This window comes from Pristis pectinata, chromosome 3 (assembly GCF_009764475.1).
Source record: "Pristis pectinata isolate sPriPec2 chromosome 3, sPriPec2.1.pri, whole genome shotgun sequence".
Classification (NCBI taxonomy): domain Eukaryota; kingdom Metazoa; phylum Chordata; class Chondrichthyes; order Rhinopristiformes; family Pristidae; genus Pristis; species Pristis pectinata.
Genome location: NC_067407.1, coordinates 107,523,131 through 107,654,382, shown reverse-complemented (window position 1 = coordinate 107,654,382; position 131,252 = coordinate 107,523,131). Strand labels below are relative to the sequence as shown.

General features: G+C 41.5%; 1 protein-coding gene across 1 annotated transcript; it reads right to left on the bottom strand.

The window, feature by feature from the left end:
• Positions 1-37,506: 37,506 nt before the first annotated feature.
• vash2 (vasohibin 2) lies at positions 37,507-124,329 on the bottom strand. Its single transcript, XM_052012351.1, has 7 exons — positions 123,884-124,329; positions 110,816-110,904; positions 109,311-109,367; positions 87,347-87,421; positions 64,978-65,359; positions 61,517-61,632; positions 37,507-37,876 (listed from the first exon to the last, which is right to left on the bottom strand). Exons 1-7 carry the CDS (start codon positions 124,169-124,171, stop codon positions 37,804-37,806), a joined length of 1,080 nt encoding a protein of 359 aa, XP_051868311.1. The 5' UTR covers positions 124,172-124,329; the 3' UTR covers positions 37,507-37,803.
• Positions 124,330-131,252: the final 6,923 nt, after the last annotated feature.

Genomic DNA, 131,252 nt, shown 5'->3' with positions numbered 1-131,252 from the left:
TGCGTTGGTGACTACAAAGGCACTTCATCAAGTGTAAGATGGTTTGGAGCTTTCTAAGGTCAAAAGAGGTGAGTGCTGTTCTTGTCACTATCAGCTAATAGCAGGAATCAGAGTTCCAAAGTAATGCTCATCCCACAGATTGAAACAAACATTAAGTATTTATTGCCAAATCACAATGAGAATTTGAAGATTGTTTTAAAAAAACTATGAAAATCTTAAAACGTCACTTTTCAATGCCTCTTTTTTAGAGAAACATACTAATCCATACTAAAGTAATAATCTAGTTTCTAAAATAATGTGGCTGCATGATCATGCATTGTATATTTGATCATTTTCTCAAATTAGTTGTTAATTATAGAAAGGTGCATCATACCACCCAAAGCATTAGTAGTAATTAGATTTTTTTTCAATGATGTTCTCAAGGTAAACTTGAAATTTCACTATGTCCATATTAGTCTGCAAATTAAATTTCAGATGCATTAAACCCTTGTTTAAAATGTGGTAATTTTTGAAATAGTTTTGCCCATTAAAATAGGATTACAGGTGTCTTACTATTCCTGCAGCATTAGCTAAAGAGCATAACAGTTTACATTTATCAGAAGTGTTTTCAGATTCATTACTGACTTCCTCCAATTCAACATTCCTGCTATCTGAATGTACTCAGGCTATTTGCACTTCTGTGACAATGGCAATTTTGGTTAGTGGCTCACACAAATTTGAAAACAATCAGCACTGAGGAAAGTCAGCCATGTTTGATTAAACTGCTGAGGTACATTAATTTCAATAGAAATTCAAACTATATTAGTGTAACAAATTTTGACATGATTAGCTCAAAACCAAACTGGTCGTCAGACATGACAATTTTGAGGAAAAGCCATCCTGCTTCCACTAGTAAATTGAGTAGTCAAAGCTGTGAAAGTTTTAATCTTATAAAACTATCAGATGACACATTCACTTAAGTATTGCACTTCATTAGAAGATTGTGACATGAATATTTGGCAACTTGAGCTTCAAATTAATTGAGTATTTTTATTGCCAAATCACAATGGGAATTTGAAGATGGTTTTAAAAAAACTAAGAACATCTTAAAACTTCATGATTCAATGTCTTTGTTTAGAGAAATATGACAGAATATGTAGGGAAGTGTGAGCTCTTGCTTAGATCCAAGAAAGTAAATAGAATATTTTCTTAATAGCGAGAGTGTCCAAGTTCTGGAGCAACAAAGATTTGAGTACTTATACAAATCACTGAGAGCTAATGCATAGGTAAAAGAAGAAGAAATTCAGGAAGGCTGATTAAATGTTGCCAAGTATTTCAATGGGAATAAAATTCAAATGTGAGGAATATTATCTTTGTTGTATGAAGCTCATCTAGATTACCTTCAGTTATAGAGTCATAGAGCAATATAGCACAGAAACAAGCCCTCCACCCATGCCAACAAGGATGCTCATCTAAGCTAGTCACAATTGCACACATTTGGCCCATTTCCCTATAAACCTTTTTTATCTATGTACCTGTCTAAGTGTCTTAAATGTATCTGCCTCAACCGCTTCCTCTGGCAGTTCATTCCATATATACACCACCCTCCACGTGAAGAAGTTACCCTTCAGGTCCCTTTTAAATCTTTGCCCTCTTGCCTTTAACCTATGCCATTAATCTTTGATACCCTTTCCCTGGGAAAAGTGCATTCACCCTATTTATGCAACTCCGTAAGATCGTCCCTCAGTCTCCTATGCTCCAATGAGTAAAGTCCTAGCCTATTCAATCTCTCCCTATAACTTAGGCCCTTGAGCCCTGGCAACATTCTCATAAACCGTCTTTGCACTCTTTCCAGTTTAATAACACCTTTCCTATAACAGGGTAACCAAAACTGTACACAATATTCCAGGTGCAGCCTCACCAATGTCTTGTACAACTGCAACATAATGTCCCAGCTCCTATACTCAATGCCCTGACTGATTAAGGCCAACATGCCAAACACCACCTTCACCACCCTGTAACACCACTTTCAGCGAACAATGAACTTGTACTCCTAGGTCCCTCTGTTCTACAACACTTCCGCGGGACCTACCGTTCCTGTTTTGAAGTCCTACCCTTGTTTGACTTTCCAAAACACAACAATTTGCACTTATCTGGATTGAACACCATTTGCCATTCCTCATGCATTTACCTAGCTAATTAAGATCCCCTTGCATTTTTGATAACCTTCACTGCCTACAGTACCACCCATTTTAGAGTCATCTGCAATATGCAATTTTAAACATTGGTCTTAGAAAGATGCAGCTCAGTTTTTACCAGAACTATGATTGGCCTAAAAGGTTAAATTGTGAGGACTGGTTGCAGAAATATTGCTCGTTACCTTGCGTTTGAAAGTTTTGGGATAATCCGGTTCTTCAGAATGATCAAGGACTCAGTCAAGTAGCTCATGGAAACTATTCCCTCCGGTAGGGGCATCCAGACAAGCAATGAAACCTCAAAATGAGAGAAAGGCCTTTCAGAAATGAAGCATTATATCACAAAGCTAGTTCAAGCATACAATTTACCCCAAATGGATGAACATGCTTGCTGAGCTGAAGTTTTAAAGATTGAGCAATAGACTGTTAGTGGTTAAAGTTAGAGAAATACAGAACAAAAATAACATAAATAGAGCCAAATTACAAAACAGGGTCTTAGCACTGAAAATCCAAATTCTGTTCCTATGTTCACGTCCAACTTCAAGAAAACTTGTCATACCAGTAAGAATGACCACATCTCAGTGGCTTTCTATTGGCCAAATTAAACACAGCTTTATACTGTCAGTACTTCTCTGTTGAAAGTGGCCAAAGACAGCTAAACCTGCATGATGTTAAATCCTGTAGATAGAATAAGTTTAATACAACAGTCCGTAACTGTCATGGCACAGGCTGTTCTCTGGGTCTTTCTTTTGCAAAATTTTACTCATTTTTTAATTTTTCACATGGCAAAACAACCCTGAAAGTCTTTTCTAAGGAGTAAAGAGGGCTTCTGAATCACACTTTTTTTTCCATACTATAAGGACAATATTAAAGTTTATGCTCATTTGAGGGACTTTCTCAAATGCAAACAGTCCACTTCCATAGCAAGCTCTCACTATAAGCTGCAATATTAAACTGTACATGAGGTCACATGCCCCTGATAAAGGAGGAAAGTTTCTATTTGTGTTGGATAATAGGATTTCCATTAAGTCATGATTATTTAGGATTAAAGCCTGGCTAGACAACTCAACCCCAACAGGACTGACTAAGGGTTGGGTTCTATTGGAATTTGGCATATATTTTACTGAAGCATTTGCGCTCAGGTCTGGCAATGCTGTGCTTTGCCATGCCAGCTCCTCTCAGTACTTTATCCAGATCAATTTCACTTGGTGACGGCTGTGTTAGATCAAAATTTGACTGGGGAATAGACAAGAACTTGTTGTAGGATGGGGGGTGGGGGCGTGGGGGAGGATGGGAGTTGAGGGGTAAATATCAGGTGCCTGTTTCAAGTTTATAGAATGGCACAGGAGAGGATATAGAGGACAATAAATCCTGATGTTGGCTTTAATTTTCCCAGTGCCATGGGGAGGTGCTGATTAGACCTAGACTTAGAGTGCCTTTTTCAACTATGAATGTCAAATCTGTCGTAGTGCCAGGCACAATATTCTGCAAATGCTTCCAAGTTGGGCAGAGTCCATGGAAAAATAAGTACTTGAGCTCAGGTCAGGCTGGATTGGCTGTGATCAGGTTGGGTCCAAGTGAGGTTTTAATTTTATACCCAAGTAGACCTCCACCCAGGATGGCAAATAGCACACATAACTAAACTTCCACACAGGTTTATCTCAGCGACTTCAGTGTAGCATGCCATGGGATTTAGCCATGGGATTTAGACAGGAGCTCAGATACAGAATTGTTCAATTCCTATTTGTTTTATTTCAAGCAATCTGGTCTACAATCGGCACACTGGAGCTGCGCTGAGACCCAGCACACCACCTGCCTCATTTGCTAAGGAGTTGCGAATGGTATTGAACGTTGCGCAGTCATAAGTAAACATCTCCACTTCTGATGTAATGACAGAAGGAAGGCCATTGATGAAGCAGCTGATGTTTGGGCCAAGGATGCTGCCCAAGGACCTCCTGCAGTGATATTCTGGGATTGGAATAATTGGCCTGCAGGTACAATAACCATCTTTGTGCAAGCTATGACAGGGCAAAAGGAGCCTCACTTGGATAGACACAAGAGACCGCAGATGCTGGAATCTGGAGCAAAAAAATAAATTGATGGAGGCACTCGGTAGTTTGAACAGTATCTATTGGGGGGAGGGGGGGAGAAAGGAATTGCTGACATTTCAGGTCAAGACCCTGGCATCAGGACCGAGTAGGGGAGGAAGACAGGGCTATCTTCCCTTTCCACTCTCAGTCCTGATGCAAGGTCTTGACCCGAAATATCCACGATTCCTCCCCACCACCCCACAGATGCTGCTCAACCCATTGAGTTGCTCCAGCAGTTTGTTTTCTGCTCACTTGGATAACCTCTCTCACAAAATGGGAAATCATCCAAGTCAGGCCCCAGACTTGGTCAGAACTATCAAAGATCTAATTTTTTAAAAAACACTAAATGAAACATTGAAAACATTCCAAAATCTTAAACATTTCCAAACAGTTAACAGATTGAAGACAAAAGCAAAATCTACATTAAGAAGTATCAGATATTTTAAAAATATTCTTGGTAAGATTCAAGGTTACTTTTGAAATAATAATCTAAGTGAAAGTCTGCTTAAATAACCAAATTCGTACCCAAGACTATCACAGCCGCTCCATTAAAATCAACAGGAGAATATCCATCGCACCTCTTTGGACCTGGCAGAGTTTTCTGGCACAATTTCATTATTAGTTCAAGCTCCTACATCTTTGCTGAACTCTGGGAGTCCAATATTGGAGCACAGTCTGTTGGCTGAACAGACTGATCAACAAATCTCTGACAATTTCCAGATTACCCAATCAGAATTATATGCATGCCAATTTTTTTGTCGATTCCAATGGGAAGAGGTACATGCTAAACCGCATGCAATAGACTAAGCTAAGCAATCTCACAATCACTCTGCAGTCCTACCATTTATTCATGAACAGTGGTGGACAATTAAACAATTGGTACACAGAGGGGGCACCAAGACCATCTCCATCCTCAGCAATGACAGGGCCCAATATGTGAATGCTAAAGAAAAGGCTGAAGCATTCACAACCATGTTCAAGCAAGAAGTGATGAGTGGTTGATCCATCTTGGCTTCCTGCCGAGATCTCCAACATCACATGAGCCAGTCTTCAGTCAATTTAATTCACTTTACATGATATAAAGAAATGATTGACAGCACTGGATATATCAAAGGCCATGGGACCACACAACATCCCAAATTTGATCCAAACATGGAGCGGCGCAACTAATGGAACTACTGCCTCACAGCTCCAGCTACCTGGGTTCAATCCTGCCCTCTGCTGCTGTGTGTGCAGCTTGCACATTTCCCATGACTATGTGGGCTTCCACTGGTGCTCCACTTTCTTCCCACATCCCAAAGGTACGTGGGTTAGTAGGTTAATCAGCCACTATAAATTGCTCCTAGTGTGAGTGGTAGAATCTGGAAGGAGTTGAACATAGAACAGTACAGCACAACACAGGCCCATCGGCCCACAATGTTGTGCCGACATTTAAACCTCGCCTAGGACTATCTAACCCCTTCCCCCCGCATATCCCTCTATTTTAAATTCCTCCATGTGCCTATCCAGTAATCTCTTGAACTTGACCGATGTACCTGCCTCCACCATTACCCCAGGCAGCACATTCCATGCCCCAACCACTCTCTGGGTAAAAAACCTTCCTCTGATATCTCCCTTGAACTTCCCACCCATTACACTAAAGCCATGCCCTCTTGTATTGAGCATTGGTGCCCTGGGAAAGAGGCGCTGGCTGTCTATCTATTCCTCTTAATATTTTGTACACCCCTATTATGTCTCCTCTCATCCTCCTTCTCTCCAAAGAGTAAAGCCTTAGCTCCCTTAGCCTCTCCTCATAATCCATACTCTCTAATCCAGGCAGCATCCTGGTAAATCTCCCCTGCACACTCTCCAACACTTCCACATCCTTCCTATAATGAGGCGACCAGAACTGGACACAGTAGTCTAAATGTGGTCTAACCAGAGTTTTATAGAGCTGCATCATTACCTCACGGCTCTTAAACTCAATCCCTCGATTTATGAAAGCTAATACCCCATAAGCTTTCTTAACTATCCTAGCCACCTGTGAGACAACTTTCAGGGATCTGTGGATATGGACCCCCAGATTCCTCTGCTCCTCCACACTGCCAAGAATCCTGCCATTAACTTTGTACTCTGCCTTGGAGTTTGTCCTTCCAAAGTGTATCGCCTCACACTTCTCCAGATTGAATTCCATCTGCCAATTCTCAGCCTAGCTCTGCATCCTATCAATATCTCTCTGCAATCTTTGACAATCCTCTACACTATCCACAACACCACCAACCTTTGTGTCATCTGCAAACTTGCCAACCCACCCTTCTACCCCCTCATCCAAGTCATTAATAAAAATCATGAAAAGCAGAGGTCCCAGAACTGATCCTTGTGGGACACTGCTAATCACAGCCCTCCAGTCTGAATGCACTCCCTCCACCACAACCCTCTGCTTTCTACAGGCAAGCCAATTCTGAATCCACACTGCCAAGCCTCCCTGGATCCCATGCCCTCTGGCCTTCTGAAGAAGCCTACCATGTGGAACCTTGTCAAACGCCTTACTAAAATCCATGTAGACCACATCTACTGCACTACTCTCATCAATCTGTCTGGTCACCTCCTCAAAGAACACTATCAGGCTTGTGAGACATGATCTGCCCTTCACTAAGCCATGCTGGCTGTCCCTGATCAGACCGTGATTCTCTAAAAGCCCATAGATCCTATCTCTAAGAATCCTTTCCAACAGCTTTCCCACCACAGACGTAAGGCTCACTGGTCTATAATTCCCTGGACTATCCCTACTACCTTTTTTGAATAAGGGGACAACATTCGCCACCCTCCAATCCTCCGGTACCATTCCTGTGGACAACGAGGGCTCAGAGATCCTAGCCAAAGGCTCAGCAATCTCCTCCCTCACCTCGCAGAGCAGCCTGGGGAATATTCCGTCAGGCCCCGGGGACTTACCTGCCCTAATATTTTCTAACAGCTCCAACACATCCTCTCTCTTGATATCAACGTGCTCTAGAACATTAACCTTACCAACACTGTCCTCAGTGTCATCAAGGCCCTTCTCCTTGGTGAATACTGAATAGAAGTATTCATTGAGGACCTCACCCACTTCCACAGCTTCCAGGTACATCTTCCCACCTTTATCCCTAATCGGTCCTACCTTTACTCCCGTCATCCTTCTGCTCTTCACATAACTGAAAAATGCCTTGGGGCTTTCCTTAACCTTACTCACCAAGGCCTTTTCATGTCCCCTTCTTGCTCTCCTCAGCCCCTTCTTAAGTTCCTTCCTTGCTACCCTATTATCCTTAAGAGACCTATCTGATCCTTGCTGCCTAAACCTTATGTATGCTGCCTTCTTCCTCCTAACTAGATGCTCCACCTCTCTTGTCAACCATGGTTTGATGGGAGAATAATAATGGGATTAATGTAGGATTAGTGTAAATGGGTAATCAATGGTATGCACAGGGTCAGTGGGCCGAAGGGCCTGTTTCCATGCTGTACAATTCCACGACTACGGACCAAAGATCTGAATTCCAGAAGTGAGTGGAGAACGACTGCCCTTGACGTCAAAGTTCTATTGACAGAACGCAGTATCAAGAAGCCCTCGTAAAACTGGATGTATCATGGCTTGGTACAGCAACTGCTCTGCCCAGGACCACAAGAAACTGCAGAGAGTTGTGGACACAGCCCAGCGCATCATGGACACCAGTCTCCCCTCCTTGGACTGTCTTTACCTCTCGCTGCCTTGGTGAAGCAGCCAGCATAATCAAAGACCCCACCCACCCAGGACACTCTTCCATCAGGTAGAAGATACAGGAGCCTGAGGGCACGTACCACCAGACTTAAGGACAGCTTCTACCCCACTGTGATAAGACTATTGAACGGTTCCCTTATACGATGAGATGGACTATGACCTCACGATCTACCTTGTGACCTTGCACCTTATTGCACTGCACTTTCTCTGTAGCTGTGACACTTTACTCTGTACTGTTATTGTTTTTACCTGTACTACCTCAATGCACTCTGTACTAACTCAATGTAATTGTACTGTGTAATGAATTGACCTGTACGATCGGTACGCAAGACAAGTTTTTCACTGTACTTCGGTACAAGTGACAATAATAAACCAATACATCAATTGGCAAACATTCCAATGGTCAGAGACATAGATCCAATAAAGTACGCTGGTTGTGCTGGTCAGAGATCACACATCCCGGTCCCAGGACATCACTGCAGGAATTCCTCTGTACAGTGTCCTAGGTCCAACCAACTACTGCCTCAACCAGTTTCTCTGGCAGCTCATTCCACAGATGCACCACCTTCTGTGTGAAGAAGTTTCCCCCCAGGTCCCTTTTAAATCTTTCACCTCTCACCTCTAGTTTTTAGTTCCATTTTCCTGGGAAAAAGACTATGTGCATTCACCCTATCCATACCCCTCATGATTTTTATACACCTCCAAAAGGTTATCCCACAAGGAATAAATAATTTACCTTTTATAAAACTTCTTTGACTACAGACTATAGTATCTTGCCAACAACAGATGCTAAACAAGCAGATGATTAGTTGCTTGACTTTTGTCCTCTGTCTTTCTTGAACAAGGGAATCGCATCTGCAGTTTTCTGAACTGCTGATATCTTCCTGGAACTGAGCAAGTATTGAAAACCTTCAACCTATGGTTCCACCATCTCTGCAATCACTTTTCTTTAACACCCTTGGGTGCAGGCCTTTGGACCCAACAAATCCATGCAGTAGCAATTCCACGTCCTCACTTTTTCCTGCATAAAGTTTCTTTCTACAATTTCTTGATTTCTGTATTATACTGATGGCCTTTAGTTTTAGTGTTCCCCTTAGCTGCTTCTCAGTATCTACTTTAACAAAATCTTGTGTTATTTTAAAGATCTCCATTGTTACCCACAACGTTATCTGTTGGGAAGAAAATATACCTAGCCTCTTCCATCCTTTCCTGACAAGTACAACTTTAACTGATAGCATTTTTGTTCATCAACTGCACATCCTCTCCTTGTGACTCATGCTGTACATTTTATTCAAAGTATGATATAAGGAAGCATCAATACAAGTTTAGCATAAAATCATAACTCTCTAATTATATTCTTCTGGAAATAATCCCTGGCAATTGATTTGCTATTACATGGTGCCATTATCCTGTGGTCACTTCTTTCAGCAATTTTTATATTTTGTACTCCCGGATCACTTTGCGTTCCCTCCCTCCAGTTAGGTTACTTTCGCCTCCGTGTTTTCCTCATCAAAATATATAGCAGGATTGATGCATATTTATATACTCTAATTGAGGCAGGAATATGGTAATTTGTTACAAAGGCATCTTTTGAAGCAATTTCACAATGGTTTAACTGATGGGCTGAGAGAGAACTGGCAATAAGAGTTCCACCAGTACTTAAACTGCTTCTGCTTTTGATTTACTTGAATCTAGAAATATATGCAGGAAGAAGACACAGCTTCACTGCTTTTCCTGAAGTCAGCTCTCAAGAGTAATGAATTATATCAATTCACTTTAATCTTATGCAAAAATAATGCATCTGCTTAAAACCTAATATTTTCTACATATTTATTGCCTCAACTAGCAACATTATTTATTTTAATGTGTTATTTCCAAGAGTTTAGGCACAAATTCTACTTCCAATTTTATTGTTGCCTCTGTTGCCAATTTTTGTTTGAACAGCTGAAATATCGTTCCTTTTGTTATATTTTACATACCAACATTAAATTGTCCAGCCATTAATAATTTTTTAAAAATCAAATTAGTACTTGTTGTGAACAACCTTTGAATAGAATTATGTGCTCCTCTGTCCTATACATGTAACGATACCATTAGCAATTCTCATCACTTTGTTCCTCATTCTGTTTCCTCAACACTTGTAAAATTAATGACAAAGAATGTGGTCGGTCAGCACTGATATTACAGTAAACACAATACTTTTGTGAGTCCTAGAAATCTTTAAAGCTTTTAATGTAGTATTTTTCACCTGGTAATAATGTGTTGCACATAAAGCAGCATGGATCTCAATGCTCACTCATATCGAAGGCTGTGTTTCATTATCTTCCTTAAAGCCTTCTGCTTCCATGAAGTTTGGCAGATATTTTGCAACAGTATGAATAATTATTCATTGATATTGGTTTATAAAGGTTACCCTTCAATCCAGCTATTGGTTGCATTGCAAGAGGTTCTAAAGCTATATAAAGAGTAATAGGGTGGCTTTGGAGAGAATAGGTCTCCGTAAAGATCACCAGGGCTGCCTACGTCTCGAGCCTTGGAGATGGGTGGGCTGGACTAATAATTCAAAGATGCAAATTCAAATCCCACCATCATCTACAAAATACAATGCAGATCCTCATCCAGGCTACTCTGACAGCACCTCCCAAACCTGCAACCTCTACCACCAAAAAGGGCAAAAGCGACAGGCGCATGAGAACACTGCAGCCTGCACATTCTCTTCCAAGCTGCCCACCATCCTGATTAGGAAGTACATTCTAAATGGAAGTGAGCAACCTTTTCTTCAAATCCTGGGTCTCCTTCCCCAGTAGTATCTTCACCAGAAGGACTGCAGAAATTCAAAAGATGGGTTCACCACTACTTTCACAAGTATAGTTAGAGATGGGAATAAATGCTAGCCTTACCAGTGATGCCCAGATCCTGTAAAACTAATAGATAAATGTAATGAAGGCTGTGGACTTTAAATTCAGTTGTTGATGCAGGATTTTAAACCACAATCACCACAATACTTTTGGAATGTCATCAAAACTCATGATTTACTAATGCCCTTCGGAGAAGGAAATCGGCCTTCCTTTCCCAGTCTAGAGTATCTGCGACTCCAGACCCACAGCAGTGCAGTGGACTATTAACTGCTTTGCTAAATTGTCTAGCAAGCCACTAGGTCATATCATGATTGCTACATTACAACAGGAATGTGGCAGGTCAATAAGGTGTCCCATACGCATAATGTTCTCAAGAACAATTATTGATGGGGAATAAATGCTGGCTTTTAATGATGTATGCATCCTGAAACATGCATAAGTAAAAAATATATATTCTAAATGGAAGTGACCAAGTACAGTATATCTAAGACAGCAGATCCAAGACTAAATGTATCAGAGCAAAAATGAGTTTTTAAATAGATACATGATAAATATTGGGAAGTAGTAAAAAAAATCTCAAATTTATAAAAGATATGGAATGGAAACAAAAAGAGAGATTAAAATTCATAGCTGGAATTGAAAATGTGAGGCTAGAGCAAACATATGAACAAAGGTTTTTACAAACATTGACATAAAAGATGGGTGAAGCAGAATTCTGAGTGTGGTAATGGCACAAATAAGGAACATTTTTCATTGATTTTACAGCATAAGAATGTGAAGATCAGAGTATCAGAGGAAGATATAGATTCAAAGCAGAGAAGCCCGCAGACTGGATGGTCTGCAGCTCGAGGAGATGACAGCAAGTCATCAAACATTAATTATCAGTTAAACTTGGTACAGCAACCTGGCCTTGCAGATCTCACAAGACCAGGAGTTTGCAAATTTAATTAAATAGAAATATGTAGAGTGATGTTTGATGATGTCATCAGACCCGACTAAGTTACCACAAGCCCAGCAGGGTGAAGTCATTGTAGTTCCCTAACAAATCAGCCTGGGTGTTGGATGTTCTGGGATCAGAAAAGTCAGTGACTCGTTTATGTGTGCTGGACAGGTTAGAAACGTTCCACTAGGCCTCGCAAGGAAATCCTGAACTTGTCCAGTAGGTCAGCTGTTAGGAAGTGGATCTCTCCACCTTGCAGAGTGAAAACTGATTCACTAAATCCCTTCAGGGAGGGCTGAACCTGCTTCTGGCTGAGAAGGAAATACCATCGCACAAATGGTAGGAAGTCACAGCCAACTCCATTAATCTCAAATCCAACCTCCATCTCGGATCCTGCAGTAACAAGTTTATTCAACTCTCTGCTCTGTGACCAAACTCACTGTAAGGAGATTACCAGGGAGGTCTCTAGAAGGAGGAACACTAAGTGAATGCATTCTCTGAGTGTCCACACTCTGGGAGAATGCAATGCAGGTAAATCCCAGACCCACTCCACTTGCTCTTGTCAACTGAAGGAAGAGCAGGTGAAGTCTTTTCTCTCAAGTCTGGATAGCCTCTCTAACACAGGCAGTGAGAAGCGACTTGGATCAGTGGTAGTGGCCTGGGATGATTCTGAGGTTAGGAGCAGATTGATCATGACATTAACCATCTTGAGCAAGGCAATACACATACATGGGTGGAGGTTGCAGGAGGTCACAGATCTCAGTCAAGTTTGTCTTAGTAATGCTTAGTCCTATGTAGACATCGTTTTCAGGGAGGCCTGGCCATCAGCATGGGTCCTGATAAACTCTGGGTAGATAAGGTCTTCCTTATACTCCCTCTGGCTGCCTGCAAGACCTCTGGTGTTCATGGTGTCATGCCATGCCATCCAGCAGAGAATCGTTACAAGTAGATAAGCCCTATTGCGAGTTAATTTTGAGGATAGAAAAGCTGTCAGCGATGCAAGGAGGGGAAATGTTCAGCAAGAGCTGTCTGTGGAGTACACAGTGAGGATGCAGAGTGCTGAGTAATGGCCATGCATCGTTCGAGCTCTTTAAAATAGCATGGTTTTCAGAGAAACCGTTAGTTAAAGCTGCTTCTGTGAAATGTTATCTTTCAGACTAGCAAAGTTGAAAATGACAGGAGAGGTTCACAATCGGATTTTGCCCAACTGCCGACATCATCTGGAGGAATTTTACACCAGAACCACATTTCCAGTTTTAAGGAAAATCCATCTGGAAAAATCAAGTGTTAATTTCCCACTAAATGCTAAGAGGGCCAAAAAATGAATTCACTTTTGTTCTCCTGTGGTCCAAACTCACATTTAACTACAAGCATTGGGGCTTTTTTTTGATGTTGTACATAAGACTATTGACAGATCCCTTATACATGAGATGGAGCGATGACCTCATGATCTACCTTGTTGTGACCTTGCACCTTATTGTACTGCACTTTCTCTGTAGCTGTGACACTTTAGCTTGACACTGTACTGTTATTGTTTTTACCTGTACTACATCAATACACTCTGTACTACTCAATGTAACTGCACCGTGTAATGAATTGACCAGTATGATCGGTAGGCAAGACAAGTTTTTCACTGTACCTCAGTACAAGTGACAATATAAACCAATACCAATACCAAGGCTGATAGCACTTGAATGGGATTTGGACAAGTATTTGTAGAAAGGATTTGGTAAAGTTTAAGGAAATGGGAATAGCTGTGGTTTAAAAGTCCGGGGGGTGGGGGGGGGCGATGAAATTAATGACCTCCTTTATTGTGGGAATTATAATTGCATGACTCAGGAAAAGCCTGCAGCTTTCACTTAACCCAATCCCACCACAGAGCAGCCATTATCTCATCCAGCTGGTAGTCAGTGAACAACTCATCCCTTCTAACTCTGTTACAGTTTAATAACCAACAAATTGCTGGCAATAATCCACACATCATGAAACAAATTAAATATTGGTTAAAGTCAATTGCACTAAAAAAAAGTCAATATTCGTGTTTATTTGATTTCTGACCTTCAATTCCATCAACAAATTCTCCACCACTGCAGTCAGCACACACTTCAAACTAAATCACTCTGTGAAGCAGTTCGAGATTTTGAGGTTAGCCAAATGAATAATGCTCTCTGTTCCTTCTTCCGAAAATGAAAGATTTTTCCCTTAACCACAATTGACAAATGAGTCACTGTTAAGTAGAAGATTGTCAATGGGGGGAGAAGCATTAAGCAAAACAGCAACAATCTGTGCAGGGAATGGCTGGCAGTCAGAACTAAACTGCTGCACAATACACTGACCTCGCCAGGCCTACTTTTGAGAAGTCAGCTGTTTTGAATAATCACACAGAAATGTCCAGCACAACTTTAGCTTTGTGCTGGATGATTGGGTTAATAGGCAAAGCACAAAAATGTAGCCTCCTGCTCAAATTTTAAATAAATGTGATTGGATCAATCTAAAAGAGAGCACATTGGAGCAACATGCTTTGAAAGGTGACTGTTTAATAAAAAAAAGTTCAGTCTTTTCCAGGGAGAGGGAGAAGCACAAATGAACAGACAAATTCTATAAGCAAATGAAAGATCAATGTGTTTGACACCCTCTCTGATGACAGGCAAAGTGGATGCATATTCAAAAAAGGGCAGCTCCCCTCTCCCTCAGAATCGGCACTGCACTTGTCTGTCAGCAGGTGGCAGTGTGGTCTGTCACCATATCCGCAATGCATTATCCTCTTGGGAACCATTTTCTGCCAATTTAATTGATGCTTCTTTTCTGTACGATTACTAAGTCTCTTGCAAATGATTACTACACCTTGTGAACAAGCAACTGTCTACATTGCAAGCTGATGGTTTGGAAGTATCTTCCAGAATAAAAATTTAAAGCTTACCCTGGATTCAGCACATTATCATAATGAATGTAATTACAGTGTAATGACCGCTCTCACAAAATGGAGGCAGCAAAGACAAGTGTCTTATAGTATGGAGACCGATGTGATGGGTAAATGCAGTTCCTGATAGGTGTATTAAGATAACAATATCATTATGCCATCATTGCTTCCTCACAACTCTCTTCCTGATCTAAAACCATACAGCGTGGTCAGAACCCTCAAATACAGTACGTTCATGACTTTGGAACAAAACAGCCCAACTACACTACCGCAACTTTACATGGGATGTTATAACAACAACAACAACAAACTGGTTACAATTATAAAGTGCTTTTTTAAACACAAAATACATCCCATAGGCATTATCAAACAATGTTTGATACATTGACACACAAGGTGATATTACAATTAATCACAGGCTTGGTCATAAAATCAAAGAAAATTTTACAACACATTTAATCATTGTATCATAACTCCCACTAAGCCCAAGTATGTGCTGGTTGAACATAGAACACTACAGCACAGTACAGACCCTTTGGCCCACAATGTTGTGCCGACATTTTATCTTGCTCTAAGATCTATCTAACCCTTCCCTCCCACATAGCTCCCCATTTCTCTATCATTCATGTGTCAAAAGGGTGAATAGGAGCTCCCCAACCTAATCCCACCTTCCAGCACTAGGTCTGCAGCCTGCACATCACGATTCAAGTACAAATCCAAGTGCTTCTTAAATGTGATGAGGACTTTCTGCTTCCAATTACCTTTTCAGGCTGTGAGTTCTAGACCCCAAATGGGTGAAAATATCTTTCCACATCTCCCCTCTAATTCTTCCACCAATTCCTTAAAATGTATGCCTTCTGCTAAGGGAAATACTTAACCTACCTAAGCTCCTCCTTAATTTCATGAAATATATACATTTGTAGCTCCAACAAGATTCAACCACCAAAAACTATTACCTTCTCCCCTTTCAGCATTTTGAAGGGATTGCTCGCTTTGCTACTCCCTGATCTACTCTCCCATCCCCACCTACTACTCCATCATATTGCACTTACCCGGGCAACGGCAGGAGGTGCAACGATGGTCCATTCACCTCTTCCCTTCTCACCGTCCAGGGACCCAAACAATCGTTCCAGGTGAAGCAGCAAAATAGTCTACTGCATTCGGTGTTCACAATAAGGCCTCCTCTACATTGGAGAAATCAAATGCAGGTTGGGTGATCGCTTTGTGGAACACTTGTATTCAGTCCACAGGAGTGACCCCACGCTTCCAGTCACTTGCTATTTTAACTCCCATTCCCACTTCCACGCTGGTCTCTCTGTGACAGAGCAGGAAGCCACAGAAAATGAAGTCCAACGTAAGCTCAAGGAAGGAAACCTCAATTTCCATCTAGGCACGTTGCAGCCTCAATATTGAATTTTCCAGCTTCAAAGATAACTTGACCTTTCTACCCGTTTGTATCAGGATTGGCCATTTAGAATCTTAGAGTCATACGGCACGGAAACAGGCCCCTCAGCCCAACTGGTCCAAGCAGACCAAGATGCCCATATAAGCAAGTCCCATTAGCCTATGTTTGGCCCATTTCCTTTGTTCCACCCTTCACCCTGTCTTCACCTTCTCTGTGACTTAGACCAACTTGTTTTCTCAGTTTCTAATGAAGGGGTTTTTGACCTGAAAAGTTAACTGTTTCTCTTTCCACAGATGCCGATCTGCTGAGTTTTTTCCAACATTTTCTGGTTTTATTTTATTTTTTAAGCTATTTTATAACCTTCTCTTCCTTTCAAATTCTCTCAGTAATTTTCTTGCTTTCAGTTACCAGTTCTGATTTTCTCCCTTCTGAATCATTGCTCAGCTTTCCATTCCTTTGCCAAGCTCGTTTAACCCCTCCCTGGGTTTTAAGATTGCTAGATCTTGCGAAGAAGTGAGTTGAAGAGGTTAGGGACAAATTTTAGGGTTTAGCAGCTACCAGTGGTGGAGTTACCTAAAATGGGGAATGTGCAGGTGACCAGAGAGGGGAGAGGGAGAGGGAGAGGGAGAGGGAGAGGGAGAGGGAGAGGGAGAGGGAGAGGGAGAGGGAGGGGAGCGGGGAGGAAGGGGGGAGAGGGAGAGGGGGGAGAGGGAGAGGGGAGAGGGGGAGAGGGAGAGGGAGAGGGGGGAGAGGAGAGGGAGAGGGGGAGGGGGGGGGAGAGGGAGAGGGAGAGGGGGGAGGGGGAGAGGGAGAGGGAGAGGGGGAGAGGGAGAGGGAGAGGGGGAGGGGGGAGGGGGGAGGGGGGGAGAGGGAGAGGGGGAAGAGGGAGGGGGGAGATGGGAGAGAGGGGAGAGAGGGGGAGAGAGGGGGAGAGATGGAAGGGGGAGGGGGAGGGGAAGGGAAGGGGAGAGATGGGGAGGGGAGGGGGAGGGGAGGGGGAGGGGAGGGGGAGGGGAGGGGGGGGAGGGGAGGGGAGGGGGGGGGAGGGGAGGGGGGGGGGAGGTGGAGGGGAGGGGGGGAGGGGGAGGGAGGGAGGGGAGGGGGGAGGGGAGGGGGGGGAGGGGAGGGGAGGGGGGGAGGGGAGGGGGGAAGGGGAGGGGAGGTGGTAGTGGGAGGGGGGAGGGGGAGGGGAGGGGGAGGGGAGGGGAGGGGAGGGGAGGGGGGGCGGGGAGGGGGGAGGGGGAGAGGACGGGGAGGGGGGAGAGGGAGGATCTGAAAACAAGTGTGTGAATTTTAATACTGAATTGTTATTCAATCAGCAGCTAGAACAAGTCAACTAGCTTAGGGTTTTGGTTGAGCAGAATTTAGGCTACAAACTAGGGTACAAGCAGCAATTTGGAAAACCTTAGATTTACAGAGTTTGGAAGGACGGAGGCTGATCCACCCAGGGTTTGGAATAGTCAAGTCCGGAGGGGAATAAAGGCATGTATAAGCTGAAGCAGCAGATGAGCTGAGACAGGGTGGAGTCAGACAATTGAATGAAGTAATAGCATAAAAATGTGGCATGAAACACATTTTAAGGTAATGACCAGTCTTATTTTGTTTGCAAAGTTTTAGCTTGGATTGGGAGTGGAGTTAATAGCTAGGGGAAGGAATTTGCTGCAGGGACCAAGTACCATGATTTAACTGGAAAAAGTAAAAACCGAGAATGCTGGAAATACTCACCATTTCAGCCAGCATCTGTGGAGAGAGAAACAGAATTAACCTTTCAGGTCTTAATATGAACTTGCCTGGAACTCCAGCCACTTGCAATACAATCAGAAAGAAATTAGAATTGAAATTACAAACATTTCTGACAAAGGGAACGTTTGACAAACAGAAACAGAATTTCTGACAAACATAAGCATCAACTGTTTCTTGTTCCACGGATGCTGCCTGACCTGCTGAGTGTTCCAGTATTTTCTGTTCTTATTTCAGATTTATATTTTTTTATTAATTGGGAGAAATCTCTGCTTATCTGGTACTGGACTTTGATTAGACAGGGTGGCAGTGAAGAGAAGGGTGACGAGGTAGGACTGGGTTTGAAACCTGACTATTTTCATACAACAACAAAACAATCTGCTGGAGGAACTCAGCGAGTCGAGCAGCAATCTGTGTGAGGAAAGGAATTGTCAATGTTTTGGGGTCAAAACCCTGTATCAGGACTGAGAGTGGAGAGGTGGAGGTAGCCAGTCTGAAGAGGGAAGGGGAATGGTGAGACAGGAGCCTGAGGTGATTGGTGGAATGAGGAGAGATGGTTAAATGGCAGGCAGGGTGGTGCAGGGGCAGGGCAAGGTGGGGGTAGAGGGGGATGGAGTTGGGATGAGGTGGCAGGTGAGTGATAGATGGAGGCAGACAAAGAGAGACAGAGAGAGAGAGAGAGAGGAGAGAGAGATGAGGAGAGAGAGAGAGAGAGAGAGAGAGAATAAATAAAATATTGCAAGACAGATAGAGCAAACATAGGGGAAGGGGGTGTGAAGATTGGAGACAGCTGCTGGAGAGAGATCAGCAGGAACACAAAGGGTTACCAGTGCTGGACTCTGACAAGTAAAAGAGGTGAGAATGGGAACCATGAGGGAGGAGGTGAATGGCAGGTGGAACCAGAACCAGGGCGATCTGTGGGGAGAACTGTGTAGTGGATGGAACCAGGAGGGGGGAGGGGAACAAAGATGGATGATGGGGAGGCTGGGGGTTGAGGGAAAGGGGACAAAAATGGGGGACCAGGGGGGAGGATCGGAAAGGGAGGTGGGGGAAACAACCCACTAGAGGGGAGGGTTACCCAAAACTCGAGAACTCAGTGTTGACGCCATTGGGTTGTAGACTGCCCAGACAGCTCTCTGGAACAGTTTAGAAGATTAAGGAGCTAGATAAATGTAAATTATGATGGGAAGATTGAAGAATTTTGGGCTTCGCTGTCTTTAAAGAAATACATATGCCTCCATGAGCATCCACAAAATTGGTAATTAGTGTTCCTTTTCATATACACTTGCTTCCCCCTTTAATGAAATTCCATAAGTATCAGTCTTTCCAGTAACTTAGGAATAATAGTGACTTATTACATGGTGCCAAGAAACAAATCTACCGAAACTAATATATGTAATATTTGTCTTCAGAGGCTATTTGAAGAAAAGCAGATAGAGAAAAATATTGCAATAACTTCATAAAATCTGCTGCAGATATTCTCTCCAAAACCTATAATGACTCTCTCTGAGCAGCATTATGCCTAAATGGAATGTGCATCTCGTGGATTCATTCAAAATGTGCTTCCTCAGTTAAAAAGTGCCTTCCTGTTAGAAAGGTCAGGAAACTGCATCAAATGTTTATATATTTGTGCATGTACTTTGGGGCCCCTCTGGGATTGTATAATAGAACATGTGCAAGCAACCATCAGCAAACAAAAAAGTTCAGAGGAAATCACTTTCAGAGGGAATTCTGCATGAATCAATGTAACTTTCCAAATTTCATACAGCTGTAAGGAACATTGGTTCTCTAATCCATTCTAATGTATAAGTCATTCAACTGTATTTACAACACAAAAGGTAGCTGTTAATACATAATTAATTGTTTCACTTTTTATGAAGATAAGAAAGAGGGGTAAAGATAGACCATTCGGCCCCTTGTATCTGTACAAGGTTATTGATTAATTCATTATTCATTAAAATAATGGCCGTTTTTTTTACCTCAGCACTACTTTTGCCCACTGACCCATATCCCTTGATTCCCTTAATATCTAAAAGTTTAATAGCAATGACTCGAATTCCTGGGTTTGTTTAAGAAATCGGGGTAGAATGCTCTTGAAGCATTTGTGATTTCTCATTTGTATAACTTTGCCATCAAACAAAACTCCACACTATTTAAAAACTCATCAACTTATTGCTTCTGGCTCAGTTGTAGTTTTACGATGGTCCACTGACTTGAAGAGAAAAAAATAATAGGACTTGCGGAAAGGACAGGAAGTGAAATTAATTGGTCAGCATTATCAAAGGCTTGACATAAGCATCTTGGGGAAAATGACAGCCTTCTTTGCTCTACTGTCCCACGATCCCAAGTGGAAGAGATTCCACAAGTGTCTGTCTTCAATATTCCCATTCATACTGAGTATTGTATAGCTGGTCATCAAATGAACAATCCATCCATTTTTTCATTGAAAATTTCCAATCATTTTCTATCTCATTATCTAAAAACATTCTGACACTCTTCACAGGATTGACTAATTTCACATGCAACTCAATATAAACTGTGAGTGTAAAATTCAATCCACAATTATCAAAGAGTTTCAACTTTATCATGACGTAATTCTTATTTTAATTGATTGCAAGTTTCAATTCCAAGACATGCAAATGTTCGCTAATATCCCAACTGGTTGCTTGTATTTTTCTCATCTTTAGTTTCTTTAATTTCTACAGCTCCCTTTCAAAAAAAAGAACATAATAAATAGAAGTCTCTTGTACCTACTCTGTCATTCAACGAGATCATGTCTGATCTATCACCTCAGCACTACCTTCCTGCACTAATCCCACATCCCTTGAATTCCTTAATATTCACAAATCTGTCAGTATCAGTCTTGAATATACTTGGTGATTGGAATTTACTGCCTAAGTGGGCTATAGAAATTCAAAGATTCACTTCACCCTGAGTAAATAAAAATTCTTCTTACCTTGGTTCTGAGTGGTCAACCTTTTATTTTGAGACCATGATCCTGCTCTAGAGGAAACATCAACTCTGCATCTGTGAGAATTTTGATGTTTCAATAAGATCACCTCTCATTCTTACAAACTCAAGAGAGTATAGATTAGTTTGCTTAATCTTTCCACATAAGGCTACCCCACGCCCCACCCTCCCTCACCACCCCCCCACCCCCATTCCTGGAATCAATCTAGTGAATCTTTTCTGCATTCCGATGAGAACATAGAAAGAGTACTGCACAAGAATGGGCCCATGGTGTCTGTGCTGAACATGATGGTGAATTAAATTAAATCTCTTCTGCCTGTACATGATCCATATCCATCCATTCTTTGCATATTCATCTGTCTATCTCATAGCCTCTTAAACGCCACTATCATATCTGCTTCCACCACTCCCCCCAACAGCCCATTCCAGGTACCGACCACTCTGTGTAAAAAAAACCTGCCCTGCACATCTCCTTTAAACTTTCCCCCTCTCACCTTAAACGCATCTCCTCTACTAATTGACATTTCTATCCTGGGAAAAAGATTCTTACTGTCTACCCTACCTATGCCTCTCAGAATTTTCCAAACTTCTATCAGGTCTCCCCTCAGCCTCTGATGCTCCAGAGAAAACAACCCAAGTTTGTCCAACCTCTCCTTATAGCTCATACCCTCTAATCCAGACAGCATCCTGATAAAACTCTTCTGCACCCTTTCCAAAGCATCCATATCCTTCCTGTGATGGGGCAACCAGAATTGCACACAATACTTCAAGTGCAGCCTAACCAAAGTTTTCTATAGCTGCAAACTTTGACTACCTTACTCTTATATTCATTACCCCAACCAATGAAAGCAACCAGAGGTGGCAGATGGAGTTCAATCCGGAGAAGTGTGAGGTGGTACACTTTGGAAGGACTAACTCCAAGGTGGAGTACAAGGTTAATGGCAGGATTCTGGGGAGTGTGGAGGAGCAGAGGGATCTGGGGTTCATATCCACAGATCACTAAAAGTTGCCTCACAGGTGGATAGGGTAGTTAAGAAAGCTTATGGGATGTTAGCTTTCATAAGTAGTGCCATCGAGGTTAAGAGCTGCGAGGTAATGATGCAGCTCTACAAAACTCTGGTTAGACCACACTTGGAGTACTGTGTCCAATTCTGGTTGCCTCCTTATAGGAAGAATGTGGAAGCGTTGGAAAGGGTGCAGAGGAGATTTACCAGGATGCTTTCTGGTTTGGAGAATATGGATTATGAGGAGAGACTAAGGGAGCTAGGGCTTTACTCTTTGGAGAGAAGGAGGATGAGGGGAGACATGATAGAGGTATACAAAATATTAATATACAAAATTTCCCAGGGCACCAATGCTCAATACAAGAGGGCATGGCTTTAAAGGTGGTAAGTTCAAGGGAGATATCAGAGGGAGGTTTTTCACCCAGAGAGTGGTTGGTGCATGGAATGCGCTGCCTGGGGTAGTGGTGGAGGCAGGTATGTTGGTCGAGTTCAAGAGATTGTTAGATAAGCATATGGAGGAATTTAAAATAGGGGGATATGTGGGAGGAAGGGGTTAGATAGTATTAGGCATGGTTTAAAGGTCGGCACAACATGGTGGGCCGAAGGGCTAGTATTGTGCTGTATTGTTCTATGGTTCTATGCCGTATCCCTTCTTTACCAGCCTATCAACTTGTGTAGCTACTTTCAGTGAGTTATGGACTTGGACCCCAAGATCCCTCTGTACATCAGTGCTGTTAAGGGTCCTGCCATTAAGAGTATACTTTCCCCTGACACTTGACCTTCCAAAGTGCAACACTTTTGTTATATTCTTAGCAAAAACAATGTTTTCCCATCTTTTTAAAATTATGAAGTAACCCATTGAAGCAAAATTGTAGCTCTAGATTCCACATATAATTATACACAAATAAAAACTTAATTTTAGAATATAATCTCAACAATGATAACTGTAATAAAATTCAATGACTCACCATATGCCTGCATTCAAATATTAATTGTCAGGACATCTTATCTAATTCTGTAAGAATATAAAAAAGGTGTAATTATCTTAATAAAAGCTCTGAAGATAAGAGTTTTGATAACTGGGTAACTGGCCTAGAACTTTTCTGTAATATACAAAAATGTAGCAAATAAATATTTCCATTGAGTATGAGCGAGAGGGAAATTCTTTTCAGAACGCCATTGCACTTTTCTGTATTCAAATATGGCTAATTCTGCTTTTGTATTGCTCCATAATACGGTGCCATTCTCAGAGATGCACGTAAAAGCAATGGAAAAGATAAACGCAAGTCATTGAGATGTTATCATGAATGGTGAATTAAAGAACATTTTTGAATATTTTCACTAGTGCATGGGAAGTTATGCGGTCCTGACAGATTATGAAAAATTCCAATAAGGTCAGTGAAAATGAATGATTTGTTATTCATTAGTTTGAACTTATCCATTTTTAATGCATCAGAGGTCAGAATTGACTGGATATCTTCTAAGGACAAAACACTGGTGCAGACCAGAGGGCTGAAAGCCATGTTTATCAACTCTACTTCCTCAGGAGGCTAATGAAATTTGGTATGTCGTCTTTGACACTCACCAGCTTCTATCGATGCACCATAGAAAGCATCCTATCTGTATGCATCATGGCTTGATATGGCAACTGCTCTGCCCGGGACTGCAAGGAACTACAGAGGAGTTGTGGACACAGCTTAGCACATCACGGAAACCAGCGTCCCCTCCAGGGACTCGGTCTATACTTCTCGCTGCCTCAGTAAAGCAACCAGCATAATCAAAGTCCCCATCCACTCAGGACATTCTCTCTTCTCCCCTCTCCCATCAGGCAGAAGATACAAAAGCCTGAAAGCACATACTACCAGCCTCAAGGACAGCCTCTATCCCACTGTTATAAGACTATTGAACGGTTCCCCAGTATAAGATGGACTCTTGACCTCACAATCTATCTCGTTATGACCTTGCACCTTATTGTCTACCTGCACTGCATTTTCTCTGCAGCTGTAACACTTTACTCTGCATTCTGTTATTGTTTTACCTTGTACTACATCAATGCACTGTGTAATGAATTGACCTGTACAATTGGTATGCAAGATATGTTTTTTACTGTACCTTGGTACAAGTGACAATGATAAACCAATACCAAGTATAGCACTCTACTATTTAAAGTACCCTTTCCTTTATTTTGTTTCTCTAAATGTATTTTCTTTTTCTACAATGACCTCATAACTTCATTGAAGCCTGTACCATGGAGACAGCAGTTCTCCTCTTATTATCCAACTGAGTAACATTATATTTCTCTTTGCTTAACCTTCCAGAAGCTGCGCTCAGCTCCTAGGCAAAGCAGTGCTGTTTCTTTTTACCCTCCTGAAGCTACAGTAGCTACACTTAAAGCTAAAGGGCTCTGAAGCACATGAACAAGCAGCTGTTGGGTCCGGTGGCTACAACACATGTCAGTGGAAATGCATTTCTAAAATAGACGTTCTGGTCAAATTTGGAATTTAGGATAGAAAACAAATAAGGAAATAAAGATGTGAAACCTATCTCAGCCTAGTTTATTATTACATCTGTAGGACCTTGACTTTAAGTAATATGTGCAGAATTTCACTAAAATAGTCTCTTTGGATTCATTTGGTTCTGACTGGCACAGGTGCACAGTGTCATATGGGGTGTTAATTTGCAGAGACTTACTCACAGGAGTAATTGTAATTTTAAGCACTCATGCACATAAAGCAGCTGTCTGCCAGCCAAATTAGCCATGGACATCATGTGGGGAAACTACACCATTTACCAAGTTAAACAAATGATAATCATATGTCCAGAAATTTGAATTCACCTTCCTTTGGGGGGGACAAACAATGTGCTGCCTATATTACTTAATACCACTTCGATCTATGGAAAGTGTTTCTGAACTTAGACAAGTATTGAAGTGGGAACTCTGCGGTTCCCACCGGCTCCTCAATGCAGATCTCACAGCTGCTGTTCCATTGCTGCACTGACCACTGGGAAGCAACCAGAGCTTACAGAGTTCTCCCCATGGCATCCATAGAACAGCTGCCATGGGGTGAAGGAAGATGCAGAAAAGGAGAAACATGACACTTTCCAGTGACACTTTCCCACCCTTCCTTACCCCCACATTGAAATGGTCCAGTTGACTTCCAATAATGAGAGGTCATTGTCAGATAAAACACACCCTTGTTAAGGACCGAATTAACTATGCGACAAAGTAAAGTTCCTATACTGAGAACAGGGTCCAAAAGTGTCAAATTTGCTTTAGGTCTTTCAACCATCAGATGGAAGAGATTTTCATCTCTTCAGTTTGTGAATTCAATCTAGATTTATTCTTTTATTCTTCTTATTTCCTCTAGATTCTTTTAGAAATACATGAAAATATTTTCTCCAAATCTCCTGCCTTCAACATGACCTAATTTTGCATTGCTGTAGGGTTAATAGCAATGCTGTAACATACTGTTGGAATTCAATCCTCAAGAGCATTGTATAATATTTCCCTTGGGCTCTGTTCTTCAAGTAAAACAATGATATTTCTTCAAATTCTTATTAATGGTCCCTCAAGCAGGGTAATTATTAGACCATTGTTTTGTTTACTGTCTCAGATGCCCTGATGCCTGATTTACCACATGGGTATTAATGTTCACACACGAAGGTGGGCACATGCACAAGAGCCACTCGACATGTTGCACTCACTTGATCACTGCAGATACACACACAACCATGTACACATGTTGTCTCCTTTTGGCTGTAGCCCACTGTCTCTCTGCTCCACCCCCCACCCCATCTCCCTCTCCCCTCACTTCTCACCAGCTTCCAAGCCATAACAGGCCCTGTTCCAGATCCCTGGCTCTGACTGCACATCTGCCCACTTCACCAGTCCTTGGATCTGGCCATAATCTACTCAAGTTTCCAATCCCAAGCTCCAAAAATTCTTCAAGTGCACCAGGATAAACAAACCAATGTCAGCATCCTCTCCCAGGCCAACATCGCCAGTACTAAGGCCCTAGTTACACTCAGTTGACTATGTTGTGCAGGCCATGTTGTTCAAATACCTGACACCATACTCCCAAAACCGATACTCTCTATTCTGAACTCTGACATGGGTGTAGATTAACTAAACTACCATAAACTACCAAACCACCTACTGCTTCAGCCACCTCCTGCCCCCATCTGTGGTTCTCACATTGGCCTCCTTAGCTACCTCAGAACTCGAAACTGGAGTAGAAGCAAGTCCTCCTCAATACTAAGGAGAAAACACCTCCAATTGGAGTTGTACCAGTTGCTTTACCTGATTGTTGCCCTCAAATTTGAGTTCTATCTTCTTGGCTACAATTCTGACTATCTGCATTGTATTCTTTATTGGGTGGCACACCTTTTGCTCTTTTATCCATTAGTACCACTCAGATTCCCTCCTGTTCAGAATCTTGAAGTGTGAAGCCATTTAGCTTCTATTCCCACATTTACTGCCTTCCTTTTCTGGTCACATTAATCTGCACTACACATCATTTGCAATGCTTCAGTTCATCATCTTACTGCATTCCTGCAGCATCCCCCAAGACCAACTCCATACCATATATATGCAAATCACACCCATTCTTTGCTTTCACCTGCTTATATTAATTTTAATTCATCCCAGAAATTTATTCCACCTTGCTTATGGTCAACTGCTTTATTGGAATTTATCACATACATTGAATTTTCATTGTCTGCTGTTTCATCAAGGAACTTCCCTCCAATTGTGGTTACTTTTGCTAAGGTGCATAAAGAAACACTAAGGCAATTTGTTGCACTTCCTTCAGAACTCATGACCTACACCATCTACCAGAGAATAACATCATCTCTAAATTCCCCTATAAGTCGCACACCATTAGGAAACAAACTGCTGGAGAAACTCGGCAGGTCAAGCTGCACCTGTGGAAGCAAAGGGATGGTTGACATTTTGGGTCGAAACTGTACGTCATTGTGTCCCCCACCTTGGATTCATCTTGTTGATCATTCACCATCAGGAGATCAAAATTACAAATCTCCTTATCTCATCATTACATCATTCTCGGCCACTTTCGCCATCTCCAATGGACCCCACCACCAAGCGTATCTTCCCCTCCCCACCCCTTTCAGCCTTTCATAGGGACTGCTCTCTCCATGACTCCCTAGTTCACCACTCCCTCCCCACCCAATCCACTCCTACCCCAGGTACTTTCCACTGCCTCCGCCATAGGTGTAACACCTGCCCCTACACCACCTCCATCCAGAGACTGGAACAGTCGTTTCAGGTGAGACAGAGATTCACCTGCACCTCCTTTAATATCATCTACTGCATTCAGTGCTCCAAGTGTGGCCTCCTCTACATTGGCGAGACCAAACGCAGACTAGGTGACCGTTTCACAGAACACCTGCGCTCCGTCCATAACTGTGACCTGCATCTCCCCGTTGCCAGTCACTTCAACTCCCCCCTTCCCACTCCATTACTGATATGTCAGTCCTCGGCCTCCTCCACTGCTGGGAGAAGTCCAAACGCAAACTGGAGGAACAACACCTCATTTTCCATCTTGGGACCTTACAGCCTGATGGGATGAACATCAAATTCTACCACTTTAAGTAAACCAACCACCACACCACCCCCCCCCCCCCACCTTGCCTCTTCTTTTCTTTCCTTTCCTAGCCTCTCTCTTTTTTCTCCTTGCCATTTTTTTCTTTCCTTTTCCTCCCCTCCCCTCCCCCCATGCCACCTGCCTCCATCTTCTGGTGGATCTGGTCTCCCTTCCTCCCCCACATCTGCGTATCACTATCTCTTACCTGCATCTACCTATCACCATCTTGTACCCACCCTGCCTCCCCTCTTCCGTCCACCTATCACTGCTCTGTTTGTCCCCCCTATATATTGGGCTTCCCCTTTTCCTATCTTCAGTCCTGGAGAAGGGTCCTGACCCGAAACGGCGACCGCCTGCTTTTTCTCCACGGATGCTGCCTGGCCTGCTGAGTTCCTCCAGCATCTTGTTGTTTTTTTCGTCCAGATTCCAGCATTTGCAGTCCTTTGTTTCTCCTTATCTAATAGTGCAACACAAGTACTGACCATTGCCTTTGATTTAACTATACTTAGGAATGAGTAGGTAATGTCCACCTGACCCACACGACTACATTTCACAAACAATATTAAAACATTCTGAGGTAAGGTCCCAAAGCAGACTGATCATTGCCATTCCAATGTGAACCTATTAAAGGTGGCTTCAAATAGATTAAATTCCAGGTTTTCAAACGTGCCAATGAGACAACTGTTGAAAAAGGGACCAAGGAATCAGTTTTGCTTGCTTTGGTGGCAAAACTAACTCATTCCTCCTTCCAGTAGTGATCATTCACATGACCAAAGCAGTTGGCATTGTGACTCATTGACTGGCTGCAGCTTTGAGTGCCCTGAAACTGAGGCTAACCTAGCTTGACAGGAAAGAGCCCTTGTGCACTTGGATCTGAGTGCTGACTCTTAAATCAAACAGCTGAAGGGGAAATATCCTCAACACCAACCCCCTCCCAATTTATCAGGCCCAATTGGAGGGGAAAATCCTCATTCCACTTACCAGGCCTAATGAGAAAGAGAACCAAAAATAAAAAAAGAAATAAACAATAAAATCTCTGTTAAGGTTGATAACCTGTGGGTCTTGCACTCTATGAGCCAAAGTACTGGGGAATCTCATTGGGTCTGGCTTCACCATCAGATACCACACCAAACATACGGAAAGATTTGCCAATTGGAGTCTGTCAGTCGGTTTGGGACTTCTGTCTTCTAAAACATTTGCATTGGACTCCTGAATTTGCAGGCACTTTTGGGTGGGGTAAGTACCTGCTGCTTGTTTATGAACCTGCAAAAAATAGAAGCAAGATTTGGCCTATCATAGTCGTAGAGTTGTACATCACAGAAACGGGCCCTTCAGCTCACCACGTCCATGCCGACTAAATGTATCCTAAACACAGTAATTGTATCTGATTCTACCACTTCCTCTGGCAGTGCATCCCAGATATCAACCAGTCTAAAAAACCTCTCAGATCCCCTTTAAACTTCATACCTCTAACTTTAAAACCATGGCCTCTTGTTTTTTTATGGTCCTAACATGGGAAAGGGATTTTGACTACCCACCTAGCCTCTCATAGTCTTAAATACTTCTATCAAGTCACTCCTCAAGCCTCCTTCATTCCAGGCAAACAAGCCCAGTCTATCCAAAGTCCTCCAATCCAGGCAACGTCCTAGTTAATCTCCTCTGCACTGTCTCTGGCGCAACCACATCCTTCCTGGTGTGTGGTGACCAAAGCAGCACACAGTACAAGTTTAACCAATGTTTTGCAAATTTGCAACATATCTCAACTCCCACATTCTATGCCCTGATTTATAAAAGACAAACATTCCATATGCCCTCTTCACCCGTGTTCACCCACATAATAGAACTATGTTCTATTAAGAAACTCTTAGATAGGCACATGAATGATAGAGAAGTGGAGGGCTATGGGGGAGGGAAGGGTTAGATAGATCTTAGAGCAGAATAAAATGTCAGCACAACATTGTGGCCAAAGTCCCTGTACTGTGCTGTAGTGTTTGATGTTCTATGGATTGCCATTTTTAGGGTACTATGGATTAGGACCCCTAGGTCTCTCTGTTTGAGCCCTGCCATCTACTGTATATGTCCTACCCTTATTTGACTTCCTAAAATGCATCACCTCACACTTGTTGAGATTAAATTCCATCTGCGAATGCTCCACTCAGCTTTCCATCTGATCCTGATCCTGCTTTAGCCTCAGAAAACCTTCCTCATGCTGCACAACATCACCAACTTTCATGTCATCAACAAACTTACTAATCATACCTCACAGATGATCGTGGGATAGCTTTCAGGCAATGAGATTTGATAGAAAATAAATTCTTTCAGACTATTCATGGATAAAATGATGGCACCATTGCTTGAATATGGAGTGTTACAATCCTATGACCACACTATAGCCTTGCGAGAACTCAGTGAGGTTTTTGCATGCAGGTCCTAGTGACACACCCTATTCAGAAGTGGAAAAGTCATGATCAGGATCTCCAGCACTGCTTATTCATTTAATTTTGTGAAGCACTCTCAGATAAAATTACTGGCAACCATCTCAACTGCTCCTGAAGGAGTAGAAGTTGTGAATTATGTACAAAAGGAATGCATAAAATTTAATGAAACTAAGGGAAAAATGTGAATAAATAAAGAACACATAGGATATATGGATTTAACAGTGATGTTTGTTGTACCAATCAATTCTATCAAATAAAATCATATTTGAAATTTTGGAGGATTAGAAGAGATACGACTGAAAAAACAAATACTAAACAACAAAGCTTAATTTTCTGTTTTCTTTAGATACAGGCTGCAAATATTCATAGGAGGCCTTCTGGGATAAGTCAAAGGTGGATCAAAAAATCTCCCTGTACCCTTTGCATTCCTGGCTCTCCCCACTTTAAAGCTGAGGTGTATGTTAAGGGGCAGGGCTGAAGTAGCTGTACACTACATCTGTCATAATTATATTAACATTAATGCAAAGAGTACAGATCTGTTTCCCATCGCTTGTGTCTTTTGCCCCAGAGAACACAAAAGTGAATTCAAAAGTTGAAAAAGTACTGTATTTGATAAGTACAGTAAACGTGGGGACTTAAATAGTAATTCCGTTAATTCAGCCTGGCCTCTGGGAAGATGGTAACACTGAAGCATGTGGATAAATTGGATGGGGGTCCCATCTGAGGAAATGCATCACTGTTCATTGATGCTCAGACAAAGGTGGTTAAAGTAAAAACAAGACTAGTTAAGGTTTTGAGGTTGGTTTCTGCTTTGTAATCTACAGTACTGCAACCAAATGCTTTTGAAATGAACATTTTTGTTGCTCTAGCAGTGCTGAATGCAAGGGTGTATTTAGTAGCCAGTAGGGTTAAAGTTCTTAATAAAAACAGAAAATGCTAGAGACAGGTTAGGCTGCATCTTTGGAAAGGAGAACAGAGTTAATGTTTCAATCAAAAACCCCTTACCACAAAGGACACAAAGCAGGTGTTGCATCTCCTATGATTAAGTGGGAAAGCGCTGTGGGAGGGAGCGGTGCTGCAGCTCTCGGAGCTCACATGGATCCTAGCTACAACCGTCTTTTTGTGGGAAAAGTGGAGCAGTCCTTATTTCAGACCTTTCCAAGACCCCTCCCTCAATTTTTTTTCCCCAGTACATTCATGACTGCTTTGGTACTGCTTTCATATAGAACACAAAAATTTCACTACCATTACTGTTAACTTCCACCCTGCTCTCGTCTTCATATTCTTACCTCCCCTTGCTGGATTTCTCTGTCTCCATCTCAGGGTACAGACTAGCAACAAATGCCCATTACAAGTGCCTAGGCTCCCACTGCTATCTGGACTATGCTTCCTTCCACTCTGCCTCCTGTAGGATTCCTTTCCATTCTCCCAGTTCCTCAGTCTCCATCATCTCTGCTCTGAGAATCGCCACACAGGTGTCTCTGAAATGTCTTCCTTCTCCCTTAACTGTGGCTTCCCTTCATCCAGAAATGACAGAGCCCTCAGACACATCTCATCTATTTCCCGCACTTCTGCTCTCACTGGACAAAGTTGAGGGAAGGTGACTAAACAGGACTGAAATAAGGACTGTTCCACATATCCCACAAAAAGACAAGTATAACTTGGTCCTCACTACTACACCATCTACTCTCTGGTTCACTGCACTTTCCAGTGCAACTACAGCAGATACAATCAAGACACAAGAGAATGCAGATGCTGGAATCTGGAGCAACAAACAATCTGCAGGAGGAACTCAGCAGGTCAAGCAGCATCTGTCGGAGGAAAGAAATTGTTGACATTTTGGGTCGAAACCCTGCATCAGGTCTGGTTGCAGGGTCCCGTCGCGGGTCCTGATGCAGGGTTTTGACCTGAAACATCGATAATTTCGTTTCTCCCACAGATGCTGCTCGACCCGCTGAGTTCCTCCAGCAGATTGTTTGTTGCTACAGGAGATGCAACACCTGTCCTTTTACCTCTTCTCTTCCCACCATCTTCGGATCCAAAAAGCCCTTCCAGGTGAATGAATGATTCACTTGGTCCACTTCCAAACTAATGTATTGCATCATTGCTCACAATATGGTCTCCTCTGCACTGGAGAAAACAAGAAGCAGATTGGGTGATTGCTTTGTATAGCACCTTTTTTAGTTCAGAGGAGCAACCCTGAGCTTCCTGTTGCCTGTCACTTTAATTCTCCATCCCAGTGCACTCAGCTATCCATGGCCTTCTTCACTGTTCCAATCAAGCCCAATGCAAGTTTGGGGAATTGCACTTCCTCTTCCATGTGAGCACATTGCAGCCTTTGGGACTCATTATTAAATTCAGCAATTTTATATAAATCACTTTCTCTGTATCAGAACTGACTAGTTCTGTTGTCATTTATCTGTAATATTAACTCAGTTTTACCCTCTTCACAAACATTGCAAGATCTGATGGACATTTTCAACATTCTTGTTTTGACTGGAGTTCCCTTCAGCAGATTGACCTGCATTTCACAGTTTTATTTACATGTCCTTTTGTTGTTATTCTCTCTAACTGCCTTTATTAAACTTCCAGCATAATCAACATTTCACCACAGCAACTGTGAGCTCACCCTGCACTTTGTTTCTATTTCAGATTTCCAGCATCTACAGTTTTTTATTTGTCTTTGTGCATTTGAGATATAGCATTAATAAGCTAAAAATGTTCAGAAAATTTACTGCATATTTCTTAAATGTAGATCTCAGGGTGATTAGTTTTGAATCCCTGCAAAACAAAAGCAACAACAACCACCTGCATTTATTTTAAACTATGGAGAAAGGATGAGAATCTTACACCAAGGCTTGCCAGACTAAAAACCAATGTAGGTCAGCAGGCTCTGGGGATATGTGACAATGGGACTTTTGGATGGATTCAAGTTTTGTCAGGCAGAAGTTAGTTGGATAGCCAACTGAGCACTGGAATAAAAGACTTGCAACAACTAGCAAGAAGTTCACACAAGTATCTAATTATCTGTATATCACCACGTAATGGGCAACTTCAATGCCACTATTCCCCTGTCACATCAACCTCAATAGAAAGGAAACTTGATTGGATTTATGAATGGGGGCAAGGGATCCGGTAGAGTCCATTTAACATCCTGCCAAACAGTGAAGTTCCGGCTACCAAGTCTGATACCATTTTATCCATCACAAAAATCAAACACCGGACACTATGGGCACTAACTCCTGAATCCTGATGAATCTGATTGTGCAAAAGCCAAAATAAGACTTTTTAATCCATTCCAACCTGAGACTGCATTCTATTAGGTAAGCACCAAGGTTTTTTGCCACTGACATAATTGTTTAGCTATAGCTGTTACAAGACAAATTTAATTGTGATTTGTATATCACAACATAGCAAACAATAAAAGGTTAAGGGAGAGAAATAAAACAGTAATTGCATTTAAAATAAATTAAATTTTCGAAAATGCTCCAACAAGAAATACCACATCTGGAAATGTTGCAGAAACTCAGGAGGTCAGGCAGCAGCTGCAGAGAGAAAGAGAGCCAGCAAAGGCCTCTCTTCAAAAATCATTAATATGAAACCTTACCCTTGCTTCTCTCACCACTGATGCTGAATATTTCCAGCACTTTCCTTATTTATAATGTTAGATGGAAAGCATTATATCCATTATACTGTGAAATATTTATTAATATATGCAAAATATATTTTATTAGAACATAGAACAGGAATAGCACAGGAATAGGCCCTTTGGCCCATGATGTTGTGCCCAACTAATTAATGCCTAACTAAAGAACAGAATGTTATCAAGAACAGAATGCATTGCTTCAACAAAATGGTGTTGTATTACAGCAAAGCTCAAGCATTGTCACATTTAAGCTGGACTGTGAACAGACGAACTATTTGAATTACACCAGGAACTGGATTCCAGAACCCTGGGCAACACCACAGGAGATCAACTAGTTACCATCATTGGAAATAAGTCAAACAAAGTAACTTTGGCTTTGACTCTTGAAGTATCGTTATTGAGGAATATCTTCCCCCTTAAAAGAGATTTGTCATTAAATAAATTCCAAATATCACTAGATTTGGAAAGGAGTTCACTTTATTAAAACATTTCATGCATAGTGTAAAATATACACTTTCTCCATTCAATAGAACATGCAAACTAACAGTTTTAAATGACATCCATCATTTTTTCCATTAAAAACAAAGTTCACAATATAATAAATAGAATTGTTTTAACCAAGTTTGGCTAAGAATTATTTTGATAAAAATCCACTTGTTTCACAAGATATTTCAAGATGTATAACAAAAAAACTCACTCAAAAAATTCTAGTTCAGTTGAGCTATAATCAAGACTTCTTCTTATATTTTTTACCTCAGTCTCAGTTCACTGATTCCAACCATCTCACAGATTATGCTCCCTGTTTCAGTGTAGTTTTTGATCAGTGTAGAGCAGCATCCGTTTTTAAAAACATCAAAGTTGTAAAACATTAATTCAAAAGTTATAAATCAATGATCATATTTTCCTGTCCTTGAGGATCAAGATTTCTTTTATAAAAAAGTTTGCTAACCCAAAAGCTGAAAATATGTTTTCTTAATCCATTCTCAGTATGTGGGTGTTAATGGCAAGCTTGGCAATTATTATCCATACTTAGGAGATCTCATTGTGATTTCTTCTTAAACAGCTCCAGTCCCTGTTTTGATTTAACTGAGTAGTTTACTACAGGAGTTCAGATGGAAATTAAGAGTTACACAAATTGGTGATGGACTAGAGTTACATATGGGTAAGACCGAACAAGGACAAGAGGTTTCCTTCCAGTAGACATAAGCAAACCAGTGTAGGTTTTTTGACAATCAGAAGGCTTTGTGATTACATTTTTAAGCCAACATTAGCTTTTTTTTTTAAGAAAAAGAATCTGAAAATTAAAAGTTGAATTCAAGTTTTCAAACTGCAATAGTCAGAGTTGCCACACTTTCCAAACAACTAATCCACTACATTATCATACCTAGGAATACATACATGGCTTTTCATTTCTTCTTGGCAGCCTTATAACTTTAATGAGGGGTTCCTTGTACTTTATATTTGAAGGATATCTTTGAGGAAAAGGCATGCAATGAACAAAACAGCTGCAGCTTCAAGTTAGACTCCAGTTATTGGCACATGCAGATAATAATGAACACAGGGATCTGAATTAACTGTGCAGCTTCCAAATGCCGGGTAACAGAGTGGGCCGCTCACTTTCACACACTTGAGCCAACCTTGGCACATCTTGCATTATAGAATGTTCTTTCATAAATGAAAAATAAACACACACCCTCTTTCCATGCTGCTTGTGAGAACACACAGCTCCTTAAGGCAGCATAACATAGAAGGTTCTTTGTATCCTTTACCACTAGATTTCTCCCAGGATTCACAATTTGGAAGTAAAAGTCATTGGACAAAAATACCTCAGGATTCTTCAACTAGGAAAGTCAAGGAACATTTTACAAAAAATGGAAACTGAAAAGAATCTTCAACATTCTCTCCCTCATTGCACCTCCCCCTTTACTTTTATGACTCAGCTTTCTTGTCTTCCTTTAACCTCATTCAACAGGAAATGAAAGAAATTCTGCTTGATAGTCTGCAAAATATACTTTACACAGTGAGATACTTAAAACTGAATGAAGATAATGTATGCAATGATATAAAAGGGAGTAGATTAAGTGCCCACACACCACCCCGCCCCGCCCCCCCCCCCCCCCCCCCCCCCCCCCCCCCCCCCCCCCCCCCCCCCCCCCCCAAATTCTTCATTGGCACTCAGTAAAATCAACTCTACTTCAACCATCCCACTAACTTCCTTGGATCCTCATGTGCCCAGAAGTGACCACTCCGAACAGGATTTCCTTTGAATTTTACAATAAAATATCATGATGGTTAACTAATCCTTTGATTCTAGAGTGCACTTTAATAGAACATTTCGAATCACAGTGGGTAATGTGCAAAGAATCACAGATTACAAGCTCTGTTAAATTGGTGGCTGCAATCTGAGACTTGGGGAACATTCAGTTAATGCAGTAATCTTTACTACTCATGAATCTAAATCATCATTTAGAATTATGATATGGTTGGTTTTGGAAGTCAATTCTTTGTCCTCAATAGCAGAATAGAATTTTTAAAGTTTGTTAATTAAATTTATTTCATGAGACAGGAAAAATGCCTGCTCTGTCTTTTGAATTAAAATAACTCACAGGAATGCAGATATTTGTCTGAAGCATGCACAGGGATGTAATTAGTTGGAAAATCCAGAAAAATATATAAAACATATTAACATTTTGATCAACAAGGCTGTACTTAAAGCAGAAGACTATATTCAATTTGCTGTCAGCCACTTTAAACCCAAAGTGATGATTCCAATCTGTGCAATGAGGAAGTTATGCCTTTGTCTAGTTTCCTTCTGAACGTCAAAATGATTCCTTTCCAATGACCACAAACTCTGGCAGAGGTCAGCAAGCTGCGATCCTGGCACAACCAGTATGATTGTTATTCACAGAATTTCAGCTCTAATCTTGTTGGAATATTTTACAGCATTGATTGGTTACACCCATTTGAGTTTCCTGCAATTGTAATTAGATTTATCCCAGGTTTTTAAAATTCAAAATAATATTACATAATCAGAAAAATAAAAGCCAGGCTTACCTATATTCTATTTTGCACAATAAAAAGCATAACTCCTAACTACGCACAGAGCACCTCATCATCCGTAAAATATGATTTGTCAGGAGATTTGTAATCTGTTACATGTCCAAAACATTCCTCAAGATGATCCCATTCTCAATAGCCTAGCAAGGGTAATGATCAGTTTAAAACTGCAAATTTGACAATTTATTATCTGCTCTCCATGGTTTTAGCAATTCCCATCTCTACCACCAGGCCTCTCACCTCCACATCGTGACACACTAGGGAGAAATTAATTACAAATGTTCTCACTGGTTGTACAGGAGATTTTATAAGGAATCAACTTGGATGAAGCCAAAGCTGATTTAATTCCCTCCTGTTATTATGTTGTGGGATGGATACATACTTTAAGTAGTCATTCTTCCTTTGTGAACATAGACAATGATTATTAGATAAAGGCTCAATTCCAGGACATCCCAGTTTAGCTCTATCTGGCCCAGGTTGCATTTTTTTTCCAATTGCCGTATGATTACAAGAAGGTAAACATGACTGTGTTTTTTAACCTCTATAATCCAAGAATATTGAAGGCAATTATGCCCACGCTTTAGACCTCACCGAGATCAGGAAACCTACTAAAGACCAAGAGGTCAAATGCATAACTTTGCTGGTTAGTATGGTATAGTTACCCATTGAAAATGACCCAAAAATTGTTTTTTCTATTAATCCTATGTTATATTAAAAATTCTTTCCAAAATACTTAAAATTATTAAGAGCATTTACTCCATAGTTTAGTTATTTTATTTTCATTGGCTATTTCTAGTACTGGAAAGTAAACTTTTTCCCCATTAGCAGGTCTCTATTGCTTTATTTCACTTTAAGTACTATGTACAGACCCCAAATACCAGCCACTATTTTAGCATTGAGGGAAGCACCACCGTTCTGATTTCCAGTCAAGTTTCAGCCATGGGATTCACACTATAATGCCTCCCAATAGCTACGAACCAGTAATATGAATATTAATCACAGTGCTGCAATTGGGGAATAGATTCATGTAATTTTGTTTTATGTACAAAATACACAGGATACATAGATTAGTGCACCACTTTTTTGACCTTCTGGGTTTCATTGTCCAAACAAAAGTGTACGCCAACCATCATGAGTAGCGTTCATCCATTAAGATTTGGAAAGTAAAGTGCATGGAAGAGCACCATTATAGATAGTGAAAAGTAAAAGCTTTCACTCCATGGCTTCTTTAGATGCGGATTTGATATCCAACATCATTCAGTGTGCTGAGTTCTGCTGGCTTCCGTTCTGTTATGGCAGGCCTGAAAGGACAACATAAATCACAGGCTAAGAATTGGATTTGACTGTAGAATGTATAAACACACAATTAATACTCACATCAATCATCCATACCATGCATTGAATACTGAGATTTATAAAAGGTAGTTATCATTGTGACCAAATTTTCCTCTTGGTTTAACCTCAGAATGGGTTTGGTGATATTGGTGTGGGGACCATTGATCTGCAGACACTATGATGCAAATTCAGCACAACTAAATAGTAGCACTGTGCAAGGATAGGTTTTCCCTAATGGAAGCAGCTCAAATTACTGAAGGCACAGACAGAATCCAGCTCAGAGTTTATTATTTTCAGTTGAACAGATTAATGTAACTAGGAAGAAGACAAAAAAAGACTGCAGATGTGGGGATCCAGGACAAAACAGAACACTGGAAGAACTCAGCAGGCTAAGCAGCATCCATGGAGGTGAAAGGTGCAAATCAACATTGACTAACACCTTTTGCCTTCACAGATGCTGCTTGACCCACCAAGTTCTTCCAGCATTCTCTTTTTGTTAATGTAAACATTGAATCTCATAAAAAAGTCACTTGCAAAACACCCAAACTATTAAGTTAAAAAGCAAAAAAGCACTGTAGCTATGTAGGAACTCAGGCACAACAATCCCCAGAGTTCACACATGCATTAAGCTGATTACACAAGACTCTATTTTAAATCAGCTTGTATACAAAACACTTGATAGGCTTAAAGACATCAGTATGTAGCCCTGCAATGCCCAGTGTGGAGCAATGCTATGGGCACTAAACAATGGTTGTACTTGCTACAGATTTATTCCAACATAATGGACGATTTTCAGTGCAGTGTTAGTTGGCAGCAATATTCAAAATACTGAATGCACATGAAACAGAATCTCACACAAAAGTGAAACAGAAAACCACACGATTAGGAACTATGGAAACCTGTGCAGTGGGGCTTAAAGCCATTGTAGTCAGTTTATAAGCCTTTGAAACATACTAGAACCCTTGTGGTACAACAAGCTACATTTTTCTCTATTCAGTTTTACATCTTTAAGTTTAAAGGATATAAATACATTGATTTATATATAGTTTAATATAAATATATAGTTTTACAGAAATTAGGCACCAATTTTATTGAGATTGCCTACACTAACTTTGTGTAGTTTTAGTTAGTTAAGAAGTTTCAATGGCCTGTAACTCAGTCATAAGATGGACTCATTTTAAACAAATGAAGTTTTTTTTAAAATTAGTACAAAATTAAGCCTCATTATTTTATACCCATGTTGAATATTGGATCTAATTTCATTAACAACTGTGGGCTCATCCTGACACCACAGCAAATTTTCCTATGGTTCTTTCATTGCTTGAAGTAAACATAAAATTCACATGATTTTCCACTGCCACGCATCAATCGAGCAGTACAGGTAAATTCTCGTGTACTTAATGTATTTAGAATTTTCATGGATGACACCTGCCAAGTGAATTTTCCATTACCATAATTGTACTTCTAATAATACAACTTTTCATTTAATGAGGTCAACAAATTAAGGCTCATTAAAAGAAATAATTACTGAATATCTTTGTATGTAAGTAAAAGGTTGGTTCATGAATGATCGGATGTCTTGACAGCAGATGTCTGGGTTCTTACACAAATGCAGGGACGTGCTTTCATCCCATTTTCTCTAATAAATTGATAAGTAACAAACCCCACAACCACTACAGAAACCATTTGGTGGAATAACCATGAAAATTCCATTTTCAGTTGCATTTCCATGATTACCATTTCTTGGGATCATAAACATTTTATTGAAAAACACTGGCCTCAATTTTAACTCCTTGCTTGTTGGAAAATGGCTAGAGTAATAGTTAAAATGATAACCAGTATTTACCCCAGAACACTATGCAAAAGATGCATTTCACTGTGTGTTTCGATGTACATGTGACCAATAAAGATATCTTATCTTACCCATTCTGCCACTGACCCACTACTTCCTATTCTTTCAGGACCAGCAGGATACTGGGAGAAAAAGGAATCCTTTAAATATGTGGATCAGTTCTGCTCTAATCACAGAGAATCAATCTGCAATTTTAGTTGGAGCCTGAGTAAAAAAGGTATTGATATCCACATTCAACTAGCTAATCAGAAGGCTGATCGTGAACTAGAAGATGCCCAAGCAGATAATTTTTCATTTTATTTTTGTTACCTTGGGTTTCCCTTGGCCTGAGTTACTCTTCCATCCCCTTTCCTGCCAATCACATCAAGATCTCCTCTCACTGACAGCTAGACCTCTGGCTGCGGCCGCCAGTAAACAAATCCCCAACTTCCAGCCCGGCCACATTGAACTTATAGAAAACGAAGCCTGGCTTCATTTCTATAAATTCAATGTGGCCAGGCTGGAAGTTGGGAAGTTAGGAAAATTTATAGAAATAAAGCCTGGCTTTTCTTCAGGGTTCATTGATTCGCAGGGAATTTACTCCTGTTCTCTTCTGGGACTGGATAAAAACCAGTCGAATTCTTTCCTTTATTCTATCGTGAAATCAGTCAAAAGCTTGGATACTGATTCTACAAAATATTATTTGCATTTTTAAGCTACGGTCCTCTTCCATCAAGTAGAACTGGGAAAGGATAGAATCTAATCAGATTTGAGAGATTATCAGTACAGTTGATTGTAGTTGAGACCCAGTATCATCATGGCTACAATCTAATTTTAAAAAAAGCTACAAAAGTTCCAATATACAAAGGAGCATTCTTTGTAATGCACATACCAGTCTCCTGAATTTGACAGCAAGCTGAAATTTTACTCCTTTTTTCTTCATCCTTTGTAACATTTGTTGTTCATCTATTCCAGCCTTCTTGAAGGCAAAGCCATTGAGGCTGCATAAATTGCTTCTCTAGCACATGATTTTTGCACACTTGAGCAATGTATAGGTTCTAAAATGAGCATCCACACATTTGAGGAGTTGCACAACATACTGGGGAAGGTATGAGCCCATGCACAGCTAACACCTACCTGAAGCTTGCAGAGTAAACAAATCAGATCTCAGCTCACACCTCTTACCCTGGTCCAACTGCACATATTCTCAGCAACAGGAAGTACTTACTAACTACTTAGAGATATCAATTAGCAACTATCCTGAAGTTGAGGGGATTTCTATTGACTCTTGCTATGATTAGAAGGCACAAATAAAAACAGAAAATGCAGGAATCATTCAGCAGGTTCTTAGCATCTGGAGGATAGCTAAAGTTGTGCCTTTATTTAAGAAAGGCAGTTGGTATAAACCAGAGTATTACAGGCTGATGAACTTTGCATCAATGGTGGGAAAGTTATTGGTAGGAATTCTTAGAGACAGGACTTATTTGCATTTGGAAAGGCCAGACCTGATTAGAGATAGTCGGCATGCCTTTGTGCATGGAAATCATATTTCACAAACTTGATTGAGGTTCTTTTGAAGCGATGACTAAAAAAATTGATGAGGGCAGGGCAGTAGATGCTGTGTACATGGACTTTAGCAAGATCTTTGACAAGGTCCTGTATAACAGGCTGGTCTGGAAGGTTAGAATGCATGGGATCCAGGGTGTGCTAGCCAATTGGATACAAAATTGGAATGGTGGTAGGAGGCAGAGGGTGGTAGTGAGGGGTTGTTTTTCAGATTGAAGGCTTATGACCAGTAGCGTGCAGCAGGGATTGGTCCTGGATCCTCTGTTGTTCATTGTATATATTAATGAGTTGGTTGAGAATGTAGGTGGCATGATTAGTAAGTTTGTAGATGACACCATAATCAGTGGTATAGTGGACAGTGACAAAGGTTATCTAAGATCACAACAGGATGTTGATCAATTGGGAAAGTGGGCAAAGAATAGCAGATGGCATTTAACTCAGACAAGTGCAAAGTGATGTATTTTGGAAAGTTAAGCCAGGCCAGGACATACACAGTGAATGGCAAGGCCCTGGAGGGTGTTGTTGAACAGAGAGACCTAGGGGTACAAGTACATAGTTCCCTGAAAGCGGCAACATAGGTAAACAGTGTGGTGAAGGCGGCAGATGGCATGTTTTGCCTTCATTAGTCAAGGCATAGAGTAGAAGAGTTGGGATGTCATGTTACAAGACATTGGTTAGACTGCACTTGGAGTATTGTGTGCAGTTCTGGTCACCACACTGCAAGAAATGCAGTGTGGCAATGGGCAGCCTCCTTCTGTGTCATTATGAGATTGACATCTGAAACAATTCCATTGTATTGTCAGTTTCCGAGGGGTTCTGCAGAATTTAGCAAAGCTGGTGACAGGATCTATGTGAACTGTTGTGCGCTTAACAACTTCACCATTATCATAGTCCTTGACAGGAGCTAAACAGCAGTCAACTGCAGACCAAGGAAAGGAGGAGGAATGGAGTCAACAATCTAAAGCAGTCCTGTTCAGTCCAGCCATCCATGAACAATGTATTCAATGGTGAAACCAAATAACACAACTCATAACCCCATTTATAGACATTTTACCTTCCATCTGTTACAGCATTTGCTTGGTCACAACACAGAAAATAAAAAGCAGCACAAAATGTACATTCCAAATTAAATTTATAAATCAATGTATGCGACATTTGACTTAGCGATCAACTGTTCACCATGTGCATTTGATCATGCCTCTCCGATGTGGCTTTACTTGTCGGTGCTCACAGATTCTCAATAGAGGAAACTGGAGGTAAGTGAGGAAGTTTGGCTTTAAATAGTATCTTGTTGGCATGAGCAGCAGTCTGGGCTAATTCCCTGATGGGCAACATCAAGGGCACTGGCAGAGTGAAATCATAAATGCTGCCAATCGGAGCAAAGTGTTTGTTCACATGCTGCAGAGCTACTGCCTCTCTCCTACAGAGGGGCATCAACTTCCCAGTATTCTGCTGGGGAGAGTAGGGGGGGGGACATATCCCTGAACTGTTGGAGTATCTCGCAAGACACTTCGTACACTGCTATACATAACCATGTTGATAGCAGTTTGAGATAAGTCCAAGCTTTAATTGTAACACCCCAGACTTGAATAGTTTCTGCTTGTGCTTCAGTAGGAGCTGATTCTGCCTTATGGTACAATCCACAAGTGAGCACTTGGAGATGCATAATACCATGCATAGCCAGTACCAGACTCCACATGCTATGTTACATTCTGCATAGGCTTTCCAGCATCCTACCAAGCCCTTCAATGAACATATCCAATAGCCTTCTGGAAGAAGCCTCAGAGAACAGTGAACAGTGGCAGAGTCTTCTTCAATAAAATGTGTGCGTGTGACTTCACCTTCTAAACAGCTACACCTCTTCTATTCTTCCCCACTGCCCTGGCTGCAGACCGCCCATGCCTCATGTCTCACATCTAATTCAAAGTTAAATAGGTGCACAGTCAACATCTGACTTAGTGTTAAGTGGGACAATAATGGTCATGGCCTTCATTGTCATTTGTTTCTCTATCACTGCCAGAGTCTTAGATATCTAAAAGAGTAAAGACACAAGGCAAAGGGAAGAATGCAAGGTGTCTGCTTACACTAGATAATGGAATTAGAGGAAAACTAGGTACAAAATTCTTGTCACCTTCTTCATTTCAATTCTGTTGCTGTGCATAGCCTTAACAGTTACCACTTCAGTAAGGACAAACCCAATCTCCTCCATACAGCTGAGGTGATGCACCTATGCTGTCCCCTGCCAGTTTGCTGCCACTGTTTCTGTGTGCCACCTTAATCTACAAAAGAAATGGAAGTGTGTCAGTGAGTATTGCACCATATATTTAAACATGTGGCAGTAGAGGCAAGCTACTAGTGGTGACCCATGCTTATTAACAGAGGTTGTTTATGGATGAGCAAGGGGATTTAAAGATGCATTCACTGCCCTTCACTACTTATGCAACATTGTGAACTTCTTATATGACTGAATTCCGATCCTCAGAGTCTGACCCTTGGCATCTGCTCCTGATTCATCTGGAACCTTTGCCATAAAGACACACGGAGAGATCAGAATGCCAGTGCTGGAAAATCTAGTGCTCAGGAAAAATTAGTAGGGGAATAGGATTGCTCTGTCAGCTGGTATTGATTCAATGGCTGAAAAGGACTCCTCCTATGTCATAGGGAAATAAAAAAACTCCCCTCAAGCCTTGCAGCCACAATGTACTTTTTCTTTAAAGTGGTGCAGACTGATCTTAATTATTGGAAGCTAGGTTTATGTGGGGCTAAACATTTGCAATTTTAGCTTACTACTGAGGCAAGCAGCCAAAGAACAGTGTGGTAAGCAATCATGCAAACTGGCATGCTGCCTGTACCAGGTTAATACATTGCCAACTTAGGCCTCTTATGTCTGGTGAGGAATGGTACATGAGTTTTAGCCTCACACTTCTTTAAAATTTAAAAGAGAAACCAATATCGAAGACTAATAACAACTGAAATCTATGATAACATAACCAAAAGTCTAGGCAGGAAAAGAAAGAGAAACTGACGTGATATAACCAAATGAATCTTTTGAGCTGAAGTATTTTTAAGAATGTACAGATAGAAGCAAAATAATTATCAGCAGGAGTTGCCCTAGAGAAAGCTAGTCATATTTAGACTACTCCACCCCTGTATAATGGAATCCAAACACCGAGTTGGCTACAGGGTTAGAGACTGCACCAGCCACTTTAACAGCACTCATTCTCTGACATTTTCTAATGCACAACCCCGGGGCCAGTTATGAAGTCAGAGATCAGCTGCTAATAGAGCAACATTTTCTTTTAATTTGTGGATTGAGACCACTGCTGGCAATGTGAACACTTCTAAAGTTGTTGAAGAGCCCCCTTCTGGAACTGCTGCAGTGTGCAATGGTGAAGGTGTCCAGTGTAGTGTGCAGGGAGATGAAGCACCTTGACCCTGACATGATGAAAGATTGGTAAAATATTTGGAACCAAAAGACTCATTTCACTAATCCATAGTGAGTAGATCACTCAGCTCCAGAGGGAAAGGCAGTGAGCCAACAAAACAAAAATGCAAGCCATTTGTCTCTCTTACATCTGGATTTCCTAATAAGGGAAGCACTCAGCTGCTGAAGGGCAACAGCAGGCGATACAGATGACGACACACAGGCGGCAGGGTTATTTGTGTAGGTCAGGGACAGGTATGCACAGGGTCCACAATGTGAATGTTTCATGTAACCACTTGTCATTATCTTATGTCATGTGGGTATTAATTTTTGTGCCTTTTTATTAAACAGCTTGGCTAATAAAATTATTGAACAAGGGAAAACTGTTTAGCACAGCAGATTTGAATGTTGAACTCTATTTTTTTAGAACTACAGCAGAAAAACAGATTTAGAAATTTCCATCCCTCTAAAGACCTTGCACACCAAGGAAAACCTAAATTTTAAGCAAACAAAAACAATTAGTCCCAGCATGTCACAAGTAAGAAAAAAAAATCTCTTAGAAATGCTATTGTGTAATCTAGGAAATTGATGCAGTTTAAGCAGAATGACTTGATGTTTTCTGAATTTTGGGAATGAAGAGACACTAATTGTGTCAGTGGATTTAAATTTACACTGCAGCCCTCTCAACTAAATCTCTGCTTTGCTCAGGAAAGATTTTCAGATGTGCTTGTGTAAGGCAATTGTTTTCAGGTGTTCAATTAGGATCCTCTACAAAACTGATTCTTTCCCCTGAGATTCTCTGTCCTAATTTCAGGATGATACTGCCAAAGGAAAACATTGTCTTTCTTGCAAAGACATTTTCATTAACTGTATTACAACAGAAATAACAACATGGATCTTATGCAACACACGCAAAATACTGGAGGAACTCAGCAGGTCAGGTAGCATCTAAGGAAAGAAATAAAGTTCCTCCAGCATTTTGTGTGTGTTGCTCCAGATTCCAGCAGCTGCAGAGTCTCTTGTGTAAACACAGATCTTAAGACTGGACACCAGCAGTAATAATGGGGCTTACCCAAGTTTCTGCCCCAACTCTGCACGGATGAATGGAATAGACTTCCCTGCCCTCAGGCTGGGAAATGTACACAATGAGCCTGTACCAGATTTAACCAGGTGTACCATGGCCCCATTAAATGTTTGGGAGACACTGCCACTAAAAAAGTGAGCAACTTTTACTTTATGATTTAAGTTTGTTTCATTTTTTAAATATGTGAACTTTTTTTTGTTTTGAGTTAAATGTAAACAAAAATATTGCTGCAAAGGTTTTGTTTGAAATCCCGAGTGACATTCAATGATTGTGAATATCAAAAGGCATTCATGAACATGAGCAGCTTTAAGAGATGATGATGAGGTTTGGGGTGGGGTCTCATCTGCTGAAAGAGGCACTCTGTAAGCGCAGCCGGCTGCCCTGGCCCACACCAAAGTGCTGGGAGCCAAGCTCCCAGTGGGAGGCTACCAGGGCTACAATGGATCAGAAAACATGCAAGGCAGGGGTGAGACCAGTGAATTTAGGGTAATGGAAGTCCCACTCCAATATGTTACACATTCAACAAGTATACCAAAACTGCAGATGCTGGAAGTCTGAACTAAAAGCAGAAGGTTCTGGAAATATTCAGGTCAGGCAGCATCTGTGGAGAGCGAAACAGAATTAAGATTTTAACTTAAACACCCTTTAATTGAACTGGGAAAGACAGGGGAAAAAAAGTGCATTTTAAGTTGCTAAGAGGGGGAGGGAGGGGATGTCTAATCAGAGACCTGGATTGTCCAGGTGACACAATACTTTCAAAGCCATCTAAATAGAGAAATGAGGGCAATTTGAGAGAGAATAAAAACAAATGAACATGCTGGAGCTGTGGGAGGCAGAACAACTGTTACTGTAAATGTGAAACAAGAGAATGCTGGAAATAACCAACAGATCGGGTAGTATCTGTGGAGAAAGAAAAAAATGGAGTTAATATTACAGGTGGATGACCTGACATCAGAGCTGGCTACTTCTAATTCAGTGAAGGCTGGTTATTTGAAATTATTGATTTCAATATTGAGTCCCAAGGCCTCGATGAAAGATGCATTGGCGTCCTTTTAGCCTTGTATTGGCCTTCATTGGAACAGCATACAAGACAAAAGAAAGAGATCAGAATTGGAGTGGGATGAAGAGTTAAAATGACAGGCAATTGGAAGCTCAGGGTCATTCTTACAGACTGAACGGAATGTTCTCCAAACTGGTCACCTAATATGCATTTGGTTTCGCCAATGTAAAGACTATATCATTAATACCAAATACAATATACTGGATTGGAAGAAATGCAAGTGAGTTGTTTGCGTCACTGGATTGTGGGAAGAGAAAAGATAAAAGGGCAGTTGTTACATCTCCTGCAGTGGCATGGGAAAACGCCACGAGAAGATGAGTAGTTGAAGATGGGAGAGTGAACCAGAAAATCATGGAGTGGAGGGAAAGATGCATCTGATGTGGCATCTCGCTAAAGATAAATCCTGCTTATCACAGAGGGTCTCTGGTCAGCAGTACATTTGAACCAAGTGAAAATACATACATTTAAAAATCTTCACTTCATGCAATTGAGACATCTACATCAAGGTTTGTCGGTCAATTTGGATACCCAATCCTCACACAGACCTCATATTTATCCAAGTCTAATACGTCTAGGTCCAAATTGGTTTAAGAGCCCCCAAACATACACTTGGTAATGCTGGAGATTAATCACCCAAAAGGTTTACTGGTACAAAGCACTGATAAGCTTTGGCACCTGCATCCAACCAAGAGGTAAGTGGGAAGGGATTCTGACTCCCTTCCATACTTCATTAAGGAGTCCAACTTGTAAATCATTAACACTATTGTAATCTACTGTGGTCTTCTATGGTTTGGGTATTAGATTGCAGGGTTATCTAAGGAGGAATAGCTTAGCTCTAAGATTTACTTTGGAGTCACTCTGATTACAAAGGCACCCTTCCACACACCCCTTCAGGAGGACGGTCACTAGTTGCCCAATGATCAAAGCAGCTCAGGTTTGAGTCTTCCCCAGGTATCTGCAGTTTCAGGGAGCTTTCAGGTCCACCCATGCAAGGTGCTGCTGGCCTGGTTGTGATTCAGGCTTGGTAGCATTGCAGCAGGATCACCAGCATTTGCTTTATTTCAACATACATGGTACACACAGTGGTTACATTCTTCCTACAGATTTACACACACAGTAAATTCAGAACTTCCCTGCAACTATACTATATACAAAATACACCAGTACTGGCATAAGCTTTCAACTAAAATTCTTATACAGCCTCTTTCTAAATGTTATTTGCTCAGAGAAAATATTTACCTGTCTCCGAGACCAGATAACTTGGGACAAATTGTTTTTGCTGCAAGATTACCATAGAAGTAGCTCTACTGACAGAAGGTCTGTGATATTTAGTTACTTAATTCCATCTACATGCAAGTGATATTTTCTTGACCAATTCTGTAGCCAGATTTAGAAATACTAATAACTCTAGAAACTTAATTTGATCAGCTGCCAGGAAACCATTTTTAATATCCCAAACAACGCTGGATGAATAATTTAGAAACATTTTTAAGACTTGTAGCAGATAAACACAACAGACATTTTCCATCATCAAATTTTAAGGTAGGCAATGCTAATTTGACAAGTGCCAAGTAATTCTTGGCTCTTGCTACTTCTTGGGCCCATTATAATGCAGAATCACTGTTGTTTTAAACTATACTTGGTTATTCAGGCTCTGGAATTCACACTGATTATACTATAGGGTAGATTCCAGCATGCTGACAGTATCCAAAAGACACATGTAAACATGTAATGTTGATGAGCGAGAGGAGATGGATTAGGCATAATTAGCCAGATGTGATTTTTCTTGCTTTTTGTCTGCAGGTCATACCTAGGCAGCTTTTCACACCATCGCGTCAGTATTGTAACTGAAAGAACTTGACTAGAAACACAGCCAGTCTGGACCACAAGTCTTTAGGACTGGAGCTGGGACGTTGCATGGTCCCACACTCTGTTATACTCAGTGCTCTCAGTTGTTTCTCAACATTGTGTGGAGTGAATCAAACTGGCAGACCACTGGCTTCTGCAGTGGTGGGGATCTCACAGGAAAGCTGAGATGCCTCATTCACTTGCCTCTCCTGGATGCAAGTAAATCAGCCTTGTTTTTAAGCACTAACGTACTGGGTCTCGCCATCATTGAGATGGTGGAAGTTCTTGGAGCTTCATTCCCCCATTAGCTGTTTAATTATCCACCACCTTTCACAACAAAATGTGCTAGGGCTACAGAACTTTGATTTGATCTATTGGTTGGGGGGAATTGTCTGTTGATTGCATTCAGTTTTCCTGTAGACCCCATAGGTGCTGCACTTCACCAGGTTGGCATTTCATCTTTAGGTATACCAGGTGCTGTTCATTCAACTTTGGTTGATTCCACTGGTTTGACTGAATAGTTGTGAGGGATATGCCTGGCAAGAAGATTACAATTTCCAGTGCCCTGCCCTCCCCCACCACATTACAGGGCAGAGTTAGCACCCATTGCCCATCCCCAATGGCCACTGAGGTGATGGCAGAGCTGCCATCTGGAATTCTTGTACTCATTCTGTGAAGGTACTCCCACTGTGCTATTGGTTAGAGTGTTCCATGATCTTGAACTAGTGATGAAGAATCAGTGATACATTTCCCAATCAGGATAGTGTGCAACTTGAGGGGAACATAAAGCAGCTGTCCTCTACTTTCTTTGTGGTAGGGATCATATGTTTAGGAGGTTCTGTTGGAGTAGATATACTAAGTAATTACAATACATTTTACAGATGAAGCACACTGCAGCCACAGTGCATCAGTTATGCAGGGAATTAATGTTTACAGTGGCAGAGGAGATCTCAAACAAGCTGCTTTGTCCAGAACACTGATGGGAATTGCTGGAGCTGCAATCCTGCAAGTTAGTGGAGACAACTGCACCACAGTCTTGATTTGTTCCTTGTAGATAGTGGGAAGGCTTTCAGGTATTAAGAGGAGTGTAACTCACCAATGGATAGCTAGTCTCTCACCTACTCTTGGAAGTGGTCATTGCCAAGCACTTTTGAGGCACAAATGTTACTTAACACTTATCAGCCCTTGCCTGTATGTTAAGTAAGCCTAGCAGCTGCTTCATTTGCTGTCATGAATGGAGTTGAATATTGCACAGTGAACATCCCTACTTCTGACGGAAGGAAGGTCACTGATGAGGCAGCAGATGGTTGGACCTAGGACACTGCACTGAGAAACTCCTGCAGTGAAGTCCTGGGGGTGGGACGATTAACCATCAACAATATCAATCATTTTCCTTTGTGTGGTGTCACTCTAATCACTGAAGTGCTTTCCTCCTGATGCCTGTTTAATCAGCCTCCTTGGTGCTATACGCAATCAAAAAGTACCTCATGTCAGCTGTGGAATTCTTTCCTTTGGTCCACATTTGGACCAAGATTATGATGATGTCTGGATGCAAGTGGTCCTGGTGAAACCTAAACAGGGCATTGGGGTGAATAGGTTATTGGTGAGTAGGTGTCTGTTTATGGCATTGAGGGTGACATGTTTCATCTCTTCACTGATATTTGGGTGTTAATTAAGTTAATGGGACTTGTCCTACTCTCAAATGAACAGTACATACCTGAACAATTTTCTACATTGTTTGACAGATGCCAGTGCTGTAAGTGAACTGGAACAGCATGGCTAGAGACACAGTCAGTTCTGGAGATCAGTTCTTCAGCACCACAACCATGGTGTAGATTGTGGAGACGTATGTTTCTGCCATGCTGCTATCAGGGCATGTCTGGACAATTTTGCATTTTGGGTAAATTCCAGTTTGTAGTGGATGACTGGGTTTAAGCAGCCAGGTATGTTCCCCACCCACCCTCTTTAGTATGATTGTAGTACCACACAATACAATGGAGGGGATTCTTGACGTGAATAGTGGACTTTGTCTGCAGAAAGACAGTGTGGAGGTCATTTCCAGCAATACTATCACGAATATATTCACCCTCCACAGGCAGATTGGCAAGGTCAAAGTAGATTTATCCCTCGTGTTGGTTCACTCACTACTTGCTGCAGTCCAGTTTGACACCCATGTCCTTCAAGACTCAGCCAGCTTGATCAGTGATGGTGCCACAAAGCCATTCTTGGTGATTGACATTGAAATCCCCCATCCAGAGTACAGTTGGTGCCTTTGCTACTCTCAGTGCTTCTTACAAGTATTGTATCAATGATCCTAGAGAAACAAAGGACTGCAGCTGCTGCAATCTAGTGGAAAAAAAACTATGCTGGAAGAACTCAGCAGGCCAGGCAGCATCTGTGGAGAAAAGCAGACGGTCAACATTTCAGGTCAGGACCCTTCTTCAGGACTGAAGATAGGGAAAGGGGAAGCCCAATATACAAGGAGGGAAAAGCAGAGCCGTGATAGGTGGACAAAAGAGGGGAAGTCTACCTATCACCACCTTGTGCCCACCCTGCCTCCCTTCTTTTGTCCACCTATCACTGTTCTGCTTTTCCTTCCTATATATTGGGCTTCCCTTTTCCCTATCTTCAGTCCTGAAGAAGGGTCCTGACCTGAAACTTTGACCACCTGCTTTTCTCCACAGATGCTGCCTGGCCTGCTGAGTTCCTCCAGTATCATAGTGTTTTTCAGTTTAGTATCAGTGCTCCTCCTTGTTGAACTGCATTCTTTTGTAGAAATTAGTAATGTTTTAGGAAGCAATATAGGTGAAATATCATTTAAACTTCCACGGTGGATATATCAAGTAGACCAGCAGGTAATTATCACTTTTACAAAAACATGCCTTTTAATTAATATAGAACACAGGGCCCATTCTGTGCTGTACTGTTCTTCAGTCCACAATGTTGTGCCAACCTATATCAACGTACTCCACGATCAATCTGACCCTTCCCTCCTACACAGCCCATAACCCTCCATTTTTCTTACATCCATGTGCTTATCTAAGAGTCCCTTAAATATCCCTATTGTATCAGCCTTTACCACCACACCCAGCAGTGCATTCAAGACACCTACCACTGTGTGGAAAAACCTACCTCTGACATCTCCCCTAAACTTTCCTCCACTCACCTTAAATGGATGTTCTCAGGTACTGGCCATTGCCGCCCTGGGAAAAAGATCCACTCTGTCTATGCCTCTCATAATCTTATACACCTTGATCAAATCATCTCTCATTCTCCTTCGCTCCAAAGAGAAAAGCCCTAGCTCGCTCAATCTTTCCCCACAAGACACATTTTCTAATCCAGGTAGCATCCTGGTAAATCTCCTCTGTGCCCTCTAAAGCTTCTACATCCTTCCTATCATGAGATGAACAGAACTGAACACAATACTCCAAGTGTGGTCTAACCAGAGCTTTATAGAGCTGCAACATTAACTCCATAGAACAATACAGGCCCTTCGGCCAACCATGTTGTGCCAACCTTCAAACCACTCCTAAAACTATCTAATCCCTTCCTCCCACATATCCCTCTAACTTAAATTCCTCCATATGCTTATCTAACAATCTCTTGAACTTGACCAACGTATCAGCCTCCACCACCACCCCAGACAGCGCATTCCATGCACCAACCACTCTCTGGGTGAAAAACCTCCCTCTGACACCTCCCTTGAACTTCCCACCCATTACCTTAAAGCTATGCCCTCTTGTACTGACCATTGGTGCCCTGGGAAAGAGGCGCTGGCTGTCCACTGTATCTATTCTTCTCAATATTTTGTATACCTCTATCACGTCTCCCCTCATCCTCCTCCTCTCCAATAAGCCCTAGCTCCTTTAGTCTCTCCTCATAATCCATACTCTCTAATCCAGGCAGCATCCTGGTAAATCTACTCTGCACCCTTTCCAACACCTCCACATCCTTCCTATGATGAGGCAACCAGAACTGGACACAGTACTCTAAGTGTGGTCTAACCAGAGTTTTGTAAAACTCATGGCTCTTGAACTCAATACCCCAATTAATGAAGGCCAGTGTACCATATGCCTTCTTAACCACCCTATATAGAACATAATCAGTCACAATATGTCCCAAAACAATGTCCTTAAATTGGATCAAATCAAAAAGTGCAAAGTGAAAGTTGTGACAGGCAAGCATGTGATTCTGTGGCCAAATCAGTAATAGATATGATGCAAGATCAGAAACAGTGATAGACATGTGAGATCACATGGGCTGGTGTTGGCCATCAGCTGGTTCTCAAGCTTAGGAAGCTACAACATTAAAAAAGTGACAAGTGACATTAATTACATCCAATCTGGTAACCTGCATTCCAGAAGGAGGTCAGATCTAGTACTGAGCAGCACATTCTTTAATAGTCCCAGCCATGTTCACAGGATGCAATCAGCTAGTTATTGGTAACTGAGCAAGATATACATATAAGTAACATAACTATTCTTATCACCCATACATTCTTGCTCATTTTTCAAACCCCTATTTCCAGCAATAAGTATGAAAAGCATGTGGGTTTGAAAAGATGAGCATACAAACAGCATTGTTGTCACATGCACTGTAAAATGGGGCAATGTAAACGGCAAGCATTTAATCTGAAGTATTGAATGGCTCACATTGACTCTACCCTTAGTGACTGCCATTCCAACCCGTTCAACTGACAGAATGCCTCATTGCTAGATCTCACCAACAAGCACCAAGACCTCGATTGGCTGGCAGTGAGAGGGACCCTCACAGTCAGATCATCCCCCACACATGCTGCCCTCGGGATGCATGCAGTGGGGAAGAAACGGCCACCCACCTCTTTATAGACTTTAGATTTACTAAGAGGGTGTGGAGAAGGATACAAGGGTCCATATCTCGGTTCATCCCCAGCAACTGCGTATCAGAGGACTCTCTGATTTACAGGCTGTTCCCAGGGTCACACGCCAAGATATACATCAAGTGCTGCTGGAAGGTCATCAACTCAGTGAAAGACACCCTTTGGTCTGCCTGAATCTTGCTGGTCTTCCAGAACAGCGAGATGTCCGTAAGGGAATGCTGCTGACTGGGACACACCGAAGCTTGGTGCAGCCAATACCAAGGCTCTGTGGGGAAGGACCACAAGTCTAGGGTCCTTCTGCTACTGCACGTGGTAGGACTTAGTTGGGTGGGGAAGCCCCTCAAACAATGAAAGGGTGTATCACCCCAGGGGGCCACATAAGTGGCATGGTGCTATGATTTTTTTCTATTTAAAAAGTTTACACTACTGAATGTAATGACCGTGAATGTAAAAGTTTCGCACTATTTCTTCCTTTATTCATAATAAAAGATACATACGAAGTCCAACCTGTTCAACTTCAACTTTCCAATTTTGGTCATTTTAGACCATAAGACAGAGGAGCAGAATTAGGCCATTCGGCCCATCAAGTCTGCTCCACCATTCAGTCATAGCCGATTTATTTTTCTCTCTCAACCCCATTCGCCTCACTCCGCTTTAAATATACCCAATGACTCAGTCATTTGTGGCAATGAATTCCACAGATTCACCACCCTCTGGCTAAAGAAATTCCTCCTCAGCTTAGTTCTAAAGGGAGATCTTTTTATTCTAAGGCTGTGCCCTCTGGTCCTAGACTCTCTCACTACTGGAAACATCCTCTCCACATCCACTTTATCCAGGTCTTTCAATATTCAGTGGGTTTCAATGACATCCCCCCTCATTCTTCTAAATTCCGGCAAGTATAGGCCCAGAGCCATCAAACGCTCCTCATATGTTAACCCCTTCACCCCCGGGATCATTCTCGTAAACCTCCTCTGGACCCTCTCTAATGCCAGCACATCTTTCCTTAGATATGGGGCCCAAAACTGCTCAATATTCCAAATGTGGTCTGACCAACACCTTATAAAGCCTCAGCATTACATCCTTGCTTTTTAGGTCTGCTTCACTCCCATCTTAGTCATTGCATCAAACCATCTCCTTATCACGGAACTTCAAGATCTCCCACTACTTGGTGCCAATCTTCATTCTATTGCTGTAACCACAAGACACCTGCTGTCTCAATATATGCTGGGTGAATGAACTTGTTCTTGTGATTCAAACTCTGCAAAGGAAGACGATCCTGTAGAACAAATAATAGAAAAGAAAAAAATTCAATGTGGGAGCCCAGGAATAAACTGGGATTTGACTGTACGGAGTCCAGATGTACTGACGGACATTGGTACTGCCTAGATTGCCAGTGGAGGGGGGCCTCCACTGGCAATCTTGATAGACTATGACTCAGTGTAACAATGTTGGTAGACTATGACTCAGCGTAACAGCAGATCTCCTGCCAGATCAGCATGTGACCAGCCCAAAGTGTCCTTCCCCATTTGCCTGTATTCCAATAAGAAAACCCTGTAAGTGCATGGTTAACTATCAAAAGACTAATCAGAAGATATGCTGCAATGTGCCGCAAACTTATGTCTTGCTTAAAATACTCTTTCAGATACAGTATTGCTAATTGTGCCTGCCAGTGATATGGGTGACCAATACCTCAATATGCAACAACATTTCCAGAGGTTTAACAACAGGATCCACTGCCATTTAAGTTGCACAGATGTTGCACAGATGTTGCATTCAGATACGTACCTCAGATTAAAAAATAGAGCAACTCAAAACAGAATATCCCAAATGCACTTTTAACCATTAACTTAAATGAGTTATATTTCAAAATCAGTGACTTTGCAACCAGAGAGATATCCTGTTATTTAGGGCAATCAGGCATGCCGATAACAACAGGATTACCTGGATATTAGAGCCCAAGTTCGCATGTCCTAATGAAAGTACCATAGGGATATCATTTATTCCAATTTTTCACATTTGTTATCTGGTCACTTAGAATGACCAGAACAATAATTTGTGTATGATATGTACTACAACATAGGGTGTGTTATTTAATAGTATGTGCTGAACCAGGTCATCTACATTACAAGGACCGCAAGTGACAAGCTGATTTGCAGATGCTGATTGTTTGCCTGACATGGTTGCCGTCCCGGCTCTCACTGGTCCACAAGCAACCAGTCAGGCTGCAAACTCTGGCCTGGGGCAATTACTTCTCCAATCTCCCAGGGAAGTGGGGCCTTTGGCTGCCCCTTTCAAGGGATCAGAAAACAGCAGAAACTGCTGCTTGCAGATGTGAGGAAAAGAGAGGGAGGGAAGAGCTGTCCAGCTCAGCCTAGCCAGACATCCCTATCCTCACAAACCCCACCCCTTTCCATCAGATTTGGCTCCAGGTAAGGTTCATAAATTCCATGGCGATGCTAGAACAGCAGATCCTGGTCTTGCTTTAGGTACTCTTTCAGATACAGTATTGCCTACTGCACCCACCAGTGATATGCACGCCCAATGTTTAAATATGCAATAACATTTCCAGAGGTTCAACAGGGCCCTCAACCGTTTGAATTGCACAGATGACCTCCGTAGTCTCCCTATTTGCTATAGAGGTGCTGGGAGAAGCAATCAAACATTAGAAAGAGTTGATCATGATTCTCCACTCATTAATGAGATTTGAACAGAGCAGCACCAGGCTGACCTGAAACTCTGCTGCCATCCTGGTGAATCAATAACGCTGGGCTATATGCATGTGAAAACCAGAAGCATCATGCCATGGTCAAAACCAAGACATTAGGTCAAAGCTCCATTAACTAGCCAAACCCAAACATGAGTCATGATGAACAACTGAACAGCTAGAAGAACTAGAGGCTTTACATATGTCCCATACTTAACAATAGCTGTGTTATTCATGCAAATACAGAAGGGTGAAGAATTTTCAAACACCTTCAGGCAGAATGGATGAATGAGTGATCCATCTCACCTCCTCTCAAGACCCCATCATAATTGCCATTGCTCATTATACATGATTCACTCCATGTAATCATCAGAGAATGGCTGATTAGATTGGATACTGCAAAGATTCTAGGCCCTGACAGCATCTTGGCTGTAAAACTGCTGGCTGCTGTGTCTGAATTAGCCACAACCCCAAATAATTGAGAACTACAAACTGGAATCTATCCAAAATGCAAAATTGTCCAGACATGCCCTGACAAAAGCAACCTTACAAATCCAATGCAGTCAACTAAAAGCCCATCAATCTTTTGCCAATCATTAACAGAGTGATGGAAAGAGTCATCAAAAACATATTCATTGATCCAAAAGCAAAATACAGCAGGTGCTAGACATCTAATATAGAAAACACTGGAAATACTCGCAGATTCTGTGCAGTGATTTCACTGTGTTCTGTCAAGACATCCTCGGTGCCAGACTACATTACAGCTATAGTTCAAACCCAGACGTGAAGGCTAAACTTTGCATGCAAGAGAAGAATATCTCAAAAAGTACCACTTGACTGAGCATGACATCAAGGAGCCCCAGTAAAACTGATGGGAATCGGGTGATTACTGGAACCATATCCAACACAAAGAATCATTATCGAGAGGCCTCCTCTACATTGGTGAGACCAAACACAGACTAGGTGACCGTTTTGCAGAACAACTGCTCTCTGTCCATAATCGTGACCTACATCTTTCCATTGCCAGTCTCTTCAACTCTCCCTCCCACACTGTCACTGATACGACAGTCCTCCGCCTCCTCCACTGCCAGGAGAATTCCAAGAACAAACTGGAGGAACAGCACCTCATTTTCTATCTTGGAACCTTGCAGCCTAACGGCATGAACATTGAATTCTCCCACTTTAGGTAATTCCACCCCCCCCCCCCTCCCCACCATGCTTCTTTTCTTCCCTTTCCTAGACTTTCTTTTCCTCTCTTCTTACCTTTTACCCATCCCCCAGTGGATCTGCTCTCCCTTCCTTCCCACCTGCCTATGAACATCACCACATTGTGCCACCCCGCCTTCGCACTTTTGTCCACCTTTCACTGCTCTGCTTTTCCCTCCTACATACTGGGCTTCCCCTTTTCCCATCTTCAGTCCCGAAGAAGGGTCCTGACCCGAAACGTTGACCGCCTGCTTTTCTCCACGGATGCTGCCTGGCCTGCTGAGTTCCTCCAGCATCATCGTGTTTTTCATCATTATTGAGACTGCTGGAGGCCAACTAACCCAGCACCAGTCTACTGCAATCCCTTTGGGCAATGGCCCAACCCCATTACAAATTAATACAAACATGTGTAACTAGTACATCTGGGAGACAGTTTGCACTTTGCACAGGGTACACTGAAGAAACATGCCAACCACCTGGAGCAAGGCAACATGCAGATCAGAGCACCATCACTTAAAGTCACATACCAACCTCAGTAGGGCATACTCCTCTTCCTTCTGCTGGGATGAATTGTTAGAATTTCCTACTTATTACTATGGGATTGCCCTACACCGACTGCAGCAGTTCAAGAAAGAAAACTAACACCATCTAAAGACCATCCAAGGAGAGGCAATTAATGCCAGCAGGTTTAAAAACAGAAAATGCTGGAATTACTCAGCAGGTCAGGCCCCATCTATGAGAAGAGAACTAGAGTTAATGTTTCAGGTTGAAGACCCTTTAACTTCAACCTGAAGCAATAATTCTGTTTCTCTTCCCATAGATGGGGCCTGACCTGCTGAGTATTTCCAGCATCTTCTGCTTTATTTTAGAATTCCAGCATCTGCAGTTTTGTTTTTGATTTTCACATTAATGCTAGCAAGATCCACATCACAAAGGAATACAAATTGGCTTGTCAATCAATCTTGTGCAGGATATTACTGAAGACTACAAGTAATAAAGGCTGCTTTTTTTTTACTAACAAGTGTCGTTGGATGAAATCTTTACATTACTGAATGACGAAAACAGAAATGTCACATTATCTAGCCTAACTCAAAAACAGATTGGCTACCTGGTGTTTTGAATGACATGATTCTCCAGTGGGTCAGCTTTATGTTGCTTTTATTGTGTGTATAAAACAATTGTTCATTCATACACCTTGAAACTGACATTAGTAGATAAAGGCCAGAATATTCCATAATATATTCTGTGAAACTGCTTTGATGTTATCCTACTCAAACTTTTAAAGACATTATCCTGGTGGTTCCTCTCTGGTAAGAACTCTACAGGGATTTATACAAATAGTCTGCGAATACACACACAATTAAAATGTAGCAATGAGAGAAAAACCATTCAAGTGTAGGAGTTATTTCTGCGATTAATTAATACTGAAGCTACACTGCCTCCCTCCATCACTGCAACCCCACAGGAATCTGCCAGCTTCTACCTAGTCCCCTTCCAGCAGTCACTTGATTGATAGCTTGTATAAGACAAGGTCAAAGGATTGATGCCATTGCAAACTGCAAGACAATTTCTACAGCAACTGGACTAAATGAAGCGAGTGGAATTAATCGACTAAAAGATGACAATGACAAGAATATTTTTAGATTCATTTTTCAAAGGTCTTGGCCTTGTATTTAAATTGCAGGGAGATTGTGTTGGAACAGCATCAAACACCAGTTAGTGTGCAGTTAGAGTTGTGTACAGTTCTGGTCAGCAAACAGGTGGAATGTTTACAGCATAGCAAAGGCCAAGAGAAGAACACTGGACAAAGTCATACAGAGTGGAGCGTCCAATGATTCAGGAAGTAAATGGATTACCTCTTGCTTCTCTTTGTTATTTTAGATTTTAGGCCTGTTCTTATCCTGTGTCTCCGAAAGAGGTCACCTTAAATGTATTTTTAAAAGTCACATTTTAAAACTGGCTGTGATCTCCTTTCAAGATATTGCTTTGAAGTTCTCCTCATTAGGAAGTGGTGCTAAAACACTACAACATAAGAAAACAGGATCAGGATTAGGCCACCTGGTCCCTCAAGCCTACCTCAATTCGATATGATGACGGCTGATTTGCCCAGGCCTCAACTCGTGGAAAGGTCACATCATTCACCATGTTATGCCCTCTCAAGGATCTTTTATGTTTCAATGTTCACCCTTCATTCTTCTAAACTCCAAAGAATATATGATTTAATTCCTTTAACCACCCATGATAGGACAACCCTCTCACCCCAGGAATTAGCCGAACGAATGCCTTCTGGACTGCCTTCAAAGCTGGTATATCCTTTCTTAAATAAGAAACCAAAACATACAGAGTACTTGCGGTTTGGCCTCACCTGGACTGTGTAAAACTGTAATAATACTTCCCCATTTCTAAACTCTAACCCTCCTGCAATAAAAGACAATATGCCATTTGTTTTCCTAACCATTTGCTGCACCCACCTGCTAACTTTTTGTTATTCATGTACAAGAACACCTAGATCACTCTTTCCTTTGCACATCTGCAACCTTTCTCCTTTTAGATAATGGTCTGCCTTTAGATTCCTCTTACTGAAGTGCATGACCTCACACTTTCCCGCATTAAACTCCACTTGCCAAATTACCCCCACTCTGTCAACATCCAGTTGTAGGATCCCAATATCTTCATTGTAACATGCCCTCCCGTAAAATAAAATTGAGGGCCAGAACTGATCCTTGCAGCACTCCACTAGTTACATCCTTCCAGCCAGAAAAAGACCAGTTTATTCGACTCTTGGAATCCTATATAATAATCAATCAGTACCTGATCAACTGTCCCTTTTATTAGTTCTGTTGACTGTAATGGAATCAACTATCAGGTGATGTATATGGTGATGGCCAATCAAATTCTGATCTAATACTGGCCGTTTTGCACCACTGCTCAAGATGGAATTCACCCTATGCTCTTTGTAGTTGGCGAGGCACCACACAAAAGTAAATGGATCACTTTAAATTGTGATTGTATGCACCATTGCTGCGGCAAAATCCTTTCTTTATTCACCACTCTACCTCATAATCTCTATCAAAATAGACCTGGTACTTAAGGAAGATTGACCCTAGTTCTTAACGAGATAACTAATGCATTGTATAAATAGGAGTTACAATGCAGTTATTGAAATCAGCTGAAAGGGAAAAAAAACTGGCCAGCTCTTAGCTAATTGCCAAGTACTGTTTATGTATTTCATAATCCAATATAACCTTCGGTAGCAGCATATCAGAATCATATAGCACAAGGTCCATAATTGTCTTTGGCGTGCCCAAGTTATTCTAGCAGATATTTAAATTTAGAGCACTCTTGTGCTTTTATATGGTATTGATCAACCTAAAGGACAGCGTTTTCAAACTGAATCTGTTTTAGAGTGTATTTTGTGATAAAATCTATACAATTTCAGACAATGTAATTATTTGAAATACTGTATATTCAGTAAACTTATGTTTAGCAAATAGAAGGACTGAAATTGCCAGACTATATGACATTATTTTTCCTAAAAAAAATTGTTGTATAAGTAGAGTAACAACACGCTCTGATAGCAGGTACACTTTCATATCCAAATATATGACCTTAATCAAATTATCTCTAGGCCATATTAGTTTTAAAATTTTGGAGAACAACTGAAAGATTTAGGGAAAAAAGGTGAGCAACGACAAATGGACTCAGTATTCTGCTGCACAACATCATTTGAAGAAAATATCGTCCTATGGAACCATTTTTAAGTTGTTATGCATCAAGGACTGCCTGAAGGAAGCAGAAATACTCATGGCATTTAAGTAGTATCTGGATGAACACTTGAATCACCAAGGCATAGAAGGGTACAGGCCAGGGGCTGAAAGGTAGGCCTAGAATAGACAGGTATTTGATGATCAGAAAAGACACAGTGGGCTGAAGGGCCTGTTGCCATGCTGTATGACTCTAATGTGAAAGGACTATTAGCTCTGGTTAGCTTCAGCTAAAACATTAACTAAAAGCAAAAGACTTACGATTTCTCTCTTCGGTTAAGTCGTCTCTGAGGGCTTATTTGGCGGCGCCGAGGTGACAAAGATTTTCCCCGTTGTCGTTCTTTAACCGGAGACTGGGAACCTGAGATTTTTATCATCTGATTCCAATAAGAAAAAGAATAATAAGAATGATATTAAAACTCTAAGGATTGATTGGTGTCTCAGACAGCTGAGATATCAGTTTGACCTTCTAAAGAAATAATTGATTTAATACAAAAATTCCCAGCTTATCTACATAACAGCACTGAGTAACTGAATCTTGTTTTCCATATGCAATAATGCTCTCAAGCACTTGAAATACCAGTGGCAGAGAAAAGTAGGATTCTTAGGGTTAACCCATTTTCTCCTTTCAATCATTTAGCATTGGTCAATATAACAGTCCTTGTTCTGGTTTAATTGTGGCATTTGCTTCTAACCAGAAAAAAAAATTACTTGCATGTTCAGCTTCATGGCCATACACAAATTTCCCTGAAGCATATTCATTGTTACAATGATGCAACAGCAGCCACATTTACTGAAATCCAGGACAGGGAAGCACAGTAATGGAAGTTACCTATTGCAAAATGCAGTGGTTGGAAGTGGGAAGGAGTGATATAGTCCACTATCGATGGATCATATTTATTTTTGTTAAGTAGTAATTCAAAATAGATTATATTGTATTTTTGATTTAACACATGTCTGTTAAACTTCAAACCTTCATTGTTTATATTCTCCAAAACGTTCCAATTATTGTTTGTAATAACACAAACAGTCCACACACAGATTGGATTAACATTAGTCAGGCTTTAGCAGTTCAAGATTCTAAGTGATAAGCAATGAAATGGCAATGGAAGTTAATCACTGAAAATTATGACTTATCAGCTCATTTATGATGTACACATCTATTAAAATATTATATTGTGATTTGACAAGTCGCTAAATAGCACACCTGGTCATTCAGGGGCACAGTATTTGAGTGAACAACTGTACCAGGTACAAAACATTGATAGAAGTCGAATTAATTTTCTCTGGTCCAAGGATTCCAAGGTCAATTGTAATGTGCTGCAATAGATGGCTAATTTAACACAGCCTATCCCACCCATACATTCATTACATTAATATGTAGTTAATTCCTACTGAGCAAAAGTACAGCATTCAACGTTACTTTGGAACTATTTGCACCTTTGACATTATAAAATGTGGATAAATCACAACAACCAATTATGTGAAGTGGAAATAGAAATTTGAATTAAATTATAAAATTAAAAATCCAACATCTACAATCCAAGCTTCATCATATATTCAGTAATGATAAAATCCTATAACTAATTGGTGCAGGGGAGGATCCAGTGTTGAATAGATGATATACAAACAGATTTGACAACAGCTTGGTGTAGTAGAAGCTTTTGGTGGCAGGGCAATGCCACTCCAAAGACTACCATGTGAAAATAGGGTTGGGAGGGATTCTGTAATTTGTGTACAAATTAAATATTCAGTTTTTCGTTTTTCACCCAATAAAGCTGAACAACCAGGTTTAAATTAATTGTAACTGGTTTAAATTAATGCGGGCATTCATTTCTTTTTTGTTAGAATAATTTTATTACAGTGAAACCATCTGGACAAATTAGCATATTTACAAGTCTCCCAAGTGACGGGCAACCCCTTAAGCACTTTTGTTTTCTATAACTTGTAGCAGAACTGCATCATGCTGCTAACCTCTTTTCTTTAGTTTAATGTGCTGTTTTCCCTAGGCCTTCTATATTCTTAACACAGTTTTATGTGCATTGTCACAAAGTATTGTTTTACAAGCCCCCACATATCCAGATGACCCTTGTAATTCCAGTCTGAGGCCAACATCCAGGTATCCTTCAAGAAGTTGAATCCACGAAGTGTCTTGTCCGGACAGCATTGCTGGCCAAATACTAAAGATCTGTGTGGACCAACTGGATGGAGTATTTACAGTCATATTCAATGGAGTATTTAGTCATATTCAACCTCTCACTTTTGTAGTCTGAGGTTCCCACCAGCTTTAAAAAGGCATCTATTGTTCGTGTCCAGGAAGAGCGTGGTGACCTGCCTCAATGACTACTGTCCGGTAGCACTTACATCAACCGTAAGGAAATGCTTTGATAGGTTGGTTATGGCGCAAATCAACTCTTGCCTCAGAGATGACCTGGATCCGCTCCAATTTGTCTACTGCCACAACAGATCAAAGCAGATGAGATTTCTCTGGCTCTTCACTCTGCTCCGGACATCAGGAACTCATACGTCAGGCTGCTGTTCACCAACTACAGTTCTGTGTTCAACACAATCATCCCATCCAAACTTATCATCAAGCTTCAAGACCTGGGCCCCTGTACCTCACTCTGCAACTGGATACTCAACTTCCTTATTGGCAGACCTCAGTGAGGATTGGTAACAACATCTCTTCCTCACTGACCATCAATGCAGGTGCACCTCAAAGCTGCGTGCTTAGCCCCCTGCTCTAATCTCTGTGCACATGACTGTGTGGCTAAGCACAGCTCCGACGCCATCTTCAAATACACTGACGACGCCACTGTTGTTGGACGAATCATAGGTGGCGATGAGTCAGGTTACTGGAACGAGATAGGACACAACAACCTCTCACTCAACTTCAGCAAAACTAAAGAGCTGATTGTTGACTTCAGGAAGGGGAAGGAGGACGAACAGGCACAAGTCTACGTCGAGAGATCGGCGGTGGAGAGAGCCAGCGGCTTTAAATTCCTGGACGGCAACATATCGGATGACCTGTCCTGGGCGGAGCACATAGATGCAATCATAACGAAAGCGCACTAGTGTCTTTAATTTCTGAGGTTAAGGAGGTTCAGCTTGTCACCGAGCACTCTAACAAACTTCTACAGATGTACTGTTGAAAGTATCCCAACTGGTTGTACCATGGTCTGGTATGGCTTTGACTTGAACAGACATACACTCTGAATTGAGACATCCCACTCTCATTAAGCAAGGCATGTGGAAAATCAAGAATACAATATAATCTACATCTATTAAATTTCAAATCTACCTTGTTTATATTCTCCAAAACATTCCAGTTATTGTTTTTAATAACAAAAACAGTCCATATGAACACAGATTGTGTTAACACTAATCTAGTTGTGGCAGTTCAATCGCTCAACATCTACAAGTTTCTAAGTGTTAAGCCAGATAACATGTTCTTTCTCCAAACGAAACAATCTATGTTGCATGCACTTCTGCACCTGGAGACCTTAGATATTGAGCTTACCAATCATTTGATAAAATTTCACTATTTGGAAAGTAAATATCACAACCCAAGATACAATCTCTTGATTTTGACCTAGCAAAAATCTTTTTTAAAAAAAAAGGAAGAATAAATAATTAAATAAATAGAGGTATAGTGAGTGAGATGACTCCCAAATGATCTTCCATTAACCAAGTTGTGAGGGGTGAATTACTAGTGCACTTACCTTCATTCTCATATCTCGAGCATGCTTCTCCAATTCCTTCCTCACTTCTTCTCTGCTCATCTTGCCTGTGTTTAGAACTAAGTGCTTCCATTCAATCTGCTGGAAACTGTGTGGGTCATGTGATACAAACAAGCCAATCTTCACCTTTTTCACAGTGTGCAGGTACTTTCTGTAGGACTCCTCAAATTCAAAAAACAAGTCACTGAGTGTTCGAAAAATCAAGGGCTTGTCCATCAAGTCCTCTCTCCTGCTCATACCCAGTGTGCCATAGCGACCATTGTAATAGACACCAAGCACCACATGGTGAAAGCAATTCCCTGAGAACTGGGTCTTAAAGCTGATTGGAAAGCGTTCTATGACTGCTAGTCCATTAGTAAGGTATCTAATCATCATGTTAAGGATCAAAATAAATATTTAAAATATGTAACACAAGGCTCAGTTCTGTCACTAAAATAATTCAATAGTATACAAGTTACATGTTTGTCATGTGTTGTTTGGGCAATTGTGATGGAAAGTTTGGATGAACTTAACTAAAACCAGAACAGCTGAAAGCTTTTAAAGGAATGGAGTGAGCAGCAATTTCCTGGCCCTGCTCCTGGACAAATTGCCTCCCAACATTCCCTGTCAAAGGTCACACATGTAATGACATTTTAGGAATTACAAGTTTGCAAATCCACTTGGGGAGCAACAAAATAAAAGACAAAACATTTGCAGGTTATTAGTACTGAAAAATGTTCCTGCAGCAGAGAAGTGCTGTCTAAATTCAATGAGAATTTTATCTGTAGTGAGTTGCTAAAACATCCACACAAGGTCAGAGATTTATGTCACTTCTGATTCCATTTCTAAATTTATTTCTTTTAACAAAGAACCACAACATGAATTTTCTTTTCAACAGTTTCTTAGAAACTATTTGCATCATTTTCTATGAAATTCAATTTGAAACCTTACAGATGCCAGTAATAAAGTCAACATTTCCAGTTCAAGATGCAGATAAAGTAAATGTAGTTCATCCATACCTCTAATTTGCTCAAAATTAACCACTTAAAACTATTTGATTTTCAGTACATGTCCTTTGGCACAACCACACGATTACTTTCACCAGCATCTGAGGTTAGACGTTTAGAGGTTAATTCAAAGTCTTTTGAACAAAGTTCGAGCAAATTGACTCCTTGCAATTGAAATTCAAATAATGCTTTTAGGATAGATAATCAGTTCGAATGAGTCAGAAGTTGAATCAGGGTTACTTGGGAGGCTATCCATTCACAAAAATACAAACAGTGCTAAAGAGAGATCAGTTAATTCCTTTACCATCTTTTGTATAATACATATATTTTTACTTGCGCTTAATTAGTGTTATTGGACATTAACATGCAAAACTATGGTGCTCGGAAGATATAAGGGCAGTTGATAAATTGGGACATGATTTGCCAGGATGTCTTCCTGCAAGCTCTCAGCTCCTTTGGACACAGAACAGCTGAATGATTTTTAAATGCAAGAGCCAGGTCCATTCACAGATTCTGTAACTTGGCCTCTTCCAGCTGACTGAGGATCAGTAAACATTTCTGTTAAAGTCTCAGAGATTCCCTTCTGTCGACTGAAGTTGCCCCATTGTGCTTCCACATGCCTTTGAGGTCAGACAAAATGCCTGCCAAATTTGAACATTTCTTCCTAGCTTTGTGTAGCTGAACTATCATGTCTGATTAGGATTCTGCTGCAATAGCTCAAAGGAGAAAAGTTTCAATTTATTTCACATGTCACGTTCTTCTGTTTGCCCTGCAACTCTACAGTCATCGTGCACAACAGCAGTATTGTTGTTTAGCTTCCCATATCATTTACTCCCTCCTAATTTCATTTTCTCTATTAATTAAAGATTAATTTCCCTATTTTATACTTTGATGTTGTGTTCATATACATTTTGGACTTGTCGCCACAACTCCCAGTCCAATGCTCATCACCACTTCCTAGAAACATACACAGGGCATCTTCAAAAGGAAAGTTTAAATTTATACAGTGCTCAGCAACTTAAATTAACAAGGTCGACTCCAAATCCCTTTGGTCCACAATCCTTCCATAAATGTGAAGCCTCCAGTATTGATGCCACCAGACTTCATGGGACCAAATAGGGAAATGCATTCAAAGGGCTTCTTCTTCTTCAGCAGTCCCTCGGGATCAAGGATGATGTGCTTCCACTCCAGTAGGGCAGGCACGGTAGTGCAGCGGCTAGCATAACACTATTACAGCGCCAGCGACCCATGTTCAATTCTGGCCACTGTCCGTAAGGAGCTTGTACTTTCTCCCAGTGTCTGCGTGGGTTTCCTCCAGGTGCTCCGGTTTCCTCCCACATTCCAAAGACGTGCAGGTTAGGAAGTTGTGGACATGTTATGTTGGCACCAGAAGCGTGGTAACACTTGTGGGCTGCCCCCAGAACACACTATGCAAAAGATGCATTTCACTGTGTTTTGATGTACATGTGACTAATAAAGCTATCTAATCTAATTCTGTGGATTCTGAGGTGTTGAGACCAATGTGGGATCCACATATTCTGCCACAGATGGGGCAGGGGGCACTCTACAGAAAGGGCAGGTGGGTAGTTTGGAAGGGGAAGTCTTGTCAGAATGGTCATTCCACTATTTTCACAGGGCTTCTGCATGATCCCGATGAATAAACCCAAGATTCTCAATGCCATCCTGAATTGGTCTCCTTTTTGAGCTGTCATGGATCAGGGTTCTCTCATTTAACCAGCAAATCCTCCTACCACAGTGGGAACACCTTGGGTGCCCACCACTTGCAGAGGGATCAGAAGGATTATGGTACACAGGTTTAAAAATTCTCGACCTCAGTACCCTATAATCAAAGTACTGAAATGATAAGAGCCATGTGGTTTTTTCTCCCCCCAAAATCTGTGTGGTGCCTGAACCTTGAGATGGACACAAATTTTCCAGGTAGCAGGCTAGACACCTTCTCTCAGCTAGACTACCTGGCCGACAATCAGAATATGGAATGCTCCTCCTATGTGACCAACTCTCTAATGCAGGAGGAGCTTGTTCAGAATGGCCAGAGGTTTACATCTAAATAAGAGCCACTGTGAACAGCCAATGAAGCACACATCTCAGGCAATTTCCCCATGCCTTCTTTTCTCCTCCCCCAGCCATAGTACAAAGAGACCATATCAGAGTTCTGGAGATATTTGGGCCAATAATGGGAATGTTTTGAAAGAGTAAATTATTCTTTCTATTAACTGAATGTAGGCTGTGACAGTTAGTAGCAATTCTTCCATTTGGAAAGGTTAATTATATTTCTTCACCATAACACATTGGGGGAATCTATAACAAATTACCTATATTTGTGTGTACTGAGCTGGAAGTCTATGAAAGCAAGTACAAGCCGACGGTTGTGAATCACCCAACAGACAAAGAACTCCAGGTCTGGACTTTTTCAGGTTTCTATAAAAGCTGGATAAAAATAAACTCTAACTGTTCCTTATATGGGTTATTGTTTATTTAAATTAATATAAAAGAGTTTAAATTGATGCATACTAATGGACTGTTACTCTGCAACCAAGTTAGTAATTGATGTTATGGGAACTGCCATTTAGGTTATCTTTATCATAAAGGAAGATAATTATTTCTTGTCCTTCACTTTTTCCAAACAATGCAGAGTACATTTGTGAAAATGATAGCCATGGATAGCTCAGAGATGTTAATATATATTTGTTAAACTCAAGATGGCAAGTTATCACAAAGGTCTCCTGAAAACTTGGAGACACATTCAGGCAGCCATTTTCCTTTCTTTACATTCAATAATTCAGACACAAGGAATGTACAGAAACAATTTAAAATTATATTCCTTGCACTAGCCCCACTCTTGACTTCATTGGAGACAATAGATATTTGAAAAGATATTACTTCACTCCTGCCAGTCTAATTTCTCCAAGCGACTTAAAGTAGGTGTTTGACCTCCAGTAGCAGATAGTGGGGACTACGTGTGGGCATGCTATGTTGACGCTGGAAACATAGCAACACTTGCGGGCTGCCCCCAGAACACTCTACGCAAAAAAAATGCACTTCACTGTGTTTTGACGTACATGTGACTAACAAAGATCTCATCTTAATTCCACCCTTGATCAGCTGCCTCAAACACATACCTGACGGAGTTTCCAGGCACCCTTGGCATTCAAGCCATTGTTGCTGGAAATTGAGTCTCAGCCTGCCAACATAGGCATGTGAAATGGGCAAACTAAGATCCAATTTTTGCCTACTAAATGTATGAAACAACAGTATTGTAAATTTTGCCTTATTTCTGCTCTACTCCAGTGTGCATATCTAAACGTTTATTATTAGTTTCTATTCAATAATGTTCAAGATACTTTGCTTAAATCAAATTATTCCTAAAGCAGGCTACTTTATTACATCTGTGGAACTGCTAGATCTGCATTTCCCAATACACCCATGGTAATACTTCAAGGTACTTTAGGTTTACTTCGCAAAAAAAAGAGTAAATTTTGCTTCTACATCAGATCCATGGCTGCCAAACTGCACTTGTATAAGAAACTAAGTAGGTCATTCTATTGAGGCAGTGGTGGAGGTCACTTTACAGAGATAGAGAGAGGGTGGTTATAGTATTAGAAACTTATATGAGTGTCAAATATTTCACTAATGTTGAAGAAGGTCCAGTTTAGCCTGAGACAATAGTGGAGAAGGGAATAGAACTTGTACCATGAGTGAGGTGCTTGTGGTAGACCCCACAGAAATTAGTGTCAATCTTTTCAATGACCAGCCAATGAATATTAAAGTTCAGTCATATCAAGCATGCAGTCTAATGGTGAAGACAGCAAGACTGAAGTATGTCATAGTAATAGTATGCAGAAGTAGAAGATTCTATATTAAGAGCAAAAGGGTAACTAGGGAGAGAATAGGTCCCCTTAAAGATCAGTGTGATCGTCAATGTGTGGAGTCACAGGAGATGGGCGAGATCTTAAATGAATATTTCTTGTCTGTATTTACCATGGAGAAGGTTGTGGAAGCTAGGGAATTCAGGAAAAAGAATAGTGATCTCTTGAAACATATCCACATTACAAAAGAGGTGCTGGCAGTCTTAAAATGCAAAAAGGTGGACAAATCCCCAGGGCCTAGCCAAGTGTATCCTAGAACATTGTGGGAACCCAGGGGAAAAAAAATCTTGACAGAAATACTTGTATCATCTTTGGCCACAGAGGAAGTACCAGAAAACTGGAGGGTGGCTAATGTTGTGTCTTTATTTAAGAAGGGCTGCAAGGACAAGCCAGGAAACTACAGGCCAATGAACCTAACATCAGTGGTGGGAAAGTTACTTCAGGGGATTCACAACATCCCTTGGTGCATCCTTGAGCGGATTAAGCCCAACTGTTTCATCCTTCAATCTTACTGACACGCCAGCCTGCCATTTACATTGGAATTCACCTTCATCACATTGCTCCCTGTTCCCACCTACCATTGAGCCCCAGCCTCTGGTGGTGAAGGAATGAAGCAACCCAACTGCAACCCCCGCCTTCTTCAGACAAGTTAGATTAGCATCCTAGCTTTTACCGCAACTCACACCTTCACTGAATGCTCCCCATATTCTCCAACATCCACCCTGCCAAAACTCAGAGCTGTCAGAGAATATTCAATCACCCAGGCACTTCCACTGTTGGGGAAATTCCAACCCTAGCACTGGGTTGCAAGTTGCTGCTTAAGGAGTGCCAATTTACTTTTGAAAATGAATATTTCAAAAATCCAGGAAATCAATTGATGGAGTTCGGTGCATAGCTTACTTAGACTGGAGGAAGGTTCATGGTTTCAATGGATGTTATTAGTGATACCCATTGACGTGGAAAAAAGTCTCAGCCTTTTATCTGCCATTGAGATCATTGAAGAAGATTGTGGAGGGGTGCAGTGCAACTGCTGGTGTTCACATGTTCATATAATTACCATGCATCAGCTTGATTTCCATCAAATGGTATTTAGTACTCACTGTGTTAACTATCCAGCTCAGTAGGTTAAACGTCACAGTTTTTAGTGACATTACCCTTTTTGTTCCACCACTGTGGTCACATAAATAATGCTAGGTTCAAGAAAATAGCTCTGAAGCAGTGATTGTGAGGAGATAATTATGCACTGTATGAGTAAGTATGCACTGTAAAAACACAATTGCACCTCAACAAAAAGGAACACTTCATGATTTAGCTTTTCTCCAAATATGGCTGCATGATGTTCAAAGTGAACCTCCACTGACCCCATTTTATCCCACTACAGAAAGTGGGCTGAGAAGGCAGAGGAATGCATGGGATGGGATTTATGCATTTGAGGGACGTCAAACAGGAGGGAAAGTAATTCATGCTGGAAACTGGAAATAGAAACAAAGAATGCTCAAAAGACTTAGGTCAGGTAGCATCCGTGGAAAGAGAAACCAAGTTAACATTTCAAGATATTTTTCATCAGAAATCTGATGAGATAGTACTGATGAAGCATCTTCAATCTAAGATATTAGCTCTATTTCTCTTGCTGAGTATTCCCAGGCAAAAAAAAATGTATTGCATTTAAATTGGATTATTGTGTCGTGAAAGGCCCCAAGTGCTATACTGCTGATGAAGCACACTTCAAATTGGGATATAGTTACTGTGGCAACCAATTTGTCCTTGGCAAAGCCTCACAAATAGCAACAACTGGATAATCTGTTCTGGCAACACAAGAAAGGGATTAGGATTTGCCTAGGCCACCAGAAGAACACTCCTGCTCTACTTCGAAACCATGCCAATGGTGTCTTTAACATCCAGAGAAAACAGAGGGATCTTTGTTTCAAAAACATATCAGGTGAATAGAAAAGAGCAGCACTCCTTCAGCACTGCACTGAAGCACTTGTGTAAAGTTCCTTCACAAGCCTTTTCAGTGACAATTAATTCTGTGACCTACTGCTCAGGAGCAATATTGCTACCACTGGCAAACAGATAATGTGGCGGAAGGAATGGGGAGCTGGTCAAAAAGAACCAGACAATGCCTTGAATAATGGAAAGGTCTCAGGCATGTGGAATCTAAACTAGAGGGGAAAAAAAAAGAACAATCCCTTTCATTCTGCCACATCTTAGATGATGTTACCTCAGACTCTTGCTCAATATTTGCATTTTACATTTTCATCTTTATTATGAAAACCCTATTTCATACATCTGAGGTTTTTAAAAGAATATTTCATGATGTTAAGTAACCTCTATTTGGCCAAATACAACATTGGAACATTATTATGAACTCTGTACAAGATGGTGATTTAAGAACACTATGGAAGCCTTGAGTTTGTCATTTCTTAAAAAGGAAGCTGTAATTTAAGTTATAAATACAAGCTATTCTCCAAAGAGTGGGATGAAAACTTCCTTAGAAGGGTTGGAAGGAGCCTTATTTATGTAAGGCTAATTGAAGATGTTGTAGTGAGCTCAAAGAGACTGTGGCAATTAATGCATAAACCAGGTCTCTCACTCACTCACACACACTGATACGGATACAGACACAGACACACCCTCATGTTCAGATGTGATACCAGCTGGTATCATTAGAGAACAGCCCCATCTGGATTGACTGCATTATTTCAAAGTGTTGGAGGGGAGGGAATTTGTAATTTTGGCCCTTAACACATCTCTGTTGCACCAGTGGCACTTGCCCAAGGCCATAAACATGCAGCCCAGACATTTTCAGCATCTGGCCTCATTAATGAAGCACAGCAGGAAGCAAATAAGCATTTCTCGATAGTTCTGGATGGAGGAAAGTTGACCCATTTCCAAACATCATTCAGGGCCCATTTTGGAGGTGGCTCTGAAGTGGGTTGGAGGAAGGCTGATGAAAGCTGGCAACAGACCACAAGATTCTTGTGCGTCAGTGGGTGCAGTAGCACAGTAATTATGTTACTGGACCAGCAGCAAGAGGCCAGGATCATTGATCCAGTGACATGCATTTGAATTCCACCAGGACAGTTGGAGAATTTAAATTTAAGTAATCAAAGTAAATCTGAAACTTTATTTATTAAAACAAGTGTTTTTCTCAGTAACATAACTATGAAACCACCAGATCATCATAAAAACCCATCTGATTCACCAACATCCTTAACACCAAGAAATCTGCATTCCTTCTCCGATCTGTACTCCAGAATCACCCTTTCGGCTGCCTCTTTAGTTGAGAAGCAATTAAGTATGGACAATTAATGCTAGCAACATGCACATTCTGTAAGTTAATAAAAAAAATTCACTTCCTGCATCATCCCCACCACCCCCAAATCATTTCAAGAAACACCAAGTTACCTCATGCTAAGCTGCCTTCCAACAAACATGACTTTGGGATCTGGGAGGAAATCAGAGCACCCAGAGAAAACCAATGCAGTCAAAGGAAGAACATGCAAACTCCACACATCCTGGTGCAAGTGGAATAAATATAAATGATCCTTTGCCTCTAATTAGTCTCCCACAACTGGCATCAGCCCTCAGTCTGCATATTTAAACAGCCTCCCTATTATAGGCAGGTGTGCTGACAACTATTTAAAGGCAAGTGAATGTGCCTAGGGTGATTTTCAATTTCAATGGTGAGTCAGCTGCCCATAATAAAGCCTGAATAAATGTATCTCTCCTTCGATTTCAGCCTACAGGGAGTAGAATGGGAAGCCAATCTATTACTGCCAGTTTTATGACACTGATGAAGCCACTTCTTCCTTCTGTAATCTAATTATACTCAGTTTTTAGTTTCCTCCTTACTCTCAGTACCCTGATGAGATGTGCTATTTTGTGGTATAAAAGGAGACCTTTCAGCCCAGAGTCTATACTGGTTCACAGAGCAACCCCATCAATACCCTTCTTCCACTTATTTCCCTGTAACCTGTTCTGTCTCACGTGTACATGAACTGCCCCATTCTCCTCCCACTACACTAGGGGTAATCTATAGAAACCAATTAACCTACCAATTAGCACGTCTTTGGAATGGGAAGGGAAACCAGAGCTCCCAGTGGAAACCTATGTGGTCAAACTGCAATACAAACAGCACCCAAGGTCAGGATTCAATCCAGGTCTCTGGAGCAGCAAGGCAGCAGCACTACCTACTGCACCACTGTGCTGCCCACAGTTTCTAGGTGAAGGATTAAACAGACAATTCTCAACCTGTGTCAGTGTCTTTCTTTCGTCGGCCTCTTGTCAAGCCTGTTGGGTTAATGTTGCTGATTTTCTGTTTCCTAGTCAGGGAACAAAGACATACATCTCAACACCTTATGAAGGCCACTGAACAACCCACCAATCACTACAAACATCTTCATCAAAAAGGCCAGAGGAATTGCTGCTAAACAAATCAGAAATGTCACATTGGTGAAAAGACTATTCATCTGAGATTGGGTAAAAACTTGCTGCTGGAAAAAAGGGAGATTTGCTGTAATCCAGATGGGTTTTACACAAGGCTGTATTGAAAAACTTACAAAATATATATAACATATTGGTGAGTGTAAGATTAAAAATAGGCATGACAAGATTTATGTTACATTTTAAAAATTAACCATAGCCCAATTTGTAAATCATTTCCCTGGACAGAGGCATGGATATATAACAAGCGCTGAGCTACAAATTTTTTTCCCCCCAGAAAGAAGCCATTTCAAGTTCGAGATCTGTGTGATAGAGAACCATTGGTTTATTTCAATCAGCAGTAATATTGTTCATTTGCACATTCACATCTAATAGTAAAAATTAAGCCTTCCAGTACAGCAGCATTCATGTTCTCCAAAACAAAAGAATGAGTTTACAGCAGATAAAAATAGGCTCCTAAATCCTGCCATCAAAAGAAATTCCTGAAGGCTATTGCCATGATTAAACTGAATATTTAATTTTACAGTGGCCCTAATATTAACTTGAGATGTGTATATTGAAAATGAGGACAGGTACAAATGCCAACCAGTACCAACTTCACAACAATATCCCCATAGGGAGCCTCTTGCACTTTGAGTCCCAGTACAGGGGTGGATTAAAAGTAGGTCTGCGCATTAACGCAGTCATATCAGCATTGCAGCAACCTGTCCAAATATTAAATACATTCAGTCCTCAATCTGATTACATCTGAGAATTCAAACCAATGTTTTTTTTTGCCAAACCCTTCAGCACATTGCTTAATCCCTTTCTCTACAGCTGTGCCAAACAAAGATTTCACTTGTATTGTGGAGGATATTGCAACATGACAACCATGATTGGTTGCCTCCATGCCAAGTATACTTAAGGTACAGCTGTGTTTCACTTGTGATCACCATTGATCAGGGCAATGATCATTGATCAGGCACCATAGTGTAGTGGTTAGTGTAACGCTTTACAGCGCCAGCGACCAGGGTTCAATTCTGGCTGCTGTCTGTACGTTATTCCAGTGTCTGCGTGGGTTTCCTCTGGGTGTTTGTTTCCTCCCACATTCCAAAGACGTACAGGTTAGGAAGTTGTGGGCATGCTATGTTGGCGCCGGAAGCGTGGTGACACTTGCAGGCTGCCCCAGAACATTCTACACAAAATAAAGATGCATTTCATTGTGTTTTGATGTACATGTGACTAATAAAGAAATCTTATCTTATCCTATCAGGATTAATTTTTTTGATTGCTGTCCTGATGTCAAGGGCATCGCTGACACCTGTTTATTCCAGATTTCCTGTCCACCTTGCAATATTGTTTAACACATGTGCTACCCCAAATGGCCTACTTGTAGGTTGCATGTTCCATGTAATTCTATGAAGCAAGATGTGGATGAATTCCTTCAAGCAGTGTATTTGAAGAGGGCATGTCCCTAGATCCTCCTGAATGGAGTTAGATAAGACAAGATATCTTTATTAGTCACATGTACATCGAAACACAGTGAAATGCATCTTTTGCGTAGTGTGTTCTGGGGGCAGCCCGCAAGTGTCGCCACGCTTCCAGCACTAACGTAGCATGCCCACAACTTCCTAACCCATACGTCTTTGGAATGTGGGAGGAAACCCATGCAGACGCGGGGAGAACATACAAGCTCCTTACAGACAGTGGCCGGAATTGAACCCAGGTCGCTAGTGCTGTAATAGTGTTACACTAACCGCTACACTACCGTGCTTGCCCTCATAAGCTTTGGTGAGTTTGAAGAATGCCATGGAGACAAGAGACTGCAGATGCTGAAATTTGGAGCTACAAACAATCTGATGGAGGAGCAGTGGGTCAATTAGCATCCATGGGAGGAAAGGAATTGTTGACATTTCAGGTCGACAACTGGTAGTGTACAGGACAGGCCCGGTAGTGTAGTGGTTAGCATAACACTATTACAGCGCCAGCAACCTGGGTTCAATTCCCGCTGCTGTCTGTATGGAGTTTGTATGTTCTCCCCATGTCTGCGTGGGTTTCCTCCAGGTGCTCCGGTTTCCTCCCACATTCCAAAGACGTACGGGTTAGGAAATTGTGGACATGCTATGTTGGCGCCGGAAACGTGGTGACACTTGCGGGCTGCCCCCAGAACACTCTATGCAAAAGATGCATTTCACTGTGTGTTTCAATGTACATGTGACTAATAAAGAAATCTTGTCTTATCAGGACAGAGTGCGGAGGTGAGATGGCCAGTATAAAGAGGAGGAGGGGAGTGGTGAGAAAGGATTCTGAGGCGATTGGTGGACTGGGGAGAGGTGCAAGATGACAGGCAGGTAGTGCCAGATAGGGAAGGTGAGCAGGGGTTGGAAAACAATAGCAGGTGAATGATAGATGGAGGCAGACAGAGGAAAAAAGGACAAAAATAACAGATGGAGTGAGGTGGGGGGTTTCCTTTCTCACCACTCCCCTTCTCCTTATACTGGCCATCTCACTTCTCCACTCAGTCCTGATGCAGGGTTTCAACTTGAACCATCGACAATTCCTTTCCTCCCACAGATGCTGCATGACTCACTGAGTTCCTCCAGCATATTGTTTGTTGCTTGAAGAATGTCAAGTATAGTGGTTGGTGCTGCCACCCAAATTTGTCTTGGAGTTGCCACATGGTGAAGATCCTGTCCACTATGCCTCTGAGTAGAGGAAATCCACAATGCAATCTCAGGAGCAGCTCTTTGGCCACAGGGAGGAGACATTTGAGGAGGGCCCTGGCAATGACTTTCCTTGTGGGAAGTAACAGGGGGACTCCTCTTTCGCTACTGAAGTTTCCTTTCTTGATGTTCGTGATCACAGCATCTATGAGGTCACCTGGCACATCCACCTCCTCCCAGGTGTGGTTGGTGATGCTGTGGATTTGTGACCCAAGTTCTCCTTTCGGCGTTTTACAACTATGGCTGCTCATGAGGCCACTACTTTACAGCTGGAATATAGTCTTTTTGACTTCTTGTTGGTCAGGAGTGACAGCAAGGCTGAGCTAAGTGGGCTACTGTGGGATGGAGTCAGGTAATCATGTCTCTGTCTTATATTTGCTTCATAATGGCATGCAAACCTAACCAACAGGTCAACACCAGAGCCAGTGCAGTACAGACTGGTGTCAAGTAAGGCTGAACCATTGCCCCAATACACCTTCAATCTTTGGCACCACAATGCTATACTTCACCTCTAATAAGCTTCCTGTTGGATTGGAGCTAACCTACAGGACAAATGGGAAACCGTTCAACCTATGATGCTGACATCCCAAAGCCAAGGTCACCCCAACCTCAATAGTTGAGCTGCAGCATGCAGACAGTGCTTGTTTTTGTACATGTTCAGAGGCGGGACTTGAAAGCCATCATCATTTCCCTCATTAAAGCATATGTGCAGATGGGCCCGACACCTGACGTCTGCAAGACAAAGGTCTTCCACCAACCTGCCTCAGCTGTACAATACCAACCTTCAACATGAACCTCAAACCCCAAGACACTGGAAAATGTGCCACCTCTCAGCAAAGACAAATATCAAGGATGAAATTCACCATCGCCAGCAAAGGTGTTTGAATATCAAGATCAGGACAAAACTTATGGTCTACTAGGCAGCAGTAATCCCTGCCCTCCTGTAGGTCCGGAGACCTGGACTACATATAGCACCATAAGGCACTGGAAAGATACCACTGACATAATCTCCACAATCTTTCAAATCCACTGGAAGGATAAGTGACCCAACATTAGCAACCTCTCCCAGGCAACATCCCCAGTATGAGGCTCTGATTACACTCAGTTGTGTCTGTAGGACAGGCTTTATCATTGATATGCTTGGCACCAGACTCCCGAAACAGATGCTCTGTTCCAAGCTGTCACAGGAAGAGAGAAAAAAGATTTAAGCACATTCTCAAAGCCTCTGGAAAAAAATCCAACGTCCCCACTAACTCCAGGAAGTCTCTGACCCATGCTCAAACTGGAGACAAAGCATTCAGGGTATTATTGAGAACCTGGAGTCTGAGCACACAGAAGCCCGGTATAAATGGCAGATGAAGCACACCACCTCGCAAATCATCCACACGCATGGAAACCACAGTCATCCTCAATCCTGAGGGGCTGGTTAAAAGGAGCAGGATATAATTCTACACAACTATAATAACAGAAATAAAGAATGTCTAATTGTATGGGACCTTTCATTCAATATTGCCTTTCAGCCAATGAAATACATGAAGCGTAACCACTGCACGAGCTGCCCAACAAGGTTTAGAATGTCTCCAGTCTGGTATCACACTCCTCTGTCAGAAATACCTTCAGACCAAAATATCTAACTAAAAGTAAATGCCACAAAGTTCTGAGGAGCAGCAAATCAAAGTCAGCTGTAGGCATAGTTTTTTTAAAATAGTATTCTATCTACTTTCAATAATGTTAACATTTTCTTAAAATTGTTCAAGTTAATTTTCTTTGCACTAGAAGACAACTAGAAGATTTTGGAATGTGATATTTTGCCACAAAGATTTGGGGGGAAAAGAGCCACTGTTGGATTTTAGAAAGCAAAGGCCCAGGATTGTGTTGATATCATGCACAATTTACAGGCATTGAATTATAAATTAACTGTTTAAGCATCTGTGAAATGAGCTGATTATTTAGCAAAACAACACCAGTTTTAACATTTTCATCCTTAGGAACTCATTTAATTTAAAAGTACAGAACACATAGTCTTTCATCAAAATGTTCTTAAAATCTGGATGCCTTGGCTTACAAGAAGAAATTTTAAATGACTTGTGTGGGGCAACACTTTCACACTTATACCTGTAGAAACACACAAATACACTGACACAAAGATACGGACAAAAACCCTTTTTAAGCCACTTAGCCCAAGGTAGATACGCAATCTCTCTGGAATTTCATGGCAACTCTTCCTCAAACCGCCTCAGACTCTCTGAACAGCTGTACTGCTAAATAATTGCACAAAGTGCATTTCCTGCATTCTTGAAACAACTATATTTTAAAATCAAACTTGTATGTTTCAAGCCCCCAGGATTACCCATAACCAGATTGCTGAGTTCTCTGGAACTGTACTACAGGAACAGGGGAAACAACACCCTAAGTAAGCAGTAATTGGAATTTCTTTGCTCTAATGTTGTTAACCGTGGTAACAAGTAAGAATGCTGAGATTTAATAATAATCCAGTAGATAAATCTTTGCCTATGACAGTAACAAACCCCTGCACTAATCAGGGAGCTTTGTTCACTTCTCAGCTCCACACGTCAGGAAGGACACGTTGGCCTTTTTGTGGGCGCTGCACAGAATGATACCATAACTGAAGGTTACAAAGGTTGCGCAAATTAGACTTGTGATCCCTTGATCTAATTGAAGTGCTTAAGGGAACTGATAGGATAGAGATATAAAAATTCCTCCTGTAAGAATGCAGAATGTGGGGTGGAAAAGGCAAATATCCTGAGCTAGGTGACTCAGGGGTGCTGTCAGGAGACATTTGCATGAACAAAGGGTAGTGGAAATAAGGCATTAGAGGCCAAGACAATTAAAAATTCATAAGACTGCTGTTAGTCAAGGGTAATGAGGCTTACAGAAACAAGACTGGCAGGTGGCCATGATCCACAACCCACTGAATGGCCCATTCCTGTTCCAGTGTTACTATGGCTGGCTCTTGTCACAAAGGTGGTGAGATTGGATCAGTTCATTCAATTTCCTGTCAGACCTTCCTTTCTGCTGAATTCAGCGAGATTGCTCTGGAATGCTGAGCTAAGCCTCCAGTGGTTAGTGTTCAAACAATGATCTTTCATCAGAAAGGGAACAGGAAACAGAGTTAACGTTTCAAGTTAATGACCTTTCATCGGAACTTCTTCCAATCCTGATGTGACTGTTTCTCTTTCCACAGATATTGACTGACCTGCTCATTTTAGATTTTGTTTTAGGTCACAAGATAGGAAATGAATTTAGTACCTTCCAAACTGGCCTGCGTCAGATAGTTAATTTCCTCAATATGCCATTCTCTCTTGGATTGTAGTAAAATGATTCCCCCACACTGACTTATTCCTCTTACAGTGTGCCACTAAAGCCTCATGCGGGTTAAAGAGAAAATAATCAAACCTATACTGCACCTAATTGATAGACCTTGTGGTTGAAGGTTGCTATTTGCAATGGAACTTTACACATAGCTAAATACTATGTGGGAGATTTAGTAATGGTGCAAAGCAAGAGGTGTGTAACATCAACAATGTAAACTTCTTGAATTTCACCTTCACCACCCTCAAGTACACCCTCTGTCAGCAACAGAGCAAATCACTGGATTCACCTTTTCTGATTTCCACACCAAATCCTAGGTTTTTGCAATGGTATTATCCACGTTATTTATAAAGGGTTACACACACACCAAATTATAATTGTTTGGAAAACCAAGGCACAAAAGACCTAATGTGTGTTGGTGTTGTCCTTCCTGCACATTTACGTTGAAGTGCTTTCCCCAGAAAAGTTGCAAAATTAGCAGAATTTTGCAAAAGTTGCAAAATTTGCCATAGTTTCCACATTTCCAATTGGGGAAGAAGCTATTTAAAAGGAGGTATTCTTGAAAAGATTCTACAATAATTGCAACCAGTGTGGAGTCATAGAGTTATACAGGACAGACACAGGCTCCTTGACCCAATTCACCCGTGCTGACCAAGGTCTCTACCTGAGATAGTCCTATTTGCCTGCATTTGGCCCATATCCATCTAAACCTTTTCTATCCATGTACATGTCTTTTAAACATTGTAATTGTACCCATCTCTATCACTTCCTCTGGCAGCTCGATCCATATACCACCACCCTCTGTGGAAAAATGTGTCTCTCAGTTCCCTTTTAAATCTTTCCCCTCTCACCGTAAACCTACGCCCTCTTGTTTTAGATTCCACTACCCTGGGAAAAAGACCATGAACATTCACCCAATCCATACCCCTAATGATTTTATACACCTCTATAAGATCACCCCTCAGCCTCCTATGCTCCAGGGAAAACAGGCACAGCCTAGCCAGCCTCTCCTTATAACTCAAGCCCTGCAGTCCTGATAACATCCTCATCAATCTTTACTGCACCCTGCCCAGCTTAAATGACATCCTTCCTACGGCTGAGTGACAAGAACTGCACACTATACTCCAAGTGTGGTCTCACCAATGTCATGTAACGTGATGTCACAACTCCTGTACTCAATGCCCTGACCCTTAAAGGCGAGCATACGAAATGCCTTCTTCACCCTGTCTACCTGTGTCCACTTTCTAGAAACTATATACTTGTACCCTCGGGTCTCTGTTCTACAACACACTCCAAGACCCTACCATTTAATGTACAAGTCCTGCCCTGGTTTAACTTACCAAAGTGCAAGTTATCCAAGTTAAATTCCATTTGTCATTCCTTGTCCCACTTCCCCAGATCTAGATTCTGTTATAATCTTAAATAACCCTCTTCATTGTCCACCATACCACCAATTTTGCTGTCATCCACAAATTTACTAACAAGGCCAACTACATTCTTATACAATAGTCACAGGCCTCCAATCTAAAAAACCCTCCACTATCACCTTCTACATCCTACCACCAAATTAATTTTGTACCCAATTAGTAAATTCACCTTGGATCCCATGTGATCTAATCTTCCAGACCAGTCAACCAGGCGGGACCTTGTCAAAGGCCTTGTTAAAGTCCATATAGACAACATCCACAGCCTTGCCCTTGTCAATCCTTTTAGTCACCTCTTCAAAAAAAAAATCAGTCAAATGTGAGACACAATTTCAAATGTGGGACACAATTTCAAATGCACAAAGCCCTGCTGACTATCCTTAATCATTTCTTGCCTTTCCAAATGCTGGTAGATCCTGTCCTTCAGAATCACCTCCAGTAACTTTCACACCACTGATGTTGGGCTCACCAGTCTGCAGTTCCCTAACTTGTCCTTGCAGCCCTTTTTAAATTATTGTCCTTGCAGCCCTTTTTAAATTAAGGCACAGCATTTGCCACCCTCTTGTCTTTCGGTACCTCACCCACGGCAAAAGATGATGCAAGTATTTCTGCCAAGGCCCTTGCAATTTCTTCTCCAACTTCCCACAATGTTCTAGGATACACTTGGTCAGGCCCTGGGTATTTATGCACCTTTATGTGCTTTAAGACTGCCAGCACCTCATCTTTTGTAATCTGGAGATGTTACAAGATATTACTATTCATTTCCCTTAATTCCTAGTTTCCATGACCTTCTCCAGAGTAAATACAAGTGGATTGTCACCACCCACCCTAACAGCCTCCAATGCAGTTGAACTTGTGATCACTGTTGAGGATGTAAGATCCGTCTTCCGGAGAGTGAACGCAAGGAAAGCATCTGGCCCAGATGGTGTCCCTGGCCATGTGCTCAGATCTTGTGCTGATCAGCTGGCAGAAGTATTTGCAGACATATTTAACCTTTCTCTGCTTCAAGCTCAGGTTCCCACCTGTTTTACTATCATTCCGGTACCGAAGAAAAGCAAGGTAACATGCCTCAATGACTACCGACCAGTGGCTCTGACATCCACCTTCATGAAGTGCTTTGAGAGGTTGGTCATGGCACGCATCAACTCCAGCCTTCCAGACAATCTTGACCCATTGCAATTCACCTATCGCTGAAACAGGTCCACAGCGGACGCCATCTCCCTGGCCCTACACTCAGCTCTGGAGCATTTGGACAGTAAAGGCACCTATGTTAGACTATTGTTTATTGACTACAGCTCTGCCGTCAATACAATAATCCCAAGCAAACCTGTCACCAAACTCCGAGACCTAGGACTTAACACTTTCCTCTGTAACTGGATCCTTGACTTTCTGACCAACAGACCACAATCAGGATAGGCAACAATACCTCCGGCACGATTATTCTCAACACTGGTGCCCCACAAGGCTGTGTCCTCAGCCCTCTACTCTACTGCCTATACACTCATGACTGTGTGGCCAGATTCTCGTCCAACTCCATCTACAAGTTTACAGATGATATCACTGTTGTAGGCCGTATCTCAAACAGCAATGAGTCGGAGTACAGGAAGGAGATCGAGAGCTTAGTGGAATGGTGTCATGACAACAACCTTTCCCTCAATGTCAACAAAACAAAAGAGCTGGTCATTGACTTCAGGAAAGGGGGCAGAGTACATGCACCTGCCTACATCAACGGTGCTGAGGTCAAGAGTGTTGAGAGCTTCAAGTTCCTGGGAGTGAACATCACCAACAGCCTGTCCTGGTCAAATCACACAGATGCCACAGCCAAGAAAGCTCACCAGCACCTCTACTTCCTCAGAAGGCGAAAGAAATTCAGTTTGTCCACTTTGACTCTCACCAACTTTTATCAATGCACCATAGAAAGCATCCTATCTGGATGTATCACGTCTTGGTATGGCAACTACTCTGCCCAGGACCACAAGAAACTGCAGAGGGTTGTGGACACAGCCCAGCGCATCATGGACACCAGCCTCCCCTCCTTGGACTCTACCTTTACCTCTCGCTGTCTTGGTGAAGCAGCCAGCATAATCAAAGACCCCACTCACCCGGCTCATTCTCTCTTCTCTCCTCTTCCATCGGGTAGAAGATACAGGAGCCTGAGGGCACGTACCACCAGACTTAAGGACAGCTTCTACCCCACTGTGATAAGACTATAGAACGGTTCCCTTATACGATGAGATGGACTCTGACCTCACGATTTACCTTGTTGTGACCTTGCACCTTATTGCACTGCATTTTGTCTGTAGCTGTGACACTTTACTCTGTACTGTTATTGTTTACCTGTACTACATCAATGCACTCTGTACTAACCCAATGTAGCTGCACTGTGTAATGAATTGATCTGTATGATCGGTACACAAGACAAGTTTTTCACTGTACCTCGGTACAAGTGACAATAATAAACCAATACCAACTTAAGACCTCGCCTATCTCCTGTGGCTCTGCACATACATGACCACATTGATCCTCATGGGAATCTATTCTTTTCCTAGTCACCCTTTTGCTCTTAATTTACTTGGAGAATCTCTTATCTGGCAAAGCTATCTCATGTCCTCTTTTCACCCTCCTGATTTCCCTCTTTGTACTCCTACATCTCTTATACTTCTCAAGGGATCTGCTTCATCCCAGTTGCCTATTCCCGTCATACGCCTCCTGATTCCTGACTGGAGCCTCAATGTCCCTAGTCAACCAGGATTCCCTAATCCTGCCAGCCTTCACTCCAACAGGAAAATGCTGTCCCTGAACTCTCCCTATCTAATTTTTTAAAAGCCTCTCACTTGCCAGGCATCCCTTTACCTACAAACAGCCTCTCCCAATCAACCTCTGCAAGTTTCTGTCTAATGTCCTCAAAATTTGGCTTGCCCCAATTTAGGACTTTAACTTGTGGACCAGTCCCATCTTTTACCATGGCAATTTTTAAAACTAATAGAACTATGGTCACTGGTCCCAAAGTGCTCCTCCACTGACACTTCAGTCACTTGCCCTGCCTCATTTCCCAAAAGGAGATCCACTGTTGCCCCCTCTCCCGTAGGGCCATCTATGTTTTATTTGAGAAAGCATTCCTGGACACATTTAACAAACTCCACCCCATCCAAGTACCTTGCACTATGGCAGTCCCAGTCAATACGGAGGAAGTTAAAAAAAAAATCACTTACTATTACAACCCTAGTACTCGTACAGCTATCTGCAATCTCCCTACATATTTGCTCCTCTAATTTCCACCTCAAATCTTGAATCTCAAACATTTAAAACCCAAGATGTTAAAATAACCAATGTGGATGTTCCTTAATACATTCTTCAACCTGTTCTGTTGTAGAAACATAGAAGACAGCAGCACGAGTAGTCTGTTCTGCCCTTTGGGCCTGCTCACCATTAAACACAATCATGGCTGATCATCTCCCCTGTTCCCACCTTCTCGCCATATTCCTCAGCATTAAAAAATACATAGCTAAAAAAGTTAATGATTTGGTCACAACTGCCTTCTGTGAAGGAGAATTCCACATGTTCACCACCTAGGTGAAGACATTTCCTCCTGATCTCAGTTCTAAATGGCATACCCCTCTCCCCTGAGGCTGTCAGCCCTTGTACTCTTGCCATCAGGAACATCCTCCCAATAATCTAGTCTGTCTAGTCCTGCGAGGATTTTATATCAGATCCCCTCTTGTTTTTCTATACTCCAGTGAATATAGGCCTAACCGATACAGTCACTCCTTGTACATCAGTCCTGCTACCCCAAGCATCAGTCAAGAAAACCTTCATTGTACACTCTCCATGGCAACAATGTCCTTCTTCCGATAAAGGAGATAAAAAAAAACCACATAAAACTCCTGATGGGGTTTCACCAAGGCCCTTCACATCCTTGCTCTTGTACTCAAACATTCTTGCAATCAGAGTCAACAAACCATTTGCCTTCCTAACTGCTAGCTGCACACGAATGCTTGGTGTTGGAGGGTACCCAGATCTTATTGCACCTTCCATTTCAAAATCAATCACCTTGTAATTTTTGCCGTACTGATGCAGAGTCTCGACCTGAAATATCGATCATCCCTTTGCCTCGACAGTTACTGCTCAACTTGCTGAGTTCCACCGGCAGTTTGTTGCTGCTCCAGATTCCATCATCTGCAGTCTCCTGTGTCATCAAGGGTAAGTCAATACCACCACTAATGTTCTTATAGAAGGCATCCGTCAGATAGTATTTTCACTAATAATAGAATTACTATGATTGACAATTTGTTCTGAAGACTCACAATCAATGTGAATTCCAAAGAAAGGAACTCCATTACCAGAGTGTTATCCTATCAGTACAATCAGGAACCAACCCACCTTGCACAAATAGAAGGGTGTAAAGTGTATAATTCCCTTACATTATTTAGACCTTATTTTCCTTCTCGTTAAGATATCCATCACTGTTTTAGAGTAAATATTATGAATTTAAAATCCAATACTGAGCTTCTCATATCGGGAGGGTATATCAGCAATTCCATCAGAGGTCATTGGCTCCCTGCAAAGCCCACTGAATTCCCAAAAGTCCACATTAATTAGAGCAAATTCATATAATTTACACAATAATGTGCAAATGTTATTAGAACCTATTATAATCAGGTGCAGAACGAAAAACACGGAACAATTAAAGGTTACAGACCTTGATTTCCACAACTTCAGAGTTTAAAAATAAAACTTTAAAAAATGTCATTAAGCTATGTCTGAACAATGAAATTTCAATGAGTGAAATATTTGTTCCTTCAGAAGCTCTCAATTTGCACAAACACAGTGATCATGGTACTTGTCGATTTTCCTAACTCCTAACCTCTACAACCTTGAAATTGAGGAGTATAATAAGGGGAACCACTTCAGTGGATGGTACAAAATGAAATGGTAAATAAGATCACCACATTTAATGGGCTTTTAGTTGGGTGACTATTAATTATAGTTCCTAAACTTTTGGTCGGTCGCCAATATCTTATGTAAATTATATCCTCATTCTTGCAGGTGGCTTGACAATAAAACATTGGCTTCCAACAATAGTAATTAAATATGCCAGCATAGCATTACAATCCTTCCTAAGAGAGAACATGAAAGGTCAATTCCTAACTCAGCCAAGAAATAAGTAATTCTATTTCTGGGGAGAGTAAGTGTTAAAACGGTGTAGGAGAAAACAAATGTATATTCTGCATATTATTTTTGTGAATAATCTCATTTTTAAATATTCAGTTAAAAGAAATGTTGTATTTCAAGGGTTAAATTTCAGTCTATCAGCCTTTGTAGCTGGCAGTTGACCCATTTTAAATTATGATAATCTGTGGATCCAAATGAAGTCTTGCGTAAAAATTTTATATTTGTGGCATCCTGCTTTGGAATTCTCATTCAGTCTCCTAGCAACAGGAAAGCATGACATGGGTTTCCTTCTAGTTTAATATCAATTTTCACAGACTCAACTCATGGATTATTGCATATAATGAGCATTTAGCCCATAAAATGACTCACTAAAGCTACACAAATCCATAAAATAAGGATACATTCCAAGAATCACAGCTTCAAGGCATTTAATTGGCAATGATTCACGAGTCATTTCTCTGGCTGTGTCCATCAACCTGAGGAGGACAGGATGAAGAAAATAATTAATATCAGTAAAAATATAACAAACAAAATGTATCAATATGCAGCAGAGAGAAAACCAGGTACAAGTCTGCAGCTTTTCTCCTTTGTCTGAAAGAGACTAAAACCAGCTGCCTGCACAAAATTCCAAGCTGAAATGATAAATGGTATGCAGTTGTGTTCAAAAGGGAACTGGTTATGAAAAGCAACCATTACAATATCTGCACTGTTTCAATGAAACAGAAAGAAGAACTTGCATTTATACAAGACCTTTCACATCAATAGAATGTTCTACAGTGCTTTACAACCAATTAATTACTTTTGAAATGTTGCCATTCATTCAACGTGGCAGCTAATTTACACACAGCAACATCTCTCTAACTGGGTATGGAGATAAAAGCCTAGTTAAGTGATTTTGGCAAACATTGCGTCAGACAACCTTTTGTCAACCTGAGCAGTCCTCTTTTTCCATTAATTGAGAATCAGACATTAACCATTGTGGCATCTTTAAAGAGCTGAAGCTTGCAAATGTTCTAGCTTTGGGAGTGAGGCAACATGGGGTGAAATGTGGAGCTTTACAGGTTTTATCTCTTGGTACGACAAAGAAAATGTTTATATTTAACCTGACATTTTCTTCTTTGAAATCAGTCATGGTACACAAAGTCAACGTGCCTTTGCTGAAAACTCATCCCAGCTTAAATCAATAAAATCTTTGCGAGGACTACTACTGACTACTACTAGGCACACTGAATACAAAAATTTCACAAAACCTTCTGTCTGAGAAATGATAGGCTAAATTAAATGCTGCACAAGGTCCTTAAGTTTAAAGTTCCAATCATAAAGGCTTGTATTCACATGTAATGTGAATAATAATCAGATCTTAACCAAATGTCAGATAAAAGATTTTGATATATGACCCTTAGATTTAGCCTTGGCTCTAATGATCCTACAATTATCCAGGCCCTGTTGCACTTGTAACCATGTTTATGTAAAATGTTGGATGAGATGCTAAACCAAGCCTTCTCTAGTCTCTAAGATGGTGACAAAATCTCAAGACATTATACTTGAAGAAAAGTGGTATCCTAGCTTTTTGCAGAGAGTTGTGAATGCAGCCTAGACTATTACAAAAACCAGCCTTCCCTACAATAACTCTGCCTACACTTCCCAGTGCCTTCGGCAAGCCAACATAACCAAAGACCCTCCCACCCTAATCATTCTTGGTTCTTCCCCCCTTCCATTAGGCAGAAGGTACAAAACATTGAGAACATGTAGCACAAGGCTCACGGGCAACTTCTGTCCCGCTGTTACAAGACTCTTAGATGGACCTCTTGTACAATAAAGATGAACTCTTGATATCTCAATCTACCTCGTCATGGCCTTTGCACTTAATTTGTCTATGTGCACTTTCTCTGTAACTGTTACACAATATTCTGCATTCTGATGTTTTTTGTCTTTTGTAGTACTTTGATGTACTTATGTATGGAATGATCTTTCTGGATGGCATGCAAACAAAAGCTTTTCACTGCATCTTAGTACATGTGACAATAATAAATCAATTACCAACTGACAACTGTAGAAGTTTGACAGTCACGTTTCCTACATTACAACGGTGGAACACTTCAAAAGGAAAGCAGCTTAGGGCATCCAGAAAAGGATGTGAAATAAATAGTTTTTTCTTCCTTTACAATTATTGCATCACCTTAGTTGGCAACAAACCAGTTCTTAGAACTAGACATTGAACTCAACTTCAACATAAAAGACCTATCCTGCTACCATTGACTCAGAAGAATTGATTTCACATTTTAAATACACAATCTTTAGTTATGAGGTGGTTAATGAACTCCCTTCAATCTGAATTAAAAGGAACATTTGTAAAATATAGCAGAGACTGTTCATAAGACCAACCGAGAACAATTTATTTCTCCCACAAGTCTTACGGAATTTTAAATGGTTATCACACTGCGGCAGTCATGATTTTTATCAAAACACTGGGTGATAGACAGACTTAGTTTTTCTGGCAAACCTGTAGGTCAAATGTTTTTAAAAGTGCGGCATTTTCTGACCTTGTTAAGATCAAAGTACAGCTGAGGATGACGGAAAAATTTCTGGTATAGTGCTTGTAAAATCTTATCAGTCCTGATAGTCTAATATAGGACTTGCAACGGCCTGTGCCATGAAGTCATTACAGATAATAGTGTATAAAATGGTTAAAAATAACAAGTACTAGAGAATAGATGAAAGGCAAAACAAAGGAGACGCAAGAAACCAAACAGTGATGGGGGGGGGGGGCGTGGGGGGGGGTGGTAGGAGATGGTCATTAATCCCGTCTGCTGCATTTCCAAGTGACTAAATAGTGATGCAGCACTGAGTACTGCAATATCTACTTCAAACAGAGAGAACACAGATCTGCACTGCAGTACAATTACTGCTCTCACTTATCACAGTACATAGATAAGGAATGATAGCTTTGTATCCCATCAAGCCAGAGCTGAACTCCCTATCACAATTTAATTACAGAAAATAAATCTGACTGCCTAAGTACATAAATCATTAAAGCTAATGCACAGAATCAAAATGTAATCAAAAGGCTAGAGGAATGTTGGCCTTTATTTCAAGAGACCTGGACAACAAAAAAGGATGTTAAGCTTTAGCTGATTAGCTGCAACTTGAGTGTTATATTTTATTAACCCAGGAGGATATAGTAGCTTTGAGGGAATGGAGGTGGAGAATATCACTGATTCACCAAAATACTGGGGTTTAATGGTTAATCTTTGATGAAAGTTTAAATAAATGTCCCTTGCATAACCTAGATTGAGAAGATTGAGCAATGGTCTAATCAATGCAATAAAACCTTCTGCAGTTATTCCATCTGATCTCTCAGCTGACAAGTTTTTCTTTGTCTGGGACTGGATTTTAATTCCATATGTGGATCTCTGACAATACCAATTCATTAATAATTCAATAGAGACAAAAATGGCACAACTGTACTACATCAAGAATGCAAAATAATTTGGGGCATTGAGTATAAAAGTTGGGAAGTCATGTTATTATTATTATAGAACATTACAGCACAGTACAGGCCCTTCGGCCCACGATGTTGTGCCGACATTTTATCCTGCTCTAAGATCTATCTTACCCTTCCCTCCCACACAGCCGTATGAATGATAGAAAAATGGAGGGCTATCTAAGAATCTCTTAAATGTCCCTGATATATCTGACCCAACAACCTCTGCCGGCAGTGCGTTCCATGCACCCACCACTCTGTATAAAAAAAACTTACCCCCTGACATCCCCCTTATACCTTCCTCCAATCACCTTAAAATTATGCCCCCTCATGTTAACCATTATCACCCCAGGAAAAAGTCTCTGACTGTCCACTCGATCTATGCCTCTTATTATCTTCTACACTTCTATCAAGTCACCTCTCATTCAAGAGAAAAGCCCTAGCTCACTCAACCTATCCTCATAAGGCAGCTGTATGAAACTTTGGATCGGCCACATTTGGAATATCATGCGCAGTTCTGGTCACCACACTACGGGAAGGATGTGGAATCTTTTGAGAGGGTGCAGAAAAGGTTCACCAGGATGTCACCTGCATTGGGATACATTAGCTAAGGAGAGGCTGGACAAACCTGGGATTGTTTTCTCTGGAGCGTTGTTGGCTGAGGGACAACCTGATAGAATATATAAAATTATGGGAGGCATAGAGTCTTTTCCCCAGGGTGGAAATACAAGAGAGCATAGGTTTAAGATAAGAGGGGGAAAGTTTAAAGGAAATTTGTGAGGTAAGCTTTTTCTTCCCACACCCCCTCCAACTCCCCATACAGAAAGTGGTAGGTACCTAGAATGCGCTGCCAGGGAACGTGGTAGAAGCAGATACAATAGTAACATTTAAGAGTCATTTAAACATACACATGAACAGGCAGGAAATCAGGCAATAGAGGAACAAGGACAATGTGCAGGCAGATGGGATTAGTTTAGATTGGCATCATAGTTGGCACAGACACAGTGGGCCAAAGGGCATGTTCCTGTGCTGTACTGTTCTATGTTCTCCATTAACGAGCAGCGCAGACATTTTTGGTAATTCTAATAAACATTCATCTTTCATGTCTAATGAATATCCATAAGGCTCTTCTGTTACTCCATAAAATACAACAGACATCTTCCAAGTTTCAGGTTGCTTGGCTAAATGCTTAAAAAAAACTGATTTTCACTGGCAAACATTAGTTCAGTGTATTAGTCTTTTATCATGTAGTACTGTGTTGATGACTATGAGATTGGATGGTTGGATCACATTATTAAAATGAAAATGTTAATTATCAATGTAATCCCTTAAAAATGTGTTCTTTTATCAAAACAGTCTTGGTGACAAAATTGCATCCTTTGGGTGACAGATAATGGCTCTTCAGGTAGTTAGTTTGTATTCCCGATCAGCTGTATGAGTAAGTAATATTTGGGCAGCAGGCACCCAGTGGGAAGATGTTGTCACAGCTCCCCTCTCTGCCACACCATACTGTTTCCTCTCTCTTCTGTTGCTGTAATTTACCTTCCCTGAATTCACCTCAACTCTTTCTGTCCTGAAGGCAGAGAGTTCCATAGTTTCATTAGACACATCAACCACTTTAACTTGATCACATTCTTACTCAGGGATGTAATAGGCAAACCTGATCTTTCCCCACACACACACATATATATATATATATATATATATATATAAAAAATATACAGTATATAAGAGGCCCTTGCGTGAGATTAGCCTCATTGTTAATATCCCCTGGTGCAGGAGCACCTTTATTTCAATGTTTCCTTTCAATTCAGACAGGGAATTACATTGCTATCCTTTCACCATAGCTGGGTGAATATCCTGCAATTCCATTTCTGCCAGTATTGCAAACATACCATCACCTCAAGGGCTCAGTGCACCAAGAACACCACCAAGTTCGAAACAAGTTAGGATAAGCAAAAATGCAAATTCCCAACAGCACCCAGGGAATATTTTTTTATTAAGTATCACATTTCTAGATAATGTCATTTTCTTTTGAACAAATGTCTCACACTGATAAATTAATTCCAATTCAAAGATTCCTGACCACAATTCAACTCCTCCAATCTTCTCTTCCAATTTTGTTGAAAGATCATTCATCTGAAACAGTAGCATGGCTATTTAATCCACCAAGGTTTCCTAGCATTTTATATTTTTATATTAGCAAATAAAGTCTTATTGACTTCCACTAGTGTTTACTAAACAATCAGACTTTATGGCCCTTAAAGAACTGTAGCTGAAACAGAGTCCAATATGTTCTGAACTATACATTCTGATCCTAACACCAATCTGCCAACTTGCTATATCAATACCATATGAAACTTACATTTTAAGAAAGATTAGAACCTTTATCTCTAGATTCTTGAAATGCAGTAGTTATCACTGGTATCTTTAGAAGAGGTATTACCCATAAAGTTTCACTTTATGCTGACAAATACTGCTTTTTATCTCTAATGTTGAGACCTCATTACCTCCTATGCTTTCTCTACTTTCCTGTTTTAGCCATTTATCAGGATATAAACTGAATTTATACAAGAGTGAACTTTTCCCTTTGAATAATCTGATGTCATTTGAAACTAACCTTCCTTTTAAAATTGTAAGAAATCATTACTTAAAGAAAACTTTCTTACTTTATTGAATTATGTGAAAAGGGTTTTATCAAATTGGTCACCCCTCTCTATATCATTGATTGGCCGAATTAATTCTATTAAAATGAATATTTTATTCTATTAAAATGAATATTTATATACTTATTTCGGGTCCTACCTGTTTTTATTCCTGTCTTTTTTTGATTCTCTTGATTCAATTATATCTTCCTACATATGGAAAAACAAACATCCTAGATTAAATAAAGTTCACTTTCAAAAAGTTAAAAAGAATGGAGGCTTTGCCTTACCCAACTTTAGGTTTTATTACTGAGCAGTCAATATACGAAATCTTACGGTTTTGGTTACACTACATTAATCATGAGGCTTGTCCAGTTTGGGTTTCTTTGGAAGTTAATTCTGTTAAAAAATATTCTATTATTTCTTTGCTTGGCTCTTCACTTCCTTTATCATTAAATAAATTAACTGATAATCTGGTAGTTAAACATGCTTTGAGGATTTGGCTACAATTTAGAAAATATTATGGTTTAATCGAGATTTTCTTTGTCTAGTCCCATTTTTGCTAATTTTTTTTTTAAAACCTTCTATGACTGATGCAGTTTTTAAAAGAGTGGGATAGATTGGGTATTACCTGTTTTCAAGATCTGTTTGTTGGGGGAAGTCTCTCTTCGTTTGAACAATTATCAACTAAATATAGTTTACCAAAAACCCACTTTTTTCAATATTTACAAACTAGAGACTTTCTCCAATCTCAACTACATACATTTCCTATGAGTCCTGATAAGAACTTAGATGTAATTTTTAATCTGAAGCCTTTTTACGATGGCTCAATATCTAATATTTATGGTAGGTTATTAGGAACGAGTAAGGTTCCCTTAGACAAAATTAAAAATGCTTGGGAACAAAATTTGCAGATTTCAATTTCTGCAGAAACTTGGAATGAAATTTTTAAATTGGTCAATACTTCATTATTATGCGCGTCACTCCCTCCTTCAATTTAAAGTGGTCCATAGAGCTCACTTCTCCAAAGATAATCTATCTCGTTTTTATTTGGATATATCTCCTTATTATGAGAGATGCAATAATGGAGAGGCTTCTTTAATCCACATGTTTTGGACATGTTCAAGTCTTAAAAAATACTGGATAGAGGTATTTCAAACTTTTTCTGTGCTTTTTAAAATAAATTTTAAGCCTAACCCTCTGACTGCATTATTTGGGATTGTTGGAGAAAAAGATACAACTTTGGAGACTTCTGATTTACACATATTGGCCTTTATTTCTCTTTTAGCCGGGAGGGCTGTGTTGCTTAAATGGAAGGAAGTTACTCCGCCTACTCATATTCAATGGTTACGAGATGTTATATCATACCTAGAGAAGATCTGTTGTTCAATTTCTGAATCTAACTTAGATTTTCAAAAATTGTGGGGACCTTTTTTTGAACTATTTTCAAAACTTTCGGTTTGGTGGTTAAAGTACAGATATTGGCTAATATTATTGTATTAAGGGTTTTCCTCTGTCCATTTTTTTTTACCAAACAGCTTCGGTCTTGGTAGTGGGTTTTGATTTTTTTATAATAAAATTATTCCAATTTAATTGTTATTAATTAACTATTATTTTTGTTTATCAATATGGGATATTGTGATTTCAAAAATGATCTAACACAATGTATTTTGTAGCATTTTATCTTTTTTCTGATTCATGTACTGTATTTTCTATGTGGAATCAATAAAAATATTGTAAAAAGAAAAAGAAAGAAAGAGTCATGAAGTCAGACAGCACAGAAAAAAAGCCCTTCAAGCCCACTATCTCCATGCTGACCATTAAGCATACAACTCTACTAATCCCATTAACCAGCATTGGATTCAAACTTTCATGCCTTGGCCATTCATTCATCTAGACACTTAAATGCTGTGAGAATCTCTGCCTCCAATATCCCTTTGGGAAGTGTTTCAGATCCCAAACACCCTCGGGACGAAAAATTTCTCCCTCAGATCTCCTCTAAACCACCTACTCCTTACACTAAAGCCTGTGCCCTCTAGTTTTAGACAACTCTGCTGTGGGTAAAGTTTTCCTAATATCTACCCTATCTATGCCCCTCATAATTTTGTGTACCTCTACAGGTCAGCATTCAGTCTCCTCCCCTCCAAGGAAAACAAACACAGCCTATCCAGTCTCTTCTCCATCCCAGGCAACATCCTGAACAAAATCTCCTCTGCACCCTCTCCATTGCATATGGGTAGTCAGAGAGTATGGGTTGGCAGTAATTGAGAAGTTGAAGACAGTAGGGAAATGTATATGATTAGCAGAAGATGACAAGCAATGTTTATTAGGAATATATTTCAGAGCCTTAACTCTTCACCATGCATAATGGTCTTAGTTGACGGCCAATAGTTATGTAGCAAGTCTGCAGATACACTAAGTTAGGAGGCACAGCAAGCTGTAAAGGTGCAAGGGGTTATAGTTAATACATTCTGTATTCCATTCACTTGAGCATGATAATGTCTTTACATATTGCAATTTAATACAAGGCCAAGAAGCCTCTGGAACAATATCTTTTGCAAATGCTGAAATGCACATACTTGGAACTTCTGCCCAGGTTTAGACTACAGTGGAAAGCCACCAACATTAAGATGCATATCTCAGTCAATGCACCAATAGTGCTTGGAGACCCTGGCAAGGGAGGTCAAAAATGCATAGCAGTCACTGTTTAATGAAATGGTTTTCCTTATGTGACATCAATTTTTAGCAGTTTACACACAGAAATCTTAAAAGCCTCTGTCAGCCCTGGCCACCAGTGAAGGTGATTTGCACCTTTCTCCAGAGAGATCAAGGAAAATTAGTAATCTGACAGGAAACCCAGTTAATACCAAATTATTATCACTATAAAATAACCTGATGAATTTAAATGTTGCTGTGTGAAGTTGTAATGAAGTTCTTTGAAAGCTCTCTGACCTGGAAAACAAATTGTATGACAAGGGTGAGAAGGTACAAATGTGCAGAAGCAGCCATATGGGACCACCCCATCAAGCACCTCCCACCCCATCCTGTGCAGAGAGGAAAGGTATTACAAGGGATGCCAAAGTTACAAGATACAGATTCCAGAGCAGTTTCAGGGTCTTGCTGAATGAGAATTTCCACTGAATCAATGCACATACTTGCCCTTCCAGTACAGCTATTGGCTACAGAAATGATTAAGCTACAGGACTAGTATCCAGAGACCTGGACAATTGATCCTGATGAACTGGAGAATCTAAATTTAAATAAATCGGGAAAAAAATGCCAGAACTAGTGATAATTAGCATAAAGCAGATTGACATTAAAAAAAAGTCATCTGATTCACCAATATTCTGCAGTGAAGGAAATCCAATGGCTCTGGGCAATGCCGTGTGCAATTCCAGAAGCTTGGTGAAAAAAAATTTAAAACTGCTGATGCTAGAAATCTAAAATAAAACAAAAATGCTGGAAACACTCAGGAAGTCAGACAGCATCCATGGAAAGAGAAAAAGTTAACATTTCTGGTCCAGGACCCTTCAACAGAATTACATTTGTAACTGCTCTCTGAAATGGCCCAGAGAGCTACTAATGGTGGGCAATAAATGCTGGCCTTGCAAGTGATCTTTACAGTTTGCAGGGCAGACAGTGGCTTGCAGAATTCTGAGTGCATTAGCTACAGCTGGACATGGCAGCTGCAGAGCATTCATACTATCATTGTGTCCACTGATCTCTGCCACTGTATCCTCGCCAATGTAAGGACAAGTACACAAGGCAAATCCTTTGTCATAAAATGGAGGCAATCAAGAGGAATACTGGGAAAAAGCACAAAAGAGTAATTTTTTTTTAAAAAGCTGAGGTAGCTCTAACACAGATTATGGGATTGTTCAAAGTTGGTACATAACTAAGGAATTAAAATAAATGTTTTAACAATAAAATCACAAACACACAAAGCACTGGAGGAAATCAGTGGGTCAGGTGTTGCCTGACCCGCTGAATTCCTTCAGTACTGTGTGTTGCTCCAGATTCCAGCATCTGTAATCTGTGTCTCAATAAAATTAAAAACATTGAAACATTAAGAAATTAGTAAAATAAATAATTTACTTTTCTCCTCCTACTTTCTAGGCCAATAATTTTCATTCAAATAAATAAGCTCTCCAATCTTACAAGAACAAAAGATGACTGCACAATCTGGCTCTGCTGTTAGAACCCACATTGAATACACCATTATTCAGCATACCTCAGACTATTGGTGGTCTGCATTGTCGAGGTCTTAAAAACTGGAAGCAACTGATCACCAGCCATTCCCACAGGAACCACTGGCCAGAGTTGACACTATTTGGCCCACCACATTGACTTTCATGAGATATTGCATCAAGACTCACTGTTAAAACATACATGTTTACATAGAAGTGATCTCAGAGAGCCCTTTATTTACCGGAACAGTGTCAGTAGTAACAACATGTTCTCTGTTTGATGGCTGCTTGGTTGGTTGATTTTTAGTCCTGATCAGATGCAAAAATTGTTTATGTTGGGCCCGCAGACATTGAAGAATCCTATGCAGCTCTCAGATGGAAGGATGTTGCTACAATTTATAAAAATTAAAAACACTGATAAAGGATCTTTGACCTGAAATATTAATTCCATTTCTCTTTACACAGACCTGCCAAGTGTTTCCACTATTTCTGTATTTATTTCACATTTTCAGCGTCTACAGCTTTTTAAAATTATAATTGCTACAACTACTGACTCCCCCCACCCCCCCAACACCACGTAGATTGACAGCTAGAGATAGGCTATAAATGCATCTCGCCAACATTATGTACATCCAGGCAAGAAAAATAATAAATCACAATTTGTCAGAGGTGCAAAACATGCTTAAAATATCACACGCTTGCAAACTGCTGTCTGAGACCAGTATGCTCATTCTAATTCACAAAATTTCTAAGATAATTGCAATTAAACAAGACTTTAATCTCTGTTTACTTAACAACTAGACTTACATTCTTGAGATGTTGCAACTTAAATTTAGCGCACAACATCCTGAAAAACCTGTTCATACCTGAGGACTGCTGCATTCCAATCAGGTGACCTTGACCTTTACAAGAAATTGAGATAGGACCACCGAAAAGCTATCAGGAACAAAAGAGACAATACCAGTTCAAAATAGAGTCCCAGACCAGCCTTCAGTTGTGGCAGGGCTTACATGCTATAATGGGCTACAAATCAAAGTCAGGCAGCATAGTCAACAACAGCGCATCCCTTCTTGATGAGCTTAATGCATTCTATGCACATTGTGAACAGCAGGGGAGTGGATTGTCACCACCCAGCCTGACAGCCTCCAATGCAACTGAACCCGGGGTCACCGTCAAGGACGCAAGATCAGTCTTCCAGAGAGAGAACCCACGGAAAGCATCTGGCCGGGATGGTATCCCTGGACATGTCCTCAGATATTGTGCTGATCAACTGGCGGGGGTATTTGCGGACATATTTAACCTCTCCCTGCTTCAATCTGAGGTTCCCACCTGTTTTAAGAAGAACACCATCATCCCAGTACACAAGAAAAACAAGGTAAGGTGCCTTAATGAATACCGACTGGTGGCTCTGACGTCCACCATCATGAAGTGCTTTGAGAGGCTGGTCATGGCACACGTCAACTCCAGCCTCCCAGAAAACCTCCACCCACTGCAATTCGCCTATCGCCGTAACAGGTCTGCAGTGGACGCCATCTCCCTGGCCCTAGGTTCATCTCTGGAGCATCTGGACAGTAAAGACACCTACATTAGATTATTATTTATTGACTACAGCTCCGCCTTCAATACTATAATTCCTAGCAAACTCATCACCAAACTCCAAGACCTGGGACTCAACACCTCCCTCTGCAACTGGATCCTTGACTTTCTGACCAACAGACCGCAATCAGTAAGGACAGGCAGCAACATCTCCGGCACGATTATTCTCAACACTGGTGCCCCACAAGGCTGCATCCTCAGCTCTCTACTCTACTCCCTATATACTCATGACTGCATGGTCAAATTCTGCTCTAACTCCATCTACAAGTTTGCAGATGATACCACCGTAGTAGACTGTATCTCAAATAACGATGAGTTGGGGTACAGGAAGGAGATAGAGATCTCAGTGACATGGTGTCATGACAACAACCTTTCCCTCAGTGTCAGCAAAACAAAAGAGCTAGTCATTGACTTCAGGAAAGGGGGTGGTGTACATGCACCCGTCTACATCAACGGTGCCGAGGTCAAGAGGGTTGAGAGCTTCAAGTTCCTTGGTGTGAACATCACCAATAGCCTGTCCTGGTCCAACCACGTAGATGCCATGACCAAGAAAGCTCACCAGTGCCTTTACTTCCTCAGAAGGCTAAAGAAATTTGGCATGTCCCCTTTGACACACACCAATTTTTTTTCGATGCACCATAGAAAGCATCCTATCTGGATGCATCACGGCTTGGAATGGCAACTGCTCTGCCCAGGACTGCAAGAAACTGCAGAGAGTTGTGGACACAGCCCAGTACATCATGGAAACCAGAATCTCCTCCATGGACTGTCTGTACCTCTCGCTGCCTTGGTGAAGCAGCCAGCGTAATCAAAGACCCCACCCACCTGGGTCATTCTCTCTTCTCCTCTCTCCCATCAGGCAGAAGATACAGGAGCCTGAGGATACATACCACCAGGCTCAAGGACAGCTTCTATCCCACTGTGATAAGACTATTGAACGGCATCGACCTTATACAATGAGATGGACTCTTGATCTCACAACCTATCTTGTTATGACCTTGCACCTTATTGTCTACCTGCACTTCCCTGTAGCTGTGACACTTTACTCTGTATTCTGTTATTGTTCTTACCCTGTACTACCTCAATGCACTGTGTAATGAATTGATCTGTATGAACGGTATGCAAGACGAGTTTTTCACTGTACCTCAGTACATGTGACAATAATAGACCAATACACAATAGCCAATCAACCAATTATCACAATAGTACCATAGGTATTATGCTATTGTATTGGATAAATTCTGTAGTCTACTTAAATGTGCACAATTTTGTCAGAATGCAGTATTTAAAGACATAGGGTTAATTTTGACTTTGGCTCGACATCAAGGAAAGTGTTTATTTAATCATAGAGTCAAATTAAAAATCGTGCATTTTACATTCTAGGCCAAATTTATCATTACCATAGTTCCAAGAACAGTGGTGCCATTGAGTGCAAGGGCTGGGATTCATCCAGCCGGAACCCCTGGCACAGGCATTGCTCAAGTTTGCAGAGCCTTGGGTCAATTGCATATCTCAATTGCTGGCTTGCTGAAGGAGTGGGGATCCTTGCCCAAATGAAATGGCTCTAGCACAGGGCATGCTGCATAAAAGTGACAAAAATGGACAAAAAAAGATCAGGTGACAGAAGTATGTGTAGGTGAGCATTTTGGGTCCAGTGACCATAATGCAATTAGTTTCAAGATAATTATGGATAAGGATAGGTCTGGTCCTCAAGTGGAGGTTCTAAATTGGAGAAAGGCCAATTTTGTGGAAATGAGAGAGGATCTAGGTAGGGTGGATTGGGATAAGTTATTTTCTGGCAAGGATGTGCTCAGTAAATGGAAAGCCTTCAAAGATGAAATTTTGAGAGTGCAGAGTTTGTATGTTCCTGTCTGGATTAAAGGCAAGGGTAACAAGCATAGGGAACCTTGGTTTTCAGGGGATATTGGTGAGCTGGTTAAGAAAAAGAGAGAGGTGTATAGCAGGTATAGGCAACTAGGAACGGATGAGGTACTTGAAGAGTATAGGAAATGTAAGAAAATACTAAAAAAGGAAATCGGGAAGGCAAAAAGAAGACATGAGGCTGCTTTGGCAGATAATGTGAAGGTAAACCCAGAGGGTTTCTACAGGTATATTAAGAGCAAAAGGATAGTAAGAGACAGAATTGGTCCCCTAGAAGATCAGAGTGGTCGTATATGCGTGGAGCCTCAGGAGATGAGGGAGGTCTTAAACAGTTTTTTTGCATCAGTATTTACTCAGGAAACTGGCATCGTGGATATGGAAGGAAGGGAAACAAGCAGTAGGGTCATGGAACATATAGAGATTAAAAAGGAGGAGGTACTTGATGCTTTACAGCGAAAAAAGGTAGATAAATCCCCAGGGCCTGACAAGATATTCCCTCGGACCTTAAGAGAAACTAGTGTAGAAATTGCAGGGGCCCTGGCAGATACATTTAAAATGTCCTTAGCCACGGGTGCAGTGCCAGAGGACTGGAGGGTAGCTCATGTTGTTCCATTGTTTAAGAAAGGCTCGAAGAGTAAACCGGGTAATCACAGGCCAGTGAGCCTGACATCAGTAGGGGGTAAATTATTGGAAGGTGTTGTGAGAGATAGGACATATAAGTATTTGGACAGCCAAGGGTTGATTAAGGATAGTCAGCATGGCTTTGTGCGTGGTAGATTGTGTTTAACGAATCTTGTGGAGTTTTTTTGAGGAGGTCACTAAGAAAGTAGATGAAGGTAAGGCTGTGGATGTTGTCTACATGGACTTTAGTAAGGCCTTTGACAAGGTCCCACATGGGAGATTAGTTCAGAAGGTTCAGTCAATGGGTATCCATGAAAAGGTTGTAAACTGGATTCGAAATTGGCTGAGTGGGAGAAGACAGAGAGTGGTTGTGGATGGTTGTTTCTCAGATTGGAGGCCTGTGACTAGTGGTGTGCCTCAGGGATCTGTGTTGGGGCCATTGTTGTTTGTTGTCTATATCAATGATCTAGACGATAATGTGGTAAATTGGATTAGTAAGTTTGCAGATGACACTAAGATTGGAGGTGCAGTGGACAGTGAGGAAGGCTTTCAAAGCTTGCAAATGGAAAAATGGTCCAGAAAATGGCAGATGGAATTTAATGCAGACAAGTGTGAGGTGTTGCATTTTGGAAGGACAAATCAAGGGAGGACATACACAGTAAATGGTAGGGCACTGAGGAGTGCGGAGGAACAAAGGGATCTGGGAGTTCAGATACATAATTCCTTGAAAGTAGAGTCACAAGTAGACAGGGTTGTAAAAAAGACTTTTGGCATCCCGGCATTCATAAATCAAGGTATTGAGTATAGGAGTTGGAATGTTTTGGTGAGGTTGTATAAGTCATTGGTGAGACCAAATTTAGAATATTGTGTGCAGTTCTGGTCACCAAACTACAGGAGGGATGTCAGTAAGATTGAAAGAGTGCAGAGGAGATTTACAAGAATGTTGCCGAGTCTTCAGGAGTTGAGTTATAAGGAAAGATTGAGCATGTTAGGACTTCATTCCTTGGAGCGGAGAAGAATGAGGGGAGATATGATAGAGGTTTATAAAATGATGAGGGGCATAGACAGGGTTAATGCAAGTAGGCTCTTTCCACCTAGATTAAGAGAGATAAGTACAAGAGGACATGGCTTTAGGGTGAAGGGGAAAAGGTTTAGGGGGAACATTAGAGGGAACTTCTTCACAGAGTGGTGGGAGTGTGGAATGGGCTGCCATCTGATGTGGTAAATGCGGGCTCGCTCTTAACTTTTAAGAGTAAATCGGATAGATACATGGACGAGAGAGGTCTGGAGGGGTATGGGCTGGTGGCAGGTAAATGAGACTAGCCGAATAATGTTTCAGCACAGACTAGAAGGGCCGAATGGCCTGTTTTCTGTGCTGTAGTTTTTCTATGGTTCTTCTATGGTTCTAATGTGCATCAGATAATGGTGAGGCTCATGGCATACACCATTATTTAATGGTAATAACAGTAACCTCAAACAAGGAAGTTGCATGCTTAAAAAGAGAAATAAAAATCCTGTTGTCCAAAATATGCCACCTGGTAACCTCAAGAAAATGATATTTCATGCCAGTTTCATCAAAGTGTGTTCCTCAATTTAATGCAAATGTGTGTGGTAGACACAAACTAAATTTGCCACAGAAAGTTAAGCATTGTTTAGTTTAGCCTCAGTACCTGCTTATCAGTACAACGACAGAGAGGGAAGGCATGGCTGTTAGCACTGCTACCTCAGTGTTCAATCCCAACTCTCAAGCACCATCTATGTGAAGATTATACATTTGCCTCATAACCATGCAAGTTTCGGTTGAGTGCTCTGGTTTCCTCTCACATCCGAAAGATGTGCTGGCAGGTTAAACGACTACTGCAAATCACCCTCGGTATTGCTAACTGGGAAAAGAACCAAAAGAGTAACTGATGCACATATGAGAAGGAATAAGTGCAGGGAAAAGGAGAATGAGACTGATGGGCTTGCTCTGCTGGGAGCAAGCATTGACCTGATGGATTGAATGGCCTTTTGCTCTGCTGTAATAAATAAGTAACAATGTGAAAAGTGAAAATTACTCCAGTTAACTGGCATTCTATGTGTGGAGTCCCATTCCTTTAGCTTTTAATTGTTAATGAGGATCATAAAAGTGTAAAATTTTGTCACCAATTTGCTTTCTCTCAAACCACTTTCTTTCCCACTCTTTATTTTCCTTTTTCTACCTGCTCTTGTGATTGCAGTCTAATTTCCTACATGCACTTCCTCCTCAGTCATTATGCTGTCAATTTCACAATCCTTCTATCTGATTGGTTAAGGAAATATAAATTTGCTTAAGAAAACGTAAAGTTGCAAGCCTGTACACTAGTCTCCCAGTTTCCACTTTCAGGAACTTGTGCTGCAAAATATAGTGTTGAAACAGGGAAGGGGAAGTTTACCCAAGATCATTCATTGACCACCCACTGCAAAAGAGCCTATTTCTCCTGAATTCCAGACAATAATCTAGGTCTGGACGGTCAGACAACTCTACTTCTGTCATTGGGCAGACGGACATGTTTGGGATTTATTTGGCCTACTAGCTGCCAATGCATTACTTGAAGTTGACAATCAGGAAAATGCTGCTTGGTCCACTTGGCTTCTTATATTGCTAAGTATGTTCAGGCACAGTCCATGGTCTGATGTATCTGGTACCGCCCTCCTAGAATTATGGTAGGAATGCACCAGGAAGGTCAGAGATCCTGTTGTCCGAGCAGATAATGGCTTATTTTGTGCTTCGTCACTTAGATTAGGATAATTTGAATAAGAATTTATTGTACACATTCTTCTGCCATTCTAGACATAGAAACATAGAAAACCTACAGCACAATTCAGGCCCTTCAGCCCACAAAGCTGTGCCGAACATGTCCCTACCTAAGAGACCCATAGCCCTCTATTTTTCTTAGCTCCATGTACCTATCCAAAAGTCTCTTAAAAGACCCTATCGTATCCACCGCCACCACCGTTGCCAGCAGCCCATTCCACATACTCACCACTCTCTGAGTAAAAAACTTACCCCTGACATCTACCCTATACCTACTCCCCAGCACCTTAAACCTATGTCCTCTTGTGGCAACCATTTCAGCCCTAGGAAAAAGCCTCTGACTATCTACCCGATCAATGCCTCTCATCATCTTATATACCATCTTATATACCTTATATACCTCTATACCATTGCTCCAAGGAGAAAAGGCCAAGTTCCCTCAACCTGCTTTCATAAGGAATGCTCCACAATCTAGGCAGCATCCTTGTAAATCTCCTCTGCACCCTTTCTATGGCTTCCACATCCTTCCTGTAGTGAGGTGACCAGAACTGAGCACAGTATTCCAGGTGGGGTCTGACCAGGGTCCTATATAGCTGCAGCATTACCTCTCGGCTCCTAAATTCAATTCCATGGTTGATGAAGGACAATACACCATATGCCTTCTTAACCACAGAGTCAACCTGTGCAGCTGCTTTGAGCATCCTATGGACTCAGACCCCAAGATCCCTCTGATCCTCCACACTGCCTACCATTCATACTATACTCTGCCATCATATTTGACCTACCAAAATGAACCACGTCACACTTATCCGGGTTGAACTCCACCTGCCACTTCTCAGCCCAGCTTTGCATCCTATCTATGTCCCGCTGTCACCTCTGACAGCCCTCCACACTATCTACAACACCTCCAACCTTTGTGTCACCTGCAAACTTACTAACCCATCCCTCCACTTCCTCATCCAGGTCGTTTATAAAAATCACGAAGAGTAAGGGTCCCAGAACAGGTCCCTGAGGTACACCACTGGTCACAGACCTCCATGCAGAATACAACCCTTCAACAACCACTCTTTGCCTTCTGTGGGCCAGCCAGTTCTGGATCCACACTGCAATGTCCCCTTGGATCCCATGCCTCCTTACTTTCTCAATAAGCATTCCATGAGGTACCTTATCAAATGCCTTGGTGAAATCCATATACACTACATCTACTGCTCTCCCTTCATCGATGTGTTTAGTCACATCCTCAAAAAATTCAGTCAGGCTCGTAAAACAGGACCTGCCCTTGACAAAGCCATGCTGACTATTCCTAATCATATTATACCTTTCCAAATGTTCATAAATCCTGCCTCTCAGGATCTTCTCCTTCTTTAAAACACTTGAGCATGTTTGTTAAATCCATCTGTTTTTCTGTCCCTCTACCAAGAGAAATGGTTTAATTAAGTTTTCGCTGTGGAGATAAAGCATAATGTGTTTATTTAAAACACAGGAAATGCAACATTGGTTAATCATTATTCAGGAGTTAATAAACATATAATTTATCACATTTTTAAAATAGCAATGATGCAATTTACCAGGCAGCTCAAACTCTCTCTGCTCATCTATTTATGATAAATGTTGAAGTGTCATAAAACTGCTAAATGTATATATTTACACACACACACATTAAATAAGACAGTAAAAAATTAGTTAAAAGTGATGATTATTTGATGTGCATTAGCACAAGAAAGCACCTTTTGTTCCATACAAAACTTGTGCTACAACTTTTCTAACAAACACACCCAAAGTTAGCAGATGAAGATGATTCTGTGATGAAGCAGACTCTTCCCTTCAAAGTCATCAGGCAATAAAATGACAGGTTTCCATTGTTTCTCAATGATTAAAGGTCTATGTAATACAAAACGCCTGTGAAAGTACATTATCTATCTGATGGCTGAAAAAAATCAAAGTAACAGCAATGCATGCATTTATGAATTAATCTGACACATGAACTAGATTGAAAAATAACTAAACCTTTGACCCTCAGGCACGAAACAGGTCATCATACTAGGAATGGTTCTGTGATCTCAGCAGGAGATTGTGCCAGCAGGAAAGAATTAAAATCCTATCACCAATCCATAATCCCTGGGAGGCTGCTTCTCTGTCCCAGTTATGTTTTACTTATCAAGATGTCGGTATTTCATATTTTCTGACGCTTTGCATTCTAGTTGTGCAATAATAAATATTAGTTCATTTTCAGCTAGCTGACTAATGACAGACGTTTATCAACTTAACTGAAATGTAAATTATAGTTGCAACATAATATTATGCTATTATGGTATTTAATATTAGTATATTACTAACATTAGGATAGCAAAATGATTTAAAAGATTACAATTAGCCCTAAGATTACAATTTTTTAATATTATTGTTCTAATCGTATACTTAATTGATACTATGAATTTATAGGCCAATGTTAGTTTATTGTTTCTGTCTGGCACATTGGTGTCTTCCTTCATCTATGTGCCAACACGTCGTTCCATACAAACATGGTTGGAGATTGCCCATGGAGGTGGGTACAAGGTCAGCTCTTTGGTGAGTGCTAGTTGAGGTGGTGAGATAAGAGGGATTTACTTGGCAAATTTTTTTTTAAAAAAGGCAGAGAAGCAAAAGGTGCCTTGAACACACTGCCAGGGGAGGCGGTGGAAGCAGATGCAATAGCAATGTTGAAGAGGCATTTAGACAGGCACATGAACAAGCAGGGGATAGAGAGGTATGGACAATGTGCAGGCAGATGTGCAGTTTAAATTAGCATCATGGTCGGCACAGACATCATGGACCAAGGTGCCTGTCATTGTGCTGTACTGTTCCATGTTTTTAACCAGTCATTTATAACTAGGGTGAAATGCCAAGTCTAATGCCTGATAGACACCACTAACCACATCCTGTCAGACGTGTGCACTATCACTTCTCTTATCTTCTAATTCCTACTCAAGGCAGAAGGATATTTATTTGCTTTTGGATAGTGATAAGTAACACAATATGTCACATTATACTGCCTTCATTGGAATTTTAGTGATTTTATTTTACTGAATGTGAAGGAATAAACATTATCTATTGCATCTTAAAAACCTTGCCTCTGCATACAATTTCTTCCCCCTCCATTCTTTGTCACAATTGTGTAAACCTTTTGTATTCAATAATTCTGTACCAGTGGTGGACATGTGTAACAATATATAGGAGGGACCATATGGGCTTCCCCCTTTTCCTATCTTCAGTCCTGAAGAAGAGTCCCGACACGAAACATTGACCGCCTGCTTTTCCCCACGGGTGCTGCCTGGCCTGCCGAGTTCCTCCAGCATCATCATGTTTTTATCTAGATTCCAGTATCTGCAGTCCTTTTTTTCCCCAGCTCTCCTGACTTTAGGGGCCTGGATATAATAGACAGGAACAACTTGTGAGTCCAAGTAGGGGGCAGAGATTTAAAGTAAATGGCAGGGGGTTGAGGAAATAACATTTCACCCAGAGGATAGCGAGGCTCCAGAACACCCTGGTCTGAAAGGTTGGTAGAGGCAGAAATTCTCATCATAGTGGATGTGCACTTGAGAGCTGTGACTAGCAGGGGCATGAAATACTGCAAGGTCAAATTAAGCCACACAGCTCTTTCAACCAGCATGAACATTATCTCCTTTTTGTTGTGAATTTTCTTTGATTCTACTGTTGAGAAATCACTAATTTCAATAATGCTATATTAACATTATCATGTTTGCAGCTACTTTGAAGAGTAATGTATAGCTTTAAAATGGGGACAGAATTATACTCATGTCAATTATGCCTTGCACTCCAACTTGCTTCATCTGAAGACAGCATTCATTCCTAAGTGTCTGCATGTACAAAGAAATTCAACAAGTACTGTACAATTATTAATTATTCACAAATTCCATTTTAAAAAAACAAGGGTTTCACTTTCAGCTTTACATTTTCAAAATAATTAGTACCCACATTGAAAATTAAAACACAAAAAGGTCTGGATAGCTAAAGCAAATCTTAACCTAGATTAATTTTTGCAAGGGTCTATTAGATTGATTTTCCATTTGGCATAGCATTCATGTAGAAACAGTTGTAGCTGCAATGAAAACAGAACCCTTTAGACAAGAACATGCCAGAACATGTTGGTGAACAAAACCATTGTGAGAGGTAATTTATGCAGCAAAGCTTGCACTCAACCACGTCTCTGGTTTTGCCAGCCGTGCATTCAGAAATCAATTACTGTGGGAAAAACAAGTTACAAGTCCATGTGAAGATATCCACATTGCTAAAATCCAATAAATGTTTTAGATTTAAATCTATTTATTGAGAATCTATTTGAGTATAGCAAGTGAAAGGGAACTGGATTTTGTTTGTTGCCTACAGGAAATGTACGTCGCTGACCAGCATTTGTTTTACTTATGGGCTTGATGCATGGAAATCCAATGGTGGCTAAGGTGCAAGGACTTTGGCATTAATGAATCAGCCTCACACTGAGGAATACCTTTCCTTGGTGGGCTACCCCAGTGCAGAGCACACAGAGGGAATTAAGCAAGTATTGGGAATTGACAGGGGTCTGGGGAAAGAGGCCATGTGAATGAGGAAGGGGATTGAAGGGAAATTTATAGATGGAAAGCTGTAGTTGGCAGGTTGTGGCGGAATGGGGTGCAGATAAAGTTCGTGCAAGGGTTGGCTGCTTCTAACACTGCTGGTAGTTGGGACTGGGAGGTGGGGGGGGGGGTGGTGAGGGGCAGCAATGCCCCTGATTGCTGGTTGATGTGGGAAAGGATGGGGGCTTGGTGACTGAGTATGGTGTGCATGATTCAAATTAGACAAGGAAGAGGGGGTGAATGGTGGGTTGGTTTGAAGGTGGAAGATCACAATTAAGTAAATAACATAAAAGGAAACCTACCCCAAGTGGGGCTCACAGCTCCGGGCTGGAGCCTAATTATCTTTCGCAATTTATTTTTCATGCAAGTTGGTGCATAAACCACACAGAAACAGTGCCATTTGATCTAATTTCTAAACAGTGCACTTTAACAATTCTGATTGAAACATAGTTTTTTTTGTACACAGGTAAAAATAAATTTTAAGTATTGCACTTATCACTGAAGTCTTTTCAAGCTTCAAAACTGTACTGAATTCTGATTCCCAGCAGAAGAACGTGGCACTTACCAGCTCAAAGGTCTGATTTTCTTAATCTCAAAGAACTGAGTTCCAGTGTGATTGTATCTGTCATTTATTAAGCTAAGGAAATGGCATAAACTGTGCCCAGGTTCTAGAGAGATAGATTTCAAGTACCAAAGATTATTTAAGCTTCTTTTTCAGTTACGTCTCATCAAAACTATTCCACAAATTGTATCATGATCTTAATGGACTGGTGAGTGGTAGAAGCTCAAGTGGAGGGGGTGGGAGTTGATGAGAATGTAGGATTAGCATAAATGGGTAGTTGCTGGTCAACACAGACTCAGAGGGCCGAAGGGCCTGTTTCCATGCTGCCTCTCTCTGTGACAGCCTGAAATAATGCAACTCATCTACCAACACTGGTCCTCTGCTAAACCTTAGTCTTTCTCCCTGCATGGTTGGCTGAAAAATGCTGTGTAGAGGTCTGCCTTTGATAGAGATGATGCAGGAAAGAAAAATAGTCCAATTAAATCGGAAAATCAAAATAGGATTTTGAATTGAAAGAGAAAATTAATGAATAATAAGTAAAAGCTCAAATACAAACAAGTGCAATAGCTTTCTCTTCAGTAACAAGCAACCAAAATTATAAGCATCTTCCTCAATTGCCAGTTTGTTAATTTAAAAATAATTTTAGAAAATGATGTACAGCAAGTACAGCTACTAGGTATCAGAAAGTAAAGTCATGTAATAAATCAGTCACATTCTTCCTTTAGTCTTTAGAAGAGAAAAATATATTTTGTCAGCTGTTGGTTATTGATATCAACAGTGCTTTAAATATCATAACGTACAGTGAAGGCTTAAACCACATGAGGATACATTTGGGACAATCATTCAAGAAGTGAAAACTTTAAAAAAAATGTGGACCTTCGTAATGAATCAGTGAACCATCTGTTAGATTATAAAATGTGATACAGTCCAATTGCATGAAAAACATTCTTTGCCACAAAGTATTCATATATTTTTATAGCTACACATTAACAAATAAGTACTTCTAATTGACTTTTTTCCTACCATTTAGGCTTTTAAAAAATGTATTCATAGAGTCTATGATTGTTCAAAAAGAAACTGAACACACCCTTAAAGAGATCCATTGTAATGAATACATCATTCTATCATTTTGAGAAGGGGAGGGTAATGGGCAATTTAACAAATAATTAAGTAGTCGCAACAGACTCTCTGTTACATAGACTTATGGAACATTTCTAAATAACCACAATTTAATTGTTCATTATTTTCAAATATCATTAAAAGAACACGCAAACATCCAACATTATCAATTTTAATTAGTTAGAAGAATCTTAGCTAAATGGTCTATAACAACATCAAAATTAGAAACTAGTTATTGAATAAATTTGGAACTTTGGCTGGAATAAGGACATCATGATCAACTGCACATCAAACCTAATACCTGGAACAGCATACACACTGTTTCCTGACATTGATAAGCATCAAAACTAGGTTGTTGCTTTGACTTTAAAGTACAGTAGAAAGGATACTGCAGAAGCTTCATGTAGCTTTGTATTGTGCGCAGCCATTCTGGCACTGACATGGACTGCTTGTATTTTGGCAGTAACGGTACTGGAGGCTGAATGGAAACAAAAGACAAATGTTACAGTTGAGATACAAATCATTAAGTGCCTATATTCTCCAGTGCAGGCCCAAGGGACAAATATCTGGCCAGCAAACACTTCAATCAGATTACATTAATTTGTACATATCTAATGATGGCAGTCATGAAATGTAAAAGTAACATCATGAAGGTAGAGCATCACATATAATAATACCAGGGCTGGATGTGATTCAGAGAAAGTGTACCTTCATTGAAAGATTGGTAAGCAACTTCCATCGTGGCTAATGCATTACCCTGAATGCAAAGGAGGGGAGATTTTATGTCCAATAACAAAGTATTCCTTTGCTTCTGAGATTGCAATATTAGGCCTATTATTAAATTACTAAAGTGGTAACAAATAGAATATATCGTTAAGTATACCTGTTCCATAGTCAACACGGATTTACAAGTGCTCTCTTGGATTGTTAGGTTGTTGGGTGAAATATGTTGCACAGGATATTCAATCACTAGGAAATGTCTCCTATAAATCTACGAACCAAGTTACTCCTCAGGATCCCAATCAAACTCTAAACAACTTCAATGAGAGGGCATTAGCAGGATAAGGAAGAGAATCAGAATGTGTTGATCTTGAGAAGATGAAATTGTGGATCCTTCCATCTTGGGAAAAGAGGAAGTTTAGAATACAAAGCAAGATCCAAGAGGAACTATTTAAGCTGTGGGGTGCCGACTTGTTGAAGAGTTAACATTTAAAATGAAACATTTTGACCTAGAATTGAACTGTACAACATCCAAAAGAAAAGCATTGTACAGGCACAAAAAAAAGTCACATTAACTAGTTTTGCACACATTGAGTGAGTTAATGTCAGTCATTGACAAGTGATGGATATTTTGATGTAAGAATTTTGTGCATGATATTGTTGTTTTTCTGGCATCTACAATGGAAATATAAAGCCTAAGTTTGCTTTTGGCACCTTCAACTACAATTGGCATGGTTTACCCACAAAAGAACGCTAAATGAAGGTTCAGACTAAGTGTTATGCAGAAGTTCAGACAAATCTCTTGCAGTCACTGGCAGGGTGTGACTCAACTTGCTGGCAAACACACTTTAAGTATCCTTGCTGAAACTGGCATCCCAGTCACCACATTTCCTCTAATTAACCATGAATTTCAGAAGATATCCTGCATGAAGAAAAATGGTCCTCCATTTGACAGAGCAAGAAAGGAAAAGGCATATGGCCAAAGGACTTGGCACAAAAGAAAAACTCCTCCACTCACAGAGAGTTGCCCTTTAATCAGCACTTCCTGCATGAGCAATATCTGTGCATCTGTGACCTTTGGAAACCACAAGTGCCTCCAGCACTCTCAAGATCAACGACTGTATCTCTGTCATTCTTAGAACCCTTGTTGGATGTCTGTACAGAAATATGCCACACTTTTCTGCCTACTGCTGCATTGCAGAAGTAAACATATCTTGAGTGAAATGGAGACCCTTCAATTTTTTTAATAAATGCAACTTTTGCATTCACACCTCGAAGGGAGCAATAGTGGTAACATGCAGTGAATTTTCACAGCAACTACATTCTTAGATTATACATATAAACCACAGAAGGAAGCCTCAGAACTGCCTAAGGGAATCTTTAAATGCTATTGTGGAGATAGGTAACTGAGGGTTTATCCGAGACTGAATGGCAGAGCGCCCAAAAGCATCCTGGGTGGGAAATGGGGGCTTAAATATCCAAGACTGATGTGATAAATCTGGGGAGACCGCTTATGGGTTTTAGAGAGAGTGCATCTGCCTGACAAAATAGTCCTGGGTCTGAGAAATGGGTGGAGGCCACAGGGAAAGGAAAATAAAGAGTTAGCAAGATTACTTGTTGCCAATTACTATTCATCTCCCCTTGCAAAACAAAATGAGCATGTTTGACATTGGGTGTGGGAACGTAGGCACATAATGAATATTTAATTATAATTTCCTGCAACTGTGGAAGCACACCCCAAGATTAGGACCATATTTTAAATAAAAAATGGTTCAAGATAGAAAAGAAAAAGTAGAAGCAATGCTTTGGGCTTGGAATTTATTCAATCTGTGTTACAAGTTTTGCTGTGTTTAGTATTACACACCATAGGGTAAACTATAAACAAAAATCAGTAATGGTATTCATTTCTTTGCCCATGCTGAAAGCTGCTTGCGATCTTACTTCGGTTTCATTAAAAACAAGTGGTTGAACTCAATTCCCCTGAAGCTAGGTGAGAGCGCCAAAGGAAAAGCAAATCACATTCCATCACTCAACATGGTTTGGCCTTGTGTTTACTTAGTTGAAAGTGTTCACATAATTACACAGTAGCATTTAAAAATGGAATGAAAGCCGAGAATGTTGCACAATTAAAAGCAATAGACAAGAGAAGCTTGATTCTTTGCTCAAATTCTGTTGAACCTGAAATTATGACTTTAGTGTCTATAGCAGGCTTGAACTGACTACACAACAATATTACTATAATTTTCTTTTATGGAATTTGATTGTGGGTTATTTCAGATTTTTATTGAGCTGAAGTAGCTAAAATCTGTCCAGATGTTAAAGCATTTGCTGCTTTGTTCCTCATCCTTAAAAAATTAATTCATTTTCAATTAGATGTGAATGAATATATCCATCATCTAAAATATTACTAAATCTCTCACTTGTATTGCTGTGTATGCAGCCAATTCAGTTTCATTCCATTCTGCTGATGCAGCCAAAGTAAATTCCAATTTGATAAAAAGCTTGACAAATGACCAAGGTTCAGATATAGTCTTGCGAAACAGTAATATGCCTAACCCAACTTCCGTTCATAGTTTCAGGTGAGAAAAAAAATCCTCAACTTCAATTAACGTTTCCTCATCAAGGTTAACCAGATTCAGTAAGCAGACTAAATAAATTGAAAAAGAAAAGCTGGTTGATAAACGAGTGAACTCATAATGGCAACTTTTCATACAGATGGTTAGGACACATACTGGGCATGTATCTGCACGCCTTGCTTAGCAGATGCAATAAAGAGAAATCAAACAAGACTTTAGAAACGTGACAAATCTTGGCTAACTTTGTTGGAAATTGCCTGCTGTTCTGTATTGAACTATGAGCATTTTTCAGTGTTAGCAGCAGATGGTTTCAGGGCTCCCATGTAACATGTGTGGCTTACCTAACCCATATGCTTTTAGGTGTCCCTTTGTTTCCTCTCTTTAACTTCCCTCATCAATCTATCAACCAGGCAACTTTGTAAACAGTACATCACCATGGCAACCCAGCCCTCGCCTATCCGAGGTATTCCCTCTGTCCTATCAGTCTCTCCCCCACTCTCTCTCTCTCTGACTTAAAATTAAGTCACTTTTTGCTTTTCACTTTTCCAATTCTGATGAAGGGCTTTCAACCAGAAACTCTTCTCTTTCCACAGATTCTTCCTGACTTGCTGAATCTTTCCAACATTTTCTCTTTTTAATTGTGGCTTCTGTAATATTGGTTGGTATCACTTTACGAACTGTTCCATGTGACCAACCACTCTCCAGAACAGACAAAAGGAAAGATGCTATTGTATTCCATTGGTCACCAGGGAAAAGAAGTTTACCATTAAAGCTCTCAAATGAAACCCTAGAGGAAGCATTAGAACCATCACAAGCACATGGCAACCTGCCTAGAAATGAAACAGTTGATTATTATAGATTCTTTGTATTCTCCCAGAAGCAGGGAGAATTATTTGATACTTTAAGATATCCAAGGCTGTTAGCAGATAATTGGAATTTCGCACATTTGACAGACTCATTCAGGAGGTCAGATTTGTGTAGTCCCAGAATCATGCCTGAGGAAAGGCTTCTGCATGAAGCAGAAATAACATTCAAAAAATTAAACCACTTATTCCGAGTGTTTTCTGTCTTTTAATCAATCAATCTCCTATCCATGCTAATATGTTAACTACCAACTCTGTGAGCCCTTCTTTAAGGTAACAAGGTCTTGAGTTATCTTACCAAGTGCCCTTCTAAAATCCAAATAACAGTCTCCCCTTAAATACTTGTATCATCAATAGACTAGGGCAAACATGACTTTCCCTTCATAATTTCATATTGACCCTACCTAATCATATTATGATTTGCTAAGTACCCTGTTATTGTATCAATGATTTGGCTGAGAGACCAAATGTCATATTTCCAAGTTTAATGATGATACAAAACTAGGTGTGATTGTGAATAAGAAAGAGGATGTAAAGGTGGTTCAAGAAGCCCTCATTAAACAAGGCTGAGTCACTGATAAAAAGCATTTCAACTCATCCTATCACAGACACTCCTTTTGTTCTACACATCCCTCCCCCACCTTCTCTCCAACTGATAACCTATTTGTATCTCTCCCTTTCCCAGTTCTAATGAAAGGAGGCAGATCCGGAGCATTGACTGTTTCTCTTTTTACAGATGCTGCCTGACTTGCTGCGTTTTTCTAGCATTTTCTGTTTTTGTTCAATGGGATATTGTCAAGCTAAGTGAGTGGGCAAGAACATGGCAGATGCAATATAATGTGGAAAAAACTGACATTTTCCCATTTCAGCACACAAAACAGAAAACCAGTTATTTTTTAAAAAATGATAATAAATCAGGTAACATTGATGTTCAAAGGGAACTGGAGTAGCCTTGTACACGTCACTGAAAGCCAACGTCCTGGTGCAGCAAGAAATTAGGAAGGCAAATAGTATTTTGGCAGTCATTAAAAGAAGATTCAAGAACAGGAGTAAATGACTACAGGAGAAGAGAAGAATTATATAGGGGTTTGGCATGAGTGCATCCAGGGTATTATGTACAGTTTTGGACTCCTTACTCAAATAAAAGGGATGTACTTACCATAGAATGAGTGTAATGAAGATTCACCTGACTGGTTGTCCCCAGGAAGAGAGACTGAGTAGACGAGGCCTGTATTCTCTAGAATTTAGAAGAATCAGAGGAAACCTCATTGAAACTTACAAGATTCCTACAGGACTCAACACGCTGGATGCAGGTAGGATGTTTCCCCTAGCTGAGGAATCTAGAAGCAGGGGTCACAGTCTCAGAATAAGGGATAAGCCTTTTAGAACTGGGATAACGAGAAACTTCTTTACACAGAGGGCTGCAGAAGTGGAGTCACCGAGTTCATTCAAAACCAAGATTGGTAGATTTGAATTGAGAGAGATGGGGATAGTGCAGGAAAATGGTGCAGAGGTAGAAAATTAACCATGATCTTGAGGAATGGTGGAGCAAAAAATGGCTGCTCCTATTTTCTTGGTCATTTGTTGGCACTTCTGAAACTCTCCCAATCTCTAGCCTTGCTATTCATCTAGGTAAGATTACAGGTCTCTTATCTAACATTTGTAGCGCCCCGTACACAGGGGACTCGAACCGCCATCGGCAGCCGTGGGCAGGCGGACGCGCGGGAGCACATTGTGAATGAACCGTGGAAGGGGTCTTCCAGCGGGAACCTTACGTCACGTCTGCCCCACGTGGGCCCGGAGAGGCTCTTGGGTACTTTGGCGCACGCGCGTTTTGTCTGAGTGAGTAAAGTGTGTTTTGAATTCAACCTCCTCGTCTCTGAGTTTTTCTTCGGAAACACGCTGCGTCCGGCTACGTTTGGTGACCCCAACGCTTCCAGACGGCATCTGGAACCCACGACATGCATTCCAACAACTTGCACAATGCAGTCTCGCTCAAGCTCCCGACTTCCTGGGCCGCTCAGCCCCACATTTGGTTCGAGCAGGCTGAGGTACAGTTCAGTCTCAGAGACATTACAGCCGACGCCACGCAGTACTACTACGTGATCAGCGCACTCGACCAGGACACGGCAGGCCAGATTATCGACTTCCTGCACCAGCCACCAATGGAGGACAGGTACGCTAAGATCAAGATGTTCCTAATCCATACTTTCGGACTCTCCCGCCGCGAGCGAGCCGCGTGGCTCCTGCACATGGATGGCCTGGGCGACCGCAAGCCATCCGAGCTGATGAACAATATGCTGGTGCTCATGGACGGCCATAAGCCGTGCCTTCTATTCGAATAGTTGTTCCTCGAGCAACTGCCAGAGGACATTCGCCTCCTCCTCACGGCTGAAGATTTCAGTGACCCATGCAGGCTCGCGGCCAGGGCGGACGTTCTGTGGCAAGGTAAACAGCGGGGATTGGCCTCCATCTGCCTAACCATGACCGCACAGCCCAAGGCCAAGACCCCACAACCGAAGCCGCTGGGGCCCACGGGGGACAAGGACGAGGGTTTGGACCACTGGTGTTTTTATCACCAGAGATGGGGTTCGAACACGCGCCGCTGCAGCCCACCATGTGTCTTCCCGGGAAACGCCGAGGCCAGCCATCACTAGTGGCTTCGACGGCTGGCCATAGCAACAGCCTCCTATTCCTCTGGGACCGACACTCCGGGTGACGTTTCCTGGTAGACACCGGGGCCGAAATCAGCGTTCTTCCTCCCTCCAACATGGACACCCGTAACACCACCCCAGGTCCCGATCTCACCGCTGCAAACGGCACCACTATCTGAACGTATGGCTCGCGAACCATCCCGCTGCATTTCAGGCCCAGCCATTTCACTTGGACCTTCACGGTGGCAGCGGTATCACGGCCGTTACTGGGAGCGGATTTCCTACGGGCCAACTGTCTTCTGATCGACCTGAAGGGCCAGCATACGGTCCACGGCGAGATGTTCCAGACCTTCCAGCTTGGGGAAGCCCAGCTACCGGCCCTCCACCTGGACTCCGTCACTCTCGGGTGATGAGTTCACCAGGGTGCTGGCAGATTTCCCCTCCATCATCACCCCGCAGTTCACCACAACCAATCCCAAGCACGGCGTGCAGCACCACATTCCCACACAAGGACCATCGCTGCACGCCCGAGCCCATAGGCTCCCACCAAACAAGCTCCACCTCGCCAAGGAGGAGTTCCGGAAGATGGAGGAAATGGGGATTATCCGTTGCTCAAACAGCCCGTGGGCATCCCCGCTGCCCGTGGTGCCCAAGTCCGCAAGAGGTTGGAGGCCCTGCAGGGACTACAGAAGGCCCAATGACGCCACAACCGCCGACCGATACCCAGTGCCTCACATCCAGGATTTCACAGCGAACCTACACAGGGTGACCATCTTTTCAAAAATCGATCTGGTCCAGGGGTACCATCTGATCCCCATGCACCCTGATGATGTGCCCAAGACAGCCCTCATCACCCCCTTTGGGTTGTTCGAATTCCTGAGGATGCCTTTCAGCCTCAAGAATGTTGCCCAGACTTTCCAGAGGCTCATGGACTCAGTGGGGCGAGGCCTGGATTTCGTCTTCATCTACTTAGATGATATCCTGGTGGCCAACAAGTCACACCAAGAGCACGTGGCACATTTGCGCCAATTCTGCCAACACCTGAGTGACCACGGACTGGCAATCAACCTGGCGAAGTGCCAGTTCGGGCGGACGGAGATCGACTTCTTGGGCCACAGAGTCAATCAGCATGGCGCCACCCCTCTACCGGACAAGGTCCAGGCCATCCGCCAGTTTCCCAAACCCAGCACAGTCAAGGGCCTGCAGGAATTCGTGGGGATGGTAAACTTCTACCATCGTTTCGTGCTAGTGGCAGCACGCATCATGAGGCCCTTGTTCAGTCTAATGGCCGGCAAGGCCAAAGAGGTGGCATGGGACACGGAGTCCATGGAGGCTTTCAAGCGGGCCAAAGAGGCGTTGGCGAATGCGACCCTCCTGGTACACCCGAGAGTCGATGTATACACAGCGCTCACAGTTGACGCTTCCGACATGGCAGTCGGCGGAGTCCTGGAGCAGCTTGTCGAGGGCCAGTGGTGACCGCTCGCCTTTTTCAGCCGACACCTGCGACCGCCGGAGGTTAAGTACAGAGCTTTCAACAGGGAGTTGTTAGCGCTCTACCTGGCTATCCGGCATTTCCAGTATTTCCTCAAAGTAAGGGATTTCACCGTGTATACAGACCACAAGCCCCTCACCTTCACCCTTGCAAAGGTATCGGACCCATGGTCGGCTCGGCAGCAGAGGCACCTCTCCTTTATTTCGGAGTTCACCACAGACGTCCGCCACATCGCATGGAAGAACAACGTGGTCACCGACATGCTGTCCCGCCCCCATCTCGTCCCCAGGGATCGACTACACGGCGCTGGCGGAGGCGCAACAGGCGGACACCGAGATCCCAGCTTACCGCACCGCCGTTTTGGGACTCCAGTTGGAGGACGTCCTTGTCGGCCCGACAGCGGCTCGACTCCTGTGCAACATGTCTACCGGCAAACCCCAGCCCGTGGTACCAGCAGCATGGAGGCGCCAGGTGTTCAACACGCTACATGGCCTGGCCCATCCGTCCATTCGGGCGTCCATCAAATTGGTAGCAGACAAATTCATCTGGCACTGTCTGTGCAAGCAGGTCAGGCACTGGGCCAGGACCTGCATACACTGCCAGACCGCTGAAGTCCACCGGCATGTGAAGGCCCCCCTCCAGCAGTTCCAGCCGACACTCGGGAGGTTTCGGCACATCCACATGGACACCATCGGCCCCCTGCCTGTCTCCCGGGGCACCAGGTATATCTTTACCATGGTCGACAGGTTCACCAGATGGCCGGAGGCTGTGCCGCTGGCAGACAAGTCCACTGAATCTTGCGCCAGGACGCTCATCGCAAACTGGATCGCCAGCTTCGGACTCCCAGCGGACATCACCTCTGACAGAGGACCACAGTTCACGTCAGGTTTGTGGACAACACTGGCACAGCTCCTGGGCACCACGGCATACCATCCCCAGTCCAACGGTTTGGTCGAGCGGTTCCACAGGCACCTCAAGTCGGCCCTGATGGTGCACCTCAGGGGCCCCAACTGGACAGATGAGCTCCCCTGGGTCTTACTGGGCATCCACACGGCCCCCAAGGAGGACCTGGGCACCTCGGCAGAGTTGGTCTACGGCACCCCCCTGACGGTCCCGGGCGAGTTCATGCCTGAGGCCCCAGGTCCAGCAGGGACGCCAGCAGAGGTGCTGACGAGGCTGCGGGACAAGGTAGGGACCCTGGCACTGGTTCCGACCTCCAGGCATGGCACTACACCGTCCTTTACCCCTAAGGACCTCCGGGATTGCAAGTACGTTTTCATTCACAGGAGCATGCACAAGTCACCCTTACAGCGACTGTACGAAGGACCCTTCAAGGTGATCCAGCACAACGGGTCTACGTGCGTCGTGGAGGTGGGTGGCCACGAGGAGACTTTTACAGTGGACAGCCTCAAACCGGTGCATTTTGACATTGAGCAACTGGTGAGGGTACCTGCACCGCGCTAGTGAGGCAGGCCACCCAAGCGGGACACACAGACTGGGGGCCCCACGCTCCCGATGGTCATTTCTGGGGGGGGGGTGGGCGCGGGTGGGGGTGGTGTAGCGGCCCATACACATGGGACTCGAATTGCCATCAGCGGCCGCGGGCAGACGTGTAGGAGCGCGTCGTGAACGAACCACAGGACAGGCCTTCCGGTGGCAACCTTACATCACGTCTGCCCCACGTGGGCCCGGAGAGGCTCTCAGGTACTTTGGCGCGCGCGCGTTTTGCCTGAGTGAGTAAAGTGTGTTTTGAATTCAACCTCCTTGTCTCCGAGTTCTTCTTCGGAAATGCGCCGCATCCGGCTACACATTATGCTTAGCTGTGGATAGCCATGGATGGATAGCTTTTCACATGGATATTTATTTCTCAATAGAATATACATTGGTTGGCAATTTTAATATCTTTCTTCAAACGCTTGCCATTGTTCACCTCCTGCAAGATCTTTGAATTGTGGAGTTGGGGGATAAGTTTCCAGTGTGGTACAAAAACTAGGGCTACAGGCTTCCTAATGTTTAACTGGAGGAATGTTCAACTCGTGACTGGATGTAGTCTGACAACGGTCTAGAGATCAAGAGTGTCACAAATTGAGTGTCATTAATATACATATGGAATCTAACATAGAACATTACAGCACAATACAGGTCCTTCGGCCCACAATGTTGTGCCAACATTTTATCCTGCTCCAAGATCTATCTAACCTTTCCCTCCCACATAGCCACATGAATGATAGAGAAATAGATGGCTATCTAAAAGTCCCTTAAATGTCCCTAATGTATCTGACCCCACAACCTCTGCTGGCAGTGTGTTCCTCACACCCACCACTCTGTGTTAAAAAAAACTTACCCCTGAAATCCCCCTTATATCTTCCTCCAATCACCTTAAAATTATGCCCCCTCATATGGCCATTGTCACCCTGGGAAAAAGTCTCCGACTGTCCACTCGATCTATGCCACTTATCATCTTGTACACCTCTATAAAATCACTTCTCATCCTTCTTCTCTCCAAAGAGAAAAGCCCCAGCTCACTCAACCTAACATTCTGCTTTCAGATGATTTTTGCCAAGGGATAGCATGTGGGTGGGTAACAACAAGTACACCAAAGAGAGACCAACAACTTGCATTCACTCAGAGCCTTTTTTCATAACAAAAGCATCCCAAGCAACGACAATGAAGTGAAAAATCAAACAAAAAACAAACAACTTCAGGTCTTCAGCCTAAAACCTGACCTGATAAGTAGTTCCAGCATTTTCTGATTTTATTATAATGAAATGTACACTTAGCATAACATGGCATCTTGGCCATCTTCTATTTTCATTGGTGGGTTTCTCAGGCACTAAGTTCTTAAATTCCCCTCTCTAACTCTTTCTTCTTTAAGCCACTCCTTAAAACTCGCAAGTTTAACCAAGCTTTTGGACAAAATGGGTGGTGTCATATACAGTGAAGAGGATTATCAAGAATTGCAGTGGGATCTTGATTGACTGGGTAGGTGGGCTGAGGAAATGTCAGCTAAGAATATTTGATACCGAGCCACAAGTCTTTTTGGACAGGTAGAATCATAGAGTTGTACAGCACAGTAAATGACCCTTCAATCCATACTTGTCCATGCTGACTAAGACGTATATTCAAGCTAATCCAATTTCCCAGCACTTGGCCCATATCCCTTGAAACTCTTGTCATCAATACACCTATCCACATAGATGTATCTAACGTACAGGCCTCAACCACTTCCTCTGGCAGCTGGTTCCTCACATAAACCGCCAGCTGTGTGAAAAAGTTGCCCCTCAAGTTCTTATTAAACCTTTCACCTCTAACCTTAAAACTACATCCTCTAGTTTTCAATTCCCCAACCCTGGAAAAAAGACTGCTCACTCTATCGATGTCCCTCATGATTTTATACATCTCTATGTGATCACTCCTCAGTCTCCTATGCTCCAAGGAGTAAAGGCCCAACCTCTCCTTATAACTCAGTCCCTCGAGTCCTAACAACATCCTTGTAAATCTTTTTTTGCACTCCTTCCAGTTTAATCACATCCTTCCTATAACAGGGTGACCAAAACTGAACACAAGCGTGGCCTGACCAACATCTAGCACAATTGCAAAATAACCTATCAACTTCTATATTCAATGTCCAGACTGATGAAGGCCAGCATGCCAAAAGCCTTCTTCACTGCCCTATCTACCTGTGACTTCACTTTAAGGGAACTATGCATCAGTATTCCAAGGTCTCTCTGTTCTACAACAGTTCCCGGGGCCTTTCCATTCAATGTAAAAGTCCTACCATGATTTGTCCTTCCAAAATATAACACTTCACACTTATCAAAATTAAATTCCATTTGCCATTCCTCAGCCCACCTACCCAGCTGATCAAGGTCCCAGTGCAATTCTTCATACTCATCTTCACCGTATATGATACCATCCATTTTGTCAAAAAGCTTGGTTAAACTTGCAAGTTTTGAGGAGTGGCTTAAAGAAGAAAGAGTTAGAGAGGGGAATTTCAAAACTTAGTGCCCGAGAAACCCACCAATGAAAATAGAAGATGGCCAAGATGCCAGATGATTTGGGGAAGTTCTTTGAAATTTATAGGGTTTTAGACAGGAATGAGCGTGATCATAACCGTGTCTAAGCAAGAAAGGAAATAATTACATCCACTCCTTTGGATATTACTGGCCCAAGTTCAGAATATGTTATACAGTACACTCTCCCTTACTAAAGCACCCTTCTGGAATTTCTCTTCTTCTTGGTAGCCTTTACTCTCTGCTGTTCCTATATTTGAGTTGTATTTAAAATATATTGTCATTGACACTCTACACTCAGAACATAATACAAAATAAACAAGCAATACAAAATTTGCAATGCAAAGCTTCACTTGTCATGCTTATGTCCAATAAACACTGTCAATTTCAATTATAACATTTGAGACCACCGATTTTCTATTGATAATAACGTGTTACAATTAGGATTGATCAGCTGCACATTGATAACATTTGCGCTCCTGCAGTAGAACAAAGAAGATAAATTGCCTTTATAATACAAATTCAACTGGTTATGATTGTATGACAAAAGTATCACCAGGAATTTATATGTTCAAATTATACCAAGAACAACCTAAAGAAACAAACAGTCTGATTGATCAAGTCAGCATTGTCAATTTATCAGCTGGAGACTGAATTTACATCATTGAACAGCATGTTCTTAATCCAAGTACAATACATGCTCTGCTAAGATAAATGTGGAACAGCCACTCTAGTGAGAGTTCATGTACAACATTTTGAACTCCTCAAGATTGACATACTTTGTTCTAACTTTACCAAGTGGCCAAAAAGAAAATTCCATCATAAAAAAGTTGATAGAGAATAAAGAAAACAAAGAAACCATGGACATCAATGGTACCAACAGCATCCATATTCAGATTGGCTGGGCTCCAGAAACATCCAATAAAAATCAATTCAGTTTTCAATTTACGTGAAGAATTTTTCATTATAGTTCGTAATTTATGGTCCACCACTGATGTACAAGAAATTTATTTACCAAGTCACATGCATATTTTCCCACATAACAAAATATTCAAAACATTCACCAGAACAGCAAGTGCAAACACCCACTGTCTAAATGTACAGTAACATTGCCTGTAGAGCCAGATGCTTTGACTTACACGGGGTATAAATGCAGCATTCCGTATGCTTTCCTCCATCTCCTTCCCTTCAGGATGTATTTTTGCCACATGCGTCCACATTCTTTGCCAAGTTCGCTCATCAATCGGGAAGCCACTTTTATTCACATAGAAAAGCACCCCACCATCTTTTTCGTCTTCCTCGCCGGAAGATTTGCTGACATTATTGCTCGAAGCTGTTGCCGGGTGCACACCTGCAGTGTTAGCAGCTTTCGATCTGCTTTGCTTGCCAGCTTTACCACCAACGCTATGGCCATTGGCGCCTGTCATGTTGATAATACCCTGCCTGTGATTCCCTATTCCTGCCCTTTTAACACTGTGCTCACCTACGACGGATTCATCGCAACGAGGTTATTTTAAATTATTGCTTCCACATTCCAGGAGCTTACTACACGACCATTCCCATTATTCCCTCAGTAGTGCCCGTCTCTGCCTGCCTGACACTAATCATATTTTGTTACCCCGTTACCCGGCAGGCTGGAAGTTTCACACATTCATATTGGCCGATCCCAGGAGGTGGGCGTGACCACAAATCACCCGCGCGGTCACATTGGCTCCTGCCACCGAATGGAAGGGTAGGACTTACATCCTCGACAATCCTATTGGCTGCGGCTTCATTATGAGGCGGGGTTAGTAGTGAATAAATAAAATAAATTACCATCCGTTTCAAACCCAAGCGTGATCTCACGACGCAGGGGGATGTGATTCTGTGGTCTTCATACAGAGGTTCGGCATGAGTTCATTGCAATGGTCTGTACTACCGCCACCCCCTGGCATCCTCTTTAGTCAGGCAATTATTTTATGCAAGTGTATATAAATTTCTACACGTTATAAATGCTGCTGTAAGGCCCTTCAGAAAGGGATAACGTTGCTTTTTAAGGTAACGTTTAATCTGAATTAACACTGATGATATTTCTGTGAATTGGAACTGTATAGGCAGGCGCAAGCCAAGTTGTGCTTCTTTTTCCAGTTTGGGAGAAGAGTTTGAGGAACATGCTAAGTGATGGTGACTAGTTAGCAAAATAGAGTCATATAAGCACAGGGACGGGCCCCTCAGCCCACTCTTTCCATGCACTTGCTCCGTGGCATTCTATGTTGTGGCGTTTTAAGAACTCGTAACTTCTTAAATGTTGGAATTGGTTTATTATCGTCACTTGTACCGAGGTACAGTGGAAAAACTTGTCATGCATACCGTTCACACTGATCAATTCATTACACAGTCCATTGAGGTAGTACAAGGTAAAACAATACAGAATGTAGAATAAAGTGTCACAGCTACAGACCTGTCTCCACCACTCAGGGAGTGCGTGCCAGATTGAAAGCATCCTCTGGATTGGGGGGTGGGAAATCTTCCTCAAATTCCCTTTAAACATCTTGTCCCTTATCCTAAACCTGTGTGCTCTAGTTTTTTTTAATGTCTCTATTACTGGGGAAAGTTTCCTACTATCTGCCATGGTTTGTGAGAATTAAAAAAAAATGGTTTTCTAATCTATGGCTAATTGATAAGTAAGGTTTCTTCAGTTACAAGTTCCACAAATAAATCTGTCCATTCATAGATAGGGAAAGGGTGGGGTCAGGCATAGGACAGGGGTGGGGGTGGAATTCTTTACCTAGGATGTTAAAGAGCAAAACTGCACTTTAGTTTGGAAAGCAGATTTGAGCAGTGAGAAACATCAAAACAATTCTGAATATTTGCATTGCATTCTTTACTAACTATTAGGCAGTCAATACTAGATGAGTCAGAATTTCCTCCAATTGAATATTGGGAAGACTAAAACCATTGTCTTCACTCTGCATGGCAAATTCCATTCCCTAGCCATCCTCCATCTGGCAACTGTCTGAAAATGAACCTGACAGTCTGCAACTTTGGTGCTATATTTGACACAGAACTGACTTTCAAACTATGTAACCATGCCCTTACTAGGATCACTCATTTCCACCTCTGTAACATCCAACACCACCCCAGCCTCAATTCACCTGCTGCTGAAACCCACATCCAAGCCTTTGTATCCCTACACTACACTGTTCCATTGCACTCCTGGATGTCATTCAAAACTCCACTGCCTGTGTCCTAATTCATACCAGGTCTCCTCATCCATCAACCATGGGCTAGCCAACTAGCACTGGCTCCCACTTTAGCAAACTTAAAAGTTCTTAACCTTGTTTTCAATTTCCTTTCTGCCTCTCCTTATCAAATTTCCTACTCTCTGAGATTTCTCTATGCTCCTCTAATTCTGATCTCTTGCACATACCCGAATGCAATTGCTCTACTTTTGTTTTCAATTGCCAAGACCCTAAGTGCAGGAATTCCCTCCATTAACATTTCTGCCGATCAACCTCTGCTATAACATGCTCATTAAAATCATCTCTTTGACCACACTTTTGATCATCTGCCCTAATGTGAGTCAGCATCATTTTTTAAATGCTCCTGTCCCCCATGAAGTTCCTTGGGATGTTATTTGCTACATTCAAGGCATTATGTCAATGAAATTGGTACCAAGCATCTTCATAGAATGATTCAACACAAATTATCCAGTCTTTTGTGCTTTTGCTTGGTCTGAACAATCCAATTAATCAGCCTACCTCCTGCTTTATTCCTGTTGCCCTGCACTTTCCTCTGTCTTCAATATTTATCCAATTCCCTTTTGAAAGTTATTATTGGATCTTCTGCCAACATTCATGCATGCAGTGCATTCCAGGGCCCATCATTACAACTTATATTATCCCCAAAATGGTTCAGTGGACAATTACAGTGAAATGGCTGAACACATTGAATTTATTCACCAACCCTTCTGTCCCTGGAAACAATTTTTCTTTTTTAATTTTATCAAAACACATGATGTTGAACACATCACTTTTAAAATCCTATTTTCCATGCATATTTCTGGAATTACTTCTTTACTTGGGCAAGGTTCTTCCATCACAATTGACAACATAACATATGACCATGTCTGTCTAATTTTCTAATACTCTGATCTTCAACCATAAGACACAGGAGCAGAATTAGGCCATTCAGCCCATCAAGTCTGCTCCACCATTCGATCACAGCTGATTTATTTTTCCCTTTCAACCCCATTCTCCTGCCTTCTCTCCATAACCTTTGAAGCCCTTACTAATCAAGAACCTATCAACCGCCGCTTTAAATATACCCAATGACTTGGCCTCCACAGCCCTCTGTGGCAATGAATTCCACAGATTTACCACCCTCTGGCTAAAGAACTTCCTCCTCATCTCAGTTTTAAAGGGACATCCTTCTATTCTGAGGCTGTGCCCTCTAGTCCTAGACTCTCCCACTACTGGAAATATCCTCTCCACATCCACTCTATTCATGCCTTTCAATATTCGGTAGGTTTCAATGAGATCCACCTGTATTCCTTCTAAACTCCATCGAGTACAGGCCCAGAGTCATCTAGCACTCCTCATACATGAACCCTTTCATCATCATTCTTGTAAACCTCCTCTGGACCCTCTCCAACACCGTAAGATAAGATATTTATATTAGTAACATGTACATTGAAACACACAGTGAAGTGCATCTTTTGTGTAGAGTGTTCTTGGGGTAGCCTGCAAGTGTTGCCATGCTTCCGGTGCCAACATAGCATGCCCACAACTTCCTAACCCATACGTCTTTGGAATGTGGGAGGAAAACCAGAGCATCCGGAGGAATCCATGCAGACATGGGGAGAAACGTACAAAGTCCTTACAGACAGTGGCCAGAATTGAATCCGAGTCGCTGGCGCTGTATACGCTAACCACTACACTACTGTGCCTGCCCATCCTTCCTTCGATATTGGGCCCAAAACTGCTCACAATATTCAAATGTGGTCTGACCAACACCTTATAAAACCTCAGCATTACATCCTTGCTCTTATATTCAAGGGGCAGGCATGGTAGTGTAGCAATTAGCGTAACGCTATTACAGCAGCACGACCCAGGTTCAATTCCACCACTGTCTGTAAGGAGTTTGTACGTTCTCCCTGTGTCTGCATGGGTTTCCTCTGGGAGCTCCAGTTTCCTCCCACATTCCAAAGACGTATGGGTTAGGAAGTTGTGGGCATACTATGTTGGCACCGGAAGCGCGGTGACAGTTGAGGGCTGCCCCCAGAACACTATGCAAAAGATGCATTTCACTGTGTGATCCAATGTACATGTGACTAATAAAGAAATCTTATCTCTTATTCTAGTCCTCTCAAAATGAATGTTAACATTGCATTTGCCTTCCTTACTACTGATTCAACCTGCAAGCTAACCTTTAGAGAATCCTGCACTAGGACTCCCAAGTCCCTTTGCACCTCCAATTTCTGAATTCACTCCCCTCTTAGAAAATAATCTACGCCTTTATTCCTTCTACCAAAATGCATGACTGTACATTTCCCTATGCTGCATTCCTTCTGCCACTTCTTTATCCATTCTCCCAACCTGTCCAAATCCTTCTGCAGACCCCCTACTTCCTCAACACTACCTGCCCCTCCACCAATCTTTTATCATCCGAGAAACTAGCCACAAAGCCAACAAGTCCGTCATCCAGATCATTTACATACATGTGAAAAGTAGCGAACCCAACACCGACCCCTGGGGAACACCACTAGTCACTGGCAGCCAACCAGGAAAGACCCGTTTTATTCCCACTCTTTGCCTCTGCCAGTCAGCCAATCTCCTATCCATGCCAGTACCTTTCCTGTAATACCATCTTGTTTAGCAGCCTCGTGCACAGCACCTTGTCAAAGGCCTTCTGAAAATGCAAGTAAACAACATCCACTGACTCTCCTTTGTCTATCCTGCATGTTACTTCCTTAAAGAATTCCAGCAGCTTTGTCAGGCACGATCTCCCTCTAAGGAAACCATGCTGACTTCAGCCTATTTAATCATGTGCTTCCAAGTATCCTGAAATCTCGTCCTTAATAATGGACTCTAAAATCTTACCAACCACTGAAGTCAGACTAACCGGTCTATAATTTTCTGTCTTTTACCTTCTTAAAGAGTGGAGTGACATTTGCGATTTTCCAGTCCTTTGGAACCATTCCTGACTCTAGAGATTCTTGAAAGATCACTATTAATGCCTCCACAATCTGTTCAGCTACCTCTTTCAGAACCCTGGGGTGTAGTCCGTCCCGTCCAGGTGACTTATCCACCTTCAGACCTTTCAGACCCAAGCATCTTCTCCTTAGTAACTGCACTCACTTCTGCCCCCTGACTCTCTCAAATTTCTGACACATTGCCGGTGTCTTCCACAGTGAAGACTGACGCAAAATACTTTTTAGGTTCGTCCACCATTTCTTTATTCTGCATTAGTACTTCTCCAGTGTCATTTTCCAGCAGTCCGGTGTCCACTCTTTCCTCTCTTTTACTCTTTATATATCTGAAAAAAACTTTTGATATCCTCTTTTATATTGTTGGCTAGCTTACCTTCATATTTCATCTTTTCACCCCGTATTGCTTTTTTAGTTGTCTTCTGTAGGTTTTTAAAAGCTTCCCAATCCTCTAGCTTCCTGCTAATTTTTGCAATATTGTATGCCCTCTCTTTTGACTTTATGCTGTATTGACTTCCCTTGTCAGTGACGGTTGCCTCATCCTCCCATCTTAACTGCAACCCAACCATCTGCCATCACCACATCATTTCATAGTAAGTGTCCCCTTCCACCCCAGTGACTCTGTACATGTCAGATCACTGCCCATTGCTGCAAAATCATCCCGCATAAAGCACATTCTATCAGTCATTCCCCATTCTGCATTGTCTTAATCCATTCTTCCATGATCTTATTTCCAGCAGTATTTTTCTCTCATGAAACTGCAGTTGTAACATGAGCAAATCCAGAGTTTAAGAGCTTAATGCTCTTTATTTGAATGCACATAGCATTTGCAACAAGTTAGATGAGTTGATAGCACGCAGATAGCAACATATGAGTAAGAGCTATTACAGAAATATGGTTGCAGGGTGACCAGCACTGGGTTCTCTGTATTCCAGGTTATACACTGCTCCAAAAGAACAGGCCAAAGGGGAAAGGTGGCATTGTTAATCAGGGGAGGTACTAGAGCAGTGCTGAGTCGCAATAAAAAGGCAATGGATAGTGACGTGGAATCAGTGAGGTTAAAATCATGAAAAGCAGGGGAATGAAGACATGGGTGGTGGTAATCCATAGACCCCCAAAACATGACCTCAGTAGGTCAGAGCATAAATGGGGAAATATCAAGGGCATGGTTGAAGGGAACTGCAATTATCATGGAAGATTTCAATCTACATATTCATTGGATATACCAAACTGCCAAGGATATTATTGAAAAAGAATTTGTGGAATGCTTCAGGGATTGCTTTTTAGAGAGATACATTGTGGAGCCTACCCAGGAACGAGCTATTTTAGATTTTCTCTTATACGTTATAATGAGGAAGGATTAATAAAGGATCTTGTGGTTAAAGATCCCTTAGGGAGTAATGACCACAATATGATCGAATTCCAAATGTAGTTTGAGGACAAACACCATAGATCCATAACCAGTGTCCTCACTTTAAATAAATGCAATTATAATGGTATGAGGGAGGAGTTGTCTAAGGTGAAATGGGTAAACAAGTTAAGAGATAGGTTAGTGGAGGAATAGTGGCAGGTATTCAGGCAGCTGGCCTATAATGCTCAGCAGGGGTTTATCCCAATCAATAAGGGGGATTCCATGAGAAAAAGGCACAATCTATCATTAACAAAGGAGGTAAAAGAGAATGCTAAATTGAAAACTAAGTTGTGCAAAGTGGCAAGGGCTAATGGTAAACCAGAGGACCGGGATAATTTTAGGATCCAGCAGCAGAAGACTAAAAAGCTCATAAGAAAGGAGAAGATGAATTTTGAGATAAAGCTTGCATTTAGCATAAAAACAAACAGTAAAAGTTTCACCGGATATATAAATAGGAAGAGGGCAGCCAAGGTAAATGTGGACCCTCTAGAGAACAAGGCTACTGAATTACTAACAGCAAACAAAGAAGTGACAGATATGTTGAATACATTTTTTGCATCAGTCTTCACCATGGAAGACATTGCTAATATCTCTAAGATATGAGAGGAGCTTATTTCAAATAACATGGCAAAAATCTCAGTTCCAGGGTATAAGGTATTGGAGAAACTCAAGGGGCTAAAGGCAAACCAGTCACAAGGACCTAATGCACTGCCCACTAGGGTTTTAAAGTAAGTGGCTGCAGAGATAGCAGACCCATTGGTTGAAATTTTTCATAAGTCGCTGAACTCCGGGAGGGTACCAGAAGATTGGAGAACAGTCAATGTGCCTACCTTGTTCCAAAAAGAGAAAGGCAGAAGACAGGGAACTATAGGCCAGTTAGTTTAACAAATATTATTGGCAAGGTGCCAGA

Excerpts from the sequence above, each read along its gene's own strand:
- vash2 (XM_052012351.1), bottom strand. The coding sequence starts at position 124,171 with ATGACAGGCGCCAATGGCCATAGCGTTGGTGGTAAAGCTGGCAAGCAA. Across the intron at positions 109,368-110,815 it reads AGCTACATGAAGCTTCTGCA|ATACAATCACACTGGAACTC; the intron begins GTATCCTTTCTA and ends AATAAATGACAG. Across the intron at positions 37,877-61,516 it reads CTTAACCGAAGAGAGAAATC|GCCTGCCATAACAGAACGGA; the intron begins GTAAGTCTTTTG and ends TTGTCCTTTCAG.